Source organism: Delphinus delphis, chromosome 11, assembly GCF_949987515.2.
Source record: "Delphinus delphis chromosome 11, mDelDel1.2, whole genome shotgun sequence".
NCBI lineage: Eukaryota > Metazoa > Chordata > Mammalia > Artiodactyla > Delphinidae > Delphinus > Delphinus delphis.
In genome coordinates this window covers 4,310,938-4,444,091 of record NC_082693.1, presented here as the reverse complement: position 1 = coordinate 4,444,091, position 133,154 = coordinate 4,310,938, and the positions used below count along the sequence as shown (strand labels likewise).

Sequence of the window (133,154 nt, the reverse complement as noted above, 5' to 3'; positions counted from 1 at the left end):
TGGGGTTTATCTATACACAGTGTCCACGGACCGCTCCCCTGAGGGACGAACATTCACCTCTGTCACCTCATTTTGGGCACAGTGTCTGGCCAGCAGTGTTTGCCTAAAGGTCCAGTTAAGAGCAGAGCATCGTGTGTCGAGAGCAAGGCCCACCACTCGGTGGATCACTCCGCTGGACCCCTGGACCCCTGTGGCCTAGTAGACCCATGGGGTTTGCCCGCTGGCTCCAATGAGGAGCTGCTTCCGGCTTTAACACAAAGTGCTGAGGGTCGTTCCAGCTGCTGCGGTTTGATTGCCTTTCAGACAGTGTGAGGCCCATCAAAGCCTCTGTCTCATTACCCTGCAGCCGCCGCGGCTCCCACTGGCAGCTCGACAGCTCAATCTGACTTGGGTTCCGTGCCTCTGAGCATTAAAAGATACTTCCCTGCCCGGCCCTCTTCTTTCCTGGTGTGGAACCAGCCACCTTCACCCAGGCGGTGCCTCTCCCAAAGGCTTTCTCTAGCCCCTAAAGACCTGTGCAGAGTGAGAACCTACATACAAGTTTGTGGCATTGGGCAGAACCTGGACCTGCCTGATGCTCTGAGCCCCAGCTTCCCAGACTCTAAAAGAGTTCTCTCTGCCCGACTACTGTCACCAGGCGTGTGTAGGTCAAATGAGAACCCTGGGGACAGGGCTTAGTCAACTGAAAATCTCTAGGCAAACTAGTTATCACATCTATCTCCTGTGAAGAGACCAGAGCAAAACACAATAGGCAAGAGAGAAAATCCTTCAAGTCTTGGCACTGGGAGCAGCTGGAGTCTCACGCAAGAGCATTTCCCATTTCCCTAGGCTAATAAAACAAGGAAAGCCTGCATTCCTCCAAGCTAGACACTTGGCCTAAGAACGCTCTGTACCTCCCCCGTCTGCGTTGAAGGTGGACAGGGGGGCCAGCATCCAGGCTCCAGGCTCCCCCCGGCAGGGTTCAGGTCTCGTTCACTTTCGTATTTACCAGGGCCTGGCACGCAACAGGCACGGAAGGGTGGATGGGCAGATTTAAGACTTTGGTTACCACACTCCTGATCGAACCATCTCCACCCTCACGGCTTATGAAACACTTTCACTTTGTGATGAGGCATAAGTTCTGGCCTTGGGGGGCAGTGAGTGACGGCTGCACACACGGTTGTGACTGTACTTAATGCCTTGGAATTGTACCTTTGAAAATGGTTCAAATTGTCACTGTATGCTGTGGCTATTTTCCCACAATGCATTTCTTGACCAAGCTCTTTCACAAACGTTTATGTTCCGTGAATGAGTGAAGGACGGATCCTCTTCGGTGCCACCACGGAGGCACTAAAACACCCGATGTTTGTGTGGGGCTGTGTCAGGAGATGAGGGAGCGGGAAAGGAAGACCAGCTCGCTGACAGCCCTTGAGCTTCAGGGCGCCGAGAGGAGGAAACACCTGGAAACCCACAACTATACATTGACGCATCATAAAAACGGGCTTCCCTGGTGGCGCAGTGGCTGAGAGTCCGCCTGCCGATGCAGGGGACACGGGTTCGTGCCCCGGTCCGGGAAGATCCCACATGCCGTGGAGCGGCTGGGCCCGTGAGCCATGGCCGCTGAGCCTGCGCGTCCGGAGCCTGTGCTCCGCAACGGGAGAGGCCACAACAGTGAGAGGCCCACGTACCGCAAAAAAAAAAACAACACCGGGACAACGACCCCAGGCTCCCCTCCCTGCAGGGCCCCAAGTGAACTCCCCCAGCCCACTCTGCCGGCCTTGCTGCCCCTGCCCACCTGTGCACACCCGTCTCTTTAGGAGTTTGGCGCCTCTCCCTGGAGACAAGCTCCTGGGGGTGAGGGGACCTCCATACACCGAAGCCAACGGTAAGCATATCCTGGCCCCAGAGTAGGGGCCAGAGTGGGCTGGATGACAACAAAATTGAATGACAGAGTCTTTTGTCGTTCCTGGAATTTTGTTGCATTGGAAAATATGCATTCCTACAACAGGAAATATGTTAATTTAGCACCCAGAAATATTTTGGTTTTGCAGAGATTTATGGGATAAGTTTATGGGAAGGAGACTAGGCACTGGTGCAGAAGCACTGGGCTGGGGGAGGGAGCTGAGTACCGTCTTCAGGGGTAAGGGGCTGACTTTGGCATCATGCCCAGAGGACAAGATTAGGACTAATCAACGCAGAGGACGGGGCTTTCGCGTCATCCCAGGGAAGTTTACCCAGTGACTGCCGTCTAGCAAAGGAGCAGGCTGCCTCGTGAGGTACCGAGCTCTCTGACACTAGAGGCATTCAAGCAGATGTTGAGGTTCTGCTTTAAGGAATGCAGGTGAGAAATTACATACCATGAACTGCCAGGCCCTCACCTCCAGCCCACTGACCCCAAGAGTCTAGGATTCTTCTGAGCTGAGGTCGAAGTGAGAGTATGTAGTATAAGTATGCGACAGGGGGTCAGGATGGGTTAAACCAGGAGGCTCCCCTGGCCCAGGAGAATGTCGGGCCAGTTCACATCTCGAGTTCAGTTTCCCACTACCCCCTCCCCTCCCCCGCAGCCTGTGTTGCCCTCCCCCAGTCAGCAGGGAAAACACCTGCCTAAAAGCACCACAGAGAGCCAGCCGTGCTCCTACAGCTTCCCTGGCGCAGGGAGAGGCGCTGGATCCTCGCCAGCGTCCTGCCAGCTCCTCCACCGTGGCAAGCGAAATTACCAGCTTCATACTGCAGATCTATTTAAGTCAGCCTTTCACGTCTGATGGATTTAAAAATATGCTAGAAGTCAGCATCTTGAATATAAGAAACACAAACAAGCAGATGAGGCTGCGTTTTCCTTCCTCTGTGCCAGCCCCGCCCTCTTTCCCTCCTCCCCGCCTCCTGTGCCCTCCCAGAGCAGTTTTCATTCATGAGGCCCATTTTCCCCCTCCCCACCCCTCCCCTTCTCTCAATGGCATGGAAGTCTGCAGCCTGAGCGGTGGCTGGGCGCCCCTGGGGTCTGGGTTCCCTCCTCAGCTCATAGGAGACAAGGGAGACCACCCCACGGGCATGCGGGGCGCCCTCACTCCCAGCTCAATCCCTGCCTGGCCAGGGGGTCATCTGCATTGGCCGTTGTGTGCAAATGCAGTGCCAGGCTGACCCCAGAGCTGGGCTCACCAAGCCCCCTCCTGTCCCAGATGAGGAGACTGCAGCCCACTTACCTGGCGGTCATGGCCAGCCTTCCCAAATCTCCGCGTTCTGTTTTCCAGGAAGGCTGTTTGCTCTCTCCAGAGCCCACAGCTCCCGCTAAGCCACCTGTGAGCACCTCCCAGGCTGCTGTCACAGCAGGGGTCACAGTCTGTGCCCAGACATTCTGGAGCCTTGGCCCACTTTGGTTGATCTAACCCAATTTTCTCCTGCTGTAATTTAAGCCATATTCCCTCTAATCTCTGAGCATCACCGCTTTGAGTCTTCATGAGCAGACCCGGCAGCATGTCCTCCACCTACAGGTAGGCGGCCAGGATTGCAGGGATTACAGTGGTAGAATCTGGAGAGCTGCTTTCCCAGAAACGACCCACCTACCGCTCCACCCCAGTTGCACAAGGAAGGTGAGGCTTCCAACTTGAGGTTCTCAGCTTTGGATGCCCATTGAATCACCTGGGGAGTTTTTGTTTATTTTTACTATTTTTTTGTTTGTTTATTCTCCTTTTACTTGTTTTATTTATTTTGTTATTTTAAAAAGTAATTTTAAAATAATTTTTTAAAAGATAATAATATTGTGCTTCTTTTGGGAGGGGTATTATTTGATGTCTCTTTAGTGTTTGAAAGTGTTCCTTTAATTTTGTTATTTTACTGATAATACATTGGTGGATTATTTCTTTCAACTCACTTGGTTGGTAAGTACCAAGAAAACAAATAATACCAATCCTTGTATCATTGGACTCCCCCCACAAGAAATTCTTATTTAATTAGAAGTTAAAAGACCTTTTAAAAAATTGTTTACTATTACCAATATTAACAATGGCATGGAGTAGTAGAAAATGAAAAACCCACCTGTGTGTGAGCTCCTCCTCAGATCTGCTCTCTCGTGCCTCTGTCTCTACCCACAGTCTTCCCTCTGTCTGGATTCCTTAAGGGCATTTCAAAGGTTTGCCTCTGTCCACACAGCTGGTCATGAGCGAAGCAGATGGCCTACCAGGGTTCTGAGACCTCCCCAGTACTGCAGACCCTCTCATTACCAGGCCTGGACAGCGGTCAGTGTAGGTGATCCCTACACTCAGGGGGAGAGTTGGGGCTCAGGTGCTGCACCCCATCATCCCGGGTCTGTTGGTCTATAGCACATACGCGAGCGCGCGTGCACACACACACAAACGCACGAATCCACACACTCCACCTATTCCAATTTCATCCCTGACTCCCTTCCCAGTCGTCCGACTATTACCAACCAGGGTTCTTGGCCTCCTTAATCAATCGAAATTGACCAGAGGCCAGACAGGAAATTCAGGCAAGGCTTTATTGGGGCCCCTGCTGAAGCCGGGGGGAGTGAGAACAAACGGCAGGTTCCCTTGCTTGCTGTGTCCCCGATGGGGGGCAAGCCTGTTTCCCATATGGGATGAATGGGATGAGGGTAGGGGTGTGTCTGGGGGTCAGGCCAGAGGGGTGGCTTAGGTGTTTCACCCACTCCTTAGGTGGTGTTGTGTGCAGGGGGCATGCGCAGTACCCTGCTTTTGCTCCAGACTCCTCAAAAGTGGCGGGTTTTTTGGTCTCTTTGTATCTTTTGGTCCAGAATTTGCCCCAACTGAGCATGCACTGGTTATTTTTAGTCCCGTATAGTTTCTTTGTATTTTGTTGCTTAAGGAGAGATATGTCCAGGTGCAAGCATTGCAGCAAAGGGTACAAGGTCCCAGCAAAGGGTCCCAGGTCCCAGCCTGTCTCACTACCATGATGGCGTATACAAAGAATGTCACCTGCCATCTCAGTGAACAAAGGATATTGCGGCCATAAAGCTATCAGCCACTGCAGCCCAACTGAGGGGATCTCAGGACGGAGGAAAACAGGACACTGGCCTTAGATAATTAACTTACATGTCAAAGAAATGACTTCGATGAGCCCAGACTCTTGCCTCTTCCCTTACATAGAAAAGCACTAAGTTCATTAACTTGAGATGTCTGGTTTTGTCTTTTCTGCTCTTTTTTTGAGTTAGCAGTAATCTTTTGATGTTCCAGTTCCTGGTTTGGGGGTTTGTTTTGCAAAAATTCTTATATATCCTAGCTTCTCCCCTACCTCTTTGGAGTGGTCCCTCAGAGCCATCTGAGAGGCTGTCTCCCGGGCTTCAGTCCTCAGTAAGTCTGCCAAATAAAACATAATTCTCAACTTTTAGGTTGTGCTTTTTTTTTTTTTTCAGTTGACAATAGCTTAAACTACTTTCCATGAAACTTTGCATACATGCCATCCTGCCAAGCAATACGCTACCCGGGGGCTCAGAGCCAGTGAAGGAGCTACTAGCAAAGAGGGGGCTGGAAGTGACAGACTCTGGGCAGATGCTGGCGGAGGGGAGAGGTGAGCAGGGTGAAGTTGCCCCTGGGTTTGCAGCGGGAGGATGGGTAGAGGCAGCCGGGTTTTAACACAGGATTTAATCAGGGTCTGAGGACTGAAGGATAAGGGGAAGGTGGGAGGGGAGCAGCCCGGCTGTCAGGAAGAGGAAGTGGTTTGGGGTCCAGCAGGGCTGGTGCAAGTCCCATGGGCTGGAGCAGAGCGAGGGAGGAGGGCTCTGGGGCGGGGGACATAAGCAGAAGAGGCCGGAGCTCAAGAGCCTCCCTGAGCCTTCAAGGGGGTTTTAAATATCACCCGCCGGTGACAAGGAGCCACTGGAGGGTTTCGGCAGGGGAGCGGCGCTCAGATTTGCCATCGTGCTTGAAGAGGGTGGAGTGGAAGGATGAGGACAGGACTGGAGGCCGGAAGACAAGTTAGCATCTGTCACCCTGGTCCCGCAACACAACAGTGAGGGAGGCCAGGTGTGGTGAGGAGAGGGGAGGAAGGAAAACCTCAGAACGAACCAAGCTCAGCTCTCGCCGGGGTCCACATGTGTCCACCAGCCACCGTGCTGTCCGCCTTGGCCTTCCCAGGGTCCATGTGCGTCCAGGCTCCCCAGTACGTCCCCGCCCTGTACTTGAAGTCATTAAATCTCCAACTTAATTTGAATTTTTACTTGACATTTCTCCAACTAAATCTAGAGAGCCTTAGCAAAGGGGATTTCTCAGAATGAAGTTGGGGCTTAGGGATTACACACTGCAGACCTCAAGCCAGAAGAATTAAACTGTGTATCAGCCACTGCTTGGAATTCCCCAGGCCATAGTTCCCGCCACCATCGTGAGTAAACAAACCTAGCTGTGGTCTGTGGACTGGAAGAGAATAACAGAAAGCCCACAAGTACCTGGCACTTTGGAGCTTACAAGTCTCTTCTGTGACATCCTCTGTGGACCATTTTCTCTCTGTGGAAGCATGAGGAACTCCTCCAGAGCATGGCTGGGACTCATCCAACCCAGGACCTTAAGTCCGGGGCCAGGTCGCTGTTTAGATGTGATCGCATCTACTGGTCATCTCCCCCAGGCCTCCCCTGATCCCCGACGCCGGCCCGGTCCTACTTCCCCCTCTGGTCCCCTCCCCTTCTGCAGAAGCCCACCTCTCCAAAGGCCCACTCGTTAGGAGCACAGTAGGAGTGATGCTTGAAGGGGATCTAATCAGAGATAATCAATAGGCAACATTAGCAGAGCTGAATTAACACCCCACTGGGTGAGCGTCACCCAGCCCTGGCCAGCTGGCAGCCGTATCCTTAATTCCATTTCCGCTCAGTTATTAAAATGATTTTCCAAGAGATAGTCCCAGCTCAGCAGAGTCACAGACTCATAACAGAGCTGAGAGCCCGGAGGGACCTGGCAGCCTGGTCCCTACCGCCCACTCTGCTGCATGTTGGCAAAGTCGCCGTGATGTCGTGCTGCAGTCCTGGCGGGAACTTGTTTCCCCCTGCAGGCTTTATTTCTCGCCCTGACCCCTGACGGCCCAGCAGCCGTTCTACTCTCCCCACGAAAAAGTCTGGGGCAGGATCTCCTTGGAAAACTCTGAGTCCAGGGTCACAAAATAAGAGGCATAGAGTCGCAGAAGCAGGAAATCACAGCTTCGTCAGCTGGGTGGAGGCCTGGAGATGGTTCTAGGCTGGCGCCTTCCTTGCATAGGTGAGAACAAACGCGGAGGCCTAGCAGGGAAGCTGCTGACCTCAAGGCCGCGCGGCAGATAGGTTCAAGGGCAGGAGCGTCGCGGTCAGAAGCCGTCCTCGGCCCATTCGGCAAATATTCCCCAGCACCCAGAAGACCTATGATGGGCGGGGTCTGTGCTCGACACAAGTGAGATGCAAACCCGCCCTCCAGGAGATCACCATCGAGGGAGGCACGAGAACAGACGCTGACAGTACAGCAGGGTACCATGCCTGGGCACACATCCGCCCAGAGATGCAGGGAGCCAGGCGGGGCTCCGCGGGGCTGTGTGTCCCAGCCCTGGAGGGGCTCAACTGGACCCAGGTCAGAGCCACAGCTGCAAACACAGTCATGACAGCAAACCCATGCCAGCTCCCCTCGTCCCGGGCACGGGTCCCACTCAGCTCCACCACTGTCCTCTGAGGAAGGTGACAGGTTACCTCCAGTGTGCAGGTAGAGAAAACGGGTGGAGAGGCTGCAGGTCACGCAGCCAGGAGGTTATGGGAGAATCGGGGTTTGAATGCGGTCCTCCAGCCCAGAGCGTGCACTCCACTGTGCCCAGGCTCCTCCCACGCGAGGGGACCGCGGGTCCTCCGCGACGACGCCGCGGGAGCCTCCCATCACAGGCAGGTGTGCGCTCTGGCTCCAACTCTGCACCACGTGGCGGGCGGCGTGCGTCCCATTTAACAGCCTGAGGTCCCCCAAGGCCGGGCCCTGCTCTGACTTCCCACCCCGTCTCTAGTCCGGGCATCCTCAAGCTTCCTTCCGAATCGTTTCCAGGCAACGGCGGATCCTGTGCCTTGTCCCCTTGGCCCCAGAAAGCAAGCACTCTGACCCATTGTGGGCAGAGGCTCTGCCTGGAGGGGCTTCTCCCTCCCAGGGGCGCCTGCACATTCTTGCCTGGGACCCTCAGTTCTGAGAACAAGGAGCTACCGTCTCACTGCGCAGGATGCGTTCCCGGCCATCGAGTACTATCTCATCTAACCCTTGCCACAGTCTGGGACAGAGGTGTGATCATGATGCCATCTAACAGAGGAAGGTTTCACACAGGCATGAGCAATTCCAGTACCTCGCTGTGGGTCTCAGCCATTGGCTGGAGGAGCCAGGCTGCAGCCCCAGGTCTGTTTAGGCTGGCTGGAGTTCAAGGTGTCATCCGTGACTGTGAAGCTGAGCGGGAGCCTGAGAAGCCTGTGTCTTTGGCTTCAAGCTCCATCCAACCGAGCTAACCAACTGTGGCCAGGAAGCAATTGTCATAACATCAGAAACCCATTACGACCCATGGAGACTCTGAAAGATGCTCCAGGAATACGCTCTGTGAGTGGAAAGTAATGCAGAGCATCACGGTCCCCCGGAAACAGCCGCCTGGGGCTGGAAGACAGAAGTATCCCGGCGCACATCAGCCTGGTGCGGACCCTACGCGCCCTCCTGCCTCCCGGACAATTACATCCCTCGAGCCGTCCTTGTGGGAAGAACAGTACGACCTGACACCAGAAAGGAAGAGGCAGACGATCTCAGAGCTGCACAGATTGCCCCTTTGCGCTTCCCTGTTGCGGAGAGGCAATCCTACAAGGCAGCCATCTGAACTCCAGCCATTTTCCACCAGCATCCGGAGAAGCCTCCTCTCCACCCTCCACCCGGGGCTCCTAGGGGTCCTGCCGGGTGTACTTTGTACGTACATTTTCTGTGGCTGATTTTCTGAACTAGGCAATAAGTTAAGTCTATTGCCGTTTTCCAGGGGAAGCAACTGCTAAATTGAGTTCGTTAGCTGGAGAGCATGTGTGGCCTGCAAACCTTGTCCCGTCACTTTCCTGTTTAAAGCTCCAGTGTCTTCTCAGTGACCGAGGGAAAAGTCTGCTTGACAAGGCCACAGGCTCGCGACCGCGGACCCCGGCTGCATCCCAGGCCTCCCTTCTCCCCGTTCCCCCAGCCCCGGCCTTTTCCTTTTCTCTGCTCTTCTTTTCACATGTGCCTCCCTGTGTGGACTCCTTTGGGCGGGGCCTTCGCACCTGCCGTTTCTGCCTACGCATCCCCTACCTCTCTCTCCCTTACTCTCCCCTCCTCTTCTGCTTTGTCAAGTTTCCCTTTAACGTCATATCTTCAGAGCGGCTCTCTTGATCCCCTAACAGTCTCTGCTCCCTCGTAATACGTCTCACTCTTGTGGAGCGTCTGTTCCTGGCGCCTGCTTTGTTCTCTGCTCTATTCCCAGTGCCTGGCGTAGTGTCTGCTGCCCAGGAGGGACCGCGACAAGTTTATGGAATGAGGAAATTGGAAGAGGCTCCTCACGTAGCTCTCCTGGGTCCACCTGGGACCAGAACCGGAGCCACTGTGCTGAGGATGGCTCAGTACCCACACCTAAGCGGGGAGCCACCTCCAGGTAACAGGTGGGGGTGTGTCTCCTTCCCCGGCCAGGTAGGTCTTCCACGTTTGGTGATCACACAGGATTCCTAGACCACACCTTCCTTCCCGCATAGGTGTTCTCTTGGGAGATGCGCTCCTGGCCCTGAGCACAGAGAAGGACCCTCCTGTTCTGTTCTTTTCCCGACTCACCGCGCCGTCGTGGCACACGCCTCTGTCACAGTAATGACGATTTATGCCAGTGGACTGTTGGCCGGTTATTTCCTGTTCAGTATGGCCAGAAGCTCTGGAGCGTTTCTGTGGACGTTACTGCAGTCAAGATGGGTTTCACGGGTCTTACCGGTCCCCGCCTCCTCTCTCTTGCTGGTTCCCGGAAGGTACTTCTGAGTCTCTCACTCTAGCCGTCAAAGAGAATAGGTGTCCCCATCATAGAAACGGAATATGTTATTGACCCAAAGCAAATATGACATTTCCTGGGAAAAGCAGTGTGAGTTGAATTCCAGGGTGAAGTGAGCTGCAGATTCCTCCTGCGCTTCCCCAGGATGCAACTCGGGCCCTAGGCCGGCTGGGTCTCCAGGTCACCAGGAGGTTCTGAGAAATGAGGTAGAGAGAGCCACAAGGGAAGGCCGTGCCCAGAGCACCCCAGGTGGGGCTCTGGCATCTCAGTCACTGAGGAGCTTTTCATTCTAACGGAAGGCCACGTGTGTCTTGGTGCCAGGCGGTCGCTGCCTGCCGAAAGGCTGGGTGACAAACGTCAAGACCTCAGCGAGCCGCGTGGGAAGGCTTTAACGAGCTAACGAGCAAAGCCACAAAGCAGGCCACTCCTGCCCAGGGCCTTTGGCAGAACTCTGCACGTGTGTCGCCTGCAGGGCCGTCCCCGAACCCGGGGCCTCAGCCTGCAGCCCCAGGGCCTAGCCCGCTGCTGACCGTGCATGGCGGTGCCTGCTGTTCCCCCAGGGCCGTCAGAGGCCCACGGGCCTCAGGCGCTGGCGCCCAGCCGTACTTCTCAATGACAGGGTTGGATGCGGGCGGAAATGTTATTACTATAGTAACCATAAGTGGAATTTCCATCGTACTTTCCATTTCCAGGCGTGTTTTCTAGTTCTTTCATTTCACCCGTGTTACCTCCTTTCAGTCTCACCTGGCCCAGACTCACGCGGTTAGTTAAGCCCAGCGCTGGGGTTCGAGCGGGTCCTTTGGCTCCAAAGCTGCGTCATGTGGCAGAGTCGTCCAGGGATGGACGCTCGCCTGGGAAGGTGGGGACCGCGTGGGCCTGGGTCCTTGACGCAGCGCCCTTGGGAAGTGGGGACCGCGCGGGCCTGGGTCCTTGACGCAGCGCCCTTGGGAGGTGGGGACCGCGCGGGCCTGGGTCCTTGACGCAGCGCCCTGGGGAGGTGGGGGCTGCGTGGGCCTGGCAAAGGGGACGCAGCGCCCTGGGGGTTCCTCTGCCCCGTGTGCTCTGGCTTCTCTCGAGGCCGAGTCATTGGCTACAGTCTAGAGGTTGGTAAAGACCCTTTTCACTTCTGCGGTGAGAGATGACCTATTGCTAGGGTACAGGAAGGGCTCCGGGCCTTCTCTGAAAGTGACAGACTGGGCCGCCGTGGCAGTTTGCGGAGAGCAGGGCAATTCAGCAGGGTCTCTCTCTAGAGCAGATCAGGCCCCCCACCACCACCTGGACACAGCTTGGGTCCCCTGCTGAGGGGAGAGGTGGGCTGGTCAGGGAGGACGGCTGAGGGACCCCGCTTCTCAGTTCTGGGGCCAGCGCAGGCCCCGCCCACCCAGAGACTGAGCAGCCCGCAGTGCGTACCTGGAGCCCCAAGGGCAGGGCGGTGCTGCGGACTCTGCTCTGTTATCACCAGTGCCCGGAGCCCAGGCCGTTTCCACTCCGTGTTTGTTGGCTGCATTTCTGCTCGCTGAGCAGGCTGTGTCGGAGTCTCAGCTGAACATGGGCTGTTGCCAACAGGATGGGGGCAGAGCGGCCTCGGGGGCTCTGGACGTGAGCCGGGCACAACCAGCGTGGTCAGACAGGTGGGAGGTGACCTCCCACCCCCAGGAAGCCAGACTCCTCCCGGCGGCCACAGGACCGCAGGCCAAGGGGCTGGGCTCCACACGCCCAGGCGTGTAAGGTAGGACGCCTCACAGGTGGGGCTGTGCTCCAGGCATGAAGCCAGGCATGCAGGGGGGCGCCAGTCAAGACGCCAGGGAGGGAGCAGGGATCCAGAAAAGCCTGCCTTTAGGAAGCGGCCTCCGGAAACCAGGCTGGGACCCGCCAAGTCGTCGGGAGCGGCGTCTGCGAAAGCAACACGGAGCTCCTGTCCTGTGTGGGACCCGGGGCTTACAGATGGGAGACGAGGCAGGGCAGAAGCCCACGGATCTGAACTGGCCAGTAGGCCAGGGACAGGCGCTTGAGCAGGTGACCGCCCCGAGGCACGGGGATGGGCTGAGAGGTCTGGCTTAATTTCGTTCCGTTACTGAGGCCTGGAACCACGCTGGGCCTATCGGTGCAGTACCAGGTGTGGTGCCCAGAGGAGAGGAAGGCTGCCGAGGGGGGACCAGGGAGGGCCTGGCAAAGGGGAGACGGGCATCCCCCGAGGGGCAGAGATCGCAGGGACAGGAGCCTGGGGTCCTTGAGCAGTTCCAGGGCACGTTCCACGGGAGTCAAGCTGGTCCACTGTTGCCTGGTTCCTCCCACCTGCACCCCCATCTGTCCAGGGGAAACTCCGGCAGAAAGAGGCAGATCTCTGCCCTTGGAGCTTGTGGCCCAGCGGGGAAGTCCAAGCCTGCAGTGGGCCTCAGAGCAAGCGCAGAGGGGCCCATGAACAATCCAGGCCAAATAAGACCACGAAAGGGGCACCGCGGCTGCAGGCCCGGGGAGAAGTGGGGTGGGGTGAAAGGGAGAAATTCCCCAGAGAGGGAGGAGAGGAACACGGAGAAAGTCACTACTGAGTTGGGTACAGTCAAGGAAGGAAGGATGGAAAAAAGAAAGAGGCAGAGTCAGGGAAAAACAGTTGTCACAAGTGAAGTGGTCTCCGCAGCACCCCTGTTGTTGAGCTGAGCCCTCATCCCATCGCGAACGTGCTCAGAGCAGACACCGCTCATTTCCCACTGAATCAGGGGAGATGACAGTCCCACTGCAGCGCCCCCGCGGGCAGGAGGGAGGGGGCCGTGGTGGAGGTGCCCCTCCACACTCTCCCGACTTCACTCCTGCAGCCCAGGGGCAGAGCAAGGAGCCAGGGGGGCAGGTGCTGAAGACCCGGGGCCCGGGAGAGGCCGCGGGGCTGCCCGCTTCTCGTCTTCTGGCTGGAGAGGCCCGCAATACTGCCGGGCCTTTGCCCAGCCTGGGCCTCCCCTTCCGGCCCCCAGGGGTGTCAGGAACGCCTGCAGCTTCCAAATGCCCAGAGCTCCCGGAAGGTCATCAACCTTGCTGGCTCCTGGTGGCCATGTGGGATTTGGCCCTGTGGACCATGGATGGAATTCTCCAAAGCCGGATGGGCTCCCTGCCCAGGGATGGGCAGAATCCAGGGGCTCCCCGACTCCCACTAAGGGGTTCACCTCGCGTGCCCTCTGGGGGACCCCCCATCCTTCCTCAACCCCCTTCCTTCTTTTAACGCACTCATTGTTCTCCCCGATTAAGTTTCTCTATTTTTCTTGTGCAAAACATGTGGACAAAAGCATTCCACGATTTGCACTGTTGTTTGTCTCTAGCTACAAAGAGAGGCCTCCCCAGCCGGGGATGCAGAGGACTGAGCAGGGCAGCAGAGGACACGTGAGCAGGTGTGGAGATGGGGGCCCAGCTCCCCCAGGACCCCACTCCTCCCCACCCCGGGGCCCAGAGGCTCAGCTACCATTGTGGGTAGGGCCTCCGTGCCCAACTCCCAGGGCTTCGGGGAAGCCAACACGTACACAGATGCCAGAGGACAATGAAAGGGCAGGGGCCGCTGCCACTGAAGTCCGTTGTCATTTTCCTGGGCACGGCCATTCCCAGGACACCCACCCACAGGCCAGCCTGGCTCGCTCCTTCCCACACCAGAGGGGCAGCCCTCAGCCTCCTCGGCAACTGAATCCTCAAGGCAGCTCGGTCTGGTCCCTGCCCGTGGGTGAGGCCCCATCTTTTCACCAAGTGATCGTCCCGACCACAGAGATCTCATTCCTGCCACGGCTGAGCGCTGGAGCAGCAAGGTGGGGAACGGGGACAGGTGAGGAACTCCAGAGGCCCCGCCTGGTCCAGGGCACACCTGTCCCTCAGAGCCGCATGCAAATGCAATCAGTGTGTGACCTGCAGACAGTGGGAGGAGGCACCCCTGCTGGAGGACCAGTTCTGCCTGCCCAGGGCTCTCCAGCCCGGGAGGGCATCGGGGGTCACCAGGCACTTCCCTGAGGCCCCTGCAGTAGCTCACACCTGCTCCTTCCCAGGAAGGGAACATTCTGGGCCTTCGAAGAATCCCAGGCCTCTGCTGGCCCGGCAGGCCCCCTCTGGCTCCGCCCTCTCCACGATGGGACCAGAGTCGAAAGGGGTAGAGGTGGCAGGGCAGAAATCGTTTGGGGAACTGGAGGTTTAGCAACCACTCTGGGGAAGGGAGCTTCTGTAGAACCTAGGATGTCACCTCCAGGACCCAAGTTCTTTCACTTGGGCTCTGTGGGTGCCCTGTTCAAGACGGTGGGGCGGGGGGGGTGCGGTCCCATTGATGGGGAGGGTGCAGGCCAGGGCAGACACCCACCTAGGCAGCCAGTAACGGGGTGAGGGAGAGTAGGAACGAGACGGTCCACCACCACGCCCCGGCCCGTGCCTCCACCGGCCTTGCCCTCAGACCCTGCCCTCGTCTCACACTAGCAGCCCAGGACCGTGAGCTCACACCACCTCCTGCTTCCTCTGGACCCTCCCAGCCTTTCCCGCCCCGACCTTGGCCTCTCTCCGGGCTACACCTCGCCTCCCATTCTGGAGCACTCGAGGTTAACTCATGTCCCCCCACCCCAGCTGCAGGACTCTCCTCCCACCCCTGAGGGTCACAAGGGAGAAGCCCTTGGACTGGTCCTAGCTTCAAGGCTCCCTTTACCAAGGAGCTACCTTCCTTCTGGGAGCGGCACGATTGGATCTTCTGTTCCACTGACCTCCTCCCGCCCCCCTGCCCAGAGCGCCGAGAACACAGCCACCCCATCGCTTCGCTCTCATGTGCATTTATTGAGCGCCCATGGAGTGCATGGTCCTACGTCCAGGGTTCGCAGCCACAGTCTAGTCAAAAGGAGACCGGAGCTGTACAGAGGACATTTCATAGCGGGGAAGGGGTGGGGAAGGGGGAGAACTAATCACAAAACAAATTCCTATTCGAAAGCAACAGAATCTCCTCTGAGATAATATATATTCTACGCACACACGCGCACGCACACACGCACACAGCCCTGGATGAACACGGACGCTACCGCTTGGCTGTTTATGCAAGCACATACCCGCGTGCCGGGTAAAGGAACGAATAGGTATGCTGTCCGCGCATGCGCACGCGCACCGCCGCACGCACAGCGTCTGGCTTATGCTATCAAAGACGCTAGTCTCCAGGGTCTAGTGAAGCAATCTGTCCTAGATGCCTGCAGCATGCAAAACTTGAAGATCCGAGAGTCACGGTTAAGGAGGACGATGGGGACACGCGTGGACTCCTCCATCGGGGCCCGGCTGCCGCGCTGGCCGTGGCTCTCTGTCGGGACGACAGAGCCTCTGAGAAGGGCCCCCAGAGCAGAGCCGAGAAGCTGGAGGCCCTCTGTCCAGTGGCAGGGGCCTCAGGAGGCCGGCTGAGTTCACCAATCTCAAGGGCAGAGTGTCAGACTCCGGTTTGGAGCGTGTAGTCCTGCAAACAGGGTCCCTTGTGGCGGCGCCTCAGACGGAGGTGAGTTTCCGTGCTCGCTCGCTCTCTGCAGCCTCCCACGTGTGCTAACGCATTTTGTAGTAATTAGATACAGATGTTTCGCACAGCTGTCCCTTAAAATCCAAGTCTACTGTGAAATCGAGGTCTCGCTGCAAAGAAGGAGGAGCCGGGGCATCAGCGCGGAAGGCGGCGGGGGAAGGCGGCCCCCCTCCCCGCAGGCAGAGGGCCGGGCGCATCTGCGCCGCTAGGGTTTTCCAGCTCAGGACTCCGCTCCCCACCAACAGCCCTCGGGAGCCTCTTCCGGTGCCTCGTTACCCTCACGGGGAGGCCTTTGATTTCTAACCTAAGTAAGTCCTTCCTGTTAGAATACAGAGATGTTCCCTCTGGTTTCCTCCCGGGAGAAGTGGGGCGGTCGAGTCTCCCAGGGCGGAAGCCTCGGCGCGCCCTCGGCGCCTGCCCGGCACGTGCCTGCACCCCAGGGGGCTCAGAGAGAATCACACGGCCTCCAGCCCCCCAGGCCAGCCTGAGGAAGGCGAGCCCGGTCTTCCAAGCCACCACACACTGTTCTTTCCTGGCTCAGCTGGTCCTAAATGAGGCAAAGTCCATGGCCACAGCCCCTGTTCTCAAAACACCTCCCACCGAGGGCGGGAAGCTGTCCTCAAGGCTGGGAGGGTGTCCAGGGTGTCCTACAGAAAGGCTCCAGTTCCCCAGTCTTAAGGGGTCCAGGCTGGAGTCCTTGAAGGAGGCCATCACATCCAAACCCGCCTTCCTACCGCTTCCCCTGTAACTTTTCCGGTTGTGCACAAGGCAGCCAGGCCCCCCGGGGCAAGTGGGTCCTGGCAGTTCCCTGGAAGCCGGCCCCCGGGTCCCTCCTCCTCTCTGACCCCGGCCTCACAGAGGATGCCTCGGCACTCACCACGTTTTTGGCATTTGGCTTCATGGATATGGTCCCGTAGATCTCCTCCCCCCTCCGGACGGTGAGGTAGTCTTCCAAGTAGAAGACGGTCTGCTTCCAGTGGGTGTAGGGGGCGTCAGGGGCTGAAGGATGACAAGGAAGAGTTAGAGAAGACGTCTCAGAGGGGCCGGGACCCCGCGCGGACGACCCACTGAACACCACAGCGAGCGCTCTCACTGGGTCAGGCACCCAGCCCCTGCGCCTGCTCCAAGCCCGCAGGACGCCCCGCTCAGCCCGGGGACTCCTCCCGGGGTCAAGGCCCCGCCCCCTCGGGACTGCGGGTCTTCGCTGGGGATCAGAAGAGAAACAAGCTGATATTACAAAGCCATACAGGGGGCGGCATTAACAACGAATCTCAAAATGCTACTGGTTTTCATTAGTTCAACAGAGTGAAGACTTTCAGACATTGTAGGGGAGAGATTTGGAGGGTGGTGCATCCCGTCTCCGCTTAAATGACACCGTTCATGCCAACGCCACGGCTAAGCCAGTTTCGCCGATTCCGCTGATACCCCAGTCCTACACATAGCTTTCCCTGCCTGCCTCTCTGTCCTAAAACCAATCCTAGTTCCCTTGGCCCAGGCCTGCCCTGGGGTTTCAGCCGTGCCTTCCTACCTGGATGAATAGGAATAGGGGAAGATTCTCATTCCACGGACCCAACGCTGCTCCACAGCTCACACGTCATCCACACTGACTGAGGCTTGCACGTCCCCTCCCCTGCATTTGCCACGAAATCCCACCCATCCCTCTGGGCACACTACCAATTCTACAACTAGATGAGGGGTCCTGTCTCATGGGCCCCCTTCCTCAGCAGCAGCCGTCCTTGGGACACTCTTCCCTCCCTCATCACCGGCCTCTCCCTTCCTCATTCTTCAAGGTCACATCCTTGGGCACGCCTTGCCTGACCCAGCTGAATTAAGGGCACCCTGGGCTTATGTCACCACGGTGACTGTCATGCCCCTGCATAACCGTCTCTGTCTCTTTTTACGTGTTTGTGTCCTCCGCAAGACTGCAGTCTCCATGAGGGCCGGGGTCTGCTTACTGCTCTGTCCTCAGAGCCCATCACCACCCTTGCTGGGTCTGTGAGTACCGAATAAATGAACGATGGTAAAAAGCCCCAGAGGGGGCGCGTTGTGACGCTTCAAGGTACCCAGAGGTGTTCGGTGACACCGCGGCTTTGGGACCTAAGGGTTGTAGAAGAACCCGTCTTACAGTCAGTTCCTCTTGCCCTTCAGGATCTTACCTCCCTCCACCAGGATGCAGGACTCATGAACACTGATTCCCTCGTTGCTTAGGACCAGAGCTAAAGGTGGGAAGACTTAGGGAGGATGTAGTAAGTGCCTTTCAAATACTTCAAAGGCTGTCACATGGAAGGACTTATATGTGGCCTTATAGATGGCTTTGGAGGCAGAACAAAGGCTAGGCACTCAGAATCACTAGAAGGCAGAGTTTTAATCACAGGAAGGATTGGGGCTGCCCCACGACTGTATGCACACCCGCGGTCCGGCCCAGAGGAGTGCACACACAACCTGGCTGGGGATTTATCGTATGCCCAGTCAGACCAAGATCCTTCAGACCCCAAGATCTATTTTAATGGTGGTGAAGAGTCTGTCTGTCTGTGTCCTTTGCAATGAACCAGCTTGATCAAATGTCAGTGGTTTGGACACTCGAGTAGCCTTCGATGTGTGCATTTAGGAAATCGATGCCGACTCAAGGTCTAGTGGAGGGGAGGCAGCCTGAGGATTCGGAAGGGCTTGAAGGAGGATCATGTACATAGAGTCTGTGCCGCTCAGATCCTGGATCCCCAAACACACCCAGCCTTCCTGGCCTCTACGCATACTGCGGCCCACAGGCAAAGTCCACCTGCTCCCAGCACCTTCCCTTCCAACGACATCTAAACGAATTGTCAAAAGCTCGTCTCCGGGGTGTGCAGAGGCTGGCAGCGTATGACTGACAGCACTGTCACCCCCGCTGCCACCCACGCCTACCCAGACAGGTGTCTCTCCTGCCTTAAGACCTTCAGGCAAGGAGATTCCAGCAGCTACCTTCTGCCTCCTAATCAGATGCCTGTGAGACTCCCAGAGACTTTACTGGCTCAGCTCCGCCAGCCAGCGAGCCCAGAAGTCCACCTCTGATGCTGGTCGCCCAAAAGACACCAGCCTTGGGTTGGAGGAGAGTGACATTTCCCCTTGACATCAACATCAAAAGGTTAAGAACTTCCCCAAACATCTCATTTCCACGATGGGTCCACGGACTCGTTGCTAAAGCAGTTTTCTCAATGCAGGTTCTCCATCAGGGTGTCCAGGAGAAGTGGATGACAATTCAGATGTTTTGACTCTAGTCCTAGAGATCTGAATCCAGTAATTCTGGGTGTGAGATGTGGGCAGTCTCCCCCCAGGTGTTGTAGATACACAGCCAGTTGCTGTGCAGACTCGATCATTTACATCTAATACATCTCTTGGGTGGGTATCAGTGGAAGGGACATCTAATTAGGCAACAGTAGGCCCAGTGTCCAGTCTCCACTTTGCCATGCATTTGCACTGTGACCCTGGCGCTCATTTTCTACACCTGCAGAAAGTTTACCTCCCTGTGAGGACAGGTGATGGGAAGGGGAAAGGATACACTGAGGACGACCAGCCTCCTGCTGTGCCCAGGACCGTTTTCCTGGTGTAATTATCTGTAGCTCTCCCTTTCACTCTCAAAGTGTCCTCATTTGAAAGACGAATTATACGGTCCCCTTATCTGTAACACAGCGGGCCCAGGTTAGGGTACTGCTAAGTCATTGCATTAGGTGGTTAGTTAATCATTGTGGAAAGTGGCATATCATTTCATGTATCCATCAACTATGGCTCTGGCCTGTAAAGCGGTGCTGCCTCATTGTCGTGGTCTGGAATGTTCTAGGGATTCTCCAGAAAGTTGCTGTGCACAGGGGTGAGCGTTCAGCATCACTGTGGACCACGACACCCAGAGTTCTGGTCAGTGGACAAGCCTTTCCCTCCCGCTCTGCCCCAACTACAACCTTCAAGATAGTGTAAGTGGCTTTCAGGCTTCCTCGTTATGACCGAACCGTCATTCACACATTCATTCATTCACTCATGCATGCATTCACTCATTCAGGCATTCATTCATTCACTCATTCATACATTCACTCACGCATGCATTCACTCATTCAGTCATTCATTCATTCATACATTCACTCATTCATACATTCACTGGCACATGCATTCACTCATTCGGGCATTCATTCATTCACTCATTCATACATTCACTCACGCATGCATTCACTCATTCGGGCATTCATTCATTCACTCATTCATGCATTCACTCGCGCGTGCATTCACTCATTCAGGCATTCATTCATTCACTCATTCATACATTCACTCATTCATACATTCACTTACGCATGCATTCACTCATTCAGGCATTCATTCATTCACTCATTCGTACATTCACTCACGCGTGCATTCACTCATTCAGGCATTCATTCATTCACTCATTCGTACATTCACTCACGCGTGCATTCACTCATTCAGGCATTCATTCATTCACTCATTCGTACATTCACTCATTCATACATTCACTTACGCATGCATTCACTCATTCAGGCATTCATTCATTCACTCATTCGTACATTCACTCGCGCACGCATTCACTCATTCAGGCATCATTCATTCACTCATTCATACATTCACTCACGCGTGCATTCACTCATTCAGGCATTCATTCATTCACTCATTCAGGCATTCACTCGCGCGTGCATTCACTCATTCAGGCATTCATTCAATCATTCATGCATTCAGCAGTCATCCACTCAGGGTGCCTGCCACGTGCCTGATGTGGTCCTAAATGTGGGGAGCAGCAGCCAGTACAGCCTCGCCCCCCGAGATCCTGCAGCCTAAGTGAGAAGACACTCAGGTAGCTGGCCATAAGGTCGGGTGGGAGCTGTGACCGAGGATGGAGGAGGGGTGCACGGGGGCTGCAGGAGCAAACGTCTGGGGCCTCTCACAGGAAGATTTTCCTGGTGCTTCTGGAGAGGGAGTGGAGTCCTGCTTCCTCTTTCTCTTCCCCATGGCTAAGTGGCTGGTAGTTCTTTCTGGAATTTAATACTTTTTCTAGCTGTAAATTTGTAACTCTGTTCCCGGGGGGGTTCACAGGCTTTTTGGAGAATTAAAGACGATGCATGAAGAAGCTTCTCTGACCTGAGAAAATGGCTCAGTGTCACAGGGTGGCAAAGCTGGGAAGGGGCTTCCAGGCAGTCGAGGTCCAACCATGTCATTTCACTAATGAGTCCAAGGCCCAGAAAGGAGCTCACTTAGCAGCACCTCCACGGCCTGAAGGGCTTCCTGGAAAAACTAGGACTTAGCGCAGGCCTGCTTCTACTCTGGGTACTGCCCTTCCAGCAGGAGCCCAAGGGGGCCCAGTTCCCACTTCCTGCCCCGCCCTCCGAGGCTGTGTCCAAGGGGCGGGGCAGCTGTGCTGGCACAGCGTGGAACCCTGGGTGCTTGTGCCCGGAGCTGCAGCAGGCAGTCACCAGCACCATTTACGGGGGCGGTTTGCAAGCTGCACAAGCCGCGACGCGCCTTCGCGTGGGTCTCCCGGAGCAGCTGCAAACCTTGGGGGCCGATGGCGAGGGGCCGCTTACAGCAGGCTGCACTTCGCCTGAAGTTCAAAGCCAGCTGAGGCCAAACGATACCTTGTTTAGGCCTACACTTACGCATGATAAACCTTTTTAAAAATAGCAGGGGATAAGGAACTGAACATTCAGGATAATGTTCATTTAGAGGCGATGTGGAGGGAGGGGATAAGATGGGACCATCCAGGGAGCCGCAAAGGTACTGGTAGTATTTAAGCCCTTGAGCTAGATGCTGAGCTCACAGGGATTTATTAGGTGACTCTGAATTACCTGACTTGCATGTATTAATTATAAGCATAATCATATTATATTTATTCATAATGTATTTCTGGTTAATATTTACATTCTAATTAACAATAGTTTATCTCTTGATATTAACTAATGTATTTACATTCTAATAATAATTAGAATTATTACCTTCTAGTTAATAATGCGTTCTAGTTACTATTACCTTCTAATTAATAACACTTTATTTACAATCTGTTACTGAGTTAGGTGGCAAGTTCACAGGTGTCCCTTGTATTAATTAAAAAATAAGCCAGAAGTGAACTGTGTGTGATCCAATGATGGTAGCACGTCATGAACCACGAATTCGGATTAATCTAATTCCGTGCATCTGAGGTCCTTAAAAACAAAGGAGAAATATGCTTTCCTTGCTGGTCAGAGTGCAGAGGGTCTGAGTAAAGCCCACTGCCAAAGCCATGCCAGCTGGAAGATGGCCAAGATGGTAAAGATGCTACAGGCTGGACCAAAACCACGCTGTCATCCGCCGGAAACAGATCATCTCAGGGAAAGAAAAACGCAGCCTGGAGCTACGGGGCTGTAGCCCAGGCTTTAGAGACACAGAACTCTTCCCAGAGTACCCTTGCCCCCTGACTTTCCCATCACCTGCGGCAGGGCGGGCCCTGGGGGAGGCATCGCCCAGGGATGGAGGAAGCAGAGCCAGCCACCATGGCTCCATCCCTGGCCTCCAGTCACAGGCACCGTCCTCGATCGGGCCCTTCCTCAGCCCTCACTGCCCCAACCCTCACCATGGCAAGGCTGAGTCTCACCCATCCTTCAAGATCCAGGTAAAATACCCCTTCCTCCTGCTGGCTGTTCCTGCGCACCCACCGAGAGGATAAGCTCGTCTGCTGCTCCCGTAGGGAGGGTAGCAGCTGACAGTGACCCGGATCGGGGCTCTCTGGTCTCTTCCCCAGGACGAGGCGGCACCAGCGCTGGCCTGACTGATGGAGACCAGAAGACCCTAGTCCTGATGGTCAGGAGACACCAACTCTGGAAGAAGCCCTTCTGTGAGGGATTAGGTGAAGTCTCTTGTCCGTTCTCTCCCATGAGAAAATTCCAGGCTCGGATGCCTTCACTAAGGAATTCCAGCAAGCATTTATAAAAGAAATATCACTGATCCTTCAAAAACTCTTCCAGCAGGTAAAGGAGGAGGAAACACTCCCCAACTTATTCTACGAGATCAGAATTACTCTGTTGGCAAAGTCAGAGAGAGAGAGATTCACAAGAAAACAGATCTACAGACCCAGGGTCACTCATCTGTATGGATGTAAAATACATCAACGAGGTGTCAGAAAACTGGGAAACACAGACAAAGGATGAAACAACATGATCAAGTGGGATCGCTGTCACCACGTGAAAGAGGACCGCTGGCACCATGGCTGCAGGAAGTGAATAATCGTATCTTCAAATTCTGGTAGAACTCACCTATCCCTGCCACGTGCACACTCAGCCCCGGCGACAAGCTCCCAATTCCCAGGAAGACCTCCCGTGAGCGGTCAGGATGAACACATGCTCAGGGCAGGAATCCTAGCTTCATAAACGCATTGAACAGAGATTTGCATAGAAATCTCGGAGCCACACCCCGCTGGGAGGAGCTAGGAAGGCAGAGATTAATGAGATGTGAGCCCAGCTGGGGGAGACCCAGGTCTGCAGAAGACGATGGAAATGTTCAGTGACTAGTGGCACAGCCTACACTGGAATCCTGGGTAGTTGTTTCAAAAAAAGAGATTGGATATATCTCCGTGCGGCTCTGGCGGCATCTCCAAGACACACGGTTAACTAAAGACAGGGAGCGGGGGCAGTGCGTACGGTGCGAGCCGACCTGTGTTTTCAAGAAAAGTGTAGCTGGATGTCTGGATGTCGTACTCCTGTCGTGGAAGATGCCACCAGCGGAGGCAGCTGGGTCTACGATTCACAGAAATCTATGGACTATTTTTGCAACTTCCTGTGAGCCTATAATTATTTCAAATAAAAAGGAAAAAAAGTGTATATAGGTATGTAGTTGCTTGTGCACCACTGACATTTTTCGGAGGCTACGAAATAAGTCGTGAACAAATATGCCTTTCAGGCACGGGATTGGCATGGATGGGGGAGAGGTCTTTTTCCTTAACTTTTTATGCCCCTTTTTATACCCTTTTGTTATCTTTTTGTTAGACTGCACCCGTATCACTTTAAGCATGGCCATGACAGACATAAGCACAGGATGTTAGGGAGCCCCAGGAAGAAGGCCTAACCTTGACCCTGGAGGGAAGGAGGGGATCATAATACCTGAGCTGAGAGACGCAGCCTGAGCCGGAGGTGGCCAGGGGAGGAGAGGGATGGGGGAATTGCCATAGGCTGAATCGTCTCCCCCCAGAATTCATGTGCTGGAGCCCTGACCCCCAGGATCTCTGAATATGAACGTATTCAGAGAGAATGTCTTTAGTTAAAACGAGGCCCTTAGCGTGGGCCCTCATCCAATCTGGCTGGTGCCCTTGTAGAGCAAGGAGATTAGGACACTCACAGAGACACCAGGGATGAGCACAGAGGAAGGCGGCCACGAGAAGGCGGCCGTTGGCAAGCCAAGGAGAGAGGCCTCAGGAGAAAACTCCAGAGGCCTCCAGAACCATGAGGAATACTTGGTTACAGTGGCCCCAGCAGACAAATACAGGAGGGAAGGAGACAAATCTGACAGAAGACCCTCCTGCCCTGTGGATGGAAGCGGGGCTGGGGCAGGCAGAGGCCACGGCCGAGGGGCTGAAGATGCCTGGGCGCAGAGAGCTGCAGGGCCAGCGTGTGCTGGGCTGCGTGTGCGGCAGCAAAGGCGTGGGGTGGACGGCACAGCGCGAAGGGTGCTGAGAGATGAGGCTGGGGAAGTGGGATGGGGCCGGTCAGGGGACCAACCCCCTGCCAGTTACCAGGCTAAGCAATCTGGGCTTATCTGCTATGGGCGATGAGGCACCTCTGAAGGAGTTTGGAGCACGTCAGGGACTTAATGGGGAGGGACAGAAGCTGGGAAGACAGGAAGGAGACGTAGAGCCAGGTTGCAGCCTAGGGAAGCAGACGCTGAATCTGTCATGAGGCGTCTCCGTATCCTCCACCCACACAGAGGGGGCTCGGGAAACACTAAATGAACAAACGTGCATTTGAAAGGTGGCCTCCACGCCTGCCTCTCCCCACCCGACACTTGCTCTCAGCTCTGGCCACACCAGCCACAAGTTTTTTACCTTCTCATCGGGCATCCAAAACCCTGGGGACGTGCGACTCCTCCACGGCTGGAGAGGCTTAGGAGGTGCTAAGTGAGGGCCCCTGGCTGATGCCCCCGGCCCTTGCCCCACGTCCAGGCCGGGGAGGTCACTTCCCACAGAGCCTTGGCACGAGGCCAGGAGGGTCTGGAAGGCCAGCAGAAGGCTCACCTGTGGAAAACCCCATTTTTTTGTGGCACTTGGTAAATTCGATATTGAAATAGGTGACCAGGGCGTGGACGTAGTCATTGCGCTGTATCTGCAGGCAGAAGGCGGATGTGAAGGACAGCTCCTCCGTCTTCACCGTGTAGATGTCCACCTCCTGCAGCCCAGAGAAGAGAGAATGCAGACGCTCAGTGCCTCCACCGGGTCTGGGCCGTCCTCAGCTTCATTCCCCAGGGAGACTATGGATGGCAGACTCCCCAGGGTGTCATGGCTCTCGGGGGGACTTCCCAGGCCCACCCACCCCCCTCCCCATGACCTCCTCCATCCTTTCTAGGGTGGAGTCGGCTAAGGCAATGCTGCGAGCAGATTTAAGTCAGAGCCTGAGGATAACAGAATCAGGACGGTAAATCTTCTGGGGATGAGTGCTGATGCGGGGGAGGGGAGAGGAGAAGAAGATGAATTAGAGCCTCTGTAAACCCAACCCAGATATCCTCAGAGCAGTCCCCCTCGGCATCACTAGTGCATCTAGCTGTTCTCAGGCTGTGGTCCCTGGAGGAGCACGTCGGCATCGCCGGGGGTGGGGCGGGGAGGGGAGGGCACCCCAGACCTACTGAATCAAGGCAGCAGTGTGTGCCCCGTCAAGCCCTCCCAGGTTCCGGCAGACCCGACTGCTCCCTTCCCAGCAATACGAGGTACGGAGTATTCTCTCAGGAGTGAGGACCGAGCCCGCACGGTCACGGACTGAGCCTGGGGAAGCCAGCCGACCATTTACCACAAGCCCGGACAGTTAAAAACAAATGAAAGGGGGAAATAAGAGGTGAGAACTTTTCAGTTCCAGCTAGGAATGGACAACACAAGGAACTCATCGTTATAACAGTTTCAGCTGGGAAGCGGCTGCACATCAGTCTTGCTGGGAGCAGGAGTAAAATGAACAATGGTTTGCAACATGGTGCTCTTTCTGCGAGAAGGATGCTGACCCGTCGTTGGCCGGCTCCAGCAAGACACAGCAGACCTCCCAAGGCCCAGGAGGCATCCAGGCCGCCTTCAGTGAGGTCTAAGGAAGAACCTCCCACTGCCGGGCTGTATGGCAGACACCTCCGTCCTGAAAGCTCTGTACGGGCCAGAGAGACACCTGTGTGCCTGGAGCGGTCCCCAGGGGTGCCCCTGAGACCCGGATGATGGAAGATGTTGGGAGTGACTAGGAGAGAGGGGTCTCCGGGTGGGGAAACAAGAGCAGCGAAGAGACAGAGACTTTTATCTCTACACGTTTCTAGGATGAATAAAGGAAAAACTGATGCAAAACATCCTGGGGACTCCAAAGCCAAGTCCTGTCTCCACAGGAGGGCAGTGGACAGAGGCGCTAGTGAGGTCGAGGCAGCCAGGCAGCCCAGAGACTTGTTACGGTGTGGGCTGGCAGCTGTGACCCCCTCTGACCTGTCGGTTGGGAAGAGGGTGGGACTGCAGGTGCAGGGGACCGTGGGAGCCCTCGATGTCGGTGACATCACTTCACATGCAAGCTCAAGTACGGCAACAGGGCTAAAGGTCCCTGTGAGCCCGGGTCAGGCGTGCAGAATTCGATGGGGTTAGAAAGCCAGTCCCCTTTTACCCCGAGAATGCAAGAGCCCTGGGGAGCATCCCCAGGTAGTGGCTGCCGTGGGCTCCTGCACTCCCCCTGGGAGGGGGCACTCACTGCCTATCAGGCAACCAATCCTTCCCCGATGTCTCCAGTCAGTAGGTCCTGCTTCTAAACTAGCGAGCAGCGCCCTCACCAGCCTCTGTAACTTCCACCCACGGAACAAGCCACCGCCCGCTCGTGCTCACGTGGGTCCCCTAAACCTTTTCTCCTCCAGCATAAACTGCGTCTCCTGAGTCATGGCTTCCGACGCCGTCACCCTCCTGATCTGGGACCCGCTTCTAGCAGCCTCTGATCTCGAAGCGCGCTCTGCCGGTTGCAGCTGCCTTCAGCCGGCCAAGCCCCTCCCCACAGCATCCCTTTCATCATCCTTATTTCTGGGACCCGAGTGCGGGGGGGAGGGTCCTTCATTACACGTCACCCTGTTAGTTTGGGCCGTTGCCCAGAGTGGGGAAATCTGTTTAGCCCCAGTACCTGTCAGCTTATGACGTTTGCCACCCCTCTGGGCCACGTGTCTGCAGGTCCCTCCAGCCCAGACACTCTTAGCGCAGCTGCGCTTAACTGTGATTTTGATAAGGGCTTCGGCAGAGTCCCCTAGGCTGGGCTCACGCTGTCTACATTCACTGACGTTTCCGCTCCTTCTCCACTGGGGCCAGCCCGCCAGGCTCCAGGCTCCTTCCAAGGTCCCTGTCCCTTTCTCTCGGGCGCCCTCTGCCACGGGCCTCGCCTGGTCTTTCCACCCTGCTTCTGGCTCCTCTCAGGGGTCTCACCACCTCCGCCCCTGTCCCCACCATTAGACTGGAGCCCTTTAGACGCGGGGTCTGGACGTTATGGTCTGTGCGCCCTCAGTGAGCGATGTAACCCCGACACGCGCCACTCTTCTCCTAAAACTGTCTCCCTGCCTGAGGCCTCTCCTTCCCATCCCCTCCCCAGGCCTCTCCTTCGGACCAACCAACTAATCTCTCTCAGATGCATTCCCACTGTGCCATTCCCTGGATCTAAAGCCTTCCACGACTTTCTACGGTTTACCTAAAAATATCCAAGCCTCTTGGCCTGGACTCAGAGGGGGACCTGGGAAGTAGACCCCGTGACCCATCTGGACTGGTTCCTTTCTCCTCTGTCCTCACCTCACTTCTTCACCACTCTCAGCCTGCACAGGAACAACGATGCACCTGCGCACACGCACACACACACAGAAACACCCCATCTGTCGGGGATTCCGTCTCTATAGGGTCTCAGACGCCCATCAACCAGTGTCGGCCACCAGTGCCCTGACAGCGTTCTCTAGGTCCTACGGACATTTGCATCTGAATAGGGGCCTCCGAAGGAGCAAAACCCGTCCAGACTGAAAGGATGATCTGCGTTAGAATGGGCGGCAGGGAGGCGACTGCTGGCCTCTGGAGTGGGGACAGGCAGTCTGTGTGGGTGAGTCAGCTGTGACCGGGCCTCAGAGACACAAAGGCCTCCGGTCAGGGCCCTCCCTCCTCTCAGGCCCGAAGTGTCCAGAGGCAGACACGTTATGCTGGCCCCCGGAGCCCTGATCCCTTTGCCAGAAGGCTTTCTCTTTCAGCAGCCGCCTCAGCAACTCTGAGACCCCAGCGAGACCCCTGGCTCGGCCTCAGGCCGCCCCACCAGGCGCAGGGCTCCGCAGGCACCGGTGACTCAGAGGGGCCCCGGCCGATGCTGTCCACATCACTACATCATGTTACAAATGGTTGTCTCAGATCAGAAGTCTGGTCAAAACAGAGTCTTAATTATAATAAAGTGTCACAAGCCGCAACGTTAATAGCGATGAAAATAGCAATTAAGCGTGTGAAGAAGGGCAAGTGTTTTCCCAGGGAAGGTGCTGAGCACATTAGCGAGAGCTGACGATGGCTCTCCTGGTGGCAGAAGCAAACACAGCCGTCCTTGCCCTTCTCAGAGCTCAGGAAGAAAGGTGACATGCACGGAGGGCCCAGAACTCCAGCCCCGCCATACCCACAGTCCCAGGCTGCACTCCGGTGTAACCAAGGAGAGACCCTTGCCTGTTCCTGGCTGGAGGGGGAGAGGGAGGCGGGGGGGACAGAGCAGGCCAGTCTGGGACCAGCCTTGGACGTGCACAAGTGCCGTGGTCACACCTGCAGGGCAGGGGCAGAGAGCGACCCAGGGCCCAAGCACATTGAAGGAATCGTATCCCCGCGCCACCATGGGCAGACGCCTATCGGTTCCATACAGCTGCCATGCGTCATTTTGGCAAATGCAGTTGCACCAGGTGATCTCCACTCGTACTACAGTGTTGGCAGCCATGCTCTGCACTACGGGGGAGTTATCTGGGGTGGACTTTGCTGGCTCTTGTTTGGGATGCCAGAGAGAGAGGCTTTGGGGACAGAGGGGCCGGTGGGAAGAAATAAGAGGACGTTTGCTTCTCATCAACCCTGCCTGGACTCAGAAAGGGCCGAGTTAAGAAGCAGAATCCTCAGGCAGGATGTTCCAAAAGGGAGGTGGTGTCTATCTGATGGGACCTGTACAAGGTACATCTAGTTTTATTTGTCCTCTGAGGTCCCTTTGAAATGCCATGGTGACAAGGCTTGCATTTCTTCTCAGGAAGACTGTGACCAGGGACAGGGGACCGTTCTCACCTGGACAAAGCAGCCGTTTGCATCAGTCCTGCAGAAACCTCCCCGCACCCCTGGGCTCTTCCCCATTGCATCCACCCAGAGTTCCCGAAAAAGCAGTGAGGTGCACAGGACCAGGGCGGGAGGGTATGCTTCAGCAAGATGGGGGCTGGGAGGGCTGATGACAACGGACACAGTGAACCCAGATTCTTCGATTAAAACATTAACTTGACGCCTATAAGACAGATGTCTTTCTAGACTTTAAAAAAAGTAGTGAAATAGCAAGAGTTTTCCATCGTTAGACAGGATAGATTAGCATTTGTAAATGCAGATACTTAGAAAAAGGGTTGGAAAGATCAGCTCATCCTGTGGACAGCGGTTACCTGTAGGAGGAGTGTGGGCTGGGAGGGAGGGAGGTCTCGGGGGGCTTTTATCTGTACCCCAGCAAGTTTGGCACGTCTGATATTTAGTGATAAGGATGCACTGGGTAAGGACTGGTCTGCCGAGGGTGCTGGCGAGCTGTTCTCCGTCTGCGCTGAAGAAAGCCTTGGAGGACAAGAGGTGAGGGCCGCACCAACAAGGCACTCAGGAGGAGGGAGCTCCGTGCGGCCGGTCAGATGTGTGCTTAGAGGTGCGGGCGTGAGCTGCTCACACGGCAGACTGAGGTGTAGGATCTCTTGCCTAGGAGGCCAGCGCCCTCGGAATGCAGGAGCTTCCCCCCACCTGAGCCTCCAGGGTGTCCTCCCTCGGATATTCCTACAAGCCCACCCGACACCCCTCCCCCCTCACACCCCACCCCTCCCTCACCAAGGGACATGCACCACCCACCCCCCAACTGTGCCACGTGGAGTCCAGTGGCGCTCTCTCCCCAGCTCTGCTCGGTGACAGTGCCGGCTTTGATAGGTCACCACGGGCTGCCAGAGGCTCTGGCCAGGGTGGCCTTGCCTCAGTTTGGGAGGAGCTGGTGTGGCCTCTACTCAGGCCCAAGAGTCCAGGTGACACAGCCAGGTTCCCGCACACCCAGGCCCGAGCAAGCGGCGTCTGCAGACCTTTATTAAACAGGCATTGGTCACCACTTGCTTTGGGTCCACGATGTCTACCAGGGGCTCCTTCATGGCAACGTCCCGGATGCAGGTCATGTCAAAGCCATAGACGTTCTCCCACCCTGTGGGAAGAGAGCGAGAAGTGGCAGCAGGACCCCCAGAAGTCTCCCGACCCCCCTGAGTCCTAGAGGGTGGGGGGCAGCTTGTGTCCCCCTGCCTGAGGGCAGGAGAGTCGCTTGCCTGGTGGAGAGCTCTGCAATGTACCAGACGCTCATTCACCCTCTCATCTGTACAGGTCCCACTTCAGGGTTAGGAAAAGTGAAGCCCAGAGAGGCTGAGAAAATTCTCCGAGGTCACACAGCAGACTCCCACGGGGTCAAGACTAGAGCCCACATTCCTGATTCTTCTGTACCTGCTCTCCTGCCCCCTCTCTGAGCCTCAGAGTCTCCTACGAACTCTCTCCTCTGCCGTCCACATTTCTACCCCGGAGCCTTTTTTCCAGTCGTTCTCCACACCTACAAGGCCCATCTCTTTCCCTCCTCCCATCCCCGCCAGCTGAACCTCTCAAGCAGCAGAAAGAAACACGGGCTTTCGGTGAAACAGGCTGCAGCGTGAATGCCAGCACCACCACTTACTGGCCAGGCCCTTGTGCAAATTTCCTAACCTCTCTGAACCTCCATTTTCTCAACTGAAGAAATGAGGGGCAGGGGCAGGGGTAGTCCAGGAGAGGGCTTAACTTTCTTACACGCCATGATGTTCTCTCTAAGGATGCATCTCGTAAGACATATCCCCCCGTTGGGGCACAAAGCACCCCAACAGTGCTCTTTGGCCCTTGGGGCTGTTCATAAGATGCTTTAAGCAGGGGACGTATTCAGGATGCAGGGTTGGAGGGTAAATGAATGCAGGTCTGATGGTCCAAGATCACCCTTAAATGATGGTAATCATTGATTGATCACCTAGCCCTGGCCAGACCCTTCATTGAATCTCCCCATCAACCCCATGAGGACACCTCCTTATGACAGATGAGAAAACAGGGGCTTGCAGAAGCTGGCATCCGGCTCACATGCAGTATCTGGTCCAATATCCCACAGCAGGGGAACCGTGGAGCTGGGGCTCAAACCCAGCTTGGGTCCTAATCCTTCAGCTGCACTGACTCAGTCGTGAGAGCAAACAGGAATGCCATTTGCTCTCCCCACAGCGCAGAGAGTGCCTTAGCGGAGTCTTCAGTTACTGGCCAGCTGAAATCTCACTTGTCTGTTTATTCGGAGGGGTTTAGAAATACACTGCAGTAGAGACGCTTTTCTCTAAAATCTTACAGGATTATTTTTTTTTTAAATGTTCACCGAACAAATGGTACCTTAGGGAACTCATGAGCCTGCATGTGTTTAGGAGAGGGGGGTGGGAGGAGGGAGGTGTGAATGGTCAGGGAAAGTTGTGCCCCTTTTACTCAGATTCCTTTCAAGGGCACGCAAAGCCCTTCCTCGGGGAGAAGAGGCCGAGAAAATAAGCATCTCCCAGAGGGGTAGCACTTGTGAAATTCTGGCTTGAGGATAAGATGCCAGTCAGATCCCATTACATACACAAGGCTGGTGCCAAAGTCCCAACTGAACCTACCTATGTTTGGGGAAGTGTGTCAACAGCACACGCTTCAGAGAAGACCTCCTTCTAGAATCTGGGAATAGCTGTCCCTGCTCACCCAGATAGAACATGCACACCAAAACACACTGCCTTTGGTTAAAACCCCTTCTCAAGAGACCTGCAGCCACGTACCTGCTCTTTCCCTCTCCCAGCCCTGCTTTAAGTTGAGGTTCAGTGAAAAAGTCAGGCAGGGGGCTTCCCTGGTGGCGCAGTGGTTGAGAATCCGCCTGCCGATGCAGGGGACACGGGTTCGTGACCGGTCCGGGAAGATTCCACGTGCCACAGAGTGGCTGGGCCCGTGAGCCTGTGCGTCCGGAGCCTGTGCTCCGCGACGGGAGAGGCCACAACAGTGAGAAGCCCGCGTACCGCAAAAAAAAAGAAAAAAAGTTAGGCAGATATCTAAGAGTCTATGTGGGTAATGGTTAAAGTCCTGGGCTTTGGGCTTCAAATCTGGGCTCTGCTGTTTATTTGCTGTGCAACTCCAGGCAAGAATTTAACCTCCCAAAGAGTTGGTTTCTTCTTTAAAATGGAGATGACGATCATGCTAGTTACTCTATAGAGTTGTTACGAGGATTAAATGTGATAATATATGTAAAGTACATGATACAGTGCCTGGCCCATAGCAGGCCCTTGATACACAAGTGTTGCCGCCGTTACGTGGTTTGCACCCTGGCTTTGCCACCATCCAAGCTGTGTGACCTTGGCAGATCAGTCCCCTTATCTCTGGCTTGTTTTGTAAAGTGAGGAGTTTGGTCCCGTGGTTCTGTGTTCCGGAATCATCTGGGACACTTTTTACAATACAGATTCCTGGACCACAATCAGACCTACTGAATCAGAACCTCCAGACTTGTGCCCCAGTAAGCTGGAATTTTCATGTCTACATAGGCAATTCCAACCAGTTAGAAATCCTGGGCCTAAATAATTTTCGAAGTCCCTTCCAGTCCTTTTCAAATGGACTTAAACTACATAGGTAATTCCAACCAGTTAGAAATCCTGGGCCTAAATAATTTTCGAAGTCCCTTCCAGTCCTTTTCAAATGGACTTAAACTACATAGGTAATTCCAACCAGTTAGAAATCCTGGGCCTAAATAATTTTCGAAGTCCCTTCCAGTCCCTTTCAAATGGACTTAAACTACATAGGTAATTCCAACCAGTTAGAAATCCTGGGCCTAAATAATTTTCGAGTCCCTTCCAGTCCCTTTCAAATGGACTTAAACTACATAGGCAATTCCAACCAGTTAGAAATCCTGGGCCTAAATAATTTTCGAAGTCTCTTTCAAATGGACTTAAAGTCTCAAATGGCCACTGTGACACCTTCTCCAACGACTCTCAACCATGGGGCCTCTCCTCCTGTATCCTCAGCACCTACAGCAGAGCACCTGGCACAGTAGAGGTCCACGGATAACGCTTTTTTAATTGGAATGTATTCCCAAACTTGTAAGCCTGTCCTGCTTCCCAATGCCTCGTGTTTTAGTTATCTTCTTAGGGGTTAATTCGTGTCTTCTCTCCCCAGCCAGACTGCCCCACTTCCAGTTATTCAATGACCGATCACCCAGGACATTAGACTTTTCTCTCCTTTCTGCTGACCATTCGTTTCCCACTAGCTTCTTTACACTACGCGACGCAGGGATGGGAGAGGATAGACATCAGGCATATTAATCTTTTGTTGTAATTCTGTCTTGTCTATTGAATGAGTGAATGGGGGGTGAGGGTCATCAGTCAGCAGGAAATACTGTAATTAATTTTCTGGGGATTAAAAAAAATAACATCAGAAGGACCTGTGACATTTAGTTTCTGTATTAAAACAAACTCTTGAAAAGGACCATGCTATGGTGCAATGAATGTAACTAAAGCAGCGACAAAGCCCAGACCCACCATAACTACAGACCAGATGGACTAAAAGTCCCACTTTAATGGCCCGGCAGAGGAAAAGGTATGCTCTTCTCGGGCATAAATTATGCATCTGTCTCTACTGTCCAGCATTACTCACAAGGCCCAGCATTAATAAAAATTACAAGACACATGGAAAAGAAAGAAAAACATGACCCACCACCAAAAGAAAAAATAGTCAATAGAAACAGACTCAGAGATCAGGTGTTGGGATTATCTAACAGAGACGTTCAAGTACCCGTAATAAATATTTTAAAGAATCTAATGGAGGGACTTTCCTGGTGGCACAGTGGTTAAGAATCAGCCTGCCAGTGCAGGGGACACGGGTTTGATCCTAGGTGCGGGAAGATCCCACATGCCATGGAGCGACTAAGCCCATGTGCCACAACTACTGAGCCTGTGCTCTAGAGCCCACGAGCCACAACTACTGAGCCCACGAGCCACAACTACTGAGCCCATGCACTGCAACTACTGAGTCCGAGTGCTGCAGCTACTGAAGCCCGCGCACCTAGAGCCTGTGCTCCACAACAAGAGAAGCCACCGCAATGAGAAGCCCGCACACGCAACGAAGAGTAGCCCTCGCTCACCACAACTAGAGAAAGCCCGTGCACAGCAACGAAGACCCAACGCAGACAATAAATAAATAAATAATAAATTATTTTAAAAAAAGAATGTAACCTGTAGAGAGAGACTGCCTAGTTAAAAAAAAAAAAGAATCTAATGGAGAAAACATGCATGAACAGATGAAGAATTTCATCGGTGAGATGGGAACCATAAAAAAGAGCCAGTGGAACTGCTGGAAGTGAAAATCACAATATCAAAGATGAAGAATTCTTCCAATGGGCTCATGAGCAGAATGGATATATCAGAGGAGATAATAAAACTGACAACAAAGACAGGAACATGAAAGACCGGAAAACAAATTTCACTCTTCATTGGAGAGACCTGTAGCTACACAATCCCTCCCTTCCCTGGCCCGAGTAATTGGAGCTTCCCTGCTAGGGCAAATGGGACTCTGCCTCCGAGAAAATCAGAGCAAGTGCTACCAGGAGCCACTTACAGCTTCTCCTCTAGTCGGAAAGGAAGGTGTGCATAATAGTTTAATACACTGCAGGCTCTCAGATCAAAGTCAGCTCCTTGTGTAAAATAGGCTAGAAATAGAACTCTGGATGTCGGGGTGGTGGTGGAAAGGAAACCCATGGAGAGCATCTGAGCCGTCCAAGAGGTTCTGCCCTTCAACCCTTCAGCTACAGGCACCACCAAATCTACACGAGGGGTTCCTTGTCACCTTCTCGTCGGTGGGGAAGCTGGTGCCCATCCTCTGACCCTCAGCAGGTTCTAGATTCATGTACTGGGCAACAAAATCAAATAGAATATCTACCAAATTTCCTTCCCATTTTGAGATTCTAGAAATCCCCAGAGTAAAAAAAAAATGTAATGATTGCTCCTCTCTCAGGGTTAAACCGTCCACCTTGCACATCCGTCTGCTGGTTTACTTCTATTCCTTCATTCATTTTCTCATTCATTCACTCAACAAAATATGCGCTGTGAGCCTCGTACATGACAATCACGTCTCTCTTTCTGTGTGTTCTCTAGTAGTCGGTGAGCAAATTGAGGGCAGGCTCTGTATTTCACTCATGCCTGTGTTCCCGCGTTGCACGTGGTTGAGAAAGGAGGGAAGGGGAGGAGAAGGCGGGAGGGAAGGGGAGAAATTGTTTTCTTAATTTCCTTTCTGCAAGGGACTGGGCTTGTCTCCCTCTCCTGCCCCACTTTAAGATTTTTCTCTTTTAGCCGGTTCCTGAGCCAACTGGAATTTGCTTACAATTGTTCCCTTGGCAATCATTAACCTTTATGCTTTCACTCTTGATTAAGACCTGAGAGCAATCAAAATCCCTGTTTATTTAAAACAGATTTCTAAATGGACTTGCTTCCTTCACTAAAAACAGAAGCAGGGCATTAAAAAAAAAAACAACGTTTAAATAGAAAACGAGAATATGTTAAATAAAATGTAAACGGTGTGTGAGATTTTTGGTTTGGGGGCAGTGGTGTTGCCAGACTAGAGTTTCCACAAGAAAAAATGGGGCTGACTTTTCACTTTCTTTTCTTTTTCAGAAGGTATGAACATTGCGATGGGCAGGACAAGACTCCACCCCACGGTCTCCAGTCCTGGGCTGGCACCTGAGTAGCGGCCAGTGCCCCAGCGCCTGTCAGGACGGGTCCAGTCCTCATTGCAAGATGCGTTAGCCAAGGTCCATGATCCAGGCAAGGAGGAGGGTGAGGTATGTTTGCTTTTAAACCATGAGGAGGTTCCTTAAAGAGCTGTGCCGAGGGTCGGAGCTCAATCAATATTTAGTGCACGTGAGAACAAAGAATGGGTCTGAATGTTCTCCCCCAAACACGATTTACACAGTTACGGCAAGAACTCTAAAAACAGCATTACCGCGCAGCTCCAGGGCAAAACATGTCCTACTTATATATGCATTTGATCAACATTCCCTGTTGAGCTGTTTCTGAAACTTATCAGGAGGGCACATCTGTCCTAGATTCTGAGCCACTGGAGGCCAACGAGCTTGGCAGTCAGGCTCGGGGGCCAGAGCCACGAGCAGGAAGGGGTTTAGTGATACATTCGGAGACCAGGCTGGTGCACGCAGCACCAACGACTCTCACGTCCCTTAGTATATATCACCTCACTTAATCCTCACGGCAAGTCTATAGGATTGGGGACTTCATCTCAACCGAGGCTCAGAGATGTTAGGTAATTTGCTCACGGTCACCCATAGGATGTGAAGCCAGGGCTGGCCAACTTCAGAGCAGGATCATCTAACCTCGGGCCCCCTACCTCTCATTGTTTATCGAATGTTGGAAATGATGCCAGAAGGGCTGTAGGCATAGGGCACAGAGCCTCAGACAATCGTCCCGTTTCTGTCTTCTCCCGAACCCGTCTCTGAACTTCATGCTCTGAGTTTATATTTCCAGAAGGGTGTGAACACACACGCAGATGCACTCATTCTGTGGTATCGCCAGCAGCACGAACAATGATTAGACGGCACAAGACTTTGTTGAGCTCTGGAGGCCTAGCCTCTGGGGGCAGGAGGCCCATCTGTCCCGTCTGGGAACCCCTCCACTGTAGGTGGTCTTGCCAAGGGGGTTTAGCGCTGCAGGGGCTGGAACCCAGATCTGCAGAGCCCATTAGACCGTCTGGAATTTCTGCTTGTGCTCTGGTCACGTCGCACACATGCTTGTGTGTGGGGGGTCTTTGCCCCTTGGTCGTTTTAGTTCTGGCTGAGGACACACGGCTGTCTCTAAACCTTATGAAAACATAATCCGTTTAATCTCGTGGAGGACCAGGTTTGTGTCACTGAGAATGGTTACCCTTTAAAGGAAATAGAACACAACAACCCTTTGGGGACCAGATAAAACGTTGGAGGGTTTGGGGGGCTTTTTTCTAAGACAACACTTTTTCAGCTGATGAGGCATAATGAACACCGGTGCGGATAAGTCCCCTGCCTGTCCCCGACACCTACATGGCCAGACCCCATCTCTCCCCATCTTTTACTTAATGGGAAGGAGAATCGATATAATGCTGAAAAGTTTGAAGGGTACAAAAGCAGGGTTCAAAACGACTGGCCTGGCTGGAGACCCGTGGTCCCTGCCCCTGTGTGGACGCTGGGGATAAGTGACCCTTAACAGCTTCCAGGCCCCCGGACAGCTCTGCAAAACCTCGGCTTCTGCTGCTTCGTCCATTTTCCATTCGCACTGTGTTCATTCTCTCCCCGCTTTATCTCCCACCAGCCATGCTGCTTATTCCCTCTCTGTAGAACCCCACTCTTGGGACCAGGGGAAAACATCCAGAGAGAAGAATCCAGAAAGCGTCACAGGTAAACTCCAGAGGCACGGCAGCTGTGGCCGCGAGAGCAGCTGCTCGTCAGCCCGCTGAAGCGCTGTCCACCCCAAACGCGCAAAAATAAACAAATAAAAAAGCCCAGGGCTTCCCTGGTGGTGCAGTGGTTGAGAGTCCGCCTGCAGGGGACACGGGTTCGTGCCCTGGTCCGGGAGGATCCCACATGCCGCGGAGCGGCTGGGCCTGTGAGCCATGGCCGCTGAGCCTGCGCGTCCGGAGCCTGTGCTCCGCAACAGGAGAGGCCACAACAGCGAGAGGCCTGCGTACCGCAAAAAAAAAAAAAAAAAAAAAAAAGCCCAACAGAGAATCAAAAGGTGACTTACAGTGGATTTTGAAGTCCTTGTACTGTCTGTCCTCAATTGCTACCACGTACAATGCTGCCCGGTCTGGAAACATAAGCCCTCCAGGTTTCTGTTGATGAATTGTGGAGAAATGGGTCTCGTAATCTATTCACCTGACAAAGACATCACATTTTTGAACTGCACATAGAGTCACCAGACAGGCACCCCCTTGCCAGTATTTCTCACTCAGCAGACTGTCTGTCACCTTGGCCGGGACTAGGGTTGGGCAGGGAAGCTCAGTTTTGACTCTGGTACATGGGAAAACTCAAGGGGGCGAGGTGGGGTCAATGGGACACATGAGGAGGGGCACATGTCCAGTGAGGGACGGTGGAAGATGTTTTAACTTTTAAGCCTGGAGAAGCCAAGGTCAAAAGCACACTGGGCTCTCTGGCAGCCATGCAAGTCCCTAGCACTTGGTGACCAGCATCGACTTTGGACAGCAAAGAATGGGTGTCAGTTATACCAAAAGAGGCCAAGGTTAGACCTAAGAAAGCTCATTATGTCCCCAGAAGCAAATCTAGTTTAAAGAGAGGGGCCCGGAAGCAGTGGCTGTATTCTTCCTGGGCTGCAGGCGGTGGGGCAGAGCAGCGAGGCAGCCGGCAGACCAGCGAAGGGACAGCATGCAGCAGGCTTACCAGCCACTTGTCCCTGGCAAAGATGACGGTGTTGAGCATCGATTCATAGAACAGACAGTAGCCCATCCACTCGCTGATGATGATGTCCACCTTCTCCTCGGGCAGTTCCACCTCCTCCACCTTCCCCTTGAAGATGGTGATGACTGGAAAATAAGAACCCCATGGCCACACTTTTTGGGCACCCTGACCGGGAGTCATGAGCACCCCGCATCAGGACCCGATCGACCTACAGGTGTCAGCGCTGTTCTGATTCTCCTTCTAGGAGGTGGCCTATCTCCCCCTATACCAAGCTAGTTTGCCCTAAGAGGATTGAAAACTCTTGGCATGTTCCCCCTAAAACGTACTGAGCAGTTGCTGTGTGGCTGGCACCGTGCTCAGCCCAAGACAGGCACCTGTCCTGTCATCGTCCAACAAGTCTTTGAAGTAAACACTCTATTCTTATTCTCCTCTTTAAGGAAACTGAGGCTTAGAGGGGTTAAAGGATGACCGTGCAAACAGAGCCCGGGTCTGATAAGCAGCGACTCTCACACTTCTCGGAGTCCCCACCCCATGTCAGGCTACCGTGATGATTCAAACCCACAGCAGGAAGAGAGGCTGCTTCTCCTACCCTTGTATCTGTTCACAGCCCGGGCTGAGCCCCAGGGGGTGCCCATCTAGAGCTGGAGAGGAAGGAAATTTGGTGTTTTGACAAGAGCATGGGCTCCGCACTCAGGAAACCTGGGTTTAAGTGCTGGATCTTCTCATCACTAGCTGTATGACTTTCCGCAAGTCACTTGACCCAACCGAACTCCAGTTCCCCAGAGAACAACCGGGGGAAGTGACATCTACATAGTGGGAGGTTGTACTGATGTAATGAAATGTCACAGGTGAGGTGCGGGCTCGCAGTTGGGGCTCTAGAGAAGGCAAGTATTATCTGGCACCGGCCGATGGAGAGGTGACGGGGGTAAGATCGGGACAAAGGCCCTTCTCTAATGGCCTCTGCTCCTGAGTCCCTTCCAAGACCCCTCCCTCTACGGCAGGAGGAACTTCTCAGTTGAGTTTTTGATCATTTGACGTAGACATACACAGAGTTTGGGAATCTCGTTTTGCATTCACTGCTGTAAAGATCAGAGCAAAAGCTATCTTAGATGCCACTGGCTGTGCAATTGACAGGGTGATGTATGGGTTGGCTGGTCCCATCAGAACCTTTCCTCTGGAAGGAAACTCTGTCTGCGCCATCCTCTGAAAAAACCACCCAATGCCTGAGCTTTTCTGGGAAAACTAAACAATGGCCTGTACTCAGGAGTAAAAAACAAAAGAAAACAACCACCACCTCTGTCTTGAATCTGAGTTTCCTGAAAGCGAATGTGGATGACAGACTCCTAGATGGCGAAGGGCACTCAGGTCACCGGTTTTACTCCCCGCCCTCACAGTGGATGGTGCCGGGGTGCCCATCAGCAGTGTCTAATGATGATTTGCTCTCCAGGGCGTGATGTTTAATCAAAGCTTAATCAGATAAGGCCCCTCTGAAAGGAGTAGGTGTCAGGCACTTCCGGCACAAAGTGGGGTTCTTTTTTTTTTTCCCTGAAGATAACTTTAATAAGGCGTGGGCTGATGGTTGATTTGTGGAACTAAAGGTCGAAGAGGGAGCGCATCACATCTGGCTGGCTCATGCACTGTTGGATACTTTCCAGCCGAGTGGAGTCCAAGGCGCGGGCCTCCTCTGCAAAGCGGCGGTGTCCCTCGTCGGTCAGCTTCCAGAGGCAGGACCGGGGCCGTGTGCTGGTCCCACCCTGCGTGCTGACCGGCACTTTCTCAAAGCCGTCTCGGAAACAGAGATCGTGACGCACGGTATTCTTCCAGCCTTCAGGAGCCGTCCGGAAAAAGGCGAAATGTTGTCGAGTGAAACTGTAGATCTGTTGCACGTTGGGGCCACAGGGGGAACCGTTTCTTAATGCCAGTGCAGTTAGGTGGAAGTAATTGAGAGGGGCCGGGACCAGAGCCCCCCCTCCTGGCTGTTGGCTTGCCGAAGCCTCTGACGCTGGAGGGGGGCCCTTTTGTGAGGGGACGGGAGAGCCCCAGCGGAGCTGGCATCCTGGCCCTCAGCCTTCTCCTCCTCTGTGAGCTCCCAGCTGCCAGGGGAAGAGGCAAAGTGCTTCCGAGGGGGACACTGGTCTCCAGAGAGTGAGGGCGACTCCACCACTGTGGCCTCTGGGCATTTGGCAGTCTTCTTCTTTTGGGGGTGGCTGAGGGCACATTGGCCCTGATCACTCCCCGGCTTGTGTGGTCCTCCTGCTTCCTGCGCAGAAGCCCTGCCCCTGGGAAGGAAGGGTAGGAAGGGCTAGTCTTCACCAAAAGGCTCGGAAGGGGAGGGGGCTGTCAAAGCTCTGCTCCTCGGGGGCTGAGACCCAAGGGCGGGAACTCAAGCTAGAGCAGGACCCAGGATGCAGAAGGAACATTCACAAGGGGACAAAGCATGGGAGTTTTGAAAATGCAAACAGAGTACCTAATTTAGTTTATTCCGAAAAAGACCTGGCAGATATATGCCAGATCCACCTGCCTAATCATTTGCATGCAAAGCCTGATTTGTCTTATTTTTGTAAACATTTGAAAGTGTTTTCTTTCTCTTTGCACATCTCTTGAAGGCTCTTCTGTAATGTCTGCACGTGACTGTGGGGCTACGGGTCGGTCCCTCCTCCTGCATTAATCACGACCTCCCCGAGGCACAGGAAGATGTTTTCTCCTGCCTCTGGTGCCCCATGGCCTCCACTCTGGGTGCCTAGGACAAGGCTCAACCATGATTCCATAGACAGGACTCCATAGGACCGTGGGAAGCAGATGTGGACAAGAACTTCTAACCCAGTCCAACAGACAGGAATGTACAGAATACTCCTCGGGTGCCCCCCAGTGAGAGTGTATGCTCTTCCTGATCTCTGCCCTAGCACTCCTGTCCACTAGCTGTTATCCTGATCTATATGGATGCAACAGATGATAGGTAGGGAGATAGATAGATAGATATAGACGATAGACACATATAGACGATAGATACAGATGATAGATATAGATGATAGATAGATATAGATGATAGATAGATATAGACGATAGATAGATATAGATGATAGATATAGACGATAGATATAGATGATAGATATAGATGATAGATAGATAGATATAGATGATAGATAGATATAGACGATAGATATAGATGATAGATATAGATGATAGATAGATAGATATAGACAATAGATATAGACGATAGATAGATAGCTATAGATGATAGAGAGATAGATATAGACAACAGATAGATATAGATGATAGATAGAGACGATAGATATAGATGATAGATAGATAGATATAGACGATAGATATAGATGATAGATATAGATGATAGAGAGATAGATAGATATAGACGATAGATATAGTTGATAGATATAGATGATAGATAGATATAGATGATAGATAGATAGACGATAGATATAGACAATCGATAGATACAGATGATAGATAGATAGATAGATAGATAGAAGATATATCATAGGTGCAGTGGATCACAGAACAGCAAAAATCACAGTTTCTGGCTACCAAATGCAGAAGGAATCAATTAACCCCCTACAATGCTGAACAGCCTGGACCTCTGTCCTCTTATCACCCTTCTGCATCCAAATATTTCTGGGAACAGGCATGACCCCCCCTCAACTTGGCTTGTTGAGTAGATGGGCCCTTTGTGAAAGGAAAAATGCACACCTCACTTCAGTCCAGCTGCGGCCTGGATTCCAGACCCCTTTCATCCCCTTGTCCAGGTGCTTTTGTGCAGTGCCCAACCTTCACAACCTTACGCTTGGGTCCTGGAGGCAGACGACTTATATTCTCGTTCCATCTGACAAGTAACCGCCATCAAATAGCTCCTCCCCTCTTTTCCTCAATTTCCTTATCGGGGTAAAACAGGAGAGAGATTGAACCTAGAAATCCCTCAGATACTTTGCAGCTCCAACATGTTTTGAGTCTTCAAATATGTATTGAGCATGTGTAAGGCATTCTGTAAGTTTGCCCGTGGAGACGGCTGACATCAATGAAGGAGCAGTGCCTTCACGTCCAGTCTGACTCTAAATTGCAGCAGTTCCTCAATCCTGATTTTTGAAAAAGAGGTTACATTTTCTCTATGGACCCAAATACAATCGCCCCCCTGAATCATCAGGGACATTCTTCCTGCTTTCCAGAGTCGCCACTAGCAACCACTGAAACTCCCCGATGTAAGTGTCCAATCTGCAAAATGCTGCCTCTTGTGGTGGGGTTGATGGCAACCCAGTGAGGGCACTGGGTTGTCTCCAAGGCCTGTGTGGGCACATGCAGCCCCGGGCATCTCGTCTCCATGGCAACCTTTTCAAGGGGGATCTCGGCCTCCGATATTTAGGCTCTGATTAGCTACTGGCTGCAGAAGCCCACTCCCAATCTGGATCCCACATCATTAAGACTGTGTCAGTTCTCAGGATGGCACTGAGGTCGTCCTCTGGAGCTGTGCTTCTATTCCATAAGGATGATGAAATTTTGTTCAACCAGCTGTGACAGGACCCTGGCTGATAGGTTTTAGAAGGATTTGTCATACGTACGTGTACGATGGGGACCCAAGAACTCTAACCTGGGAGATTTTTCCCCTGTAACTTCAAGTTCTCAAATTAGACACCCAGATATTTTGGGGGGTTGTTTTCAGTGGGATCTTTTTTCTTTTTGTCTTGAGTGATTATTACAGAAATGTAGTCATTCTGATTCCTGGTCCCTTGTTTGACTTTAAAAAAAAAAAAATCAGCCCAGACCCATCTCCTTTGGGCCCCTACTGTGTCCACCAGAGCCAGCTGACCCCACAGAGCCCAAAGTTCATGGTGTCCCCATTCAGGCCCCTCCCCGGCTCGCAGAGCAGACCCTGTGCCACAGAAGAGTGGGCGTGAGAGTCGTGAGCGTTAAGACGGAGAGCAGGTTACTGGGCCGTGGAGGCGCCCCGATGCCACCCCCCCCCGCCCCCGTGGCCCCAAAGCCACGTGACCCACACGCCTATTTGGGCGACACAGAACCGGCTGCACACCCCTCCTGAGGGCCTGACCCACCTCCAGCCTCTGATCCCCTCCTCTCCGTTATCTATTTCAGCTTCCTAGTTCCAGGATGGAGCAGAGCCCTTGACAGCTCACTGAAATCCTTACCGAGTGAACAGATGGATGAATAAGCAATTTTCAAAAGAGGGCACGGAGTTCAGAGACAAAAGATCTTCAAACTAGTCCTAATTCTGAGAATAAAACACCAGTAGCGTTTGACTAGCAGCTGGCAGAGTGATGTCACCTATGTTACCTCGATCATCTTCACGGGAACGTGTGTGGTTGGTTTTATTGTTCCATTTGTCTGATAAGAGGAGCAGAGTTTGGGACGTCAAAAGGGGAGCCCAAATCTTGGCCTGTCGTGCAGCCTGGTACACGTCACCAACCTCCCTGAGACCCCCGTCCTGCATCTGCGAGCGGACAGAATCACGACCCGATTCCCCACTGCTGTCAGCAGTGTACACGCTCCCACCGCACCCAATTCCGGCTCACCCATGATAGCACCGCAAGCAGGGCCGGGAGAGAACCTCTCGCCGGGCGGTGTGAGTCGGGTCCGGCATGCCTGGGCGACTACCCCATCCAAAGCAGACCCCCAGTTTTCTCAACTACTCCATCCTGTCCTTCCAAAGCACCATCACTGTTTGTAATTCTATTGTGATGTTGTGTGTCCACTTGCTTTCTGTCTGTCCCCTCCCTGAGACAGTTCCGTTCCCTGCCAACTCCACAGCACCTGGAGCAGGGCCCAGAGGGTGGCTGACAGCTGCCCCCTCCCCTGGAGTGGTGCACAAAACCCAGTCCTGAGATTATTCATGGGCCGCTTCTGATCGGTTAGGAAGGCAGCCATTGCCAGGAGCCACTAGTCCAGGTTCATTAAAAACACTTATATCTGATTAATCTCTTGCCTTCTTTCGACAGGGCTATTAGTCAAGTTAATGAATGAAATAATCATAACAATAGCTAACATTTATTAGCTGCGAACTGCACATCGTACACTGTTGTGTTTTACAAAGGGCTGTGCTGAGAGACACTTAACCATTGGGCTCTCCAGGAAAGAAGCCCTGATTTGTAGCATCTGCTGATTTCTCCGTGTAAATACTCCCACTGTGGCCAATTTCAAGCCACCAAAATGCCCACATCCGTTCCGCAAATTCACTGAAAATTTAACTACGGGCCCCAGCACGCCCTGGTTTTACATACGGTAATTATGTACGGCTCACAGGGACCCTCTGTGGTCCGTACCGCTGTTATTCCCATTTCACAGAGCCGGAAACGGAGGCCCAGGAGGTCAGGTATCCAAGATCATGAGCTGATCTGCCGGAGCTGAGTGTGAACCGGCCAGAGCTCTTAATCACCGCGCCAGCCTTCCACAGGGGTCTGACAAGGCAGCCCCTCCGCGGCCTTGTGGCGGGGAAGCTGACCAGTGATTGTGAGGGTTCACAGCTGCTCCCCGACTGTATTCAAAGGTGCTGATTCAGAGCTGAACCAGACCAGCCCAGGGGAGCTGCCCCGCTCCCCCAGGGCTCCTATCAGCGCGTAGATGACACCACGCAGAGAACGGTGACCCCCAAAGAGTAAGGCTCTGGGGACTCCAAGTAGCTTGTAAGGAAGGACCAAATCTAACAACGTGAGGTTGGATGTGAATGTAAAGTGTGATTCTCAGTCTGGATGCAAAACATCCACGGACCGGACGCAGGTTAGGAGCCGCTGCTCGGCAGCCACGGGAGGGTAGATTGCAGATCGTGGCTGATGCCCGCTCAGCGCCAGTGTGGCACGGCGTTCCCCGCAGCTGCTAAGCAGGCTGGAGGTGTTAGCAGGGAGGCATCTGGGCCCCTCCAGCCGCCTGGCTGGGTCCTTGGGCGGGGTGAGAGGGACACTGAAGCATGGCAGAGGAGAAGGGGGCTGAGACCAGAGCAAAGTGTGAGGGAACCGGGGGTGTGCCGCCTGTATCTGTGGGAGAAGGGCTGCCAGGTGAAGGGGCGTCCCCCTCATTCTCTGCGGTCCCCAGGCGACGACACAGAGCATGGGTCAGGCTGCAGGAAGGCAGGTTCCACCTCAGTGGAAGGAAGTGCTTCGAACAGTCACAGCCCCAGGCGGCTGTAGTGGGGTCCCCATCAGGGGAGTCATCCCAGGACTGGACGGCTGCAAGCACGGAGGGACGTCACAGGAACGGAGAATTCAAGCATCGTCTATAAGAGGCTCGGGGCGAGTGGCCAGGAATGAGCCAAGTGCAGAACTGTAGGTCCTTCCTACATAAAGGTCCTTCCTTTATGTAAGAAGGGCCTACAGTTCATGCTGTGGTACGCGGCGCCTCACGTGTGTGATATCTATTCCCCAGGAGCCCTGCAAGCTGTGCATGGAGGTGCCTCCTCCGTGGGGAGCCATGACGGAGCCCTTCCTGCGGCCTCTCTGCGCATCGTGCTCCTCTCAGGCCTCTCCGTCCATGGCATTGACGCTCCAGGGCAGAAGGAGAGACGTGTCTGTCCCTGAGCTCCTCTGTCACTTTTCACAAACGAATCCGCATCCTAAGCATCCCGGCAGCCCACTGGTCTCCTGGGCAGGGAAACAGAGGAAACGGGAGCTGTCGGTGCTGAAGTGCAAGAGGATAGTCTGGGCACGTGTGCGGGCCTCTCGGTGGCAGGAGCCACGTGAAGGCTGCACGTCCGCAGGTGGCTGCGTGGAGGTGTGCGTCTGCTGGGAACAAACCCATCCCGGGAGCCGGACGGAGGTGGAGAGGGAGGGAGATTGATTGCTTCTGGGTAGCAGGTATTTTATGTCCTGGGTTGTTATTTATGTCTCTACACCTACGCTCCCGAGACCCACACAAATTGGCTGTTGCAGTGTTTCAAAAGCATTTCCATGGAAGCCAAGCTGTCCTCTTTCTAGTACACGTGCCAAGGCAGAGCGAGCTAGGGCCGAGGACAGCGCCCCGGGGGCCTCGCCAGCTCCACCCACCTGTTGCTACCCCCGGGGAAGAAGAAATAGAGGCGGCTTTGCCTTGAAAAGGCCCCCAGGACCGTGTGAGGAGTAGGACAGGCACGGGGCACGGGGGTGGCTATTCACCTGGGACAACACTTTGTCCCTCCTGGGCCGTCACCTCCCGGGCACAGGATCAAGTGTGAGCCATCAAACTACAGAGCAGGGAATGATTCCCTCCGGGGCCATGAGGCGGGCTGAGCAAACCAGACGCCACTAGCACACGACAGGCCAGGGGGTATCTGAGGCCCCTCGGAGGGACCTGGCTGGCGGGGGGCGGGGGGGGCTGTGCGCAGAGGCCGCCTGGCTGCACCCACCGGAGCCTGAGCCCAGAGACGAGGTGGTCATACTGGGGGGCTGCCCAGCATGGGGGTCAGAGCCCAGCACAGGGTGGCAGGTGCGTGGGCAGGAGGTGGTGACAGTGGGCGACTGTTTACACACGGGGGCTGACCCAGTATGTAAACACATTAAGAAGGATGACAGCCAGGGCTTCACTGTCAGAGGACGGAATCACATGGAAAAGGGGGAAAGATGAGAGGAAACCCCGAGGTGCTGAATTAGAAGCAGGGGTCTCACATGAAGGCGTCCTGGACAACGTGCATAGATGCGGAAACATGCATCACATCAATGCATGTCCACGTACGTGACACCACAGACGTGAGCACGTGTGAGCACACACGCAAGTTCTTCCCACGGAGACAGTCTGGGAGCCTCGACACCCTAAAATCAATGCACACACCTAGCCCCGTGTCCTCATTTCTAAAAGCCATCGTCCACTGAGGGGATTCAAGACTCCGCAGAGAAATGGCTGATTCTAGAACAGAGACGTGGAAAGTACGAGATGGGCCTGGAACAGTTGTCCCACAAGATAAGGAAGCTCACGCGAAGTGAAGGGGTTACGTGGACAGGACATAGAGGCAGCTCCAGGTTGCTCCCAGGAACCAAGTCAGGGAGAATTTGAGCATCAGATGAAGTACGGACACCAACAGTGATGACCGATTGAATAAGACAGGCAATTAACGGGGAGGAAGGACGTATTTCCACGGTTCAAAGTACCTCTCCCAGAAAACCTTACTAATCACTAATGAACGGGGAGACGGCTGGCGGACATAACCCAGGCCAGGGATCCAGGCAGATGCTGTCGCAACAGGACACATCTACACCGCGGGGACGCCACCCAGGATGTCGTGAGGACGCAGCATCCCATCCGAGGCATCCCTCCAGGACGGGTGACCTGAATCCAGCCGTGAGGAGGTGTCCCACGTCTCCAAACTGAGTGACATCCCACAGAACACTGGCCTGTGGTTGTCAAGCATCAAGGCCACGAAGGTTAATGGGAGTCTGACAGTTCCAGCTTGAAGGAAACCAGGACAGGACAACAAAGTGCAGTGGGCGGGTCAGAGCCGAGTCCTCTTGCCGAGAAGGATGCTATTGCGTCAAAAGCCCACCTCAGATGGAGCCTGAGCACAAGACCATGACGGTGGTGGAAGCTGGCCTCCCGATTGGGATGGTTGCGCGTGGCTACGTAGGAAGTGCCCTTGTTCGTAGGAAACACGCACTAACACGCTTAGGGGCGACAGGGCATCGTGTCAACAGCTGCTCCAAGACTCAGAGGAAAAACAGCTGTATTTGCCCCTTTTCTGTAAGCTGGGATATTCCGAAGGTTTAAAGAAATAAGAGGAAAAGGAGGAAAGAGAAAAAGGAAGGGGAATAAAAACATTACAAGAGTTGGAGGCAGGGGAGGGCAGGAGGGACCTCGAGCTGTGAGCCAGAGGGGCCTCTGAGGATGCTGCCCCTCCCCTCCCGAAGGCCAGGGATTCCTCCCATTTGGGCGCCCGTCCCCACTCTGCTGTGGTGGCAGGGCCATCACCCTCTGCAGAGGACCGCGGTGAGCCAGGGAGGCTGGCCCACCAGACCCCAAAAGCTGGAAGCGAGAGAGACAGATACAGGGCAAGGGGGTTGGACAGACCCCCGAGGGCAGGAATCACTGTGCAGTGAAACAAGGGCAGAGGCAGGGGAGGGTCCAAATATTCTTTGGAGGCTCCTGGGGGCCCCCCGGGTTGAGACTCAGTAATTCGGAGAGGAATCTGGTCCCACAGGTACTTGCACACACCCTCCCGTCCTAAGAGGCTTGGACTTTCCCGTTCAGGACCGGCAGGCGCTCCCAGTGCTTCCTCGTCAAACTAAACACACTTTGGGAAAGAGCACAGGAACGGCAGCCGAGAGCAGAGGCTCTGCCCCACATCTCCTAACCTCAGTCTCCACACCTCTCAAGTGGGGAGAAACACTTGCCGTATTTCTCAGAGTTGGGGGAGGGAGGTCAGATGAAAACACGAGGACGCCAGGCTCCGTCTCCCTTGTAGAGAAAGAATTGGCCGGTTTTCTTTCTCCATCGTTCGTAGGCAAGTCGAGAGGAACCCTCTCTGTCCCTTCTGCCCGGGTCAAGGACTTTCCCAACGAGTGTGCAGAGACACCTTGCTCCCCCAAACAAGCGAGATTGGACACCAACCCGGAGGGCGGGGTGAGGGGATGTGAGCCACGTTTCCCCTACCCAGGCTGGAAGGACGCCTGGACTCTTCACGGCCCCCTCCACTTGCCCACCACCGCCCCTCACTCCCTCGTTCCCTCGTCCCCCAGCTTAGACTCCGTGGTCCATTACTGTGATCAACCACTGGCTCCTCCCTCCCTCCACTGTGTCCCCAGCGGCGCCCAGATCCAGCTGGCCCTCCCCTCCGCTCCGACCGGGGCTGCTGGACGTGGTTGGGAACAGCCGCACACCAGGGAGGTCGGGGCCCCTGCAGGTCTGTGTCCGCCCATCTCCAGCGGGCGCTGACCCTCCCCCGCACCAGCCCTCCCTCCCTCCCTCTGCAAGACCGTCCCATCACTTCTCATCTCCCTCCAAAACCCTCACACCCTCCCTTCCCCGTCTCCCGCGCCAGCGACGGCCTCTTTCTTCCTTGAGAAAACGGAAGCAACAAATCGGGGCTTCCCTCCAGCAGCCCACCTCCATCGGACCCACACTCCCCACGTCCCCTCTGTTACCGTGGCTAAGCTGTCCCTTCTCCAAGAAGAAGACCCACTCCTCCACCTGTGCTCTGGATCCCACCCCCTCTTACCTACTGAAAGTCCTTGCTTCTGAATTTACTTTTTCCCAAATCTGCAATTTTTTCTGTCTATCTACAGGACAGCGGGATTGTTCACATGTTTCCATATCTCCTATCCTTAAAAACCAACTCCCTTCCTTGGTCTCACCTCTCCCTGTCGCTACAGTTCCGTTTTTCTGTTCCCCCATCACAGCAAAAGGAGTTATTTATAGCCCTTCCTTCCCAGTCTCTCCTTAACCAACTTTACCTGGACTTCCATCCCCACCCTCCATCCAGTCTGTGCCTGTTAAGAACCCCAATATCCTCCATCGTCACAATCGTTCAACGGTCACGTCTCTGTTCTTATCTTACTTGATCCGTGGGCATCCTCCTCCTTTACTCCTCTTTCCCGAAGGTCCATTGACCTCACTGACTGTGTCTTCTCTGCCTCTTGCGGCCTCTTCTCCTCTGCTTGACCGTCAAATGTTGAAATGCGCAGGAGCTCCATCTTTGGCCCATTCCTCTCCTGTATCTCTACATTATCCTTGAGGGAACTTGTTCTGGGGCTTTAAATAACATCTATACGCTGAAGACCCCCAAGCACAGAGCCTGACCCTCCCTGGAACTCCAGCTTCATCTCCGAGTCTCACTCTACATGTCCACCTGCACCTCCCCAGGGATCGCAAACCCAACGCATGCTAAGGAAAACCCTTGATTTCTTCCACCTATCACTCAACATTCCACCAGCCACTCTTACTCAAGGCAAAAAGCCAGCCCTGCTCCCGTCTTGTTTCTCTTGCCCCAGGCAGTCCGTCAGCGGGTCCTCTGGCCTCTATTTCCCAGCATCGCCCAAGAGGTCACTTTTTCCCACCTCCACGGCTGCCACCCTGGCCACACAAGAGGCCTAGCCGCCCCCCCAACCCCGGCCCCGGGGCTATGAAGTAGTTTCTACGCGCACACTGATGCCTACAGCCTATCCCAACCCATTCACCATAGAGAATGCTCCTCCGCTGCTTAAAATCCTTCAAAAAGTCTTCATCATCCTTAGGAGGAAAGTCCGACCTTGTTTTCCTAGTTTATAAACTAGGAAATGAGTGACGTGGCCCCGCTCAGCACAGGGCCTGGGGACTAAATCCCATCCCGCTGACTGATGGGAGATACAGAAACTCTTCTGATCGGGGACGCTTGCGGGGGTGAGTGTGTTCAGGACGGGTCCCAGAGGGAGGGGCCGGGGATGTCACGAACACATGGGAAGGGAGTGAGGAGAGGAAGGGAAGGGAACGCACATATCTTTATACTCAGACTCCAGCTGCAAGAAGGTCCCGCTCCCGAGGGCAACCTACTCGCCAAGACAGCCCCATCGGCGGCAGGGGCTGTGGCGTGAGAGGACTGCATCTCTCCAAAGGAAGAGCCTGGGGTCTCGGGGGACGCCACTAGGTGGGTGTCAAGAGAGGTGGGGCTAGGGTTCGTGGAGAGAGAAGAGGTGGAGGAATGGTTGCCATTTTGCAAAACTCAACAGATGCCTACAGCTGGGGGCCAGGCAGAGGGCTTGGAAATGAAGGCTGTAGCCTCAGGCTGGGCTCACTGGAGGCTGCGCTGGGACAGACGCGCCCTTGGCCGACCTGGCAGGGAATGCGACCCTCGGAGCCCCGTGGGCACAGTCCTGCTAACAGGGCCTCAGCTGGCCTCCACGTTTCCAAGGCCAAGCGCTCTTATGTCAGTCTCTGCCACCCAGACAAGAAAGTACAAGTCCCCTCACCCCCTTCCATCCACGGGAAAGCACGCAGAGGTAAGTCTTACTGTTGTCCAAGTGGTTGGCCTTAATGATCTTCTCTGAATAGTCAGAAATACTGGAGCATTCAATCTAGAAAGGACACAGAGCAAAGGAGAAAGAATCACCGTATGTCCAGGGCCAGTGTAACAGACGGAGGGGCAGAGGTCTGGAGGGGTGAGGTGGCCTGCCCACAGCTGCACGGCTACTTCGTGGCAGATGAAAACCTAACCCGCGGCCCTCCCGACTCACGGGCTCTTCCGCTGGTCTGCCTTTGCCCCACCATGGAGGGCCCAGTCTCTGAGCTGGGAGATCTGGGAGGGGCTGGCAGGCCTCACTCTCCTGGCACAGTCACTGCCCTCCCGGGAGAGGAGGTGGGAGGCAGAGACCCCCAGAGTGGCTGTGAGCCTCCCTGAGGTCATCCTCCCACCCTCAGCCCTCCCTGGTTAAACGGCACGGTCCAGGGCCTCCGGGCGTCTTAAGATCCTTCCCCACCCCACGGGCAGACGCCTGTTAACTCTCATCCCTTCTGCAGTCTCCACCTTTGAAAGAACTGGTTCTTTTGAATCTAGAAGTCTTTCCAGGCTCCCCAGATCTCCTAAGCAAAGGGCCAAGGTACTTGAGAAATTCGCTGACCATGCGCTGAGAGCAGGACCTTGTGCGAACAGACCAAGCCCCAGCCCGGGGTTAGGAGGCCTGGGCCAGGCGGGGAGGCCAGGTTGCTGGAAACAGAGGGAACCCCGCACCTGGAAGAGAAGGACGGGCAGCCCTGCCTAGCCTGGCTCAGCCCTGGGCTCCCGTCCCATTCCGGAGCTGAGCTGGGGCCTCAGAGACACCCTGGGAGGGAGGGCGGGGCGTTACAGGGGGTGTACGTCCTGCCCTGAGGCTCTGTGAGTGCCTTGGAAGGGGAGTCGGTCCCTTGGCCAGAAGCCCCCATCCTGGAGGGGAGGCCCTGTGAAGGAAGGAAGGCTGGCCGGTGGGGAGGGACAGTACCGTGAAGGACTTGACCTTGGGCGTCCGGGCTGGACCCGTACCCTCAACACGCACCTCAGGTGAGTACATCATAGCTTTCCCGGTCAAGGCTACAACAGAGGTGTCTTGAGACAGGTCAGGGGTCCCAGAGACCCCCTCCAGCCAGGGCCCTGGACCTTCCGGGTCAGGCATGGAGGAGGATGCTGTTCCTGCCGGGGCTTAGGGACAGGCACTGATGGGGGGACACGGGGACTTGGAGGGCTCTAGTCAACCGGGAGCCAGGGGGGTCCCAGGACAGGCTGCGGGATGACCGAGCTAACGAAGCCCACTGAAAGCTCCCCGCCAGCCTCTGCGCTGGGCTGTCCTGTGCACGGGCTGCGTGTTGTTTGACTGCAGTGTGCCTTGAATTTTGATCAAGATGAATTCCCATTTTCCAGCCCTAGACCCACTGCATTTTTCAAATGTCAGTCGGAAGCTCAGAGCTCTTCTTTTTCAGTTTCTTCCCAGCTCCGGAGCCTCCCAGCCCCCCGTCCTCAGGCTGTGTGCAGCTGCACTGCGGGAGCCTTCCCAGAAGGTCCACCACGACCACCTCTAGCTGGAGAGGCAACAGCGGCCAGAACAGCAGAATTAAATCTACCAACTTGCCTTTAAAGAACAGAGAGAGAAGACCGTCTTGTTACCACCTAGGGCCCCGACTATACTAATAAATACTGAGCACTTGACTTACGCCAGGTGCGTTTCTAAGCACTGGGCTTACGTATAAAAATCACTCACTCCTCACAGTCACCCTGTGGGCGAGGGACTGGAATTATGCCCATTTTACAGATGGGGAAACCGAGGTACAGAAGAGAAGTGAATTGTCCAGATCACGCTTCTCGGGAGTGGAATAGTGGAGATTCCAACCACAGCTCACAGGTGTAGCCACCCTGCCCTGCCACCACAGCCCACAGTAGGGCTAAGGACTCTAAGGTACTGATGACACCAAAATGGTTTCAGAAAAGTCAAAAGTCCCCCACAAATGTCAGCTACTCCGGGACAAGGCCAGGAGCAATGCCCAGGTGACAGGGAGCCCGGGAGCTTGCCCACCTCCTGAGAGCTATGTCTGACTTGCATCTGGAGGGTGTGACCCCAGCAAGGAAGCGTCCCCGCAGAGGCCAGTGGAGGGAGTGGCATGCTCACCCCAAACACCTTCTTGGCCCCTGCTTTGGCAGCAAACATGGAGAGGATCCCAGTGCCGCTGCCCACGTCCAGTACGACCTTGTCCTTGAACACGTGCTTGTTGTGATACATGGAATTCCGGTAGGTGAGCGTCCGCACCTCGTCCTTCAGCATCTCCTGTATGGAAGGAAAGGTAGAGCTGATGTATTCAGGGCACCTGGGCGCACACCTGTCAGGTCATGGGCCCAGGGCTGTCCCGACGAATTCCTCAGGGACCTCAGTTCTGTCACGGGGCAGAGCCACGGAAGAGTAGCTGTGCCAGGGGCTCCCCACATCAGTACACACGACGTCCTAAAACTCTGCCCCTTACAAGGCGAAAGAGCGCCTTGTGCCATTAAAGGAGAAACTCACGTCCAGACCTGGGAAAGCTCCAACTTAACAAAAACCCAAAGAAAGGAGCAATACAAACACAGCATGAGAGATTTAAGTTAGACCTGAAGCAGAACTTTCTGCCATCGTGAGAGAATTGTCGTGAAACAGGTTATTAAAGGAGGCTGTGTGTGTGTGTGTGTGTGTGTGTGTGTGTGTGTACTTTTTCTATTTGCTTGGTTTTTTTTGTTTTGTTTTGTTTTGTTTTTTGTGGTACACGGGCCTCTCACTAGGTGGTGAACCCGAGGGGCTCCCAAACACGCGGCACCCACGCCACGTCAGCCTCAATGCCGGGGCTGGCAGCGCCTGTTCTGGCAGCCAGAGAGGAGGTGCAAGAGGTTGGTAAGAGGGAGGCGACAGCCGGGGTCTGCATCCTGGCTCTGATGCTGCCTGCCTGTGTGGCTTCAGGCAGGTTACTTATCCTCTCTGTGCCTCCCTTAAGGGGACTGCAGTGTCCACTTCAGAGTGTCATTAAGAGCATCACAGGAGGGGACTTCCCTGGTGGCACAGTGGTTAAGAATCCGCCTGCCAGTGCAGGGGACACAGGTTCGAGCCCTGGTCCGGGAAGATCCTACATGCCGCGAAGCAACTAGGCCCGTGCATCACAACTACTGAGCCTACACTCTAGAGCCTGCAAGCCACAACTGCTGAGCCCACTCGCCACAACTACTGAAGTCCGCGTGCTAGAGCCCATGCTCTGCAACAAGAAAAGCCACTGCGATGAGAAGCCCGTGCACCGCAATGAAGAGTAGCCCCCGCTCGCCGCAACTAGAGAAAGCCCGCACGTAGCAACGAAGACCCAATGCAGCCAAAAATAAATAAATATTTTTAAAAAGCTATAAATTTCCCTCTAAAGATTGCTTTAACTGCATTCCACAAATTCTCATATGTTGTATGTCTTAGTCACTTCAGTTGCTATAACAAATTACCATAGAGTGGGTGACTTAAACGTGTATGTCTGGCAGTTCTGGAGAATGGGAAGTCCAAGATCAAGGCGCCAGCAGATCCAGTGTCTGGTGAGGACTTACTTCCTGGTTTGCCTTCTCCTTGTATCCTCACATGATGGAGAGCAGAGCAAGGAAGCAAGGCCTCTTATAAGGGCATTAACGCCATTCACAAAGGCTCCACCCTCATCACCTAATTACCTCCCCAAAGCCTCACCTTCTAACACCATCACATGGGGAGTTAGGATTTCAACACATGAGTCTTGGTGCAGGGGGTGGGGGGAGGGGCACACAAACATCAGCTCCATAGCTCTGTGCTTTCACTATCATTCAGTTGAGAATATTTTCTAATTTCTCTTGTGATTTCTGACCCTGTTCTCAGTTGTTGCCTGATTTCCAAATATTTGGAGATTTTCTAGATAATTTACTGTTTACTGGTTTCTAAATTAATTCCATTATGACCAAAAAAGCATACTCTAATGATTTCAGTCTTTTGAAACTTAACTGAGATGTGTTTATGGGCCAGCATATGATCTATCTCAGTGAATGTTCCCATGTGCACTTAAAAAGAAAATGTATATTCTGTGCTCCGGGGATGCAATGTTGTATAAATACCTACTACGCTGGGTTGTTTGATGGTGTTGTTCAGATTTTCTACATCCTTACTGTTTATTGTGTGTGTATCTGTTCTCTCAATCACCAAGAAAGAAGTGTTCAAAAATCTTCAACAGTGGGATGTATTTTTCTCCCTCTAGCTCTGGAGATGTTGCTTCATGTTTTTGAAGCTCTGTGCACACGTGTGTGATGGCTTTGTCATCAGTCACCTTACCAGGTGGAGCTATATTTCCCAGAATTGTCTTTCTACTATGTCTCTAGTCAAGGTGGTTCATGAGGGAGATTCCCACGAGATTCAGAAGATACCAAGGAAGCATTTTGTAGTTCACGTTTGTCACTGCTGATGGGTTGGTCCACCTTGTTGGCACGAAGCAGCAGCTGGGCTTACAATTGCTCTACCCTTGCCTTCAGCCTCTCTGACTCCTGAGCCAGGTGTGTGTGTGTTTAGCTCCAAGGTGAAACACTCCAGCCTCTATAGGATATGCTCCCCACCAAGGTCAAAGGCAATAGAATGGATGTGTGTCTCAGCCCGTCCTCATAGGGGCCAAGCTTGTGCTTATGAGTTGTAGCTACTCCCGATCTCCCCTTAGTTTGCATTCATAGTCCTTTCCTGGTTACCTACCCTGCAACCTACCTACTTCAAGCTTCAGCACCAGACATGGAGACAACAACCTTACACAATTGCTGAGCCAATTCCCTGCAATCCTGAACTGAACTTATACAGATGCTTCCATGGTTGAGCCCCGACCGATACAAAATTTCATACCAAGAATAGCTCCTATGGAGCAGAATCTAAGAATGGGTTCTCTGAATTGGTTCTGAGTTTTCTGGAATTGGTTTTCTGATCTGATTAGATTTAAAGGCACTAAGAAGTCTATTGCCATTGGTGAAGAGGGCACTGGTGAAATGGCAAAAGAGTTACTCAAGTTTTAGCCTTAGACACTGGTGTCAAAGTTCCTACAGAAGGCAAGACTCCGGATGACCAAGTATTTGCCACCTTAGAACATTTTAGTCAAAGTAAGGAATGTAATGGGGTGGATTTGTTGGTTTGGTCATTGCTAATTGTGCTAGAAAACTTAGAAAAAGAAAATGATGAGCTCAGGGATTTAAATTCCCAGCTCAAGGCCTTCATATAGCACCTGAAAACTTCTATGACTTCTGGGGAAAAAAAGAAAAGAAAAGGAAGAAAATAAAAGAAAGGAACAAAAACCTTATTTTCTTGCAGGGTCAAGATTTCTGAAAACCAAAGCCAAAGTCTAATCCTGCCTGAATTACAACACAAATTGAATTCCCATCCTTGCAAGGCCTCTTTTGTTAAAGTTGAGTCATCTGTTGGGAAAGAATAGGGTCCTGAAAATTGGAATAGGAACATACAGGCAGATTCTGATGAAGCTGGGACCTCAAGTCCCTAAATTACCGTATTCTCTGCTAGTAGAAACACCTTCTACCCGTGCCCAAGAAAGTTCATTTTCCTTTTCCTGAAGAGTCGTACTGGTGTCCTTTGAGGTCGTTGCTAGCCAGGTAATGTTAATACTCCTCAGGACCCATCCCCAAAAACCCTATAACTGGATTTGACTCCACGCAGACCCCAAAGAACAAGGCACAAAGAGTGATCCATGAGGAGGTGTGATACACACCAAAAGAACTGCATGATACTTCTAACATATAGATTGAAATATAGGGAATAGATGTGGGGATGTATAGTAAGGGTGAGGGATCAAGATGGAGGGAACATAAAGTTGGATTGAGCCAAGTCTATTGACATAGGTCCACTAAGCAGATTGTGGATTCACTGTTTTACCTCCAGGGTCTTGGAATGCCTCTAACAGTTGGCATGGTTGATTGACTGAAACATGGACCAAAAGTTAGTCTACACTAAATGAAGTGGAAACGCCAGAACTTCCTTGATCTGCTGAAGAGGAAGGCATCCAAAGACTTCAGGAGACTGGAATGTTAAAATCCATCTGTCACATGAGACTCGCTCAGCAATGCCAGAGAACAGACCTCTCACCGCAGCTGTGAGGAAGAAGTGTATGAGGGAAGTCCAGTAGCCTTGAAGAGCTCTGTGTGCCCTTCTCTATAGATCAGAGATTACACTGGGAACTGAGATTCCTAGTTGCCACGGGAACAATATCCAGCTAGGATCTTGGGGTATCGGGGACCAAATTGTAGTGTGTAATCGCCAAAGATGAGGTGGGCATGGCTACTGTAAAGGAGAGGAGAGCCAAAGCAGTACAGGGCAGTTGGGCTCACCAAGACCTACGGTGCTGGCCAGTTCATTAAAGTACCTCTAGGAAACAAACAGCGGAAAACACACTAAATTCTTACTTGATCTGTTTAAGCAGAAAAGTTATACGTCTCATGAATGGAAGTCAGGCTTGAACCACCGAAACAGGGAGTCATGGCCCCTCCGTGGATTCCCAGACCTGAGCCAATTTATAGATGTAGGAGCCCTTAAACGAAGGGGAGGCCATGTCACATGAGGAGAAACCCTGTTATGTTGACAAAAATGTGTACTGTTAATCTTTCTCCAAGTCTTCCCCAAGATGACCTGCAGGCATTTACCAGCATGTGTGCATTGGAGAAAGGAAAATAAACAGATTTTTGAGGATAGTTGGACACTGGCTCTGAACTATTGGAACACTAGCTCCATGAGACCCATCAATCCAGGGGACTAATTCCAGGAAACCCACATCCACATCCAATTTGCCGATTTGGCCTGTGCGGAAGAGAGATGGAGCTTGGAGAATGGCTACGGATCATTGTAAACGTGATCAAGTGCTGACCACAACCGCAGAGGCTGTTTCAGATGTGGACTCATTGTTTGAGCAAATCAATCCAGAGAGTTGCTGGGGTCTTGTTTGTTTGTTTTGTCAATTTTAGACATTTATCCTCTGTATTTCTTCAAACATTTTTTTCTGTCCCATTCTTTCTCTTCTCCTCTGGAATTCCAATTACTCACATGTTTTACCACTTAATTCTGTCCCCAAAGTCACTGAGGCTCTGTTCACTTGTCAATTTTTTTCTCTCTATTCTTCAGTTTCAATGATTTCTCTTTCCCTGTCCTCGTGGTCATAGATATTTTCTTCTGTGTGTCCTATCTGTGATTAATCCCATCCAGCGAATATTTGGTTTAGCTATTGCATTTTTCAGTTGTAGGACTTCAATTTCACCTATTATATCCATCTCCTCCTAGAAATTTTTTGAAATCGTATTTATTATAGTTATTTACAAATCTTTATTTAATCATTCCAACACCTGGGCTGTCTATAGATCTGTTTCTATTGACTGATTTTTCCCTTGACTATGAACCAAATTCTCTTGTTTCTTCACAGGTCTTATCATTTTTATTTTATGCCATAGATGGTGTCCAAGGATGAATAGTAGTGAAGTTAGTTTGTTGTTGTTCTTTTTCCAGGAGGGAATAGCCTTTCTTTTGTTAGGCAGCTAGAATCATGGGCTGGTCAGTTCAATCCAATCAGGGGCTGAGCAGGTTTAGGAGTTGAGTAGGTTGGGATGCGGGACTTTAATTCCTGTATCAGGGCCTAGGGCCCCACAGGGGCTAAAAACATTTGTATTTGCTTTTCAGCCCAGCACTACCTCCTGTGTTGCCCCAAGGCTTATGTCTTTGGTCATATTAGAAACTGAATAAGGTGAGGGTTTGGTTAAATTGAGTTCATGTCTGACTCTTAACTACTTCGAAAGTGAGCTCAGCCTCTCCCTCCAGAAGCTCTCTGGAACCAAACACTGCAAGACTGCTCGACATCAAAAGGACAAGGCCTCGGAACTGTGAGACCACAAGACTGCAAGACGGTATCCCTAGAACCAGGCACAGGGCACGGTGTGAAATTGGTGCTCTGTAAGACAGATCCCAACTCCTGCACACGAATCATAGCTCCAAAGTTTTTGAGCTCTCCGGCCAGCCCAGAACATCATTTAGCATTCCGGTTCTCAATCTCTTCATCTGGAGAATGGGGTAAAAAGAGAAGCTATTTCATAGGGCTGTTGTCATGACTCAATAGGTAGAGTTAGTGTTACAAAAGTGCTAGCTCTTGCTCTTTGTGAAAACTGTGACCTTTTCATCTCTGTGAAGAAATTGTTGAGGGTGAGTAAGGAACGGAGGCAGAATAATGACAAAGGTTCAGAAATCTCTCAATCATACTCGTCGTCCAAAGTTCTCACTGCCTTTCCTGATGGAATGAGGTTGGCCCAGTATCTCTGCAGGTCCTGTTGCTGCTAAAAGGGATCCCCCCAAGGGGCCCCCTTTAATTCATTATCTTTCATCACTTCTTCGGCCCCCCTTTCCCTTCTTTATGGCTCCAGTCCACAGGAGTTCGTTCCGAAGGCACACGTTCTGGGGGCGGTGGAGAAGTTGTGGCTTAGCAAGGCTTCCCCTACTCACCTCGTTCAAAGAAACAGTCTCCCCCACCCTTCCTGCACCCCTGCTTTAATCACCCCTGAAGGAGAATAGCCCAAAGACGTCTCCAGACATTCAGCCAGGAGCATGCCACTCTTCAGTGACAACAATTCCCACCCCCAGCTGTGGGTGACTTTATCTGCTGCCCACTGAACACATGGCAACACATTGACTAATTGCTGGGAAATGAGGCCCTGAAGAATCTATTTCCAAAAACCTTGCAGTAAGATTGTGAAAAGAAGATAGCTGGCCAGGAGTGGGCTCAGCGCCCAGGGCTGGGGGGCTGGGAACAGGGCCCCACTGGGGCGGATTCTTCTGGCAGCTGAGGCCCCATGCCCAAGGCTGACCGTTCAAGATGCCGAGAATTCAGAGCTAGGATCTCAGAGGCCATGGGGCTGGGCCGCTCCCCTCTGTGCACAAGGACACATCTGTCACATCTGCTCCTGTCCAGGACTCCTTTCTTGTCACAGAGGCCCTGGTCTGGAATGCACAGGCCCCTGGCCTCCGGAGGCTGAGCACGGAGTCATCTCAGGAGAGGCCATGGGATGCAAGAAGAAAAGCGTCCAGAAGCACCTCCTGCTGTGCTCTCCAGCTCCCTGCACTGTCCCCCTGCCACTCGGTACTTCTTGTTTGCATTTATAGACTAAATCACCCCTATCCAGCCTGCACCATGTTTCCCAAACACTCACCGATCACCGTTAATCAGCGAGCTGGCAGTGCCGCTGCCCGCCCGTGTGAGCATCTTGTTAATGACGGGAAAAGGCTGCCAAAGGGCCAGCTCGGCTCCGGATGGGACGGCGAGACGTGGGTCTTGTCCAGACTGCGGAAGCAAAGGCATCGCCACGAGCCGTCTGGCACGGAAAGGAGATCCCTTGTGTTTGACAACGAGAAACGAACAGGCCCTGTCTGCAGAGAACGACGGTAGGAGGCCATCTACTTGCCCTCACCTCCTTTTACAGCAGATGATCGTGGAGCCCAAACAGGCCGGAGGGGAAGCTCAGGGATGAAGGGAGGTCAGCTAGCTGCCCCGGCATTAAAGACCTGTGCCTTTCCCCAGGAGCCAGGATCTAGGCCTGGCCCCCAGCAGCAGCAAGAAGGATTTAAGCTGGGTGATCAGAAGTACTTCCCAGTGCGAAGGGCTGCTAAACCTATTCTCGGACAGGTTACTAAGGAGAGAAATGAGATGGTGACCTGAAGATCCTTTACTCCAAGTTCATTAGCTCAGTCTGCACTGTGTTTGTGTATGTGCAGGAACAGGTCTGATTTTTCTAGCAATGCATGAAATGGAGGGAGCCTGGTACATACTATATGTATCTGGTGACCCTGGGTATCTTCTCCCAGTGGAGATCAGACCCTTCGGATGCCCGGCCTTCGCGGGGACCAGGCAGTGCCTGAGTGATGAGCTGAGCTGCTGTTTCATCAAACCCAGACAAACCAGACAGTGTGCGGAGCGCCGGGGGGCCCCGTCCTGAAGGAATCATAGAGATGTAACAGCACCGGAGGGCACATCCTAGGTGCCTACGTGTGCTGCAGGGAGGGGTGGGAGGAATCAATGGGAGGGGGCTCTGCGGGGCTGGGGCCTGAGGACGGGAGGGCGGGTGGGAGGGGCACACTGCCTTCGGCTGGTCCCTAATGGGGGTCCAGGCAGGCCCAAGGGGGGCATTTTAGGATCCCTGGAACTGCTGTCTCTTCCCAGCAATCTGCTCTGAGACAGGTGCCGAAGGACACAGGACTGTCCTTTAATTAGAGGCAGGGTCTTGAGGAGGGAAGCTCTTGAAAGCACCCTTCCTCCCTCCCAGACCTTCTCACCTCTCAGGCCTAGGACTGGGCTCCGTGCACCATCGCAACCCCACCCCGGTGGAAGTCACCGAAAGCTGCAGCCTCAGCTGCACAGGCCCCCCTGGGCCAGGCCCCCAGAACTAAACACAGGGCCCAGCCCCTCCCCTGCAGGCCCCAGGCCTAATTAATGCTCTGACGGGGAGAGCAGTCCTCAGGGGCCAAACCCCTCCACCCTCTACCTCCATGGGAAATTGCAAAAGGACCAGCAGGAACAAAGCCAAAGTTTCCAGAAAGAAAGAAAGGCTGTATGGCCTGGAAATTAGGAGATGAAGCCCCGGGTTCCCCAAACGTGAAGGTTTCATTTCTAGCTCTGCGTGTATCAGCTCGTGACCTTGCACGGAAAGGAACCAGCAAAGCTGAATGAAGGTTGATAAGATTCGTAAGGTCTTATATCCTCATCTGTGAAATGGGGACAAATAATAATACCAACCTCACAGGGTTGACCTCAGGAATCAATGAGCCAGTGACATAAAATGCTGGGAGCAATACCCAGCGGAGCAGGCGCTCAAAAACTTGTTGCCTGTTACTTAGTAAACACACTTCTGGCAATGCCGCATCACCGTTTGGATACAGGAAGGGTTTACAGAAGCATCTAATTGAAAGGGGAGCTTTGGGACTTGTTTTCAGAAAGCATTTGCATAGCGAGCAAGCTTCTGTTCCTTTCTCGATGTCTTCACACTGAGGGGATGACAGAAGTACCTTCTTCATACAGCTCTTGGGAAATCAATGAAACGACACATATAATGTACTCAGCGGAGTGGCCAGCCCTGAGCAAGCACTCGGCTCGTGTCAGCTGTTTATTTGGGGTGAGGAAATGCTGGAGATGGTGGGGAGGGAGATAAAAATACTGTTGGGGCCCCCGCTGCAGCCAGGAAGCCTCTAGTTGGGAAGCTCTGTTCTGTTCTACAGCTAACATCAATCTTCCCTGCTGTGGAGGAAGACAGCATTGAGACATAAGAACTTCCTGAGAATCCATCAGGGTGTCAGACAGAGCCAGGTTTCCAAGGAAGCCTGCTGACTCTTCCCTGGAAGTGCTCATTGGTCCAGGATGAACCTGAGGGCTCGTGCCTGACTGAGGACTGGACATGATGATGCCAGAAGGTCATTGTGGCCTTGGGACGCTAGCTGCAAAGCACCCGAGCTTCTGTAGCAAAGGACCAAGGACGTCCGGTCCTCCCGGACCTCCCAGGCTCAGGGTCAGGAAGAGGCGAGGGTGCTTTGCAGCTTTGCCCGTAAAACAAGGACCACGGAAGCACCCCTGGCTCTCGGCTGAGGGACACCAAACACGTGCTTTCACGTGCTCACCTGCTCCAAGCCTGGCCCTGACCCCCCGCCTGTGGGGCCCCTGGGACGGAGACAGGGCCAGGGCCCTCGAGCGACGGGGAGAACTCCCTTCATGACAGCAGAGAGCTGCACACATGGTGCTGTCCAAGGAGCCGGGGCGGCCACAGCGGAACTGGGGTTGCCTCGCTCGGCCACCAACACCGGATGCTGTACCTCGTGGATCCCAAAGTGGGCGTAGGAGTCGAAGTAATAGTCCCTCGAGGTCATCTCCTCCGGGTTCAGCAGCTTGGACATCTTGCCCCGTCCCGGGCAGCTGGGCTGAGTGGACACATGGTGGACACACTGCACAGGCTTGGCTGGGACGACGGGCTGCGGGGGCTGCGAGGGTGGGCTGCTCACCTGCGGGGAAGAGAAGGGGCAGGTGTGAACAGCACCCATGAGGTCCTGCCCTCTGAGACTCTACCCTCCCTCCTTCCCCCTCCCGCCCCGCCCCAAGCCGGCTCCAATCAGCCCCAGCAGCCCCAGCGAAGGGGCAATGGTGTCCCCAAGCTGTTGGCTGTGCTGTGTGGGATGGTGGTGTGCTACCCAGGAGCCCAACCAACCTGAATTTAACCCAGTTCCACCTCCTACTAGTGGGTGACCTGAGCAGATCTGGGCCTCAGTTGGCCTATCTGTTAAATGGGGACAATAATACCATCTCTTAGAGGCGAATAAAGGGAAAGATGTAATGGCATCACACAGCATCCCAGAGCAGAGTGGCTGGAGTATGGATTCCAGAGCCAGCCCCCCGAAACGTGAATCCCAGCCCCGCCACTCGCAGCTACACAACCTTGGACAGAGTTATTCACCTCTTGGTGCCTCAGTTTCCCCAACTCTAAAACGGGAATAAAATGGTCCACACGTCCTAGAGTCATCCTGAGGATAAGACAAGTTGGTGTCTGGAAAGTGCTCAGAAAAGGGCCCAGCGCATCGTGAGTCTGAGTTCTTAAAATGAGTCCCACCTGCGTCCTTAGGCAGCTCGAGCCCCTGGACTTCTCTCCACCCCGCCAGCAGCACCTGGCCCCCAAAATGCAGGTCTCTTAGGTTCTGGTTTCTCACACCTGTTGTCTTGCCGCTCCACCACCCCCAGTTTCCGATTCACAGTTTTACTCTGAACATCAGCAGAAGTTTCCTCTGAAATGCAAGCGCCCACACTGACAGCCAGCCTCCTGCCAGTGCACTGCCCTTTCCTGGGTTCCCCGACCCTGACAGCCAGCTCAGCTCCACACACCACAGCTGCTGCCCGGCACTGACCAGCGCTTCCTCCTCCACGGGCTAACGGGAGGACAGAGGAGGAGATGGACGCCCAGAGGCTCAGAGTTCACTGCAGAAGCATTGTTCTGCCAGGAGAAGAAACACCCTTCCCTGAAGTGTAGGGAATCCAGATGCGCACAGCACAGCAAAGGCCTCAAAAGGGGCAGAATTCTGAAAAATCTATTTTCAGTGATGAGTTAATATTTGTGAAGAGTTTAGAACAGTTTCTGGCATATAGTGAGTGCTCTATTATTGTTATTCTCATTAGTAGTAGCAGCAGTACTCAGAGTACATTAACATCTCCCTATTCTATGCCTCAGTTTTCTCATCTGTAAGCTGGGTCAATGCAGACTTACCATCTCCTTTCTAGCAAGGGAAACAGGGAGGTCCTAGAGCAAGATCAAGAAATCTGAGTCCATCCCCTCCATCATGCCCAGAGTCCCAGGCTGGAGGGGAGCAAGCTGGGGAGGGTGGGGTGATGGTCCTGTTTTCCTGGTGTATCTAGGCTACAGCCTCTGGGAAATAGGCAGACTTCCCAGTTTAGCAACATCAGGTTTCAGGTCGGCACGATCCCGGGCTGTCTGGCAGCAGAGGCAACGGGCTGCCTCATTAGAATGCAGCAGGTGTGCCCACCCTCCACTTGGGATGTTGGTCACGGTCTCCAGGAGGCTAAAAATAGACTGTCAATTGCACACTCCCGTGCTGGCTGCAGTCACCTCTAAAGCTGGAGGAGGCTCTGTGCCTGAAACTCACCCCAATCATGACTCCATTTAAATATATTAAGGAGAGAGAAAGTCCCAGCTGGACCAGGCTCTTGCATGGTCAAGGTCACAGGGGCCTCCTGCACCCCTGAGCTCCACTCCACCCTGAGTTCAAGGTCCCTTTCACGGGGTCCCCTGAGATTCTTTCGACGGTGCCAACTTACGAAGTGCCCACCACACACCATGCATCACGCGTCACGCGTGGCATCACGAGGCAAAGAGGGATGGATTCAGGGTCCGTTCACCTCAATAACCACCGGTCACGGGGACAAAGAGGTGACTGTGAACCAGGCCCTGGGGCCGGAGGCTGTCAGCCCAGTCCGGCCTCCTGCAGAGGGGGACTTGCGCTCTGCCCAGCGGCTAACAGGGTGCCCTGTCCCAGGAGGCTGGGCCTGGGGTGGGGAGCAGCAGTGGAGTATGATCCCCAGGCATCACCACCTGGGCTGGTGCTCCTTATTCCACAAATACCCACTGAACGTCGGCGGCTGTGAGTGCTGTATGGTCCCGTGGAAGAAACAGACGTGCGGGAACCGCGCCCTCAAAGGACGCTGTCTGGTGGAAGCGGAAGACCCCGAGTCTCCACTGGATGACGGAGAAAGATTTGTTTTACAAGAGAAGGTCAAGCAGGTTGCTCTGGGGGTTCAAAGGAGAGAGAAGTCACTTCAGTGAGAGAGTCAGAGAGGCCCGGGATTGCTGGGAGCTTTCTCCACAGATTGTGGTGGGGGCGACAGTGGGAGGGAGCTCTTGGAGGGTGTGGCTTCCGCAACCAGGAAAAGCGTGGAACAGCAGTGAGTGTTCCTGGGGAACGCGGCCCAGATAGTGGGAGATGGGGCTGTCAGAGATTACAGCCAGGCTAAGAGGTTGTATTGATTGATTGATTGATTTTACTTATTTATTATTTTTTTTTGCGGTACGCGGGCCTCTCACTGCTGTGGCCTCTCCCGTTGCGGAGCACAGGCTCCGGACGCGCAGGCTCAGCGGCCATGGCTCACGGGCCCAGCCGCTCCGCGGCACGTGGGATCTTCCCGGACCGGGGCACGAACCCGCGTCCCCTGCATCAGCAGGCGGACTCTCAACCACTGCGCCACCAGGGAAGCCCCAAGGTTGTATTTAAATACGAGACGACGGGGAGCTGTTGGCAGTTTGTAACCAGGGAGTTCTAGGCTTGAGCTCTAGTTGGGGAAAATTGATGCGCAGGAGGGGCAAGGGGGAAGGGAGAGGGGGGCACTCGGGCTGGGGAGGCAAGGTATGACCTCTGAGGCCTCTGGTTCCAAAGTCCAGTCAAGAGATAACGAGCCACTGTGGTGTCAGAAGGGCTGCCTGCAAGAGAACTAGCAGAAATAGACCCACAGGAGTTGGCAACTGGCGGAATGGAGGGGAGAAGAGAGAAGCTGGAATCAGAGATGACTTCAACATTTCAAGCCTGGGTGGCTAGGAAAGTGGTGGTGACATTAACAGGAATGAGTGAGTCAGCAGGAAGAGCCATGTGGGGCGGGGGGAAATAATGAACTTCGGTTTGGCTCTGAGAAGTTGGACGTGTCATTGCATCATATAAGGAAAGATGTCTGGCCGGCAGGCAGTGATGCCGTCCCAGCCGGTAAATACCATAAACACAGCCGAAAGGTCAACGGTAAAGTGAGAAGCACATCTCTAACATATATGGCAGACACAGGTTAATAACCTTAATATGGAGAGAGCCCTGACAAGCCAGTCCAATCTGACACTGGACAGAGGATCTTACAGTCAATTCACATGAGGCTAAACGCAAACGGCAAATTAACGAGCTGCAAATATATTAACCTCTCTAGAAATCGGGTAACTTCAAATGAACACAGAAAGTTAGAACTTTTAAATATCAAATAAGCTCAAACCTCCCCCTTCCAAAAAGACTAAAACGGCATCTGTAATGGTTGCAGAAAAGTAGGTGCTGACATAGACCTTTCGTGAGACTTCTGGGAAACTAGTTTGACAAAATGCACTGAAAAGCACAAATCCTTTAACCCAGCCATTCCATTTTGGGGAATTTATCCTAAAGAAAGGATCGTGGATAACCTTGAGCACGTAGCTGTACGAATTTTGTGACGACACTATTCGTCATGGCAGAAAATAAAGAGTCAACCTGGGGGTTCCATGAAACAGAACCGATTGTACAAACTACGGGGCGTCCACACTGGAGGCTACACAGCCACTTCAAATGTCGCAGAAGAGTGTTTAATGACAGAAACGTGATCGTGACAAACTGTGGGTTGAGGAGAACCAGTGGGAGATGAGTACACAGTGTGATCGCATTTTTAGAATTAAAACGTGTTCATGCTTGTGACTGAGGAGGGGAAGGCACTGGGATGGGCCGCAGTTGTCACGGTGCTTGTTCACGGGGCTGTGAACAGTGCACACTTTCCTTCCTTGTGCTTGTTATATATATTTTAAATGTATGCCACTAACAAGTACTACATTTGTAAACAGCCAAAAGTAGAAATTTGGAAATGTGATCCCAGACCTCGGACGGGAAACTGAGGCTGGCTCTCTGGATTTGGAAACCATCTGCAGAGCGGAGCTGAGTGGTTCACTTGGGAGAGACCCCCAGAGAGGGGGTAGAGGGAGTGAGGATGGGGCAGGGAGAGAAGCAGGAAGCATCCTTCTCTGAGGACCTTGGAGGTACCAGGGGACCTGGGGGGAGAGGCTTGGGAGGACGTGTCCTCATGCCTCCAGTTCTGTGACTGCCCCTCCTCTGAAGATGTGTGACCCAGGCGTTGTACTCCAGTGACCAGACGAGGGCACTAAAACAAAGCCAACCTTTGTCTAGCCTCATGTGTCCAGAGGACGCTGTGTTCAGGAAGTTGTGCAGTCACCTCTAAAGCTGGAGGAGGCTCTGTGCGTGAAGCTCACCCCAATCTTGACTCCATTTAAATACATTAAAGATAGAAAAAGTCCCAGCTGGACCAGGCTGTTGCATGGTCAAGGGCACAGGGGCCTCCTGCACCCCTGAGCTCCATTCAGCTCTGAGTCCAAGGTCCCTTCCACGGGGTCCCCTGAGACTCTTTGTCTGGTTCTGGTAACATATCCACATGGTTGTCTCCAGCCTTGGCCTGCCCTGTCCTGCTCTCCCCCTTCCTCCCCAGGGCCCAGGGCTCAGGGCGCTGCTCTGGTGGAAAACCTCCTGCTGCTGCCTGCCCCCCAATCCGCTCAGGGTCACCTTCCACTGAGAGGATTTGTGACTTTGTCTTCTATTCTTAGTACCAACTGCTGATCAGGACTCTTCAGATGCTGTGTCCTGCCCCCAGGCCTGGCCTTTCCCGGGGCATCTTCAGCACACTGTTTCTCCCCAGTACTTCACCTGCGATTTCCCCGGTCCACCCCATCCCACTGCAGCAAACAGGCCCAGGCTCCTAAATGCTGAGATAAGATAAAAGGCTATGGAAACACCAAAGCTGGAGACGGGAGGATGGCTCCCTGCCGAAGAGGCGTCCAGCTGGTCCTCAAAGGGTGGGTGGGATTTCCATGGGCAGGGCTGGGGATTCAGGGACAGAATTTTTTTACCTAACCCCACTTGCACATAAAAATGAGGGTAGATGATGATGATGATGATGATGATGATGATGATGATGATGATATGATGATGATGGTGGTGATGGTGATGATGGTGATGATGATGATGATGGTGATGGTGGTAAAGATGATGATGGTGGTGGTGATGATGGTGATGATGGTGGTGATGATGATGATGATGGTGGTGATGATGGTGATGATGGTGATGATGGTGATGGTGGTAAAGATGATGATGGTGGTGGTGATGATGGTGGTGATGATAAAGATGATGATGATGATGATGATGGTGATGATGGTAAAGATGATGGTGATGATGGTGACGATGGTGATGATGATGATGATGATGATGTTGATGATGATGGTGGTGATGATGATGGTGATGGTGGTGGTGGTGATGATGATGATGGTGATGGTGATGATGATGGTGGTGATGGTGATGATGATGGTGGTGGTGATGATGATGATGGTGATGATGGTAAAGATGATGGTGATGATGGTGGTGGTGATGATGGTGATGATGGTGATGATGATGGTGGTGATGGTGATGATGGTGGTGGTGATGATGATGATGATGGTGATGATGGTAAAGATGATGGTGATGATGGTGATGGTGATGATCCCTAACAGTGACTGAGGGCCCACTGAGTGCCAGGCACTGTGCTAAACACTTCACAAATATTATCTCATAAAAGCCTAATAATAAGTGAGGTACTGAAATTTACAGGTGGAGAAACTGAAGCTCAAAAATTCAGTCCGTTGCTAAGCCCAGAGCTAGCGAGTAACAGAGCCAAGACACGAACCATTTATTATCTGACAGCAAAGCTGTGCTCTCGAGCCTGACACCGTGGCTGGACCAGTCCAGTCCCACCAAGCCTGACAGCTTCTGCTGGGAGCCAGGCCCTGTGCTCAGAAGTGGGTGGCAAAGCAAGGCCAGGCAGGAAGCCCAGCCCTGGGAGGGGAGAATGAAGGTCAAAGGCAATGTGGACAATGCCTCGGTGGAGGTTGGCACAGGTAGGCACCTCGCCAAGGTGACTGAGTTCCAAGGGGAGCAGACAGTGGGCTCCAGTCTGTAGGAGAAGCTGAGGTCCACGTGAGGAAGGGAAGGTGTCTGGGGTCACGTGGGCAAATCTAGAACTGGGACCTCTAAGAAAATAGGGGAGGGGATGGGGAGAGGAAGGAGAGGCTTTGAGGGGGGAGAGGAGTGCGGGAGACCCGAGGGGAAGGCAGACGGCCGGGGGCGGAGAGCAGCCAGCGCTTTCTGCACCAGGCAGCCGAAGCCACCCCAAGCCCATTGGGCTATAAACGGCAGTCCCTGGCACCGGCCCAAGCTGTACAGATGATTTTCCTGAGAACAAAAGGCACCCCTGAAGGAGCCGAATCCTGCTCCGTCTCCAAATGTCAAGACAGCTTTCGCTAACCTGAGTCTGTCCTCAGCATCGGCGTGCCATGCTGAGGTCCCGCAGAGGGACAGAAAGGGGCCTGCAGGGGGTAGCGGGGGCCGCAGCGGGAGCAGAGGAGGGCGTGGGAGCAGGGGGCTCCCGGCCCGGGTCTCACTGCATGTTCCTTCCCAGCTGTCTTCACCGTCTCCCCACCCAGCCTGGGATCACCCTTTTCTCCCATCTTGACCGTGGTCCATGCAGTCGGTAGTGACCTGAGCTAGACCTTCTAGCACCATCTGTCTGCCTCTAGGTAGGGGCCGGAGCTCAGCTGAAGGGGGAACATTCTAAGGGTGGGTGTCGGGCAGCAGCAAGGCAGGCATGGCTGTGTCGGGCACCTGGGACTCTCCTGTCCCCCATGACCACACCACAGATACAAAGCTTTCATGCCTGCCTTTGGCCAGAGATGGGCCTGGTTCCACCGTCCCACCCACTCTCCTGCACCCGTGTTTCCTATCACCTGGGCTGAGAGAGGAGCTTTCAGCAAAGCAGTCTTGCAGTCAGCCTCCCCAGAAGGAAGCACCGTGCTGGAGCAGGTGCCACGACCTGGCTCACTGCTCTTCCCCCCGGGGGTCGGAAGCCTGCACGACTCGGGGCCGAGGAGAAGGGTCTAGACACCGCTGGTCCTACAAGCTGGAGCTGTCTCCCTGTGCATCGCTCCCAGGCTTGCTCATTTGTCAACTGTCACCCTCATGCGCCCCTCTAGCGTTGGCTTTTTAAAGGCACAGACTGTCTCTAGAGCCCCCTGTGGCGAGGCCAGACACTGATGCATGTCACAGAGCGTCAGCTGCTGTCACCAGCTGGCATCTCTCTATTAAACTGTGTCCCTGAATCTAACTCTGGCATCTCGGCAGAGCCCGCCCTCACATGCTTTTTCATTACTTCAGACTCAAGCCCCTTCCAAGGCTGTGCTCCCTGGAAGCCTCTTCCCCCGGGTCCTGCCACGCACCTTTCTCAGTTCTCACCCTCCCTCTTTCCCTAGGGCTCACAGAGGGGCCTCCTGCCGTGGCCCTCGCTGGGTGGTCCCCACACCTCTGGCATCAGCATCACCTGGGGGCTTGTAAGAAATGCATGTTCCCGGGCCTCGCTGGCAACACTCAATCAGACGCTCTGGGGTGGAGCCCAGCAATCTATTCCAACACAGGCCCACACACGTGATTCCGCTGCATCCCAGAGACTGAGAATGGCTCGTCTGGAGTTGCGTTTTTCCACACTGTTTCCCACAGAACAGACACTCCTGGAACAAGGGGTTCTGTGGTCAAGTGAGTTTGGGCCAAAAAAAAGCTAAAGAGATTTCTCTTCTTTTCCAGCTTTCTTGAGATAAAATTGACATATATCATTGCGTAAGTTGAAGGCATACAATGTCATGATTTGATATATGTGTATACTACAAAATATAAAGAGATTTCTTAATTGCAATCCTTTCAAGGCTTTAATTTGCTAAAATGAATCGTGGATCTCCAAGAGGGAATGAGGGTGTCTAGTGCTACCAGTGTAATAGCTGTGGCATTCTTTTTCCCTGGGAGAGCTATAAACATCTCTAGAAATTACTGTTCTGAGGGAAGCCATCTGAGGCCTCTGACTGAGGGCAGTGCTCCTCTCTTACGATCTGTGTCAGTCACCTTGGGTGGGTATCAGGCCCCACCCCAGACCAGCAGAATCCATTCCTGCGAGGGTGCGGGCTGCCAGCCTGCACTTTAACAAGCCCTCCCGGGGCTCCCAGTGAAGCCCTGGTCCAGGCAAAGCTGGGGACAGCTTCTTGCCTTCTCCATTCCTCTGCGACCCCTGGCGCAGCCCTCAGAGGCCAGCCTGCCTCTGCCTCGGTGCTACTGAGGCTCCCAGACAATGCCAGAGCCGGGCCAAGGTCACCTGAAGGAGAGGCAGCCACGGGTTACAGAAAGCACCTTGGCTCTCACAGCAAAAGGCCCGGGATTGGGTGAGGGCTCCGCCACCTGCAGGCTGGGTGACCTGGGCCGGTCCCTATCCCGCTGTCACGGCCAGGGTCACGGCGTGGCTCAACTCCAAGGGCAGCCCTTGGCAGCCGCGTACGGTGTCCCGGTGCTTCCTGGCGCTTCCCGGCAGCCCCTGGCAGTCTGTTTGCGGCACAACGGCCATGCCTGCTTCACATCAGGATGGCGTTGCAGCCGCACGGTACCTGCTCCGTCTCCCAGATCTGGAACTGCTGGGAAGGAGTCTATTGGAGTTGTTGCGCCTGACCTGTTCTTTAAATAAACTGGGGCTGTTTTCCAGCTATTAGTCACTTTCCCCCCAAGCCTCCACATACTGAATTCTCTTCTTACATCCTCAGATATTTTGGCTGCAAGAGATGTCAGGTTAATTGGGTGCCTGGCTCCTGGCTCTTCCTCCTTAATGGGCTTACAAAGCAGACTTGCCATGCATCCCCTCCCCTCCCTCCCTCTCCGCTCCCCAAGCCAACAGGGGCCTCTCTCTCCTTTGACTTGAAGGACGTCACCAAGCACCCTCTCTGCTTCCTTTATGGACAGATGTGCAGAGAGATACAGCCAATCTCTTCCCCCACCCTCATCCTGCCTGGAGTTGGACGAAGCCTTCGTCCCAGATATGGGTCACATCATCCCCGTGGGACCTGAGCTGGGCAGGTGACTCTATGCTCGGCCGGGGTCACCGTGGAGGCAGAGGGTGTCAGACAGAGGTCACACATTCGGGGCACCTGTGGGTTCCGGTCTTGGTTCTCCCCCTATTCAGGTTATGATGCAAAATCCATTTAACCTTTCCGACCTTCAAATGGCAATAATTATGTGTCCTGCCTCTTCCACGGGCTTCTGTGATGACTAAAGATGCTGTGTGTGTAAGTATTCAGAGGCAATTCTAAAGTGTGATAGAGGAGAACAAGACTTGCCTCTCTGGCCAGTTGACTCTCCGCCCCGGTGTTACTTGGGGATGCTGCCTGAGCCCTTCTCTGGCCCTGGACGCAGTGGCCCTGGCTGCCCTTAGCGCTCTGTCCCTCTGGCTGCCTGAGCCTTGTCCTCGTCCTCCACACCGTCTACTCCCTGGGCTCTGAGCTACCCCTCTTCCCCAGAGGTTTCTGAGAACTATGCAGTTGCTATCTTCAAGAACATGCCCACCATGGAAACGCAGTCATTTTCTCCAGACGCTGACACCTGGTCTCTCCTGCTCCTCGTCTGTATTCCCGTGGCATCTGTGGGTCCAAAGCTACTGGTTACGTTCTGTCCTTTTTTACCGGCAAACAGTCTCATGCAAATGTTCCCACAATGGTAGGTGTTGCTTCCACAGCCAAGAAGTAAATTCCTTCAGACCGGGACCCAGATCTCATGTGTCACTGTTTCCCCCTTAATGCTTGGCACAGAGGTGGGGCTCAATAAGGATGTGATGATTAAAGTATCCTTCCACTTCTACCGGGTCAAGGCTGCCCTTCATAAATATATTATGCAAGGTCCCTTCCCACCATGCAACCAGAGACCTTTCTTTCCCCTTGAGAGGGCGGGGAGGGAGGTAGCAGCAAGGAAGACAAAACTGAGAAGAATAATCATGAAAATCTGAATAATACTCAACACTCTTCGGAGGAGTCAGTGGTGCCCCAAGTGTCTTTACCGAGAACTGTCTTATCTCCCAGGATTTCTAGGAAAAGGAAATATCTTGCAAATACAGAATGCATTTACTAACCCCCATGTTTCCATCCACGTAGACTACAAGTGGCTTCATGTACAGATTCGAGCGTATTTGTAGACGCTTTTCCAACAGTCTCTTCACAGCAAAGTGTTGCAAGACCAGAATTGCAGGAAATGGGGCTGAGCTTCAGAGAAACTGACTGGCTGATTTAGTCCCCACAGTGGGGCTGTCCAGGACCCAAGAACTGGCCCTTCCCAGAGTCTCTGGCCCCATCATCTGTCCAATAAGCCAATGGCTGGAGATAAACGAGCTACAAAGTCATAAATCAGAAAGAAAATCACAAGTTATAGGCCAAGACCAAAGCCACATCAGCTTAATTCAGATTCCCATCTGGTTTCCCAGGACTCCTCCAGACACTTTCCATCCAGTTCTAGGAAACCCATTTGCTCGAAATAAATATCTTTCTGCCCAGATTCTTAGCAGAAGTGACTAACTCCTTTAATCAGAGATTCCAATGTATTTACTGAAAATACTGATGTTCCAGCTGGAAAGGGAACAATGTCAGCCACCAGATCTACTCCAAAGGTGGCCTCAAATTAGGCAATGACAGAGCCCAAGAATCTGGATTTTTCAAAGCACTCGCAGGCAATTCTGACGGTCAGTTTAAAAGCTGAACAAAACATGTGAAATAACAGTTTTCAAGACGCTTAACATCAGGCAATGAAGAACTGTACCTTTGAAAGCTGACACACAAACAAGGCAAACCCTATGACGCCCCAGCTTACTGCCTGGTATATCTGAGCTGGGTTGTAGGGAGTGGAAACCCAGGCAGAGAGAGGCATCTGCCTTGGTGGAAGAGACAGAGGTGGGAATCAGGAAAGCAAGACAGCTAGAGTTTGAAAGGCAGAGTGCTGGAGGGTAGAAGATTCTACAGAGGGGGCTTTGGAGATCTGGAGTGAGTGCCCCTCAAGTCTTCAGCTGAGACTGACCAAACTATGCATGTGAAGAAACTACCTGAGACCAGGCAAAGAATGACAAAGAAGATAAAGGGACGACTTTACAGTACTCACACGGGGCCAGTAAAGGGCTCTTGTCTCCCCAAGCCAAAGTGGAAAAACCTCATAATTCGTGAATACTCAGAAGACTTTTTCCCCCCTCAGTGGTGGAAAATTAGCCCTGGATTAAAGACTGCTCTGATTCCACCTAACAAAGCTTAAAAGCAAGACCTGAAAGGGTTAAACTCTCCAAGTGGTTTAACTGCATCCCAGAACTAAGCTTAGAAATGCAAAATATCCAAAAAGTATCCAGCTCCCAACAAGGTATGGATTCCACAATGTCTAGCATTCAGTCAAAAATTAGCAGGCTTGCCAAAGAAGTGGGAAAATGCTACCTATAATAAGGAGAAAAATCCATCTCTCCAGACCAACCTAGAAAGGACAAAGGTGATGAAATCAGTAGACAAGGTCTTTAAAATTATTACTGTAACTGTATTGTACACGTCCAAGAAACTAGAGGAAAGATTAAGTGTGTTATGTGGCGACCCAGAAGGTAGAAAATGAACTTCTAGAGATAAAAACTATATGTGATTTTTAAAAATACACCAGATTAGACTAATAGCAGATTACATGTCACAGAAGAAAAGATTGACACAGGCAATAAAAACTACCCAAAATAAAACACAGAGAGAAAAAGATTGAAAACAAAAAGCTAAACAGAGCATCAGTGAGGTGCGAAAGAACTTCAGGTGACTTAGTACACATGTGACTGTGGTACCCGAAGGAAGGGGAAACAGAAAAATACTTAATGAAATATTGAAATGGTGGCTGAAATTTTCCAAATTGACAAAACCCACAAACTTATAGATCCAAAAAGCTCAGCAAACTCTGAGGAAAAGAAATCAGAGGGAGAAAAACACACCAAACTATATCACAATTAAATTGCTTAAAACACTGATAAACAGAAAATCGTAAAAGCATCCAGGGACGGAGGATAAAGATACGTTACATACAAAGGAACTAATATAGGAATGAGAGCCAACTTCTTATAAGAAACAACACAGGAAGACAGGACAGCACCACCTTTAAAATACAGAAAGGAAAAAAAAACTCTCAACTTGGAATTTTATACCCAGTGAAAATATCTTTCAAAAATAAAGCCAAAGTACAGATTTTTATAGACATACAGAGGTGAAAGATTTCATTATCCACAGGTCCACATTATAAGAAATGTTAAAGGGCATCCTTTGGGCAGAAGCAAAATGATACCAGATGGAAATCTGGATCCACACCAAGAATGAAGTGCTCTGGAAAAGTAACTTTTATGGATAACCATAAAAGACCTTTTCCTTATTATTTAAATCTCCTTAAATGATTATTGACTGTCTAAATTAAAAAATAATAACAATGTTTCTAGGATTTATAACATAGGTAGGAATAAAATGTATGATGGCAACAGCACAAAGGCCAGAAGGGAAGGAATGGAAGTACACTGTTGTATGATTCTTGTGAGGTGCTGTAATATTACTTGAAGAGAGACTATGATAAGTTCATTATACTTACTACAAACTCTAGGCATCCACTTTATAAAAGCACAAAAAGTTATACATAATAAGCCAGCAAAGAAGATTAAATGGAATCTTAAGAAATACTCAAGTATCGTCCCCCAAAAAAGGCTTAAAAAGAGCGCAAGTGTAACAAAGAACAGATAAGTAACATAGAAACAAATAGCAAGATGGTAGGTTTAAACCCTACAGGATCAATATAATATTTATAATTACATTAACTATAAATGGTCTGAACACCTCAATTAAAAAACAGAGGCTATCATATTAGATTTTCTAAACAACCACATGCCTCCCTGTTTGAAACTTACTTTTAACACAAAAACAGTTTTTAAAAAAGGATAAAAAAAATATACCATGTTAACTTGAATAAAGGGAAAGCTGGAGTAGCTATAAGAGTATCAGAGAAAGTAGATCTCACAGCAAATAATATCAAGAAAACGAGGATCTCTTCACAATGATAAAGTGGTCACTTCATCAAGTAGACACAGCAATTTCAAATGTTTATTCATCTAATAAAAGAGATGCAAAATATATGAAGCAAAAACTGACAGAACGAATCATTAGGGAAATGCAAATTGAAACCACAAGGAGACACCACCTCACACCCATTAGGATGGCTAATAATTAAAGAAAACAAAAAAACAGGAAAATAAGTGTTGGCAAGGATGTGGAGAAACTGGAAACCTTTTGCAGTGAGAATGAAAAATGGTGCATATTCACCACGGAAAAGTTTGGTACTTCTTCAAAAAATTAAAACTAGAGTTACCATATGATCCAGTAATTCCACTTCTTGGTATATGCCCGAAGTAAGTGAAAGCAGGGTCTTGAAGAGATATCTGTGCACCCATGTTCATAGAAGCATTATTCATAATAGCTAAACTGTGGAAGCAACCCAAGTGTCTATCAATGGAAGAACGGACAAGCAAAATGTGGTCTATACATACAATGGACTATTATTCAGCCTGAAAAAGGAGGGAAATTCTGACACATGCTACAACATGGATGAACTTTGAGGACATGATGCTGAGTGAAATGAGCCAGACACAAAAAGACAAATACCATATGCCTCCCCCTACGTGAGGCACTTAGATTAGTCATATCCATAGAGACAAGTAGAATGGTGGTGGCCAGAGGGTGGAGGGGAGAACGGGAGTTATTGTTGAATGGGCACAGAAGTTCAGATTTGCAAGACGAAAAGAGTTCTGGTGGTTGCACAGCAATATGAATGTACTTCATACCATTGAGCTGTACACTTAAAAATGACTAGGACAGTACGTTTTATATTATGCGCATTTGACCACAATGAAAAAAATGGAGAAAAAAATTGATAGAAGCAGAAGGAAAAACAGACAAAACCTGATTATTCTGGTGGCCTGAAAAGCATGAAAATAAGCAATCCCTGGATTTAAAGCCTATGAAATCCGGATGCAGCATTTTCCATTTTATCATTTCTATCCCCTTCAAAATTCCCGAATCAAGAGACTTGGCTGGGAGTGGTGGTGAACACAACGCATTAAACGTTTACTTGTCAAATGAGCACTTTAGTGCAAATTCACTCACAAGGTCCCTTCCCTCCTGAGAGGAGGAAGAAAGTATATTGTTATAATGATGGGAAAGAGGAGGAAGACAAGCCCAAGAGGCCATTTTCCCAGGGCATACCTGTGGCTCAGAGACAACAAGTCACTGGTTCAAGGTCATAGAGTCTGAAGCTGGTGGAAGGTGGAGTCAGACTCAGGAGAGGCAGTGCTGCCTCGAGGCCGAGACTCTGACGGGCAGGAAACCAATAGTGACAGCCCTGCCTCCACAAAAACACTTTCCCGGCAAAGTCATCCCACTTAGGTCCCACCGTGCGGCGCTCTGGGCCCTCTTAAGCACGTGGTCATTTTCCCCATTGAACACAAACATCGGTCCCTCTCGTGAATCACCCCACCCTGGACCCCATCTCCAACAAACTGGCGAGAGTCCGCCTTTATGTAGGTTCGTAAAAGGTCTTGGAGAGGCAAGTGTCTGGCTGGGCAGCCGATGAAGGTTCAGCGACCCTTAGCCCCAGAGCAAGGACCACGTGGTGAGCGAAGGCCACGTTGAGACCTGGGAGCTCTCTCTCCAGCCCCGGCTTTGCCCCTGCCTCGCTGGGCATCCCTGACCAACCTTTACCCTCTCTGGCCTTGGATTCCCAGCCGCGGAAAGTGGCGGCACCGGATTCGAGACTGTGGACCAAGCAGGCATGTATGCGGAGACCACGTGGGCCGCGTGGACAAGCGGAGGGAGGGGGTGGCTGCGGACGCCCCTGTGGGGAGCAGGAACCAGGAGGCCAAATGAAACATCTGTGCAGGGAGGTTTGGCCCACGTCCCCCTGTTACTTATCAGCATTGTGCTCACACCTGGGGGACTGAAGCCCAGAGAAAGGAGAAGATCCGTGGAAGATGAGCCCAGAAAAATAGGTGCACAGCCCTGAGAAGCCAGCTGGGAGGAGAGCCTGGGCTGGTCACAGTCACCAAACACAGAAAACAGAAAGCACCGGAGCCCGGGGCAGTGGCCAGTGCTGGCGGAGCCTGCTCCCCAGAGCAGGCCAGAGGAGGAACCAGCCACGGCAGTCCAGCCACGCAAGGCTGGGGGAAAGGGACGGCGGCTGGGGTAGCTGGGGTCAGTGAGAGCAGTGGTCCTCAAACCCCGGTGGACATCCCACTCCTGGAGAGGGGACTGCGGACCCCACCCCCAGCCTCGGATCCAGTCAGTCTGGGGCGGGGCTGAGCATCTGCATTTCTCCCAAGTTCCCAGATGATGCGGGCGTGGCTGGTCCAGGGATCCCACCAGTAACCAGCAGGAACTTGGGTCCTCGACGTGGCTGCTCGTGTTTGGAACCAGCGTCCGCCACTTCCTTGCTCTGTGACCCTGGGACATTCACTGCGTCTTTCTGAGTCGCAGTTCCCTCTCTCACAAGCCAGGGACATTATTAGTATCTGCTCTCAGGGTTATTTAAGAATGAAATTAGATTATCCATGGAAAGAGCTTGGGAAGATGCGTGGGGCAGAGTAAGTGCTGGGTGAACACCATCAAGTATTTCTGTTCGTAAGAGCAGCTTAGCGGAAGCCCCCGGTGCTGGTAAGATGACCCCACAGTGACCTCTACGTGTCAGGGCTCAGGAAGAGAGAAGTTACTGGAGCCCAGAGGTGGTGAGGGCTGTGTGAGAGGCTACGTGGAAGCCTCGGTTTAGGGGAAGCCTACAGGGAAGGAGCTGGAGGAGTAACTGTTCTGAGCTCACTCCCCTCCCTTCTCTGATCTGCTGATGCTCCGTTGGTGGCGTCCCAGCTCACAACACCCCACCATGGGACCCTGCCAGCCAGCAGCCTGGGGGAGCTGGGCTGGGAGGGGAGCCTGTCCATGCAGTTCAGCTTTCTGGGGCAGAGAGCAGGGTGGAGAAGGATGGAGAGCACGTTAGAGGAGCAGATGTAAGACAGCAGCATGCTCGCACATCGTTTCATGCATACCCCTCCCCCTGGGGCAGGGCGACCCCCTAATCCAGCCAAGAGCTGGGGGACTCGGAAAGGCTCCAAGGCTCTGGGTGAGCAGCTCCTCTCCAAACCACATCCTGCGGCTAGAAATACCAGCCTCACCCCAACACGGATCTGGTCCCTGGCACTCCCAGCAAGGTGAGCGGGACGGTCCTGGTTCCAGCCCCGGCCAGGGCTCTGGCACTGAGCCATCCAGGCACCTACCTCGAAGGAGACTGAGCTCCTTGGCTTTCTGTGGGGAACAAGAGACCACGTTGCAGGAAGCAGAAGAGAGAGGATGGATTTAGCCGAGACTGGAAAACAGACACAGCAACCTGACACATGGGACAGTCAGGGCTCAGAGCCCGGCTTTGGCCCTGAAATCAACTCTGGCCCTGACAGCGGACCTCTCCTCGGAGCCTCCCTCTCCAAAGGACATTCACTATCACTCCTGCCTGTTTCTCTGCCCAGCTCCTCCTTAGCCTTCAGGATTTGGGGCCTAGAAAAGGATTCCCAGATGTGTTAAGTCACACTAGGCTCCTTGGATGAAATCACTAGAGCCGTATCTAGCCACAGTCACAGATATGACTGTGATTATTAATTATCTAAAATTGGACGGGATAAAGTACTGCAAAAGAATACACTGTAGGGAATGGTTCTGCCGAGGCAACGGACTGAATTAAAACCATCGCTGTTAAACATTTCCCACTGCTGACCTGTGGTGTTCTCTTTACTCACATGCTGGGTACCACGCACTTCCCTGATACTGACGGGAAAGTGACGTGTAAGAGGCAAGTGGCCGGCTTTCCAAAAAGGTCCAGGCACAGTGAGGTGTAGACACTGTGACAGGGAGATTACCTTGAAGAGAGAAGATGGTATGCACCCTGTCACGGGCACGATTCATGCACTGAACACTGCGACGGGAAGAGCAGAGTTAGCGCTGGAAACCTGAAGGGTGTCTCAGTGACTCACTGGTCCTGTCCCCTGGCTTCAGGTAAGATGTGATCAACCAGCCCAAAGGGTCCAAGGGGCTCCCTGGGGGTCACTCAGCCAGTCCCTCAACCTGAATACGAAATCCCCACTCACCCCGAAACATACGGAAACTTAAATAAGAGTTATCTGCTCGACAGGCACCTGCCCTATTCGGGTGAGGAATCAGAGCTCTGCAGACAGGCTTCTGGAACCCCCAAGACCCAGCCCATTTTGTCACAACAGCAAGGGGAAGAAGGACAGCCTGGAAGCCTCCCATCTGCACTTTCTGGGAGGGTGGGGTGATGCCGGGCGGATTGAACGACGTTTCCCATAAGGAACGACCAGAGCACCTCTCCTTACGGGTTCAGCCACCTGCCCAGGTTCACTCCCTGTCATAACCTTTGTCCTTCTTCCTCCTAAAGGATAAGGCTCCTTGGTAAACCTCAAACTCCCTGATTTTGCTTTCTGCTGTGCTCTCAGGGTCAAAGCCAGCTCAGAAAAGACACGTCCCCTAGTAAGCAAGCGGCAGAGTCTGGACTATCACCCAGGTCTCCTGAACCCCATGAGCTCAAACCTAAAGTTCTTTAACACCCAAGCATCTCCACCAGGGCCAGAAGAGAAGGAGAACGGCGACCCTGATGTTAACTCACAACGCCCAGCAGCTACAGAACAAACACCCGCCTTTGCTCCCCTGAGCAAAGCGTCTCTACCCATAACTCAGGCACTCGCTCAGCCAGCAACCACTGAGGCCACCTGGAGTGCAGGCATCGCGCTGTCATGAAGAGGACGACCTGGCAAAGGGCAGGGACAGAAGCGGGGCGGCGGCTGCAGTGATCCAGACAAAGGATGATGAGGGTCTGACTGGAGGCAGCGGGATAAGGAGAAGGAGATGCAAGTAAAGGATGGGAAGAAGGTAGATTTGGCAGGATTCGCTTGCAAATTCTCTGGGGAGGCCCCTGATATGACTGCTGACCAGTGCCCTTCAAGGAGGCAGGAACCCGGGGCAGGAACAGATGCACAAGCTCGGAGGAAAGGTAGGGAGCTCGGTTTGGGTCGTGGTGGACTTGAAGTGCTTGCCGCACACCGAGGAAGAGAAGCCCAGCCAGGAGTGCAGGTCTGGACGTCACAAGACGTGCAGGAGGATGAGGTCATCCAGGGACGGGAAGCCGGGGTCAGCGTCACTACCAGCGGGAAGGAAGAAGGATCCACGGGAGGGCGGGAGAGAGAATAGCCACAGGTGCAGGAGAGATGGGAGGAGGGAGGACGCAGGACCCCGAAGAGGAGAGGGAATCGGGGGAAAAACGAAACACAAACAGCCTCGGATGCCGTCGATCGACCAGGTGAGATTAGAGACCGTTGCAGTCGGTAACAAGGGGGCCTCCAAGGCCTGGGGCGAGAAGATGTCAGAGGACGGTGACTGCAGGGATGGCCGTCACATCACCCCTCCTCTGGGCCCCTGGCATAGCGCTCGGCTGCCGGCACCAGCCGTGGTACCAAAGGAATACAACATCCTGGCTCGGCCTGGATCCTGGGAGACATGCCAGGTCCCAGTACTTTAGAAATAACGGTCCAGCAGCGCACACTGCAGAGGACAAGGAAGTATGGCGCTGACAGATTTGAAACTCAAACCTTCCCTTTCGTTCCCTCTACACCAAGTGTCTGGTCATGCGGGGGTTAAAGGAACCACTGCCCAAGACGGGAGCCTCTCCAAGATGCAGGTCCCCAGAGCCCGGGGCCAAGAAGCTGAGGCTGCCTGCCCCACCAGCTGAACCGCAAGCCCTGCGCGTCTCTCCTGCCTGAAAAGGAAAGAGCCATCGCTCTCAGCAGCGCAGAGCGCGCAGCCCGGGGAAGGTAGAGCCTGAGCCAGCAGGCGGAGAGCAGAAGCGCAGGCAGAGGTTTCCGGAGGGAGGTTCGTTCTCTGGGACAAACACCTGCCTGCCAGCCTCCTCCCCTTCCGCCCTGTTCAAGTCAGGACCCTAGGAGAGGTCAGCTCCCCGCCAAACCCAGACGGACGACACCTCTTTGCTTTTCCCCAAACGTCCACTTTCTACACCATTTGCCACCTCGAGGGGAAAGCATCTCGCGTGCTCAGCAGCACAAGTTTAGCACACGTGGGCAAGTCTGGAGGGGGAAGCCATGTGCAGGATGGTGACGAGCTGTCTCCATCCCCGCTGGCAGCTCGATCAGGGGAAACAGGCACAGAGTTGGCCCGGAAGGCACCTGAAGCAGCAGGGGGGGTCACAGCGAAGCTTAAGGCTGGCACAAAGCCCCCCCGCTTCCCACAGGTCCTCATGCCCTGGCCTCCATGTAGTTCAGGGCCGCCCTACCAGGTGGGACAGACAAGGACCAACTCGGGCGTTTCTCACACGGGTGACTGAGAGTCAGAGGGCGGATGGCAACAGAGTCGGGGCCGCGGGTTCCGCCTCAAGCTTCTCGGCTCTTCCCAGGCTACCTGGTATCCGCCGAGGGCCCAAGGAACCAGAGTGAATAACCCAGGGAGGCCGAGGCCGAGCCCCCTTGGTGCTCGGGATGGACCCTGGCTGCCTTGACTGGGGCGTGTGCAGTGCCCTCCGGGGCGGGGGCGGGGCGGAGAGCGCTGGTCTCTTGATGCTGAAGCGGAGCTGGAATAAGAGAGGGAGGTGGGCACAGGCTTGGCCCGGCTTCCGTGACGCCTCCAGGAAGAGCCACCAGAGCTGGCCGTGTGGACAGAAGCCCAGGGCCCTGCTGCACCGGCAGCCCAAGCCGCCGGTTTGCTTTTCTTTCCCTCCCGGAATATGGAGCACCTTATTTTTAACTTTATAAATAGAAGAGTGAATGACAGCGCCGGCCTAAGACAGTCGCATCCTCCCGCAGAGCGCCGGCCCCAGAGCAGTAGGCTGGGGCCCCCGAGAGCCTGCAGCTAGAAGCCAGAGCCTCAGGGCTGTTCAGACCCCTGGTCTGGACATATCTGCCTCCCCCACCCCATCACGGCCCTGCTCACATCAGCCAATGATGAAGCATCAGGCCTAGTGGGAAGAAAATACATTGTCTGATACAAACCCCGAGACTGCCCTGCTTCGAGGGAGGTTGCGCAGGGCTACCTCCACGGTCTCTCTGCCCCCTCTTCCCACCGCAGAAGTGCAGGGAATTCCCCCCACGGCCCAGGCAGAGCCCTGACCGCCCCCTTCCACCCTTTCTGAGACTTAAGGCTTGCCTGTTCAGGAGGGTACGAAACGTATGCCCTTGTTTGTCTGAAAAATCTCCTCTTACCCAGCTTGCACTGCGTGTCACCATTCTCTCTGCAGCCCTGCCCTTGCCGCACAGCGGTGAACATCTGTCCGGGGCAGCTTACCTGCAGCCTTGCTTTGGGTTGGCAGACCTCAGAGACTTCCTTTTTAGGGGACGCTGGGTGACTGACAGTCCCAACCAGCGTAGAAGGAAGGGAGCCGTAGATAATGATTTAAACGCCACCATCCATAAAACATTTTCAGTGCAGGAAAGGTATACGTCACAATGACCACTCGTAGAACAAAAGGTCTGCAACCTCTAACAGGTACCAGGCGCTGTGCTAGGTGCTGGGATCCAATGGCGAGCAGCACGGATGGAGCCCCTTCCCTCACAGAGTTTACAGTGGACTTGCAGACGAGGAAGTCAGCCAGCGAGTACAAAGCGATACACACCGCGACAGAGGATGCACAGGTACTGTAGGATCACATGGTGGGAGAGCTAAGCCTGACTTAGATGAGGGGATGGAGCCAGGGAAGGCTTCCTGGAAGAGGTGACATCTAAGCTGAGACCTGAAGGAAGAGTAGGAGGTGATGAGGGGAGGGAAGGAGGTGAGTGTAGCTGGAGCAGAAGGGAAGGACTTCAGAGAACAGCATTCAGGGGCATGAGCTTGCGGAGCCAGCTAAGCCACGGCAAGGAGGTGGGTCCTTCTCCCATGATAACGGAAAAGCCACTGAACGCGTCTGAGGATGGGAGAAGCACAGTCAGGTCGCCACTTCAGAAGGCATGTTCGTGCTGCTGTGAGGACAGACCAGAGCCAGGCGCGGCTGTGTGGGGGGCATCCAGGAGGTGATGCAGAGATCCAGGCAAGAGATGGTGGGCGTGCCCAGGACGGCCAAAGTGGGACCCAAAAGAGGAGGACAAACTCAGGGCAGAGGACGAGCCGATGAGGAGCAGAATCACCAGGACGTAGCCATGGAGACGGCACAGAGGAGATGGGCCTGTGCCTTGGGCAACTCCACACTCAGCAAGAGGACGGCCAGCAGGAGGGGGCAGAGGGGTGGGAAGCGCTGACACCAGGAGGGGCCTGAGGAGTCTGAGGTCCCTGTGTGGCACCTGAGCGGAGGCGTCCTGCGGGCAGCCAGACATACAGCCCAAGCTCGAGGGCCGGATTTGGGCTTCGGCTGGGAATCCTCAGCACATCAGGGAGGAGGCGTGAGATGGCCTGGGGAGAGCGTGTCGCGCCAGAGAGGGTGGCCACCCAGCCCCCACCTGAGGACAACAGCACCCGAGGTCGTACATCAGCTGCAAAGTCAGGGCTGCTAACCTTCCTGACCCTGACCCTCAGATCCGCTCTACAAGATTCCCACCCAGGGCCTCACTCCCCGCCCCCCCGCCCCCATGTGCCCCCCATACAACCACCCCACCACGTTGAGTCATCAGCCCCTGGGTCAACCCCAGAGCTCCAGGCTAGTGGTTAAATGTGCACCTCATGGTGCGTTACCTGCTCTGAACTGCAAACCACGCGTGACAAGTACATAAGCGCACGAGCACGTGCTTCTGCGTGACGACCCCGCAGACTCACGTGCGTGTCCACACCCGCCGCCCCGCAGTCTGGATGAGGTCGTTTACATCCACCCGCGCTGAAATCCGCAAGGACTCTTCCCACTTTGCACTGCGAAGTTTCCCCCAAAAGCAAAACAAAAGCTAAGCAAATAAACGCAAAGTTACAACAGGAGGGAAAAGGTGAGAACATGCGTCGAGTTTCTTTTTTCTGTCTTCTCCTGTGATTGTATTTAACCTTCATGGATTTTAAAAATGGGTGTTAATCCCAGAGGCATGAGGATGAGACTCAAACTCACGTCTGCCTCCAAAACCCTCCCCGACGGTACCCTGGGAACCGCAGCTTTCACTCTGGAGAGCTGGGAGTAGACGGACTCTGTAACAAAAGGAAGTTGGCTGGTGTACGTGTGATGTGCGAGTTTATTTCCTTTATTCATTCAATAAATATTCATCACTTCCCTGCTAGGTGCCTGAAGGCAAGAATTGCACTGATGCACGTTAATAGCGAACATCCCTTAATTAGGATCCCACTTACCCTCGTGATGGGCTGCAATCATTTTTGTGGGATTCTCTGATTGCGTCTCCTTAGAGAAGTGCTGTCATAACTGCCTGTCAGGGCGAGATGAAGCCCTTGGATGTAATGCGCCTGGGGGAATTGCAGCCTCTCATTTTCTGGCAGCCCCAGCTGTTAAAGGCCACCCCTTTCCTTCCCTTCAGCTAACAAGAGACGATCCTTCACCATAGAGCTACAGGTGGGGACCTGAAGGAGGGATTTGCTCATCGCAGTTCCCTTTGTAGTGGTTTGGTCTCAGCTGTACCACCCTCTGGTTGGGCCTCACCCCCCGTGAATGTCCTTTACCGGATTCATGGCCAAGAGGACAGGGTGTTTAACTCGGTAATTAACACCCGATTTGCGGCGCCTGCCTGGGCGACGCCTGTGTCCTCCTCCCCTCCCGCCAGGCCTTGTTCTCCCGCCGTGGGAACGTGGGGAACATCAATCCAGTTATCGAGCAGTAGGAATGGCTCTTGTCCCAGCAGCAGGGCTTGGGGGCGCCCGGAGAAGGCCAAGAGGTCTGAAGTGGGTGCCCATCTACACCCCCCCACTTCTGTCCATCCCTAGGGGCTCCGTGAGGTTTTGTTTTCCCGCTGTGGACATTGCGAACACCGCAGCCCTGGACCCCAACACTGAGTGTGCGTGTGGAGTGGGGCAGGCCAGTCCGCGAGGCATGGAGAACGCTGTCCCTCCCGAGAATGCTTGGATCAGTGAGTCCATCACGTCACCAGTGGAGGCCCTTTATTCACCTGTGCGCCCCCCGCCCCTTTGAGACACCACCGGATAAGCCCGGATGATAAATCCTAGCTCATCTTGAGTACCTGCCGTGTACCTACGTGAGCTTCACACGAAGTCACTCATTTAACCCTCATCATAGCTCCGCGGGATAAGGTGCTACCACCACGACACAGATGATGAAACCGGGCACAGATGACGGTGTAACGCGTGCACGCCAGGACCCAGCCCGGCTGAGGTCTGCACCCAGGCACGAGCCCCAGGTCCTGCGCCCCAAACCTCTGCACAAAACCGCCTCAGGGCCAGAAGCCAGCAACCCACGTGGCTTAACTGTTCGGAAGGTGCCGAGAAAGTCCTTACCGCTCCTGTCCTCCAGAAGAGCCCTTCACGGACGCTAGGAACGGGCTCACAATGCTACCACTACGATAATTCTCTGGCAACGACAGAAAGCAAATCGCCCAGGAGGACGAGGGGATTGAACACGTGGAGCCGGGTACAGGCTGGCAGAGTCTCCAGCCAGCCTCCACCCTCTCCCACACACGGACGGACGTCTACCAGTTCCTTCCAGTCCCCAAAAGGCTCTCAGTGGGTGGGACCTGGTGTGGGCAAAAGTGAGGACACACTTCCCGCTGGGGATGTGAATAAAAGAGGGGGAAGAGGCCCCAGTCAGCAGCAGGACTGTAGGATAGGACTACTTACTGGTCCTATAATCTCCGTCAAGACAACCGACCACTGTGAGTTTCCATTTCTTCAACTACAAAATGCGAATAAGAAGAGTTGCTTGTAATGTTGCGTAAATTAAGCAAGGCAACGCATACGAAGCACTGAACACACGCCCAACACAAAATAGGGACATGAAAATGGCAGCTCTTGTTATAATTTTACTGCCACTCAAGGAAGAGGGGGCCTGACCAAGGTTCTGCGGCAACAGTGGGCAAGTTGGACAGTGGGCAAGCAGCGGGAGACAGACTTAAAGGAGAGAGACGACCTTCACTGACTCTGCAACTACTCCAAGCCCTCTCTACAGATTCGTTGCCATCTGCCAGCCACTCTCTACTCAGACCTACTACGTGTGGGCACCATGTTAGATGACGTTATGAGTTGAATCAAGTCCCCCCGAAAGATGTACTGAAGCCCTAACCCCTGTTACCTGTGAATTTGACCTCATTTGTAAACAAGAACCTCGCTGATGTAATCGGATTAAGATGAGGCCATACTGGACAGGGTGGGCACTGATTCCATACGACTAGTGTCCTTAGAAGAAGAAGAGATACAGACACACGTAGGAGAAAAGGCCACGTGAAGACGGAGGCAGAGAGGCAGTGCTGTGTCTACCAGCCAGAGCATAGCTGACAAGTACCAGAAGCGGAGAAAGAGTCAGGGAACAGATTTCCCCCTAAGAACCTCCAGCAGGAGCCCATCCTGCTGACGCCTGGATTCAGACGTCTGGCCTTCAGAACTGTGAGAGAATAAATTTCAGTTATTTAAGCCCCCAGTTTGTGGTACTTTGTTGCACGAGCCCTAGACAATGAAATAAAACTACAAAGATAAATTTAGAAAACCAAGTTCCTGTCCTGAAGTCTCTGCTATTCATTTCATCCCATGTAAGAAGCTGGATGAGAATTCAGGTTTAACATGGTGGCCTCGGTCCAGCTTCCAGAAAGGTATACGTTGTTAGTCAAGAGTTTTGCCTGGCCCACCAGCTAGGACTCCCGGACCCAGGGATATCCGGGAGGAACGAGGACTGTCCTGGCCACAAGTTATACTGGGTCCCCGCCACCCACGGGGCATAGCAGTGAGAACTGAAAGCAGGAGGAGAAAGCCAGGGCTGGTATCTTTTCCTTGGTTTCTTCCCAATCCACCATTCTTTGTTTCTGCTGTTGGTCTCTCCATTCTTTCTCTTTGTATTTTAAGTGTCTACTCTGTTCCCTCTGCTGTCTTCACAGCCCGGTGGACTGGAAAAAGCAGAGGTCTCAGTGGCTAGAAAACCAGAGTTTGAGTTCCATCATTTACTAGCTGTGGGATCTCGGGCAAGTAATACTAACTTTCTGTGCTTTGGTTTCTTCATCTGTACGATGGGAATAATATGTAACTTGACACGTTATGTACGGTGTACAGGATGTAACATATGTGTGTAAGCGTGTAATGTATGACGGCACCCACTCAACAAGACGATACATGCCGAAGCATTTTATGTGTCGTACGAAAAGGACAGAGACCTTGCTATGCACGATCCTTAGATCTTACCTAGGGAAACACTGGTTTTCGATATCACATATCGGGATATACCAGACAATTAGCATCAAATGTAAAAACAGTCAAGCCGGTGCTAAAGGGCGTAGAAACGGCATTGACCTAAGAGGAAACATGGACCCAACGCCAACACCGGAGCACTCTGATGTTGGCAATGTTTTCCCGTCTCTTAATTTGAATGATCTGAAGTTCCCATCCGGCTCTAAGAGTCTATGACTTTATGAAAATGTATACATCGAGCTGTTTGCTCTTATAAAATTACACTTTAAAAAGAGATCTTTGCTTATGGGTCACCCATTACAAATCTGGAGAAAGCTGTGATGCCTGAGGGACTTCTAATAACAAGTGAAGGAGAAAAGCCATTTGAGGTGTGATGTATCCAGTGGGCCGGGTACCACCGGAGGGGCATGTCTTCTCCAACACACCTCTCCTGGCTAATCCAGAATTTCAGAGGAAGGGGTTGGAAATGCTCCAAACAGAGGCTGGTAAAGAGGGTGAGACACCCTTCCTGCAGCCCCCAATGCAAAGGCAACCAGACGGTTTTTAATCTCCTTTTAGAATAACATAAACCAAGGTGACTCCAATTGCACCGGAAGAGATGGAGCTCAGACCTAAGGAAGATCTGATTTCCTGACTCTTGAGATGCACGAGGGGTTTGGGGAAGTTGCCTCCTGTGAAGCTTTGTAACAAGGAACCAAGGGGCCAACTGCGTCGTGGGTGCAAGAAGTGGGCTCAGGGCTGGAAGCGCGGACACAGCGACCTTCGCGAGGCCCCTTCCCGCCCGCGCTTCCCCTCCTCTCGCCAAGGAGAGACAATGGGACAACACGCCTGCCTGTCACACAACACGACCCCACCTCCAGCTACCTTGGCAGCTCACATCTCGCCACGTTGCTCATTTTTTTCCTGCTGGCACCGTGGACTCCAAGGTGTAAATGCTGTTTTTACAGATTTTTGCACGTTCCACGCTGGAATGTGATAATCACTTCACATCGCGGTTAGCACCGAGGAGGAAACGAAACCCACTCCCGAGTCAGAGACGGGAGTGTGGTTTCACCCTCTTTGACAGCCAAAAGCCAGCGGGGGACTCTCTGCAGAGCCACACCTCTCGGGGGCGGGGGGCGCAAAAGACACGTGGGCATCTTCCTAATTCTCCTGAGCTCAGTTCAGGGCTGAAATCCGTGTTTGCTGAGGGATGTAGACTGTGGTTTGGCAATCATTTCAGCTGGAGAAATAAGGACGTAGGAGAGTCCATCCAGCTGGTGCTTTTCTGGCGCGACTCCTAAAAGCTGACAGGTTGACGATCCTGCAGGCCTCGGGAGCTCACCATGCTCTAAACCCTTTGCGCGAATTAATTCATTCAATCATCGCAACAGCCGTACAAGGCCCAGAGGGGTTCGGGGACTTGTTCATCATAACAGCACGTCCACTGGATTCAGTGTAAAGCCAGGCAGTCTGGCTCCAGAGCCCCACGCTCGTCGGAAAGAGACACGATGCAGACCCCAGAGAGGTGGGCCTGGGTCCAGCCTCCTCTTGCCCTTTTTCTTCTCCTCCCCTCACCTCTGTGCTATAGGACCACACGCTTGAGCCGAAAACCCTGAGAAGAGGGAACCATGAGCGACGTCGGAATTCAGCCCATTTCTCCCCATAACTCACAGGGCAGCACCCATTGGTACCCTAACCCCACTGTCCTATTGTAGGAATTTTCCCAGCCCATAATTATTCTCTCTCCCCAGGCCAGTAAGTCAATAGCACATTCCAAAACCAGTCTCCCAAATGACTCCTGTGCTAAAACTATTTTCTCACCCCGGGAGCTTCTCCTTTGAGGTGCGAAAACCCCAATCAGGGAGTCGCACCGTAAGTAATGCATCAGGCTTTCGCCACCGAGAACCAGTGAAGCAGAGGCTCTGAGGGTCCATCATCCCCCAGGGTTCATACTGGGCCTTGTGATTAATCCCTTTATCTGCTCTTCAGACAAACACCCCAGGGGAAGAGTCAGTAATAATGGACTATGAAACAGGTACACAGGCAACCAGAGTGCACCCATGCTTCGAGCTTTGCAGCACCTCGATTCCCAGAAACTCCACTCATTTTTTGAGTTTTCAGGGTCCACAATGACCTAAGCACAGGAGTGGGGATGGGAAGCCCAATTCTCAGAAAGCCATGAGTGATTAACACCCAGAAGCCTCACGAGCTTGTTCATAATCCCACGAATCAGGCAACATTTGTGAGCATTTTAAATTTACTCTGTGTCAGGCACCGTGTTACGAACGGGGTAGACACCCTCCCCCCAAAAGAAGTTCATTATCCAACTGAAGAAACAGACATGTAAAAAGCCAATGGGAGATCAGCTCGGTGCTTTGTGACCACCTAGAGGGGTGGGGTAGGGAGGGTGGGAGGGAGACGCAAGAGGGAGGAGATACGGGGATATATGTATACGTATAGCTGATTCACTTTGTTATAAAGCAGAAACTAACACACCACTGTAAAGCAATTGTACTGCAATAAAGATGTTTTTTTTTTTTTAAAAAAAGCCAATTATCCTGTAATAGGAAAAGTGAGAGACAGGTGTTAGGAACACAGAAGAAGGAGAAGGAAAACTCACTCTCCGTGGAATGGAGGATAAATGGTCGATCTGGGAAGGCTGCTGAGAGGAAGAGACCTTTGAACTGGGTCTTGCTGGTTGAGGAAGATCTTTTGTTTCCAGAGAGAAGGGGGGTGGGTAGAGCAGCCCAGGTAGAGGAACCAGGAAGCACAAAGGCATTCAGGCATGATGTCAGTGTTTGCAGAGAACTGCATGGGGCAGGTACTGAAGGGCTAAGGAAAAGGGCTCTATCCTGTGTCCTAAAGGCAACAGGGCGACATGGTAAGTTTTGAAAGCAATGTCCGATCATGAGCAGATTTGTACTTCTGAAAGCCCATCGAGGGCTGGATTAGAGAAGAGGACAACAGGAGAGAGGCTGTTGCCTTAGTGAGGGCAGAGTGAGGGTGGTGGCCTCTGCACGGACAGCCGGCTGGGAAGGAGACCAGGCAGTAGAAGGTTTCTAATGACACATGCGGAGCAGGGGATGATGCCCTCGGCCGAGGAGGAGAAGCGCATCTGAGGGACAGAGCCAGAAAAAGCAGAAACGGAGCTCACCGTGCCCACCCTGCCCCCGCCCCAGCTCCAAACTTCACTGGTCAAGGGAGGCTCTGCTCACAAGCAGGTTTTTTTGTTCCCCACTCTCTCCTGCCTAAGGATTAGAATATCTCTCCCTAAAAACCTTGTGAGAGGTCACCTTCTCACTGACACCCTTGCCTGCCCCAACACCGCATCTCTCCCTTCCCAAACACCCTCTCTCCCTATCCCTCTCTCCTGCTCCCATCCAAACGTGGCATCTTTTTAGAAGTCACGTAGGGACCTCCCTGGTGGTCCAGTGGGTAAGAATCATTGCGTCCACTGCAGGGGGCAGGGGTTCGATCCCTGGTCGGGGAACTAAGATACCGCATGCTGCACAGTGCGGCCAAAATAATAATAATAATAATAATAATAAAAGAATAGAAGTAGCAATGCAGGGCAAAGGGCAGTGAATCAGAAGCAGGGGCAGTCTGTGCTCCAAGGCTGTCTGTCCTGCTGACCAGGTAACTTTCAGAACTTGCTGGACCTGTCAGCCTCAGCATCCTCACCTGTAAAATGGGGCTAAGAAATGAAAACTAATCTTTGCTTATCTCACAGGATTATGGTGAGGATGAAATGAGATAAAGTGCTTGTAAACCACACCAAGGAAAGGCAGGAAAAGGTGCTACTGAACTATCTGGATCATCTGGCACTACTGTCCACCAGACTGTGAGTTCCTTGAGGGCAGGGGCCTGGTGTCTTCATCTTTGGATATCGAGAGCCTAATCATTCCTGGCACAGAGTCAGTGTTTGATAAAGATGTGTTGAATTAAAAACAAGGAGCGCTACCACCATAGACACAACACACACACACACACACACACACACACACACACACCCCACAGAGGCATCCTTGCCTCCCTCTCTCTCACCATAAATGCAGGCAGACCCACAACACCCCACTTTTGGAAGTACTGCTCTAGTCCTGGCTCATTCCAAAAACAGCCAGTTCCTGGAAGAAAACCAAGTGATTGTCACGCTGCCTGGATGCCTCCATTGGCCACGTCTGACCAAGTCTGAATTCTTCCCCTTCTCAGGGGAAGCTGTGAAGAACTGAACCCCAGACTCACTCCCCTTCCCGGAGCCCCAGCTGGATCTGCCCCTCCCACTTTGTGCCAGGCGTTCGACATGGGTTTTTTTCGTTTTTTTCTTTTTGTGCTCTCAGGAGCTCGGCCGCCTATACTGCTGTTTTCATTGATGCCTTGAACAGAGCTGGCATGTGCAACCGCCGAGAAGGGGGAGTGCGGAGCTGCGGGGGAAGCATGTAAAAATAGCCTGGCGCGCGTCGTTCTGCCTGCTCCGGACTCCCTGAACCGGGGCCGAGGTGGGGAAGCTCACATCGCCGTGCACAGTGCGGAACCTGGCCGGGGTCTGCACCCAGACACGGCGCAACAACCGGAGGGCCGGGGGGCTAGAGACCTGCGAAAACTTTTTTTTTTTTTTTAGAAGCCGAGCGGTAGGGGGATGGGTAGAGAGAAGCTGTTTCTTGCTTCTAGCGCTCCAGCCACACGGCTGCAGGGACTGCTACGTGCCCGCTGGTCCAACAGATTACAGAAGTGCAGCCTGGACTCTGAGCTAGTTTTAGAAACCCATTCTGCAGGTGGGCGATGGGAGGGAGGAGGGCGAGGGGATTGGTAAGGCTAGCTCTCTGCCTTGCACTACACATCATTCTGAGTGTCTGCTTGCCTGGGGGCGGGTGTGGGGGGGGCGAAGAGGAAGTGGCGAGGGGACCGCAGGCGCGCATGCTTTGCCCTAACTCAAGGTGACGGCATTAGCTCCCGAACACCCCACGTTCTCCCCCAGAGCGTGTTTGTTTCGAAATCGACAGTTGCCAGATACATGCTGCTTCTAGTTTCTCAGAGAACGGGGATTTTAAAAGCTTTGCTGCCTACGCGGTGGGGTTAGGGGGTAGCTGCAGTTCAGACCTCGAGGGGAGAAGATCGGGAAGGGTCTCTGCCCCTTTCTGCAGCCCAGCAAGACAGAGGGACAATCCCCGTGCCACACCTCCATCCCGCCCCACGCTGCATATGGGTAACCATATGTGAAGTGCACGGCAGCCCCACCAGACACCCGGCTATTAATAGAGCCCGGGAATTTGCTCTCTGCCTTTTTCCTGCCACCGAGTAAGGGATGATCTTCACACACAACTCCCACTCCGCCCCCCCCCCCCGGCGCACCGTTCCTCCACGAAGGTAAGGGGGCTGCCCACGCGGATCCCCTTCGTGACTACAGGTGCCCAGAACCTACGGGCTAACCCAGTTGTAATGACAGCAGGGTCAGAGCGAGGCCAGGGAACGCAGCCTCCAGTCTTTGCGGCTCAGAGCCAACTCCAGAGTACAGAAAGGGCAGCCGCTGGGCTGCCGGAGGCGGGGGACGAGAGCGCAATTTGCGGAGCTAGAGCGACCTCCTGGGAACTGCTGCGGGACGAGCGGCTGCGGACCCATTTCCCGATGCAGCGCGGCGCGCAGGCCCCACGGCCCGCGTGGGCTCGGCTGCGGCAGGAGCGGGCGCTGTCCCTGGTCCTGAAGGTGGCCGCGGCCCGAGCTTCCTCCCCGGGGTTAGCGTCCCAGAGGCGGCTCGTAGGTGCTGGAGGGCAGACCTCTCCCCGGCCCGGATGTGGGCGCGAGGGTCTGTTGGTGGTGCCCAAGTGCCATCCCGGCACGGCGCACGGGGGCCCCCCTCCCCGACCCCCATCCCCGCGGCCCGGAGCTCTCCGCGGTGCTGCGGGGACCGAGAGCTCGAGCTTGAAGGGTAACGCCGAGGGAGCGGCCGGCCGGAGAGACGGTCAAGGCGCCGCAGGGAGCAGACCTGGCCCCCGGATCACCCATCCCGATCCGGCTGAAACCGGCACCCTGGAGCCCTAACGGAGCCCAGAGGGAGGGCAGGGGAGTTCGGCCGCCCAGGGTTTGGGACGTGGGGTGGGGGAGGGTGGAAAGCGAGCAGCGGGGGGGCAGGAGAGGGAGCTGGGGTGAGAGCGACTCTTTTGCATTTTCAAGAGGGAGGGGGCCTGAGACAGGCACTGTCTTTCCCGCACCCAGCACACACACACACACACACACACACACACACACACACACACACACACGCACACACGCGCACACGGCCGGCAGAAGCAAGCGGGATGGAGCTGGGAAAGTTTGGCACCAGGTGCGGAGCGGCGGCGGCGGCGGCGGCGGCGGCGGCGGCGGCGGCGCGCGGCGCGGGGGTCCCGGCGGGCTGCGGGGTCTCCGAGCCCGGCCTCTCGCCTCCTTACCTCGGTGTTCTCGGCCGTGTTCTCCGCCATTTTCCTCCTTAGGAGCAGGCAGCGGGAGGAGTGTTTCATGCCCATAAGAGCCAGCAAGGGTTTCGTGATACAGAGATAGTGCCGAAAGAGAGAGCTGGTGTAGCTTTAAAAGAGAGAGAGAAAGAGAAAATGGGAGGAAAAAAAAAATAAAATAAAAGCCCAACCCAGTCCCTCTGCTGGAGCATCAGCCGGTACCATCAACCACGGTGGAGTCTTTCCTGCAGTCTCCACTTTGTTTTATTTTCCTCCCTTCTCATCGGCTTCGGATTCCTTCACACAGTTTCGAGTTCCTGTGGCGCCCGCGACCCCCTCCCCGCCTCTCTCCACCCGCGCTGCGGGCCAGGCAGGAGGGAGGGAGCCCCGAAGGCTCCGCGGAGGCGGCGGCGGCGGCGGCGGCTCCTCGCCGGCTGCTCGCAAAGTCCGGCCGGCCGAGGCAGTCGACAACTCCTCTCAACTTCTGCCGATCAGCGGGCGAAGCAACACGCTTCCTGCGCGTCCCTCCCGGGGGCTGAGCCGGTGAGTGGGGGCGGGGAGGAGGCTGGGCCGGGCGGGAGGCTGCTGCTGGGCGCAGACCGAGGGCCCCCGCGCCCCGGGCCGCCCCCTCGCCCGGGCTCCGGGGGTCTCTGGGCCGCCTCCACTCCCGGGCGCCGTGGACAACTTGCTGGGGGGGGGGGGCAGGGAGGGGGGGCGAGGGCTGCGCGGACGCAGCCGGGCCACGCGTGATGCTCAGAGAAGGCAGGCGCCGGGGCTGGGCTCCGGCAGGTCCTCGGACCCGGTGTGCGTCTTCCCACCGAGGACGGGCCCTGGGCAAGGCTGGGCCACGGTCACCTCGCTCCCATCCCAGCGCCCCCCCACCCCAGCTCTCCCGCTCCGCTGCCAATTCATGCATCCTTCCTCCGCGTTTGGGGTTTGGGGAGCCACGGGGTGGATGCCTGGATGAGGGAGGGTCCTTAACTCTTTCAACTCTAGGGCTACGTGTAGCATCATGACCCCTTTTTTCTCCCACTCTCCCTCTCCAAGGACCTGGGGCTCCAAGCCTCGCCCAGGCCGAGAGGGTGGGACCAAGGTTCAGCCAGAGGTGGCCTGGGAAAGAGGGTGGGAGAAAGTCAGATGGGTGAGCCTTCCGCCGCGCTCCCCCTGCCCCGGTCTCCCCGGCAGCCCCCTGCCCACACATCTCTCTTCTCCCTCCTCACCCCTCCCCCAGCATCACCAGATCTTGAAGTCCCTTTTATGGGAGAGGAGGAGAATGTCACGTACCCATTAGGATTCTCTTGATCCTTTTTTAAGGGAGTTTGGGCGGCTGCAGAGGGTGTGAATTTTTATACAATGCATTCCTGTCTTCACTTTGAGAGCTTCTTTTTCTCTGTCTTACTGGCCATCTGTCAGGCGGGTGGGGATTAAAACGGGCTGGGGGGGCGCTCTGTGTCCCCCATTACAACAGGCCTCTGGGGCTGACTCCTTCGAAGACAGCTGCACTTTCAAGCTTTCAGTTCACAAGTCAAGGGCAGGGACCTAAAAGGGGCTCCTTGGGCGTCCTGGCTCTCTTCACTTCCCCCCTGTGCTTACCTAGGCAGAGCAGTCCTGCACGCATGCCCTATTTGTTATTTAACGTCACCTTTGACAGCCAGGAGGTGTGAGCCTGATTGCCCTCAACTAACCCGAGTCCATTGAAGAAATGGGCCAGGGTCTAAAGACATTTCCATCACCTGGTCCTCGGGAAAGAGAGGATACATTGCAATAAGTGGAGGAGGGGATGGAGAGTGGGCAAGAGGCTTGAGTTAATGGGTGAGTGTGTGTGTGTGTGTGTGTGTGTGTGTGTGTGTGTGTGTGTGTGTGTGTGTGTTGAGGAAGGAGTACTTTTAAATGAAAGAATGACCTTAACCTCCTTAACCTTCTCCTCTCTCAGACCACAAACCTGGATGCGCGTTCAGGGTGAGCGAGCAGAGTCTGGCAACACCTGGTCATTCTCCTTCCCTTTCACATCCTGCCAATGCGCAGAAGGTGGTGGGGGGCAAATGAGCTGAATCTAAGGAGTGACCTTTACCCTCTTGAGCCCCATTTTCTCTAAGCATCCTTCTCAGAGACAAAAGATCTTGAGACATCTGATCTCCTACCAGGAGAGGCTCAGTACTTGTACAGTCAACAGAAACCAGAAAGGGTCTTCCCAGTTCTTCAGTCCTATCCTCTCATTTTACGGACAAGGAGCCCGAGATCAGAGAGAGGACACGTGTCTGTGATCCATCAGCTAGCTGACAGAGCATCTCAGAGCAGCTCCCCAGCCCCCTGGCTTCCAGTCCAGCGCTCTCTCCCCACCCTACCCCACCTCATACTGCTGCAGCCTGTGCAGTGCATCTATTCTGTGACGAACCGGGGCGGGGAGGGAGGCTCAGACTAGCTCCCACCGAAATAGGCTGCTGCCTGTGCGTGATTATGTTGCTATGAGAACCTCAGTGGGTGTGTTTCCTCCATTCTCTGTTGAAATCTTTTGCTTCGCTTGGCTTCTCCCCAGGCTTCTCCCCAAGCACGGCTCCCCTTGCAAGGGGGAGTGGAGAGGCTGAGATGGAGAGCTGTATTCTCAGAGCAAAGAGTTTTCTAGTCCGACCCATCCAACCCCGAGCCAGCCTGGGGCCGTGCCTGAGGAGGCCAGGCCACCAGGGTGGCTCCAGAGAGGCTGGGGGACAAGACTGAGCGGTCCTGAAAGTGGACACTCCTGTCCTTTGCAGAGCCACCTCGGAGCAGAGAGGAGTTGCCCCTTCTACGCTCCCACCTCTTTACAAATTCACAAGCAAAATAACTGTTACTTTTAACAGACTAAGTTTGGGGGTAATTTGCTACACAGCAGAGGATTGCCTGGATACCCATCTCCTGGAGTTGTGAAAATTCATGGCGCATAAAAGGTGCCTAGCACATAGCAGGCATTTTCCGGTAGCGTTTTCTCACCATCCCCACTGTTCACAAGAATTCGGTCTTTCTCCTTCTCTTTTGTATAGGTATGTCACATAGTCTTTTGCAAGATCTAGTCATTCCACAAAGAACCTACTGGGCGTCACTTATATACCTAGCTCATGAATAGGCCCTGGGCTTAGCAACAGGCAACAAAAGATACTGGAATGACCATTGAACAGCTCTTAATTTAATTACCCTGGAGGCTTTGACATAGAGAGAACTTTTGTAGAAGAGCTGGGAGGCAAAAGGACGTATGACAAGGAGTACAGGGACTTCTCCAGGATGTGAGTTAAATAAGTGATCTGCACGGTAGGTCCTACTGGGTACAGAGGTCCTGAAGACACATTTTGCTTATGTCATTTTTCTTATGCTAGATCTTCAGTGCCACAAAATGTATTGAAGAGTACATGTAAAATGCTTCAAACAAGGCCTGGCTTAGGGTCAGACCACGGACGTTGTGCGAACATTTGCTAGGCACTGTGCTAGGCTCTGAGTTAAACTTGACAGAGCCCTTATGTGCTGGAGACTTTCCCAGATGTGTCCTCATGAAGTTCTTTCGACAACTCTTTGAGGTAGAGAGATGCTGTCACTGTCCCCACATCATAACAGATGACACAGAAACACAGAGAACTGCCCCAGTGGTAGAGTCAGCATGCGAATCCAGGAGGTTACCCAGGTTCCAGGAACAAGGGAGTGGTTCTAGAAGGTTTCAGTTGGACTAATGATTTGGTGTCGCTGTTGCAGCAGAGCTGCAAACCCTGGAAGGTTGAGCAAGGCCTCTGAAGTTCCATCCCATGATCATCTCCTCCCAGGCCTCCGGAAGGTGAAGACTGTGTGTAGTAGCTCTACTCCAGGAGCCAAGCAACCGTTCCTCTGCTGCCTCCCAAAACCCAGTGCCTGGGGGCCAGGATGCCGCTTCTCCGACCTGCAGACCATACTGCCTGGGAAAGCCCAGATTCTAGCCTGTTCACGTGTGCTTGCTTCAATAAAAGGGGCTGTGTAAGAAAGAGCGTGTGTCTTCCCCCTCAGGGAACCTCACACGTGGCCAGGGCTCACATATGGCCGAGACACGCTGCGGTGAATCCACGGCTCCTCAAGAATCAGGCCACAGCCGTTATCCATCACCACCTCCCAGCAGCGAGCCCAGCAGTGCGCTTCGTGTCTTCTGGGAGATGGGAGACAAGCCAAGGCTGCGGCAGCCGGCTACCTGGCTGAGCCCCCAGACGGCCCCACACCTGGGAAGTTCTCCTGCACGAGAGCCTCTGCCGCCCTAATTCTCCCCAACCCAAGGCTGAATTATCTCTTAAACTGTGTTCCGAAAAACAACTTGTAAGAGTACCACCAACGCCTGCAAAGTAATTTGGGTTTCTTCCCTTTTTTTTTTTTTTCTTGCCATTAAAACCGGAATGTTATGTCTTCCTTGCTCGGATAATGTCTGATTGAATCAACTCACTGTGGTTTTGTGCTGGGTATGATACTGTTTGGTTTGACTGTTTATTCTCACTATATTTGGGAGGCATTTTCTTAGTAGGTCTGCAGTCAGAGCTTAATCTTTGGTGTTTTAGGCCCCTGAAAAGCTAGACTATTTTCACCTGCCTTTCTCTCAGGGTGAGGAGGACTCCGAAGACATCCAGACGTTTTGTCAGTGGCCTACGATGGAACCCAAACTTCTCTGGAGAAAGCAGAAGAGGGACACAGTGGCAGAGCCCTTAAAGATACTAAAATAGTCTTTCTAAAATGCTATCGCGACAAAAATCAGCTTTTTCTTCTTGGTGGAAGTTGTACACGCTACTCTGTTCCTCTTTTTCAAGTCTCTCATAAAGGCTCCCCTTTTTCTGGAAAATCTCTCCTGAGTCTCCCCAAAGCCAGCTAGAAATCAACTCAGTCTATCTGGTGCAGGAACTTAACACACATTTTCTTCCATTAGCCCTTATACCACAGCTACTACAGTAGCCAAGCACTGTGCCAGGCATTCTGGACTAAAAGATGAAAAGACAGCCCTACCCTGATGACCTATCTTCCAGGAGGAGTTGGTTAGGGATTCAGGTACTATCAGAGGTCATATGGATTGGTTCTTATAGGTTAAATACAGCTATAATAAATGGCTTATAGTCAGGAAGGCCCTGCAAGAGCTATCTATTGATATGGACAGGGAGACCCTGGAGGCTTTAAGGCCTGGACCAGTAGCCTCCATTCAGGTAAGGCTGGGGACAGCTTCTTTATCAAGATACCAAAGTTCTTCCAAATGTGCTTCCAAAACTTTTACGGATGGGGAGTTTCTCAGCCTTGGCCCCCCAAAAGCATTAAGTACTGATGCCTCTTGGGGCATAGAACACACTGTGACCTGCCCTAGTGCAGGGCTGATCTCTGGAGTTTCACGGGTGGCCCTACCTGAAAGTGCACAGAGAATGGAGGCGGCAAAGAAAGCTGTGCTTGATTCCACCTGTTTCCTTTCTGGACCAGTTAACCACCCTGATCTATTTCTTCCATTCCCAAATAAATTCCATTATATTCTTCTTTAATATAAATCTCTGCTAGATTTTTTTAAATGTAAAATATTACCCCTCCACCGTGATACTAGCATTTTGCTGTGTATCCTCCATTTGTTTCTCACACAAACATATCAATAGATCTTCCTTAACTTACAATGGGGTTACCTCCTGATAAAACCCTCCCAGATGGAAAACACCATAAGTCGAAAATGTGCTTAATACACTTAACCCTCCCAAACATCACAGCTTAGCTCGGCCTACGTTAAACATGCTCAGAACACTTACATTAGCCTACAGTTGGGCAAAATCATCTCACCCAAGGCCTATTTTATAATAAAGTGTCAAATACACCACGTAACGTATTGCATACTGAACTGAAAGTGAAACACAGAACGGCTGTCTGAGTACAGAACGGTTATAAGTTTGTCGGTTGTTTACTGTGATCTCGGGGCTGACGGGGAGACCTGGTCGCTGCCACCGCCCAGCATCATGAGGGAGGGTTTCCCTGCCTATCGCCAGCCCGGGAAAGGATCAACACTCAACATGCACAGTATGGTTCCTACTGAATGCGGACCACTTTCACACCATGGTAAAGTCGTAAAATCGTACATTGAAACTCTGTACATGTGTTGTATAGACGTGGAATAATAGACGTGGCTCAGCAACTTGCTTTCTTTGTTACACAGTGTATTATAGACTCCTTTCTAGGTTACTACATGTAAATCCAAGTTATTATTATTTTATTTTTCTTTTTTTGCGGTATGCGGGCCTCTCACTGTTGTGGCCTCTCCCATTGTGGAGCACAGGCTCCAGACGTGCAGGCCCAGCGGCCATGGCTCAGGGGCCCAGCTGCTCCGCGGCATGTGGGATCTTCCCGGACCGGGGCACGAACCCGTGTCCCCTGCATCGGCAGGCGGACTCTCAACCACTGCGCCACCAGGGAAGCCCCCAAGTTATTATTTTTAAAAGCTGTAAAATGTCTCAATGTGTGGATAAGCCATGCTTTCATAAACCAGCACCCTACTGATGGATTTTCAAGTCATTCTAAGTATCTTGAATGTCACTCTAGGCAGTTTTGCAATAAATGTTCTTTTACATACACCCTTATAAACAGGAGCTTTGCTTCCATAAGATAGTTTCCCAAAAGTGATATCATTTTAATTTTTATTGCCAGATCCTCTCCAAAATGTGCTTCCTCAGAGTGTAGCCTGAACCCTTGGAAGGTGCGCATCCAGCCTCCCTTCCCATCTGCTATTCCAATGTCGAGTACAGAAATATTTACTGCATTCAAAGCCCTGGAGTAAGCACTTGAGGGGGAAGATCCATGAGATAAAAGACACGATCCTTGTTTAAAACGCATTTCGACACCAAGAGCTCGACAGCCTGGCAAAGTGTTCACGAGATGGGCTGAGACATGGGGTATTTTTCCCTAGAGGGAAACCAGACTGATTCCAAGTCTAGGCAGCCAGGCATGAATTGGATGTTACCAAGAGGCTCTATAGTCTGAAAAATAATAAAGACAAAAAAAAGTAGGCATCAATTACATGCCACTTGGGTGCAATGGCCACAGAGGATACTCAGGCTTTCGGGGCCACCTTCATTTCCCATTCCTTCCAGGAGGCTGTGCCGGAAGGAGAGCCTGGCTTGGAGGCAGGATGCCACTGCCACTTTTCACGGGGCCTGATAGAAACCCGCCACCTGGAAAACCACAGCCTCCACTTCCCAGAGGAGTCTTGTTTGGTCCCTTTTGAGATAACATTTGTTGTGTTTCAGGCTTGCCCATAAGATGTGACCCACCCGTGACCCCTTAAGCCAAGGAAACCTTACACCACTTAAAACCTCCCATTTCAGGCTATCAGAGGATGCCTGAAAGTGTGAGAGACGCCGAGGGAAGAAGAAGCAAAAGGAAGGAGAGACCTTTGGCCAGAGCCTGGGAGAAAGGGCCTGGGCTTTGTGGTCTCGCGGACCGGTAGGTAGCGTCTCCGTCGGTACAAGGGTGGCTTCCTGGTGATCGCTCTCTGGCAGATGTATTGGGAGAATAAAATGAACCAACGTAGATAAAGCATTAAGCACGTTTCCTAGGAAATAGCGTTCTAAGAAAAGTGAGTTTCCTTCCCAGCATCTGTCCGGAGAAGACCATGTCTATCCACGCGGGACAGCAACGGCGTGCTGCGCAGGGAGAGCATCACTGCCGGGGGCCATCGGATCTGTGCTCTAGTCCCAGCTCTGTCGTTCAATAGCTCGGTGGCTTTGAGGAAGTCACTTTCCCTCTCTGAGCCCCCCACCTCTTCTTTAAAAGAAGGGGTTTGCATGAGACAAGCCCCACATCCCCTTTCTGCTTTGTCCTTTTTATGTCTGGCATGAATTATGTTTCTAACCACACCCACGTAACAACAAAGGCCGGTCACATGCATCTCAAACCAAAACTCAACTCTGATGACCAAAAGAAAGGCTGAGGAGTGGGACACACTCTCCCCTGACGTGTCAGAGTGATCAAATGGAAGGTCCACTCCTGTAGAGTCGGAGACTTACAAAGGGGGCCTGCAGCTAACGCTCATTACAATGGTCACTCCAGCACGGGGCCAGGATTAGGGCTTTCCAGAGGTCAAAGGGCAGATTCCATTATTTTAAACCATCCTGTTTGACTTTAGCGGTCTCAAAGTCATCACCAAGCGGTCGTTATAAATAGTCATCACTTGATTTCCCAGACGCTTACGAAGGAACAGAGCTCAATGGGAAAACCAGTGAATTCCTTGACAGCCCAGGCTGCGGGGCTCTGGTCAATTACAACCCTATCAGGTCTCAGTGATCCGTATCGACGCATGAACGTGCAAACTGGCAGATTACCCAAAAATCGCTTGTCTGCCCCATTTTATGTTTCCAGGTGCGTGCAAATAGAATTTATACCTGTCTCATGAGTCTTGGCTTCAAAATTTATTCAGATTAACGTGTTGTCCCCAGTACACAACGTTGGCCACGGGCGGTGGTCCAGACAGCGGCCAGAGTTCTGATCCTATCAGGGGCGGTCCACTCTGGGGCTGATTCGCCTGTGGGGAAAACAAGCATCAGTTATCATCCTCACATATCTCTCAGGGTTATTCCATGGGACAAACTGCATAAAGGTTGGGTGACATTTAAAAATCACACAGCAAGGAAAGAGTGGCTTCGGTTCCATGGGCCGTCCGGGTATCCGTTTAATTCAAATGCAGCTGTGGCTTCCAGAGGGAAGGGCTTCCCTCTCCTGGGATGGAAATATTCTGGAAAAGCTAAGGGCCTCTCCCGTGGACATGCCGCTTCTCTCCTAGGGCCTCACGGGAGGAGGGGGAGCCTGGGGACCTCAGAGCAGTGACTGCAGGCCAAGCAGTGCCAGGCCAGGCACTGAGTCCACACCAAGCCCAGAGGTGAGCACGCTCCTAATGGGGGACTGAACACAGCCTAGAGCCCACGCCTGCCCACAACTCCACCAGGAGGAAGACCACAGACCTGGTTTTACATCCAGATTCTGATACTTTCCTCTGTGACTTTGGGCACATCGCTCCACTTCTCTGAGCCCCGAAATCCCCACCTGCAAATAGAGGTGGGCCGAATCGGCACACAAAAAGATACTCAGCGTCACCGATTATTAGAGAAATGCAAATCAAAGCTACAGTGAGGTAGCACCTCATGCCGGTCAGAATGGCCGTCCTTTAAAAGTCTGCAAATAACAAATGCTGGAGCGGGTGTGCAGGAAAGGGAACGCTCCTACACTGGTGGGGGGAATGTAAGTTGGTGCAGCCTCTATGGAGAACAGCATGGAGGTTCCTCCGAAAACTAAAGATAGAGCTACCATATGATCCAGCAATCCCACTCCTGGGCATATACCCTGAGAAAACCATAATTCCAAAAGATACATGCACCCCAATGTTCATAGCAGCACTATGTACAATAGCCAAGACATGGAAGCAACCTAAATGTCCATCGACAGATGAATGGATAAAGAAGATGTGGTACATATATACAATGGAATATTACTCAGCCATAAAAAAGAATGAAATAATGCCATTTGCAGCAACATGGATGGACTTAGAGAAGGTCACACTAAGTGAAGTAAGTCAGAAAGAGAAAGACAAATACCATATGATATCACTTATATGTGGAATCTAAAATATGACAAATGAACCTACCTACAAAACAGAAACAGACTCACAGACATAGAGAACAGACCTGTTGTTGCCAAGGGGGAGGGGGAGTGGGGCAGGACGGAGTGGGAGGTTGGGTTGAGCAGATGAAAACCATTACATATAAAGTAGATAAACAACAAGGTCCTGCTGTAGAGCACAGGGAACTATATTCGATATCCTGTGATAAACCATAATGGAAAGAATTTTAAAAAGAAAAAAATATATATAACTGAATCACTTTGCTATAGAGCAGAAATGAACACAACACTGTACATCAACTCTACCTTAATTAAAAAAACACAAAGGTGGGTCAGGTTGGTGCATCCGGCCTGACCCAGAGCCAGGCTCATTGTACACCTCAGTAAACGGGCGCGACGGTGTGCTGGGTGTGGATGTGACCAACTTCAGTCTGCAAAACTGCATCTGCTGTTATGTTCGACTCTCCGAACAGAACACCCCCAGAGGCCCAGTATCTGTCAAGCGGGCGATGGCTCGAGACAGGGCCACTCCATCTAAATGGCATCTATCAAACCGTATTCTTGCTGCAGCTCTTTCTGCTGTCACATCTGCTTAGTAACAGCTCTGAGTGGTGTCACCCTGGGCCACATACCGTACTGGCAGGTGTGGAGGACATTGCCCTTTTCCCTTAAGTTCTGGAAAACTCAGCTTATGCAAGTGGCCAAATCTGCCACTCAACATCTTCAGGACTCAGTGAATGCATCCTGAACAAACTGGGATTAATCACAGGCAGGCAGGAAGGAGTCGGCACTTTGGCAGGTGGATGGCTGAGGAAGAGGGGGAGAATGACATCAGAACAACTTTGCTTATACACTCTGGCTCTTCTGCAGCCTGCGAAGATGACCTTTTCTTTTTGAAACAAATCCCCATCTGTATCTTTCCCCGCTGTCCCATAAACCAGCCCTGGAAGGTTCAGGTCACGGTTTCCAGCTGGATGGCTCTGAGCAAATCTCATTCCCCTCCTTCCGCCTCATTTTACCCTCAAGTTCATAAGACAAGGGTAGGCTTCCCCCTTTCTTCTCCTGATTGGATAATGCAGTCCCTGAAAACTCTGCCCTTTCCCAAGCCAAGTTTGGGACAAAGTTTCCAGTCCTGTAGAATCATGGCCATGACTTGGGTGGGGAAGAAGGAGATTGTACCCATGAACTACTGGACTTTCTCTAAGCAGGACCAAGGGCTCCTTTCCTGTCCTGGGATCAGAGGCACTTTTGTCTATCAGCATCTCAGGCAGGGCTCGGCTGGTGTAAGAGGAACTCCAGTATAACCAGGCCACTCCACCCTGTGTCACAACTAAGTAACAAGGGTCCAAAGTTCCTCTTCTTGAAACTTCATGTGACAGAGAATCCCTTATAGTGCCCTAGCCCCCCAAAGACCCTCCTAAGGGTCTCTAGGGGACCCTGCAGGACCACACCGCGTGCACTCACGCTGAGTCTTCTTCTTCGTCTCTGCTCCCCTTGGTCAACGTCCAGTGACCTTGAACTTGCTTCCGGAGCCTTGCCGTGGCCCGTGTTGTCAACGTCCCTCAGGAAGCTGCTGATGGCCGTGGAGGCTGCTGTCTGTGCACCTGGCAATTCCCGATGTCGTGCAGAAGCTGGGGCGGATCTGCCGAGCCCCCAAGCTCACTTCTCGTGCTCTGAGTCTCACTGAGCCTTCTGGGGAAACGGCCCTTTCCGTTTCTGACCCTAACCCTTCCGTTCGTCTGCCAGGACACGAGGCCCCGCGTCAGGGTGGAACACAGATCACACCCCATCCCCTCCGCCGCCTCGGTCTCTTCGCCTGTCTTCCAATCGCAAAATAACGGCACAAGCACCTCTGTTCTTCAGCCGTGGATGGAAGCGCCCATGCAGGTGAGTCCCTGCAGACGATGTACCCTGGGGGAGCAGAGGGGACCCGCCCCAGCGTCGACGGCTCGGGCTGGGCGTACTCAGAGGGCAGATGGCTGGGCAGCCCTGTCTTTCCCTTTCAGTTTCCAAACATTTGCTCACGCCTCGGTGACAGGAATTTCCCACCAGTGTATCAGGTCATGTTCTGCCCTACAGGTAGTGGGCAGGTGGGCGGTAGCACATATGGAAGGTCCACAACAGGGAGGACCTGTTCTCACACCAGTCCCAGCTCTGTCCTCCTGCTTCAGCGAGTTTCATATCTCTCTGCCCCGCCTTCCCCTCCACCCCTACCACCATCAGTTATCACCTCTCCTGGAGAAACAGCCCAAGCCGGTTGCTAGCTGTCAGCCATGGGTGGCCTTCCCAGAGGTACGTAAATTTCAGGAGGAGACTCTGGAAGCCGGCCTCACCTCCAAGTGACAAAGGAATGAATCTCTAATGGTGGAAGGTCAAGCATCAGTTCCACGCTGATGAGAGCATCGTTCTGGGGTGGAAGTTCACCCCGCACCCTTCCCAATCAGGTTACACCGGGGTTTCATTCTCCTGCCTGACGGTATAAGTTGTGCCCTGGCCGGCAGGCTGCAGAGAAAGCATGGAGTTCTCGGGAGGCGGGAGGGAAGCACTGAACTGAAATCAGGAGTCTCAAATTCTAATCCCAGCTCTGCCCCAAGTTGCTGAAGACCCTGGGGAGGGAGTTATCAAGAGACAAGTGGGAGGGCGTGGCTAAGGTCTGTCCCGGCGCTTCGAGTCCCTGGCGTTCCCGGTCATCTTCCTCTGTAGAGTTTCGACGAGCTGAATCCGTGGGTCACTCTCAACTCTCCATTCTGTCGTTGGGAACCCGTGGTGGCATCCAGAGGAGAGGTGCTTCCCCAGCTCCAAACAAATGAGGAAAGGAAAGAAAAAGTACTGGGAAAGCTTGTGCTCCAAGGGCTCCAGCACGTGGGCCACAAGAACACCCAACCCTACCTATCTTCAAAGTGGTTTTTCTGTTTTAAAAAAAAAGAAAGCTTAAATGCCACCTCTTCCCCCGAGGATCTCAAATGCTCATGGTCTCCCAGTAGGAATCATCTGTTCTAAAACACTGCATCCAAGTGAGGCTTGCAGAGAGGGTCTCTCTAGCTGGGAATTTACGGAGAAACATGCCAGCCAGGGTTCCGCATTCTCCGTGCCCACGCAGAGCATCCGTGGACTGGGACCGCTGGGCGTCTATCTGCAAGGCAGCCACAAACGGCTTCCTGTTCCTCTCCCATCTTCCCCACCACCACTGCCTCTTCCTCTCTGCCCCCACTTCCACAGTGTCCTCCACTTCCACTGAGATGCTTTTAAATGAGTGGATAGTGCCTGAAGCATGAATAAAGAAACCGGAGGGCCGAACCCGACGCTGACAGGTAACATGTAAAAAACATGTAATACGTAACGTATGTAACGTACACAGCAGGTTCCAAGAGGCCTCCTCATTCCGGGGCAAAGATGCCACGAGACCATGTGTGTCCAGCGTTCCTCGGGGGTGGGGAGAGCCCTCAGGCTGGCCCTTCCCCTGAACCCAGTGGGCTTGCACAGGAGTGATTTAACCTTTCTTGGCCATCAGCAAGTGAAAAGCAGGAAAGCCTTTTCAAGAGATGTCACGGTAGCTGTGTCTTTGGAGGTTTTTTTTTTTTTAAGCAATGAAGACAGTTATCTAAGGAAAACGGTTTAAGTCTAGTGATGCCTGGAGCCAGGGGGCAGGACATAGGGCTTCAAGGGCCCCCCATTAGATTGCACAGTCTAGGACTATAATAAAAACACTAGCCAAGTTCCTGGGGCCCTTCTGAAGACAGCTGGTTGGGCACGGCTGGTTCCCAGCCTCCCCCAACCTGGAGAGCCAGGGAGAACCCAGGCCAAGGCCCATGCGGGTGAAGGAGTCTTGGGACCAGCTCTGGCCCACAGGGAACCAGGCCGAGCCACGAACAGCGGCCACCAGGGAAGCACAAACTCATGCTTGGAACATGAACCCCGCTTGGTTTCCACAGGCACAATTATGCGGAGGAGAGAAATTGGAGGGAGAAGCTTACTTTAATAACATGAATTTTTAAAGAGCTTCCAAGACTTTCTCTCTGGAGAGGCCTGCCAGGGGCTCCAGCCAGGACTGGCTATGCCAGCTCAGGCTCCGGGGACCTTGGGGCAGCCCCTTACGCCTCCTCTCCCACCCGCCAGGAGTCCTAAAGCAGCACCCTGTGGCTTCGCCTGGACTTCTAGTGCCTGTAACCTCCTACAACAACGTTTATTTCCTTCCTTCGTTCCTCCCCAAAGCCCTCAGGGCTGCTTCCTGACGGATCTTCCCCCTCCATCCAGCACAGCTGTCAGTCTCTCCAACTGGCCAGGCCACCGGGCAGACCTCCCAGTCAGGCACATGCCTGATGTTCTTAGCAACCTAAGTCTGCCATCGCACTGCTTCCAATGGGTAAAGGTCACACAGGTGTGTCTACTGCCACCCAGAGCATCAGGCTGGGAGAGAGAGACTCTCCCAGCCTCATCCCCTCTGAACACTCATGGGATGGATTTGAGAATTAAGAGACAGCAAACACTTCATGGGATGCTGGCGGCCCCAGCCAGGTAGCCATGCCTCTTTAGGCTCCAGAGACGAAAGCAAAGGCTCTGATGGGGGTTGAGAGGAGATCGCCGGCGTCAGGTCCATCGCACACTTTACCATGGTGACCGCGCAAAGGCAGCCAAAGACCTTCTATAGCGGCCGTTGTTTCTGTTCAGCCAGCTGTCCTGGGGAGATGATGAGTGAGTCCACTCACCCCCAGCTCGGAGCAAACTGTCTCTTTCTGAGACAGAAGTGTGTGCAGTTGGCCAAAAGGAGGTTCTTCACTCCCACTTTTATCCTGCTTTTTGTGACCAGTTTTAATTTTTTTAGAGGGAGCCAGTGGATGGTAAACTCTTTGAATCCCTAAGTCCAAAATGACTCTTTTCCCCGACACGCTTGAAGGAGAGTTTTACTGGGGACAGATTCCTGCTCACTGTCTTCCCCACCCCCGAGGGTTCATGCCCTTGGTTCCACTGTCTTTTTGCATCCAGTGTAGCCAGTGAGAGGTCTGTTGTCCTTCTCACCCTTCTCCTGTTTAGATCATCTTTTTTCCTCCCCTCTTTCTCTCTGGAAGTTGTTAAGTTTTTGTTTCTGTTTTTTCTAGTAGTCTTCCTCTAACTTTGCGGTTGTGCTGTAACTAACTATAGGTGTTTGTCACTCTCCCTACTTGGCCCTTGGTCATGCTATTTAATCTTGGGATTTTGTCTTAAATGGTTTCTTTTCTATCTCCTGGTAAATTTTCTAGCAGTGTTTCTTTTCTACTTTATTCTTTCCATTCCATCCTTTCCTTCCTTTGGAAACTTCTTGTGGACAGAATGTGTCCTCCACGTCTCAGTGTTTCTTTCCATATCTCCATCTCGTGGTCCTTTAGACCACATGCTGCAGAGAACTCCTCCAGTGCACGAATTTCTCTTCAGTTCCATCCACGCTGCTGGTCCAGCCCATTTGTTGATTTTTACATGTCGTTGTGAACATTTTTAGTTTCCAAGGTCTCTGGCTGAGTTTTTACAGATCCGACAGCTGTACTTATTCCAAAGGCTCTGGAAAAGTCCTATTCTGCTTACACCGTTAGCATTTCCCTGAGTGTGAACTTTTGTGTGCTGCAATCAGTACCTTTTGCACATCTTTTTGGTGAATCCTGGAGGCACACTCATTTTTTGTATCAGAAAGTCCATGTGGGCCTGGTCAGCAGGGGGAAGGATTTGGATATATGCTGGGGCAGGTTTTACCCCAGCCTTTCCAACACAAGCAAGGGAAAGCCCCTGCTCTTGGGAGAGTGAGTGAGCAGGGAGTGTAGAAGTGGACATCTTCCTGGGTTGTGTCAGCCACCCGGAACACTGCTCTGCCTCTCTCACCCACGCATCCCAGCAATCTCTATTGCCCACTGCCTGCCCCATGGGGGTCAGATGTGGAGGTGTGGAGGGGTTCACCTGCCTGCCTGATCCTCCTGGTAACCCCAACTGCTCACCCTCTCACGTACTCCTGCCTTCCCTCTGCCCCATGTCTGCCACTTCCAGTCCCGGGGCCCATTTCTTAGTAATCCTTCTGTAGGGACATTTGAAGCCGTGAGTTCCTTCATCAGTCTGATCTCGACTACTTTCCATCCTTCAGGGATTCGTCCATTTCTGATGTACCAGGGACATCCTTTTTTGATTTCTGGCACTGCTTATATTTTTTTAAAGTATATATTCTGTCATTTCTGGGAGTTTGGGATGGAAGGGTGAGATTGCCAATTTTGCTGAAACCCTCACCTTGAAGCAAAGAAGTGATGTGGTCTCAATAAAGAGTGGTTAGATGAATGAATGGATTCTAACGCCTCACTCTGCATTTTATTTTAAATTTTCCTGCGTTTGAAAAATAGTTGTTGATTCATCGACAGTGACTGATTTCAACAAGCTCCCCCTCCCATTCTAAGTGGATGGACAACTGGCCATCTGTTGGAAGGGTCTTAGGCCCAGTTGAATGGTGGTTGTTTTTTCTTTTGTTTTTTTTGCTTTTCCCTATTATTCTGAATTTCCCAAGGATTTACAAATTGAAAAAGGACCCTCACGCTTTTCGCCAATAACAGGTGCGCACATGAGCTGATACCCACTGGGGGCTCCTGATTCCAAGTGCAACTTTGTCATCCTTCCGAAATATTAGGGAAAGTTGGATTCTAGAGAAGGGGATGGGCCTTTGACAGCACAAGAAGGAGATGAAACCAGCCCTCTTCCTCCTCTGCCTTTGAAGCACACATGGAAGCTCAGTGATGCTGTCCCATGTTTTGTCATTGGAGTCAAAGCCGGGGGAACAAGTTTCTCTCCTGTGATTCACATCCACAACCCAGGCAGCACCCGTGGCCAGCAAACGTGCCACTGGCTCCTGTGGAACGCGGAGGGGCCCAGGTTCTACAGGATAAATCCCTGCACGGGCTGCGGGATGGAGGACGTGGCATCATGTAGAGCCTCATGAAGATATCTTGATTCCATTGGAGAGCCCTTCTCAATAATGTGGCCGCCTCCCCTCGACTCCCCAAGGCCCCGTCCCATTCCCGAGGTCTAGCTAACTTTCCGTCCCATAAAACGTTTCCTGTGGCCTCCCAGCCCCAGGGGAATCTTTTTTTTTCTTTAAACTCTCAAAGTATTAGACACCACGTCACTCACGTTGACACAGCATCTTACGGAGTTTTGTCCTACTTTAGTCAAAAGTTACATCCAGCCACTGTGAGTCTGCAGAACACAGCTTAAGGCAAGGAAAACGCTCTCAGAAGAGTACGAGAACCGTCATCGCACTGTCCCTGCAACACCCCCATCACCAAGCCAAAGCTGATCACCTTAGGTTGAATACGAGGCTCAGCTTTGCTCATTAAACAAAATAGCTTCTGTCCCTCCTCCAGTCGGTCCTCGATCGGTAAGGGTGATGGCCGATTAGGGTACCACAGCTGCAAAGCAATAACAGGCTGAGGGACAGTCAAGGGAAGGGAAGGTTAGGACCAAACCTTTAAAAAGAGATGAAGTTGTGTTCCATGGGTTCCGTTTCCTCAGGCAGAGGGTGGTGTCCTTTTAAAGATCTCCATCAAAAGTGCTCGGAGGAGATGTTTCCGAACTTAAAGGCCATAGGAATATCCCCCACAGGGAAATCCAGGTACCCGGGGTCCCCCACGTCCCCCCTCTCCGGTCCAAAATGAACAAAGTGCAGCTACCTCCCAGTCTTGTGCTGCACGGGGGCTCCGTCATGTCCTGGCCGTGCCTCTCAGTTTCCCCACCGTGAGCCCCAAGAGCACGGAGCCAGACCTTCTGTGTGTCCCCCTCTCCGTGCCTGGCCCTACTCTGTGCTGAGCACACAGAAGGTGCTTGTACACACTAGTCGAATGAATGAATGAGTGAGTGAGTGAGTGAATCAGTGGCCACACCCCAGTTCTGGCCCCTCCCCCTAACCCTTATTTTCGGGCTCACTGCCTTTCATTATTCTGGAGCAAGATTAGGAAGCAGGTTTTTTTTAATAATTTTTGCACAACCAGGTAGCCTTGTAAACAGACCCCTGCAGCCCCACAGCCCTCGCGACCCCCTTTCCCCAACCTCCTCACATCCAGCACCACCGGAGGCAACTTGGTTCCCACCTACAGCCAATCACACTCCAGGCGGACCCTACAAATGCAAGTTCCTGCAAATACACATACATGTACAGGATGCTGATTCACTCGAGATGCTGCCTGGTTTCTCCAAGACACAGGGCTGGCCTCCCTCCCCCGTCCACAAGTGGACAGACTCCAAGCCCTGTCCCTGTTTGGTTCACAGCCCTGCTGCATGCTTGGACGCTCACGTCAGAACCTGCAAACAGCTGCAGACCTTCTGTCAGGCAGAAAAGAGGGCAAGAGGTGGCCGTCAGAGCTCCAGGGCGACCATCCTGATGAACCCGGCTGGGAGGGCTCCACCAGAGAAGGCTGTTTTGCAGGGACTCATCCAGTCTGCCTCTTCTCCTGACCTGCCTGCACAGCCTTCTGGGCAAGAAGAGAGGGAGGGGCGAGGGAGGGAGAACACGTGTCTGCGGCCGAACCAGGGCTGGGGCTCGACGGGAGTCCTCCAGGGCCTGTGAGTGCAGACGCGCTCGCAGGCACTCGCCCGATTCACTGTTTATAAACCTGCCAGTAGCAGAACCTCTTTCACGCGGAGAATCAGACTTGAAAGAAGACGTCTTCATTTCCGCCCGCCTCGCGTTTCTGTCACTGCACGTGGAGGAGGGCTTGTCCCCTTCCAAAGACTTTTGGAGGCGAGGACACAGGCTCCGTCATTCCTAGACACCCACCTCCTAGCAAGAAGGGCTGCTGTGTGCCTGGCCTGACCCACCCCCACTGCCGGCTGAAGCTCCCCTCAAAGTTGCTTGGCTCCCAACGGGGCCAGAAAACATTTGGGGCTCTGCTCTGGAAACTCCAGTCTTTGGAGGGAAGATTAAGGAATTTTTATTAAAATCGGTCTTAGGACCAGTGACCCAAATGAGGTCTTCCCTCTACCAACATGCCTAGGTTTTTAGCAGACAAAGCACATGACTCCTGAAGCTAGGCTGAGTCCCCAGCCCAACCCCATGCTTGGCAAATTATCAGAAAGCCAACTTTAAAAGCTCTAACATGGGAAAATATGTCTAAAACACAGAACTAGAGGCACGAAGTTCATCGCCCTTCAGACCCCCGTCCTCCACGCACATCACACACCCACAGGACAGGGAAGAGAGTGATCGTTACAAACAAGGGTGTTCTGGGACACAGGGCTCTCCCAGGACTTGAGCAGAGCAGCTGCCTGTGCCTCCCCACCCCAGCATCAGCCTCCCGGGACCCCAGCGCTGGGACCCCAAGCCAGGGGGAAGAGGCAAGCTCGGCTTCCCAGGGAGGCCGGAGGGGACAGCCGCTGCTCGCCCTGGCAGGACCACCCTTAGGGACGTTTGTGCAGACTGCTCGCCTGCATTCCACCTCCACCTCTGCTACAGACCAAAGCAACGCGTACCCCAGGAGCGTAACAACTCGGGAGGTGGCCGCAGGCTGCGGAGCCAAGGAGGACTTGGCCGGCAGGGGGCCGGCAGCTCAGCCCAGGTCATCAGGCAGAAGAAACCCCCAGGGATCCCTCGCAACATAAACAGGCAAGTTCACTGGTTCACCTGGTGGCAGGTGACATTCAGAGATGCTCTGACCGGCCTGAAGCCGATTTTAAAACAAAAGCTGAAACCGTTTGGGTGGGGAAAGGTCGGTCCCTGGCTAATGGTCCCCAGGCCCAATGTCCAGCGCCCTCCCAGGCACCCAGGCCTCGGCTCTGCACACCCCCCAAACGTGCTCGGCCTCATTCCCCCACTGCCACCTCTCATGAGCCGGTGCCTCGGGGACAGCCACTGGGTTTGCTCTGCACGAAGTGGGAGAAGGACGCGGTCTCCCCACGTGACATTTCCCACCTCTCCGAGGCCGGGCAGTCGGCAGTGCTGATGAGGGTCACCTGTGTGCTGACGGCACCACTCAGACAGGGACCCTGTCCTCAGGCAGCTTACAGTCTGATGGCCTGACAGCCCCTACTCTCCAGAGGAACAGAAACAAACAAGAAGGAGAGCATTATAAACGATAAATAATGGAAGTGAGGATTCCAGTACCGCCCGGAGACAACTCCGTTCCACAAAGGTTTACGGACAACCTGAAGTGCCGGGCTGAGCACTAGGGATATAAAGATAACGAAGACATGATCCCTACCCTCTGGGGCTGCATCAGTCAGCCAAGAGCCCTCGAGGAGACAGGAGCTGAGGGCCTTGATGGGACGAGGGAAAGACTCTATGGAAACATCTGGGAGCCACAACTAGTCTAGGTGTGTGCAGGAGAAACTTCCAGCCGGTGATTCCCGAGAAGAACCCTAAACAGTGGTGAGGAGTGTTAAGCAACTAGAAGTGGAAGGCGCCAGGCCCCGGCGCGGGCTGCAGACAGTGGCAGTGGCGTGGAAACAAGGAAAGGATCGGATAGGGGTGGCTTCTGGGGAGGACACAGCTCAGGAGCCAGCGCGGGGGCACCGGGCGACTGTCGGGGGGGATAAGCTAATGGTCCAGAGACAGAGCGGGCACTGGTCCAGGGCAGGAAACAGCGGGCCCCACTGGGAGCGCACCCGTCCTGAGATAAAGATCAAAAGACAGCTACAGAAACAGACGCAGCCCCCAAAGAGCAGGCGTCGCCTGCCCCCTCGCCAACAGCTGGACACAGAACACGGAGGCTCACAGAGGTTAAGTAACTTATTCAAAGTCACACAGCAAAAGTGCTGTCGGGACTTGAGCACCAGTCTCCGGGTCCCATTCGCCACGCTCATCGAGACCACGGGATGTGGGGGGCCTTGGACACCCTGCTAAGGAGTTTGGACTTTATCCCGGAGGCACTGGAGAAGCCGTGAAGAATTTTAAGTGGGAGGATGCAGGGTCGCATTTGTAGACGCTCATCCCGGCCACTGCGTGGAGAATGAATGGGAGGGGGCGTGGGCGGGGCACGGAGGCCGCATAAACCCCAGCAAGAGGTGTCAGGGGTCTGGAGGACACCGTGGCAGCCGAGATGAAGGATGAACTCCACCGACAGGGTGAGGGCTGGGCTTGGGCGCAGAGCAGAAGGACCCACGGCGCAGAGCAGGCAGCCGGGTGGGCTGAGCGCAGCTGGGTCTCGTGCAGTGGTTCATCTGGCCAGTGGGTGGCTGGAGACAACATTTACCCAGATAGGGAGCCAAGGAGGAGCAGGCTGGGCGTCAGGGAAGGAATTCAGTTTGGGGGTAGCCGGGAGGAGGTCCCCGTCGACAGGCGGTCCTCGGGAAAGACCTCTGGCCGGGCGCCCACGCCAGCTGGCAGTCACGTGCACCACGATAACATTTGAACTCGAGGAGAACATGACAGTTGGGAACGGCAGAGGGAGACACGGAGTTCTGGAAGACCCCAATCTTTAAGTGGGGTGAACAGAGGAAGAGGATCTCAGCAAGGAGGCTGAGAAAGCAGGGCTCGAGAGACAGCACAGTCAGGGAAGTCAGGGCAGCAGGGCATCTCGGGGGAGGCGAGGTCAACGGCAACCCTCGGAAGAGCCTTGGAGGTACGGGGGGCCTGGGAGGGGTGTCCACTGGGCTTTATAAGCGGAGGTCAGCAGTGATCTCAGCTGAGTGGTTGCACAGCATCTTCAAGAGCAGAGGTGGGCAGTCTATGAGAGCTGGACTGGGAGGGTTGGCAGGTGAGCAGGAGGGGATGCCAGTAGAGACAGTAAACACAGACGGTACTTTCAAGAACGCTGAACTGTCAAGAGAAGCGGCGACCAGGCCCCAGTTTCAGAGGGACCTGGGGTTGAGAGAGGGTTTTGTCGTAAATTGTACTGAAAGGGCCAGGAGCGAGTTGAAACACCAAGGGAAAGGAGCTGGCGGTGAGGAAAAGATTCAGGCAGGGAGAGAACCACCAGACATGGAATAAGCCCCCCAGGCAACAGGGAGGGGATGGGACTCAGAGGCGAGGCGCGGGGCGCAAGCGCCCTCCACCAGTGTCGTGGGACGAGGGGCTGCCAGGAGGAGTGGGCAGAAGGGTCCTCCCACGTACTGAACTTCACTTTCACCTTGAAGTGCAAGGTGAGGTTGCCGGGAGCTGGGGCTGGGGAGGGGAAGTCAGCAGGAAGCAGAGCTCAGGGAGGCAGTTGAGGGTTTGGGATGGTACTTGTGGGGACCAGGGATGACGGTATGCGGGACCTTGGGGCCTCATCAGGGACGGCACAGCTGGGAAGCCCCGTGCTGGCCTGAAGCCGGGAGCTCGTGCGGCCTTCAGCCGCTCTCAGCCGGCCCAAGGAGGAGCACAGCAGCCACCCAGCGAGACTGAGCCCAAGTGGCTCCCACAGCGGTGGCTCAGCCGGGCAGACGAAGAGGCCGACGAGGTGACGTGCTTATTGCAGGAGTGGTTGACACGGCGGGTCATAGCGAAGCACGTGACAACGCGGGGGACTTACTAGGAGTCCTGGGAGGAAGACTCCCAGGCCCTTGATGCTGGGGGACCGAGGGATGAGACGTCGGGATGCGAGAGGCGCGGGCAGGTGGGCCCGTGACGGGTGGGGCGAGGGGGACGGTGATGGGGACGGCTTGTCTCCACCAGCGCACAGCGGCCACCGGCCGCGAGGGGTTCCCCCGCTGGGGCTTCTCTGGGCTCCTAGTGCCTTTCCCCGCCCAGACCCTCCCCCGCCACCGTCCGCACTGCATCACAGACTCAGACTGTAAGAGCCTGCCTGGCATCAGGCTGGCGCTCGGCGGGCTCAAGGGGCGTTCCCGGCCTCCGGTCAGAGGTCATCCTCCCGGCAGCCGGTGTCTCCCCCCAGCCCCCAGCCCCGGGGCTTGCTGTTCTCTGACCCTGCTGGCTCTCGGCTTTTCCATTTGCCCATTCACCCCCACCCCTCCTGACCCACGGCAATGGGTCTCTGGCCCCTAAGCCTCCATGGACCCCACGGCACCACTGGTGGTGTCACCCCTATGCTGGAACCAGCTCTTGCCGGGCTGGGACACGGCCCGCCCGCCTCACTGGTAGTCTAGCCCTGGTTGGAAGTGGACCGCAGTCCTGGCGGCCTTGCCAACTCCCTGGGAGTGAGGAGGGTTCCAGCGGCTTGGGACTGGGCCTGGCCTTCCCTCCCCATCCACAGACATGGCCGGGCGGCTGATTTCCTGGTGGGCTCGCGCCCCCTGCCCACCAGCCCCCTGGAGCCAGCCTGGTCATGAGCACCTCGCCTCAGGCCCTGTGCTGGGAACCCCATGGTCACGGCCATGCCCCAAGCACTTAGCCGTGGGCATAAGCCTCACCTTACAGTTGAGGAAAGGCAGGCTCAGAGAAGTTAAGTGATTTGTCCCCACGTCACATAGTTGGCAAGGGGCAGAGCCAGGATTCAAAGCGAGGCCTTTCTTCTACCAAAGTCAGACACCTCGACCCCCTCCCAGCCAGCCCTCCTTGAGGGTCTGATGGCTTTCATGCATTCGTCCATTCATTCATTTACCAAACATTGAAGGACTCACTAGCCTCCAAATCCTACTTTGGAATTCAGAAACGTTCGGTTTCGTGTAAAAAGGAACAGGTTCGGATGGGCTGAGGCGTCAAGTAAGCAGGGGCAGAGTGGAACCCGTTCCTTAGGGCAAACTGAGAATTATCTCCTGTAGCCAGAAAGAGCTCTGCAGACCTTCCAGTCGCCTCTGCTTGTTCTCACTTACAGGACCCAAAAAAGGAAGAGAGAGAGAGTTGGGAACGAGACAGCACTTCCCAGCCTCGCTCGGGGAGACCTGACTCGGGGAGAAAGAGCTCTGCGGGCCGGGCTGTCTCCCGTGTGCACTAGCTTCATAGTTTGTATCGCTGGGACAAAGTTCAGACAGGCCAAGTCTTAGGAGACCTGCTACTCCCTCATTCGACACACCCCGCACACACACCCATCCCACCACCAGCACGAACAGTCTGCATCCACCTAGGACACCCGGCTGTCAGCTGCGATTCTGTTATCCAAGCTACAGCCGACAGGACCGGTGGACATCTCACTTCACGACGGCCAGTGTATCATTCCCGGAGGTGGCCTCGTGTGAAAGTGGCTACTGACAGGGGTCATGGTGACAATGGTCTAATCGAACTCTTTCCAGAGATTTGAATTCGAGAGAAAAGGCAGCTGGTAGTGTGACTAGAAGCTAAAAGGCACAGAGAGAGAAGCGCAAGTGAGCCTCTCGGGGCCGAGAATAAGCGGAAGCAGGTGGCTGAGAGTGGCAGAGTCAGGGCAGGGGGCCCGAGGACCAGGCGGCGTGGTCCAGGGGCTCCATCTCGCCAGAAAGCCGGGATAAGCACGACCCCTGGAGCTGCTTGAGATCCAGAATCCTGTTCACACTCCTGGAAGCCAATCTGCCCTCAGCGTTTATGGAATCTTTCCAATTTCCAGAAATATCCTTACAATAAATCCCCATTACTGACGGTCACCCCAGAGGGCCTCTGTGCCCCTGAGAGAGTCTGACTGACCCCCAAGCTCCTTAAACCTGCGGGGGGTCACGGGGAGAGGACGGAAGAGGGCTGGGGGCTTGGGTGAGTCTCCACACTCAGACGCCTGCTGCCTTTCACCCCATCCTGCCCTCCCGGACTCCTGCCCAAAGCCCAGCAAGTGGCAGGAGCCCGGGGTCACTCACTCCCCTCTCCCTCTGCCTCCACGGTCCCCTCTGAAGCCACCCGGGCCACAGCTGTCCGCCTGAGGCAGTGATTTATAGCAGTGCGCGGTCCTTCCTTCTGAGAGATACCAGTCCCGGGTGGGCCCTCCCTTTGCACCTCCCCACCTCCTTCCCCCGGAAAACCCTGGAGGTAAAGGCGCACACGGATCTCCACTCGCTGAGCAAAACTGCTGATGTAGAGCCTGGAGAACGGGGTTGGGGGGAGTTTACTCAGGCCTCCCCTGAGCGGCCCCCAAACACAGCCCCCCATTTCCTGGGTCCTCTTTCCCTCCACTACAGCCTTCTGTGTTCTTGGCCCCCTGAGTGAGAGGCACACGGAGTCTTTTGGCAAAATAACAAAAGTTAGTACAACGGGGGCAGCTGCTGTGAGATCCCAGATGCAGGAGGCTGGCGGATTCGGAATACATGGGAATCACCGGGGTTACCGAGGTCTGTGGGGACGTCTGCCTTTCCGCAAACACAGTGAGCATCCCGCTTCTCTGGGAAACGAGCCATTCCACATGCCTTATCTTTCTAGCTCACTGACATTGGACGCCAGAAGTTTTCATATTTCTTTAAAAGGCTAGAGGTTTTAAAAGAAATTATTTTTTTTACAAGTTTATTACCGATGACCTGCTCCCCTGCTTCTTAAACTAAACATTTTGGAAATAAGGCAACCTTCTCTTGAGGGGCTCATCAGTACGGATGCCCACTGTTGTGTGGGGTGTCACCCCTCCAGAGCACAGGGATCATGTCTTAGTCGTCTTTCTATCCCTTGGCGCCCAGGTCCGCAGGTGGCCAACAGGGACGTGGTGTCCATTTGTGGGGTGGCCTTGGTGAAGCCGGCAGAGGCTGCAGGCAGAGCTTAGGGCTCTAGGTGGCTCTGCTTCTGAGTAAAGCTCTCCTTGTGTCTGAATCCTCCTTGCTATCACATTACCAGGCTGCCAGATCTTCTTCAATATAACATTTTTTTAATCGAAATATAGACTACCTATCACAAAATGTACCCTTTTTTTTTTGCGGTACGCGGGCCTCTCACTGTTGTGGCCTCTCCCGTTGCGGAGCACAGGCTCCGGACACGCAGGCTCAGCGGCCACGGCTCACGGGCCCAGCCGCTCCGCGGCATGTGGGATCTTCCCGGACCGGGGCACGAACCCATGTCCCCTGCATCGGCAGGCGGACTCTCAACCACTGCGCCACCCGGGAAGCCCAAAATGTACCCCTTTAAGGTGGTTTTTAGTATATTCTCAAAGTTGCACAACCATCACCACTATCTAATTCCAAATATTTTCATCCCCCCGACCAAAGAAATCCCATACCCATTTAATTGTCACTCCCCATTCCCCTCCCCCCAGCCCTGGAAACCGTTACTCTCCCGTCTGTCCTTCTGGATTTGCCTCTTCTGGACATTTCTGTAGAAATGCAGTATCTGGCTTCTTTCATCAGCACAATGTCCTCAGGGCCCACCCGCGTCTGACCGTTCCCGGCCCTACCCTCTTGCATTTCTAACCTACTGTGAGCATGATAACAAAACTAGTTAGAATGTGTGCCAGACAGAAGGGATCGGTTTTGCTCCTGTAAAAATGCGGGGCGTTGCGGGATTTATTTCAGGTGCTTAGAAGCACGGCCGGCTTGCTTCCAGTCTCTTGGTTGTTTTCTCAGTGGCTAAGGCTTCTGCATAAGTGACTCCCAGATAAGGAAAGTATCAGCTTAAGAATTGTTCATTTCCCTCGTGCTGTTTATTTTTACACATCCTTCCGCAGTTCTCTGTTTTGAGTCTCCCGGCAGTACTGAAGAATTGGTCTCTATGACAAAGAGAAACGCAGCCCCAGACCTTCAGGAACTGCCCTGTTGCCCACAGGTCGGCCTCGGTTTGTCAGGGGTAGGGCGGGCGCTGGACCAGGGTGTTCTGTTGGACATAATCTCCCAGGACGCCAACGTCAGACACAGTCACCGACCATAAGGGAGACAAAAGCAAGACTACTTCATAATCTGGTCTAAGCAGACGCACAAACGTCAGGCGTCTCCCCATCCTAGAGATACGCCCAAGCGTCTCAACTTCTAGGTGAAATTATTAAGATCCACAGTCAGACCCTCCCACCTGCTTCCTGATTAATATTCAACCCAGAGAGAGATCCCACCATACTGAACTACACCCTCCCCAGAATCACCCAACACAAGCCCAAACCCCAAAGTTTCTTCTGACAACCCCTCCACGGGTGAGCGTTCTTCCCCTCTTGTAACAAGTCAAAAAAACCCATTTTTATTCAATTGCAGGCGCGTTCTGGGTGGGTTTTGACTGGAGGCAATTGGCAGAAACGGAGGTTCCCCTGAAGAGTGAGCTTAGCCACAGCAGAGAAGCCTTGTTTCCTGGAACCCAGAGACTCTGTTCTCTGCTGTGGACCTCACATCCGACGCCTCCAGGCCTCCCACCAGCTGGCCCATGGCTGGAGGGGAGCTCGGCCCAAACTGAGTTCCAGGATCACCTTGAGGCCCTTTGGCTCTGAGCTAATTCTGTTCTCCTAGGAATGAGATGCTGCGGGAATTCTTGGTTGTCTGGTCAGACTTGGGTTGCTCCCTGGGGAAACTGTTGTCTAGCATTTTAACTGCTGCTCCTACATCTGTCTGTCTGTCTAATGTCTTAAGTGCTGTTTGTGGAAAAGCCGACAGGAAGAGCACAGACACGGTATCAAGTAGTCTGTCCTGGCACTGGTCTCTGGGATGCAGGAGTTCAGGAGATCTCCTCAGACCAGCATCCTTTGGGACCAACTTTATCTCAGGTTATTGATTCGAAGCCTTCCACAGGCGCCTTGCCCAATCTCGTCTTTGTGTCGTTCTAGGGAACTGCCTTCTTTAAGGTTCCATCTGCCTGGAATCCGGAGGATTCGGGTCAGCCCCTGACCACTGACGACCAGCCGTTGGCCTCTGACCACGGTCTCGAGACACACAGCCTCCTTCCTGAGTCTTCTGGTTTTCTCAGGGTCTTTCTTCTTAACCTGAAACGACACTCTTCTTGGCCTCACACCTGCTGCTTCCACATTCTCTGTTGTCTTAACCCATTTCTCAGTTCTCTAACACAACGTGAGAGACAGTTTGGAATTGCACTGGCCACTTGGGGGAATTTTGGCAAGAACAAGGTGGTTCATTTGAGAGGAAACTGCATGAAGGTCTGTCTTGTCTAAGACAGAGATTATCTCATTTAATACAGAAGACACAACCCCCCACCTTAGTTTCCATACTTTGGGGATAAATAAGTGTTGGCTTTTTACCATACAGCTCGATACAACTGTCAAGGGCCCATGCTATTGTCTAAAACAGTGTGAGGCCACGCTTTCGAGTGCATATGTCAAATGCTGCTTTTCTATATCTAACCTTCCTTAGCTCTTCACGCAGAAGAGACTTCGTTAGCCTTATAATGATAATTTCATGTTATTGGAAACCAGTTTCCTCTAATTTTTTGGTCTCTAGCCCTCTATTTTTCCCTCTCTTGGAAAACTAAAGATAACTGACCAAAAATATCCCTCAGTAGTTGTGTGTACGTTCCAGGAATATCTAGAGCCCAGATGAACAGTCAAAAATGTCTGAAAGGGAAGTTATTCGGTTGTGTTTCTTTGCGTGGACGCTGAGAAGTATACTTACATAATAGTCTTTTTATTTTTACTACGTTGTTGAGATACTTAGAAAAGGCTTTAGCTCCGAGGTAGAGTCTTGGGCTTGATTCAGGGTCTTCAAAAATAAGTTGCCCTATACAAATAATGTCAGCACAATATTTTGCTTTCAACGAGGCCATGGTTCAAATTCTCATGATTCAACCTTCCTAAGTTTTCTATACTGGTTTCATGATGTAAGTAAGTTCTGCCGTTTCCGTAACTTGTTTAAAAAGAAAAATTTTATATATGCCATATTATATTCAACTAAATAGAATAGTGATAATGGCTCATGTAGGGGGTGTGCAAAGCCCTTGAGATTCTCGTTCACGTGCATGTCATCTACTGCTTATCGCTGTGCTTTGCTCTTTTTGCTCAGCACGAGCTCCCTTACCTTCCTCCTCCTGCTACTTGACTCCCTATGTTCTTCTGCCACTTAGGAAAAACCAAAACTCGTGTTTTTCTTCAAACTTAGCTCTTGCTCTGAATTTAACTGATTTCTGACAAACTCTAATAATACTTCTTTAAACACTTAAGAAGGTGGATTTCCTTCTGTGGGCCCTCCTGGCTTTTAAGTTTCTCTCACACTATTAATTCCAAATTTGAGTCTTTAAAAATTGAAATTTGCCTGCACTTCAACAAGATGTTTCTGCTGAGGTTATTACAACCCTATCAGCAAAACCTAGTTCACCAGGAAGGGAAACTAATACTGAGGCTCTTCCAGCTACAAGAGTCCACCTGTTCTTGCTTTGCAGGAACTATTTGAATCCACTCAAGGAACCTGTCCACCTTGAGGGACAAAAAATTGGCTCACCCCTATGGTGCTAAACAATATTCTCCTAGTAAGGTATGCGCCCCACGAGGGGATTACTTCTCCCGTGGACGTCATGCTTACACCCACCTGCCATCACACTAACGCACTCTATCTCTTCAGCATAGCTACTGGAGACTTTCAGATGCTTCAAGTGACCACCCCTCCAAGTTTCCCTGAAGAGTGTACTCAGAGACCTCCAAAAGAGGCAAGCACAGAGCACATCACGCACTCTGAGAGCCACAGTTCCCACGGGAGGGGTTAACACGACTGAGAAAGGTGGTCCAAACTTGTCTCTGACCCTAACAGACATCATAAAAAACAGCACCCTCTGCCCTAGAGATCTAGCAGGTCAGTTCAAACGTCATTAGCCAGAGTTAGTTCACGCTGGATAATCACAGACCTCTCAGTTTCTTCTTAGGTAGTCAAAGAGAAGCTGATGTTACAGCAAACAGGTCTTGCTATCCCTATACGTCAATACTTCAGGACAAGTAGGACAGTATCTGACCAGGTACAAGAGAAAGCCACCTGGCTCTCTAAAGCAGACCCAGATGGATTCTGGGACATGTTTTCACTGTCTGAGGTTTATCTAGGCCCCCTGGCTTTGAGACCAGTCACGAGAACTAAACATCCTTTTGTTTCCAATGGTTGCCTGTGCTGCAGTTGGTTGATATAGTCTGTCCAGGATCTTTGATGCTATTCTGCAGTCATTAGCAAGTCTCCGGAGCCAGCAACTCACCTTGCAGCAAAGGAACCAGAGGAGATTGACCCCCTAGGCCAACTACACACTACGTTCTCTGGAGCCCCTCCTAATCTTGACCTGCAAAAATTCAGCAATGGGCGAGATCTGGATGTCAGAGATGAACGTCGTACAGCTTGGCTCTATCTCCTTTGGCCAAAAGGAAGAGTCTTTGGCTGGAGGACATGGATACATGAATTTACCCATTTTTTAGAAACGGAAACAGAGATTAAGTGACTTGCCCAAGTTCACCCTGCTGACAGATAGCAAGGCCAGAACTCGAACTCAGGTTGTAAGACCTGGCCGGGGACCTGGGGGAAAGTACACCCTGCTGAGCTGTCTTCCTCAGCACCAAAGAGGGGGAAGAGACACTTGGGGACCCCACATGCCATGCCAGAGGGACCGCAGCCTCGCTCAGTTCCATGACCCACAGAATGTCAGAGCTCAAAGGAAATTTAGAGACCATCCAGTCTAACCTCTCAGTTTACAGATGAGGAGACTCAGGCCCAGAGAAGAAAAGCAACTTGTTCAAGGTCACACAGCAGATTAGTGGCAACGCTCAGACTTGAGCCGAGATCACCAGAGCTTGGCGCCCGCAGCGTCCCTCCCCTCCCTCATCAACATGCATTCATCCTGGTCACCAGAGCTTGTTATCGTGTCTGGCTTCTGTGCCCCCCCCTCATAGGAAGAGACATCTCCCGCCTGGGGGAACCAGTTCCTCCCATTCAGCACTTCAGACACGTCCTCTAGGTTTCTCAATTGTCTATCTCGGCCACAGAGCGAATTACAAAAGAATCCAGCTCCCCTTGGTACACATGCCTAGTTCTCCATGCCAAATAAAGAGACGCAGCAAGTATGACACTAGTGGGCGGGCAACCCCAAACTGCTGTTCCCTTTCAAACATTCTCAAGTCACCTTAAATCCACCCGTGCAATTATCTTCTAGGTTCATTCTCAAAACTGAGATTCCAAATTTCAGGTTCTATTTATAGCCAGACCATCCTACTCCCCTGCTCAAAAAACTTGTTACTCCTTGTGCCTTAAACATAAAGTCACAAAGCCTTAGCCCATTATCCAAGGCCACCTGTGATCTGGTTTAAGCCCACCTCTAGTGCTAATGCCCCCTATCTCCCCATCAGGCACTCAGTGTACCCCTAGAAGCTCAGATATACTAGAAACAACTGCGCCTCTTCTTACCCCCAAACCTCTTACCTCTCTCTTGACAAATCAAAGAGAGATGCTAGGGTGTATGCCTTTTCTTCCCCAAGGGCAGGGTCTTTTTAGTTTATTTTTGTTAATCCCCACCTAGGAGAGAGCTCGGGAGGTGACAGGGCTTAATAGTGAGTAAATGAATGCGTGTGTGCTTCGAAAAATTACATTTATCCTCCCCCACTCCACGCCCGGGAAAAATCAACTGCTACTTTAGAGAAAACAGATAATGTCTTGAGATTTTCTCAACAGAATATAAACAGAAAGCTCAAATGAGATAGCAAGTTGGAGAAAGTGTGACGCTGCTTTATTTTTAGGGTATTTTTTTCTTTCTTAAAGAAGCACACGGAAGAAACACATTGCATTAGCAGTTGAGGAGACGGTGTCGGCTATCTTTGTGGCTTGTGTGCACTTTTTAGCCAGAATTCATGGCTGGGGAAACAAAAGAGCCTCGTTGCCTGTGTAATTGTGCTCCCTTCCTTTACGGCTTTAAATAGGCAGGATGCAGTTTGCATCCCTTCACCGCTAATGTTTGCTTTGTGTTTCTGAACAAAAATAACTTGCCGGTTCAGATGGCTCTCAAAGGCTGTTAACTACCCCCTCCCCCTTGTACATGCCACTCGTCTGTAACCCAGGTATTGAGTATTGCTAATGGAGGTTCCCCCAGCCCCACATCTTCTGGGATAAAGCAGTAGGTGGTAGGGCCCGGTGTGTTAAAGCCCAGGTAACAGCAGCGTCCTTTAACCTATGAGAATCCTCAAGCTGGAAGGATCATCCTGCACATATAGCTGCTCTAGGCGAGAACATGCACCAATATCCCAGGGGCATAAAGATCATCACCATCACCACTGTCAGGTGATGACAGCTCTTTACAGTTTACATATCTTTTTCCTGGTTGTCCTCCCTCTTGATCATTAACAGTCTCCTGCAAGATAGCTGTTACTCTCTAGAGCACCGCCCAAAACGGTGAATGGCTTGTCCTAGAGCACACAGCCTGGCAGGGCCAAGATTCAAATTTAAATCCAATGCTTTTCCCTCTACGCAGCTGCAAACCTCCACTAGAGTTTATGAAAGTCCAACTTCTTAGAGAAATGGAGAAAAAGCAACTATAACCTTCCTTGATATTCTAACCTAGCTAGCAATCTTCAGCCAGAGAAAATCTTCCACAAGTCCAAGACAGATAGGTCCATGTGTATACCTGCAGGTGTATACGTTCACCCACCAGCCATAATCTTACATCTGAAACCAGAAACTAGAAATTCTCAGGATAACATTGTTTCAGTCATAAATCTCACTTTCAAGGGCAGTTCTGATTCGGGTTTCTAGCTCCATCCTTCCAGATGTCTCTGATTTTACCATAAGCAAACCCTGAATCCTAGGGCCTTTCTTCTGCTAATTTCACTCCTTCAACACACACTCCTGTGACCTCCACCACTCACCACTCTCCAGTAGGTACTGACCCCTACACTCATGCAGTGACGTAGGCTTCGCCTGTCTTTTCCATCTGCCTGTATCTATGCTACAAGATCTCAGGGGAAAGGACCAGTCAGATCTTTCTAACAGATACATTTCTGTGACCTCACTGGCTTCAGACCAGTTCAGCCCAAAGTGACCATGCTTTTTGACGTTGGTTGCAGTCAGGGGGCCGCTGACCCTCCTCGAGCACTTTAATTCCCTGGCACACCTTCTCCTTGGCTTGTCTTTGGCCCTGCCAGCAGCTCTTCCTAGGACCAGTCCTGAAACTCATACGTGAGCACACAGTGGGCTTTGTCATGAGGGAAAATAAGAGGCCCAACTCCCTTCTCTGTCTGCAACGTGGACTGCACGTGAGAGCACTTCCTGCTCCGAGACAGGAGGGAGGCTGTCTCAGAAGAAAGGAACTCACGTCCGCTGAGGACGCGCTTCTGCCCAATGAGGTCAGGGCGGGGCTGTTGACAGCTTCCGTTAATTCCGTTGGGGCAGGTGAGTGGCAGCCGGCAGTTAGCGCTGAGGCTGCGCTGAGGATGCTGGGATGGCTCTGTCTCTGCGTCCTCTCTGTCACCTGGGGCGGCAGCTCAGACACGATTGAGGAGAGAACCCCTGGTGGCCAGGTGGGGCTGCTGCCCTAAAGCCCCCACCTGGCGTGCATGGAAGCACCCACACCTCAGTGAACGGCCCTGTCTTTGTCGTGGGTGCGGGAGGATTTGGTCCAGTTTCGGGAGGGGGCACAGAAGCAGAAGTAAGGGCAGCGCCCCACCCCTCCTCCAGCTCCCCTGCCCCCCTGTCCCATCTCAGGGCCCTGGTCCTCTGGACCTACGCCTCCACCCCCAGGCTTGGAGGCCCCTGCCCAGCCCCGCTCCAGCTCTCCCCTGCCAACCTGCCGGTGGCAAAAGGCAAAGGCGAGTGGGTGAATCATGGCTGGGTTTGGGTGAGGGACTGGGACCCAGCTTGCCCTGGCCCTGGCCTACGCCTCCTCGGATGCTAAGCCGTGAACAACTTCCTTTGAGGTGGCTTCCCTTCCTTTCCAGCCCCCATCACCCCTCCTCTAAAGAGCTTTCGCATAATGTGGTCTTTCATCAAGATTGGTGATTCACTTCCCATCAAACTGTAAATACTCTCCTCTAAAATGAGTAATCCTGGCTCTGAAAGGAGCAGCCTGGTCCCTATCTGGTTCCTGCTGCTGCCTGCCTTTCCCATTTAAAGCCCGGAGGGGCAGGTGGGAGATGCCTTGGTGCCCGGGGAGGGGAGGGGGCTGATGCAGGCGGGGGTCCAGGAGACTCAGCACCTGAGCTGGAGGCGAGGCAGCTGCTGCACTGGGCCCCCCGACAGTCCTTTCCCATCCCACTTCATAGGGGTCTAGGAAGGGCCTTTGGTGGGCATGTATGAGGACCTCTAATAACGTGGGGAAGTGTCCCTGAGGCTCTTCCCGCGCTGCCCGGGGCCTTTGACCACAGCTTGCAGCTCTCTCCTCACCCCAGGCCCCGCCACGGGCTCCCCTCAAGCACGCGCCCGGATCTCAGGAGGGCATCCATAGGCCACGCCTCACATGCGGGTCACCATGCTTTGTACCCTGTGACACTACCACCCTGGCCGCAAATGTTGGACGTGGGATTAGAGCCTGAGCCGACAGTGGTCACCTTGAGGCCAACCAGCGGCCCAGGACGTGGGCTTGCTGGGGCCCCAGCCCCGAGGGCCCAGCCGTGTCCTCCCTCTTAAGGACTCAGAGGAAACTTAAGGAGATACTGACAGAAGGACAGAGAAGCCAGAGCCTCCGGGGGGCAGGCGGTGGCCTCAGGAGCTGACAGAGATGCAAATGAAATGCTGGAAGCAGGAAGCAGTCTCCAGGCGAGATCAGGTGCTGGGCCCCCGTGAGCGTCCAGGGCTCCACGCGGCTGAGAGCCAGAGGTCGCCCGCCTTGGCCATGTCCTCATGTAGGCTTACAATAAGCCCCCATTACCTGAAGCCACCTGAGCCTATCACTGCTTCCTGAAAGCTGAAAGAGCCCGTCGTAAACTTGCCGCGAGAGACACGGGCGACCCCGTCGTCCCAGCCCTGAAGACGGTGCTCCACCAGAGGCTGGAGGACCCTCCCCGCCGGGAGCCCAGGCTTGGGGGCTGGGCCTGAGAAGGGGGTTTCCATGAACGAGGGCACCAGGGTACCACACGAGCTGAGCCACATCCGGACCTGGTCACGGGGGGCCTGATGTGAGCCGTGCAGGGGGCAGCCCAGCGGGGCTGATCTGAGCCAGCCGGGTGTGGAGGCCTGAACCAATCAGGACTGGGTGCAGCGCCCTCGGGGCGGGCTGCTTTAGGCCGGTCCTCTCCAGCTGTGCAGGGGTGGCTCCGAGAAGGGAGCTCACTTCTAAGGATGCCCCCTGACTCTGTGCTCCCCCCCCCAGTCGTTGAGCCAGACACATCACCCCCAGGCCCACCTCGAGGTCACCTCGGTGTGGAGAGTGTAGCCTCTGGTCTTTCCCAACAGAAAGCAAGGTTTCGGAAGTCAGAGGCCACGTCCTGCACCTCACCTATGGACCCTCACCCAAGAGCACGTGCCAACCACCACCCTCAGGTCGCAGCGCCAGGCCTGTGGTCCCGCCCGCTGAGGCCTTAGGCCCCAGGAGTCCTGGAGGGGCTCTCTGATCACATGAAAACATGACCCCATCCAGTTCTTACGTGTCTCCCCCATCAGGTTGTAAGCTCTGGATAGGCTGGAATGTCTTTTGTTTGATTTTTTTCTCTTGAAATGCCAACCAAGCTGCACTCTGCCCACAGATACATAAGGTTTGCCGAGCGGTCCTCTGATTGGCCCCTCTTGTACCCTCCTCGTGCCCCACCATGTCTTAGAGATGCTTGCCTCTCGGGTCTTCAGATGTTTCTATGGCAGCCTTTGGCGGGGGGTGGGGGGGCAGCCTTCCCACAGTAACCGGGGCTGTGGCTTGAATATTCCCCAGCCCTTCAGGGGCCCCAAGACGAACCAGTCTTGCAATCCAGGGCTCCTCCACCTTGGGAAGCCTGACCCCAGAATCCCACCCTAGGGAGGCAGATGTCCTGGGAAGAGGCCCAGAAGACAGCAAGCCCCGTTCCTAAGCCTGGGAGTGCGGGCAGGCTGCGACAGGGTTGTCTATGAAACAAGGGGCTTCCAGGTCACACAGCTGCCCTTCTGGTACATCCTTGGATGTGGGCCCTCAGTTGCCAGCAGCGAACTGCAGGAAGGGACCAGCAGAGGCTACCTAGCCCCCCCTCCAGCCCTGGACAGGGGGACCCCAGCCCAGGGCAGCTTCTGAGGAGACCACTCGGGACATGAGCTCTCAGAGCTCTCTGCTGGGGAAAAGGCAAGACACGCATGGCTGGAAATCATTTTCAAGTTCCGTTTCAGATTCTCCTAAAATTGCCTGTGCTCTGGCATCTGGCCAGAGAGGATGTATTCATCCTCTCTCCGTGGTGTTTGAATGAAGCCAAGAGGAAGGGGGGCCCCATTTTCTCAGCTCAGCCGCCTGAAGGCCACGCAGGCCTGGCGCTTTTTTCCTAAAGAAAATTGCAGGTCACCGGGAAGATGTTGTCATCTTCACCGTCATTAATAATGTTGACTCGGCGTCCTGCAGCTTACTTATGGGGAGAAGCCACATCTATCTTCCCTACCCCCCACCTGCCGGACAGAGAAAAACGGCTACAGTTTTGTCGTGAAACGGCACGAGGCACAGTAGGTCAAAGTGATGGCTGGGATCAAGGAAATGAGCAAAAGTTCAAGGCGAAGGAGTCAGGGCAGCTCCCCCCCAGAAAGTGTTCCAGAGGCTTAAGTGAGCCAAGGTGCAAGGTGGAGTCCTTAAGTAATCATACTGTGATGTGACCTAATGGAGCAGAAAACTCCACAGGGTTCTCTTGGCTAATCGACTCTGAAGGGGGAGTGACTGCCAGAGCACAGAGGCATCACTAAGCCCCCTGTCCACCTGTAGCCTGGTAGGCCAAGCAACTGCCAGATGCTGCTGGGCAAAAGGAAACTTACAAAGGGACAGTCCATATGCAAGTATCAGGAAGTACGGTCACCCCGCGTTTTGCAAGCAACCTTTTGCTGGTGGACGTGTGTTAGCGGCCCCACGAGTGCTTGAGAACCAACGGGTGTGGTAGAAAGAGCACTGGGCTGGGAATCAGAAGACCTGGGTTCTAGGGCTGGTTCTGCCACAAGCAGCTGTGAGACTCCGGGTCAGTCACTTGCCCTCTCTGGGCCTCAGAACGCTCATCTGTAACCCGAGGGGGCTGGATCAGATCACCTCCACGGGCCCTTCTTTAGCACTTCCCCAGCACATCACATGAACAGCTCCTGTTTGCTCAAGACGGACTCCTGCAGTGGTTTCACTTCACCATCAAAGCAGAACAAGGCTGGTGCAGACCAGAGGGCATCCACTGGTCACCCCTGGCGGCCCCCAAACCCCTCAGGGCTCAGCGGGCTCAAAACTACCGTCATCGTAAACCTGAGGTGCTGTGTACCTTTGCCAATGTGTTGATACTTGCACCGATGGTGCTGAGTGTACGGTGGGTGCATTGCTGGGCCCCAGGGCCAGCCAAGGCAGGGCTGGTCATTGCGGTCGGCACGGGGCGCTGAAGGTGGGGGAGCGGCAGAAGAAAAATAGCTAGTTTCCCTTAGGAATGCCCTTGAGGAAGCAGCAAACGTGAATTTTATTGCATCTCGACTCCTGATACACTTTGTACAATATTCTCTGGGATGCTGAGGGAGGTACCCAGAAAGCACTTGGGCTGCACAGCAGGACGAGGTAGGGCGTCAGGAGGAAAAGCCCACGTGCCGGTGAGTCGTGGGCCGAAGCAGCCGCTTTCTACACGGAGCAGTATTTTCACTCAAAAGAACAATTTATACTACAATTATGTAGACTCTGGTACTTGACAGACATTTTTTTCAAAAATCAGTGAGCCGGTCACTTCAAGAACAATTCACAGTATTTTTCTGGCCAGTGACAAAACTGGATCTTTCCAGAGGAAACTAGAATTTTGGAAAACTTGGATCTGTCGTTGTGACCTTGACAGCTACCCAGTACTTAAAAACTTTTCTAATAAGATTAGTATGAACACATATAATGTCTTTTATAAAGAGATGTGTCAACCTTGAAAAGACCTGCACAAACATTTTCCAGAGAAGTTTAATGTGTGATGTTCCAAAACTCTCACATGGGGGCTTCCCTGGTGGCGCAGTGGTTGAGAGTCCGCCTGCCAATGCAGGGGACACGGGTTCGTGCCCCGGTCCGGGAAGATCCCACATGCCGCGGAGCGGCTGGGCCCGTGAGCCATGGCCGCTGAGCCTGCGCGTCCGGAGCCTGTGCACCACAACGGGAGAGGCCACAACGGTGAGAGGCCCGCGTACCGCAAAAAAAATAAATAAAATTTTAAAAAAATAAATAAAAGAATCCAGCTGTCTTCTGTAAATCAAGACATCAAAAAGATTTGCAAATGTAAAACAGTGGTTCTCAACCAGGGTGAGGTTGTCCGCACTGCCCCCGGGGACATTTGGTTGTCATAACTGAGAGGAGGGGTGCCCCTGAAATCTAGTGGGCAGAGGCCAGGGATCATGTACAATGCACAGGCCAGCCCCCCAATACCAACAATTATCTGGTCCAAGATTTCAAGAGTGCCATGGTTGAGAAACCCTGATATAAAAATAACAAAACCCCCTCACTCAAGTGTTTTGTTTCACAAAAATTTACGTGAGCATGTAATGGG

At 53.2% G+C, this 133,154-nt stretch overlaps 1 protein-coding gene, 1 long non-coding RNA gene and 1 pseudogene across 5 annotated transcripts; 1 reads left to right on the top strand and 2 right to left on the bottom strand.

The window, feature by feature from the left end:
- Positions 1–14,730: 14,730 nt before the first annotated feature.
- On the bottom strand, positions 14,731–95,619 carry PRMT8 (protein arginine methyltransferase 8). Its single transcript, XM_060024132.1, has 11 exons — positions 95,512–95,619; positions 95,287–95,419; positions 63,114–63,299; positions 53,394–53,549; positions 51,272–51,335; positions 38,353–38,495; positions 37,700–37,787; positions 29,954–30,069; positions 24,684–24,834; positions 16,335–16,456; positions 14,731–15,567 (listed from the first exon to the last, which is right to left on the bottom strand). The coding sequence occupies exons 2-11, from the start codon at positions 95,359–95,361 to the stop codon at positions 15,484–15,486; spliced, it is 1,185 nt and encodes a 394-aa protein (XP_059880115.1). The 5' UTR covers positions 95,362–95,419; positions 95,512–95,619; the 3' UTR covers positions 14,731–15,483.
- On the bottom strand, positions 39,963–49,979 carry LOC132434193 (forkhead box protein R1 pseudogene; annotated as a pseudogene).
- LOC132433420 (uncharacterized) lies at positions 93,197–101,844 on the top strand. Of its 4 annotated transcripts, none has more exons than XR_009521136.1 (3): positions 93,197–93,633; positions 95,597–95,832; positions 99,007–101,844. It is a non-coding gene; the product is annotated as an uncharacterized lncRNA (long non-coding RNA). The 4 variants fall into 4 exon arrangements; XR_009521135.1 differs by lacking the exon at positions 93,197–93,633 and adding an exon at positions 93,772–94,225; XR_009521134.1 differs by lacking the exon at positions 93,197–93,633 and adding an exon at positions 93,772–94,225 and having other exon boundaries at positions 95,329–95,832; positions 99,010–101,844.
- The last annotated feature ends 31,310 nt before the right edge of the window (positions 101,845–133,154 follow it).

What these genes read in the sequence shown, in the direction of transcription:
- PRMT8 (XM_060024132.1), bottom strand. Translation starts at nt 95,361, where the DNA reads ATGGGCATGAAACACTCCTCCCGCTGCCTGCTCCTAAGGAGGAAAATG. An exon ending in GGGCCAAGAAGGTGTTTGGG is followed by an intron (nt 51,336 to 53,393) that starts GTGAGCATGCCA and finishes TGTCCTTTCTAG; the next exon opens with ATTGAATGCTCCAGTATTTC. An exon ending in TTGCCAGGGACAAGTGGCTG is followed by an intron (nt 37,788 to 38,352) that starts GTAAGCCTGCTG and finishes ATTCATCAACAG; the next exon opens with AAACCTGGAGGGCTTATGTT.